This window comes from Peromyscus eremicus, chromosome 3 (assembly GCF_949786415.1).
Source record: "Peromyscus eremicus chromosome 3, PerEre_H2_v1, whole genome shotgun sequence".
In the NCBI taxonomy this organism is placed as follows: domain Eukaryota; kingdom Metazoa; phylum Chordata; class Mammalia; order Rodentia; family Cricetidae; genus Peromyscus; species Peromyscus eremicus.
The window spans coordinates 137,675,280-137,797,175 of NC_081418.1; the positions used below are offsets into that span (position 1 = coordinate 137,675,280).

Consider the following 121,896-nt stretch of genomic DNA (forward strand, 5'->3'; position numbering starts at 1 on the left):
AACTCCCTGGCTCCATTTGAGTGACAGGATGCTCTGGCTGCTGGCTGGAAGGTGGGAAGCCACTGATCAGGTCTTACTTGTCTGGCTTCTGGAGGATTCCAGATTTGAGACTCCGGTAAAGAGAGGCCATGCCGGAGAAAGATCCTCAAGGAGGGCCTCCATTCTCATCTCGTTTCTTCAGAACAGCTATAAGCAAGTAGCCTGACTTCCTCTTGTAATTTCATACGAAGTGATTCCTTCCTTCCCAACCAGTCCCACCGTGCCCCTGATGGAGGAAAACAGAAGACGTGAACCCAGGGTTGTCTCCTGGAGTCTGTTCATTCTGGTGGAGCTGGTAAGTGCATTGCTTTCAGCAGCTGTTGAACATGACCTTTACGGTGAGGCTCTGGGAAGTGGGGCTGCGCTTCTGCACTGAGCCAGGAGAGTCAATATTGAAAGATCTGTTCGTTTTCTTTGGCCTCCACCTGGTGGGAAAAACAACTGTAGCCACTCGTGATAAGGGGAAGGAACCTCAGAGGAATTTCTGTTCTGGGACAGCTTTCTGCTCCTCCCTTGAGAGGACCAAGAAATAGGAACTGAGTGAGAAAACCCAAGCCAGGGATCCCAGAGAGAAAGTTGCTACGAAACTGAGAGGAGACCGAGATAGAGGTTAGCACATGTCCTTAGAGGAGTCCCCATGCCTTTCAAGCCCTCTTACACCATCAACCATTCTCCCCAGTGGGTAGCCCCGCTATGCTTTGGACATAGTTGGAGTGTGTCTCTGCAGGCTCACGTGCTAGAAGGTTGGTCCTGTGTGGTGATAGTGAGAGGCAGTGAAACCTTTATGAGACAGCCTAGTGAAAGGTTGCTAGGTCATTCACTGGGAGTACCTCTGCTGGAGAAATTAGAGTAATTCTCACACCAGACCACTGTTTGTTTCCTAGACAGTTGGTTGTTTAAAAGAGGATAGCCTCTTACCTTTTCCTCACATGCATACTTTGACCGTCATGCCTTCCACCATATTGTTTTGTGTCGGAAAACCCTTACAGAGCTAAGCAGACTCTTGGACCTCTAACACTGTGAACCAATAAACCTCTTTTCTGGACAATGTACCCAGCCTTAGGTATTTTGTTATAGCAACAGCAAAACCCAGCCAGACTTAAGACATACTTTCGCAAGCTCCAGAGGAGGAAACAGCTTATGCTACAAGACATTTATGCCTAAGTGTCACTTATTCTGATAATCCATGCAGAATCCCCTCCTATCACCTAGTTCCCTGTATCCCAGAGAAGACAGGAATCACTATTCAGGACTTCCATCTACCCACTTCCACTACCTGGTTTTCCGTGTTCATCCATCATCATTTTCCACCCAGTTTCTGAGACTCTCAGGCTCCCCGACCTCACTTGCACTCTCTAGTCCTTCTTGCCTCTTCTTGAACTTGGGTCATTGACTTTTGCTCCCTCTTCATCCCTCCTTGCTGCTCCAGATTCCTAGCCTCAGCCTCTGAACACCTGAAAGCCTCTCCAGGATTCTCATCTTGCCCACTAAACAAGAGTGGAGACCAGCTGCAAACAACAAAGCCTCTATTCTTAGCTGACCTTCAGACTCCCGGGACTTGCCGTATGCATTTACCCGTTCCACACTCACTTAACCGTCATGACTCAAATGCCTGCTAGATGTCATGCATGTAGGCCAGCAGGATGCAAATCCGTTCCCCAAACACCCACGTGTCCTTTGGATGAATAGCCCACTGATTTTGTCTCTCACTTGCTTTCAGCATGGATGCCTTTCTCTGTCCTTTTCCTGAAGTTGGCTGGGTCTGGGAAGGCAGAGACAAACAAAAGGCCTAGAGGAGTTCGGATGAGTAAGGAAGTCTGGGTAAGAGACACATGGAAAGAGCAGGGCTTCAAGAGTACATATTTTCTGGGTATTCTTATTATTGCCAAGACCTGGCAGTGGGCTGTAAGGCTTTTGGGGTTGTAGCTGCTGTTTAGGGCTACAGTGTCCCCTTGTAGCAGAACCAAGGCTGTTCTCCTAACACAGAGGGAGTACATGTGGCTGGCTAGCAGCTGGGGAGGTTATGTAGCTGGAGAGCATTGCTTGGGGAAGTCTTACATGGCCAAGTCCCTCTCCTTACTCCACGCCCCTACCTTTCCTTGGTCTCTGCCATACCACACTGCATGGGTCAGCCCTGTGGCAGACTTTCTGCAATATTGAGTGGTCCCAAGGAGAAGGTCACACCTAGAGACAGCTTTCTAATTCACATGGTCCAGTGTAGAATAAGAATCAGGGCCCATTGTTCAAAAACAATTAAGACTGTCCAAGAATGTGATAGCAGAAAATCAGATCAAGCATCAAGTCCTTCTAATTACAGGCCCTACATATGAGTTCACAGGTCATGCTCCAATAAAGCTGGCCTTGCTTAGGCCTTATTTACCATCTAGTAGATGCCCAGTAAAGAATGAAAAAGGTTAAACTTGGGCAACCTTGGATCATGAAGGCCATATCATTATGGAGAATGAGGGATCAGGGATCCTTATTTTTCTTGCATTCAAGGCTGGATACATAGCCTAGGGCCAACCCTGCTGTGCCTCAGTTTCCTGTCTATACACCGAAGAGCCATCTTCCCTCCATCTCTTATCTGCTGTAGGATGAGCAAGAATGTCCAGTGCACCAGTGACCTTCAGCTCATCCTCATGCTGGTTCTGTGCAGTTTTAGAAAGGAGCAGTCTCTGCAAATTGTAGACATCACCATAAAGGCACAGTTAGTGTTTTTCCCTGAGGTGTCCATGTGTTGGGATGGACTGACATCCCAAAATGACAGCCATTTTTCTGTCATTAGACAGTGTGCCATTAGACAGAATGTCATTAGACACAGGACCATGGGGACAGGAAGCAGAATGATGTCAGAGACAGGAGTCCATGGGATTGGTTAAGAAAATCAGTCCCCATGAGAGCAGTTCCGTATTGTAAGTAAAGAATGTCATCTACTTCTAGGTGGAGACACACTTCTGTCTCCTCTCTTAAAGGCTAATGCCAGAGACCTGGTTAGGAGACCATCCTTAGGGAGGTGGGTTCGCCATAAGATAATATATTTTTCCTTCCCAGAATTCCCATCCCGTGGTGAAGTTCCTATTAGCTAAGCCAGCTTGAAGTTCACTTCACTGGGTCTGCCTGCCTTTCAAGGAGTAATTATTTCTTTTTTCTTCTCTTCTGTGTTTTTCATTCAGATGCTGGCAGAACCTAAGGACACTTTTAGCTCCCCAGCTAATCCTTCGGGCCTCCTTGCTCTTTTCCTAAAGCCACCCCCCTGCTGCCACGGGCTGCCTGCTGCCATGGAGCTGACCACTGTGGCAGCTCCCTTCTCCATTCTGTCCCTCTGGGCAGCTGCACCGTTTACAGCTTGCCTGCGCTGGGGTTTTTCTATTACATTGTAATAAACTGAAGTTTCTGTTTACGTCACTTTTAAATTCTCTTAGGAGACAAAGAACCCCGAGAAGGGACTCCAGTTTCCTGGGTGTAGCATGACAGCTCTGCTGGGACTCCCCAAGAGTCTTGTTTGCCTGTTAATTTTTTTAATTAGTAGAGAAAAATGAATATGTTCCTGTAGCCCTAGATGGCACCAACTAGTCACAGCCAGTCCAAACCTGTCATTCCACCTGACTGACTGTGACAAAAGTCATCAGTGAGAAAGGAGAACTTGGCATTTTCTGAAACACCAGCTACCATTCTAAACCCTCTTAAAAGACACATTTGCTAGGATTCTTAAAACACCCCCCTTTAACATTTATTTTATTTTTATTTTTAGGATGTTATATATGAGGACTATATTTATATCATTTCCACCCCACACTCTTCCTCTGCCAACTCTTCTCATGTCCCCAAAACTCCCTCTCAACTTTATGACCTCCTCTTCTTTGATTAGATTGTATACACGCACATACCCATACACAAATGTATATATAAGTACAACCTGCTGAGTTCATTTAGTGTTAGTTACATGTTCATGTGTTTAGAGCTGACCAGTTGGTGTTGCATAACCTGTCAGGGAACTTATCCTTGACAAAGACTCATTTTCCCTATGTCTATAGCCATCAATTGCCTGTGGCTCTTTATCTATTTGTAAGGCCTTGTGAGATTTCCTACATCCATGTTGGGATGTCAGCTGATGTCATTGTGCAGTCTTATTTGGGTGACTATACTGTTAAGATTGCATGGGTGCAGATCCCTGTCATACATAGAAGACACTCTGTAGCTAGAGTTTTCCTGCCTGGCCCACAGTCAGGGCAAATCTCTTTCACCTGCCAGTCCCACAGCCTCTCAGACCCGACCAAGTAAACACAAAGACTTATGTTGCTTTCAAACTGTATGGCCGTGGCAGGCTTCTTGCTAACTGTTCTTATAGCTTAAATTAATCCATTTCTATAAATCTATACCTTGCCACGTGGCTCGTGGCTTACCAGCATCTTCACATGCTGTTTCTCATCGTGGCGGCTGGCAGTGTCTCTCTGACTCAGCCTTTCACTTCCCAGCTTTATTCTCCTCCTTGTCCCGCCTATACTTCCTGCCTAGCCAATGGCTAACCAGTGTTTTATTTATTGACTAATTAGCAACACATTTGCCATACAGAACATCCCACAGCAACACTACCTTACAGCAGACACCCTGGTCCTCTGGCTCTTCCAATCCCCCCTTCCCTTCTGTGATGTCCCCTGAGCCTTAAGTGTAGAGTTAGAAAGTCCATGATGCAGTAACTGTTAGCCATCCACTGACAAGAGGTTCAATACCTTGTCAAGGCTGTAACTGCTGCGAAGATGGAGCTCACATCTGTGGGCTTCAGTCTATGCTCTTGACTGCTAGTGTCTTAACCAATTAACCAATTAATATCTCATGAAACTATGAGAGGCAAGTGACAGCCATCCTGTGGGATGGCTGTGGACATGGAAGGCAACCCAAGCCTGTAAAGTAAGGGGTGTTGATAACAAGGACGACCACGGCCATGACCTTAGGTGCCTCTGACTTGATGTCTCTGGCCTCAGTTTTCTCCTCTATAGAGTGGGAATGAGATGGCTTTGCATCAGATGAGTTCTGCAGTCACTTCTTGTCTTGGGTTCTGGTGAAGAAAGGGCCTCCGTTCTAGGGATAGCTGATAAAGAAGGGTGAGCTATCCATTTGGCACAACCTAGAGACCCAGATTTGCTACCTAGCTGACCAGCCCTCAAGCTTACATGTCATATTGTCCCATCCCAATACTGGGGACCAACACAAGCATGTATCCTCTAGAACATAGAAGAGAAATCCAGAGCACAGAGAAAGAGACTCCCAGAAAGGAAAAATAAGGGGTTAGAGGATGCTGATCACTTCTGAAAGTGAGATAGGGGAATGGTGAGCTAGCCTCTGGGAGGCTGCAAGAAGAAGAGATAGAGTGTGATAATTTGTGCCAATGAATGTGGGTTTCTGTCTATTTGTGATCTGCTTTAGATCAGGGGCACTAATATATAAACTTGCTAGAGGAGAACACCCAGAAAGGACTAGGCCTTCTGCTGAGGGGCAGTGTCTGGGGAAGGGTCCCCAAGCTGACATTTCAGGGAGCCTGGATGAGTAGGATTCTAACAGGAAGAGAAGGAAGAGGAGAGGGATTCTGGGCAAAGACAGAGGTCTCTGCAGCCAGAAAGGGCAAGTGGTGTTTGCAACAGGTAGCATGCCTGGTGCTGAGCTGACTGTTTGAGGGCAGCCAGGGTGGAGCCTGGAAGATGAGATGTGGCTTGGGAGAGTGCAGAGGACCTTGTGGACCAGGCTGGGGGGTTATCGGTTAGCATGGAAGCCTTTGAAGACTCACTGAGTGCTTTGTTAAAAAGCACATGTTGCATGGGCTTTAATTATATAAGTTTTCTAGCCCACCGTAGAATGCATAAGAAAGGTCAGACACAAGCATCAAGAACAAAATCCCTTTCAGTTTCTATGTGCAGAAAGAGCAGCAGCGAGAACTGGTTTTTCAGCGATGAATGCGCTCTCTCCCGTGGGTCCCCAAAGCCCAAACTGAAGCCTGGGTTTTAGTGATATGAAGGGCTCTGGAGACAGAATCGCTTGCTTCTTTGAGCAAGGACCAGAGGAGGGAGGGTACAGGAAGTCCAGGGCTCCACACTGTCAGCAGTGGCCCCGCCTTCGACACTTAGGCTTCAGGCAGTGGCAGTCACACATTGCTTTTTCTGGCCTGGGACCCCAAGGCATGGTGTAGCTCCTGGAGCTCGTGGAGTTGGGGCGCTGCTGGGGCTGGATCAGTCACGCAGCAGGGCGGGGGTTGGAGGCGGGGACAGTGGGACAGGTCGGGCTGGCCGGCGATTTCCTGACAGCTGCGAGCCGGGAAGGCAGGGGATAGCTGGGACAGCTGCTCTAGACGTCCTGCCAGGTAACGGGAGGAAGGTCTTGGGAGGCCTCACCCCAACCCCTCTGCTGAATCTGGGGCTGAGCTTCCTTCCTGCAGAGCCAGGAAGCACATGGAGATCACAGGAGAGGCTGGCCTGGGCTGCATGGTCCTGGGACAGGCTGCTCAGCCTTGACTCCCCCAGGACTGGTCCGGCTCCCTTCACCCAGTTAGGCCCTCTGCCTTGCACCCTAAGAGGGACTATAGGAGCCCAGGAGCACCAGGACTTTTAGAAAGAGGCCCCTGGACTCCCAGTCACACCCAGACCCAGTTTTCCAGCGGAAACTGAGGCTTATAGTGGTAAAGTGACTGGAAGCGCTGACTGACAGGGGAGGTGCTGGGAGTCCACGTGGGCCGGCACAGGCTTGAGCCTGCTACCACACGTGGGAAAAAACAAAAACTCAGAGACAGTTAAAAGAAAAAAAGAAAAAGAAAACTTTCCAGAGCAGAGGGAGAGGTCAGAGAATGGGTGGATCCTGGGGCTTAGCTTCCTCCTGGTTCCCACCCATGCTGTGGTCTGGCTGTGTGACTGACTCTGTGGGGCAGTGTTGCCTCTGGCCCAGGTGTGTGTAAGCACACACAGGTGTGTACCACACCCTGGTGTACCAGCATATAGTAACTTCTACCCTTGACTGTGGGAAAGTCTCTGAATCCATATACCTAGCCGTTAACCACAGAGTCCCGTGGGGGAACCTGCCCTGTTGGCCTCCACGGAGGAAATCATTAGCCTTTGACTTCAGACACTTCAATGAGAAAGTGTCAATGAATGGATGATCACAGAGGTGACAGGGAAGGAGGAAGAACCCGACTGGCGTGTAAGTTGGTGAGTCCCTTATCTCTGGAAGAAGCCAGTACATACAAAATTGTTTCTTTTCAGTGGCTCAGGCACAGGGGTGTGCAGCCAGGACAGTCTGTCCCATGTGAAGTCAGTTCAGTTTGAGGGGTCAGGTTCATGGCTCTCTTCAGGTGGAATGAACATATCTTCGTGGGTGATATCCACCCGTGAAAGCTACCCTATAAATTTTTGTTTGGGGATGCTGAAAAAGAGATGTGACGTCTGAGGTCCCTTGGCCTCTCGGAAATATCACACCGTGAATGCACAGGGGGGAGGGAGGGGGGGAGGGCCGCTCCTTTGGAAGGAGTGGGACTGTCATGACAAGCTGGGCATGGTCCTTAGTCCAGATCTTGAGGAGGAGGCTGAGTCCGGATGCTTCAGCAAGAGGGGCATCTGAGCTAAGTCTTGGAGGTTGTGCTGGGGAAGCAGGAGAGGTAATACATAAAATGCAGTACATAAAGGAGCAGTGGCTGGGGCAGAGGGCAGAGGGCAGAGGGCAGAGGGCCTTGAGTATTCAACCAGGGAGTCTGAGCTTTGTGATCAGTTCCAGGGTACTGTGATGGTGTCTGTTGGGGTTGGGCTCAGAAACACATTGACTTCTGTGACGGTTCTAGATGGAATCTGCTGCTGCTTGAGGCTGCAAGAGACCTGGGAAGTGTGGACTGGGAAGTGTGGATTGAGCGGGGCTGGTGGGAATTCGGAGTAAGGCATGCCACCTGAGATGGTGTACAAAGAGGGGGTGGGGCGGTTGTAGTTGGGATTCAATAGCTTTATTTAATTATCCCAACACCAGCCCACCTGAGATCACTGTTGCCCCCATACTGCAGGAGAAGACTCTAGAGTCAGAAAGGTCAAGTGGTTTGCCCAAGGACACATAGCAAATACGTGGGGTCAGGGATCTGACACCAGAGAAAGACCCACTCCAGTAACCAAGTAAGTCAGTGACCCCGTGTCAGGACCCAGACACTTGAGACTGGGAGGGAGGAGCTTGTGGGATAGTTCCATAGTGAAAGCGCTTGCCGCTGAGTGTGATGACCTGAATCCCATCCCTGGAACCCACAGAGTGGAAGGAGAGAGCTGACTCCTGAAATCTGTCCTCTGTCCACATGCATGCTTAACTGTTAAAGAAAAAGGAAGAAAGGGGTCGGAAGGAAGGAGACCTGTGAAGATAGAGAATTGATTCCAGTGCTTGGGTACAGAGGAAGCCAGGTCCAGGATCAGGTGTATCGGTGTTGAGCAACTTGTCATTGGTCAGCTCAGCCTGTAGGCAAGCCCAGCCTTGGGGCAAGAGCTTGGTGGGCCCTTGTGACCGCTGCTGGGCTTGCTGCTGGGAGCGGACATGAGCCTACAGGCTGTGGGGCACTGGCCTGGTGTCTGGGAGAAGCTTGGCAGGAGGTGAGAGTGCCAGGGAGTGGGTCTAGGGACTCGGCTTTAGTTGCCGAGTTCCCAGCATCCCTTGCTTTTCTCCCACACAGAAAGATTACAATGCTCAGGGGATTCCTTGAGGGAGGATGACTTCTGTTTATCATAGTTTTCCAGAGTCTAGCTCCCTTCATTGTCTCCCCATAAAAGGGCTAAATATACAGTTGCAGAATATTGTGAACTGCTGTGTGAGACGCAGAACAGCCACAGGTCTCTTACCGAGTCATAGCATCGGGGCGTTGGAAGGACAGACGGGGAACCTGGAAGTTTAGACAAGCGGTCTTTGGTCAGTTGTCAGTGATGGACAGAAATGGATCCAGACCCTGTGGCTTCCAACTCGGAGGTTTTGCCTTCTCATCCTCCACACGGAGGGAGACAGCTATGCTGGAGAGCAGCCTGCGGGCATGCCACCACACAGCCCGAGGGGCAGCGTGCAATCAGCTTCCAGCAGCAGGTGGGCCGCTTCCAGCTGGTGTTCTCCTCAGCTCATAACACCACACACACACACACACACACACACACACACACACACATACACACACATACACACCACATCCATGCACCACACAAACACACATCACACACATAACACACACACAGCATACACATACATACACCACACAAACACATATCACACACACACACACACACACACACACACACACGCACACACCACATCCATGCACCACACAAACACACATCACACACATAACACACACACACAGCATACACATACATATACCACACAAACACATATCACACACACACACACACACACACCACATCCCTGCACCACATAAACACATATCACACACATAACACACACAGCACACACATACATACACCACACAAACACACATAATGCACACACACACACCACAATACATTGTCTTTCTAGTGTTCATATCACTTCTTTGGCCTCTCAAAGTCTTGTTTCTTCTGAGAGTAATTTGGCACGCCAGTTTACCGAGAGCTAGAACCTGGCTCGTCTGAGTGTGCAGGATCAGGAAGCCCCCAGTAAAGACAAAGTATGTGCATGGACTTCCGGACTCCACAGCACAGAGGGGAAGCCCAAAATGAGCCACTGTGGGAGGAGAGGAAGGAAAGACCAAGTGAGGAGAAAAGAAGCAAAAGTTAACAGAGCTCATGGTGTGGACAGCTGCTAGCCTGTGCAGAGCCATCTTTGGGGACACATATACTAGACACCCGGGTCTCTGTCGCTCAGGAAGCAGACAGATGGCTGGGTCTGCATGAGGAGTATAAGGGCAAGGCAACTTTAGGAGGTGCTATCCACCCAGGACACTTTGTGAGTGACAGGAGAATGCTGAGAAGAATGTGAACCCTGCCCCTCGGCTGGTCCTCATGACAACCACGTCCAGGGTGTGTGTGACAGGTATGTCCCAGGGGCTTTCTGGCTATTTTCTTGGCAGACGCTTCAACACACGCCATTGAGGAAAACCTCGTTTCCACTTTGCAGGAAAGTTAGCTGAGGAGGAGGGAGGGACCACTCCGTGCACCTGGTCTTTCCTCTTCTGCTCTCTTTGATCGGCAGTGGTGGAGGCAGGATTCAAGCCCAGGCAAACTGGCTGTCTTAGAGCCCTTGTCCCCTTTTGTCACCTTCTACGCTCTGTCTCCCCTGCTCAGCTGCTCTAAATGGCTCCTTTCATGTGACTTCACCTCTGGCCACAGGAGGAAGCACATGATGGGCCTGATGCTCTGCCAGCTCCACACCTGTGCGGAACAGCTGGTCTGGCCATCAGCCTACTCGGTTCTGGCCTTGTTAGTGCTGTGTCTCATCAGACTGGAGTACTGAGGGCTGAGGCAGATATATTGAACCTCTTGGAGAGGGGGTCCTGAAGGCCCTTTCCTGCCGGGGCAAAGTCGCCTGTGAGCGCCTCTTTCTGCATGGGAAGCATAGGATTTTCACTTGTGGCGGGTTCTTCTGCAGAGAGTGTGTTCCCAATGTCAATTTATTTTGGCATCCTGCTCTGGATTCCTCAGAAGGCTGGCGGGACACTTTCTTCTCTTGTAGCTTGTTGACACATCCTGGACAGGTGACTGAGGGATCTACAGTGGCAGTAAGCTCAGGTCGGGTGGAGCCCGACTCCAGGATATTCTACCACATCCACACATTTGTAGAAGATTTTGAGATGTAGTAGCAAGCTCCAATTTCCAAGGTCTCTGTTGCCACGTATCTGGGCCAAGGATCCAAAATGTGGCTTACCTGGGAGAGATGAAGAAGGAGGCCAGGCCTGAGAGTTGTGCGTGCGTGCATGTGTGCGTATGTGTGTGTGTGTGTGTGTGTGTGTGTGTGTGTGTGTGTGTGGTTGATTCCATCTTCTTTTTATCTCTCAGTGGGGATTAAATTTCAACACTTGCAATCTTGGAAGGTAACAGTTCACTGTAAATCTAAACCACAGCCATGGTGATGGTGTTCTCTCCAGCAGTCAAACTGGGTGGGCTCAGCAGCCTCATTCATGCTTCTAGTGCCCTCCCGGGTCTGTAGTTTCTGTGACCTGCCAGAGTCAGCCAGAGAAGACACATGGATAAGGCTTGGCATGGGAGCGGCGGGTGCACCACGACCCACTTGGCACCCAGTGGGAAACCCCTCCTCCGAGAAGCTGTATTTGTGGTTCTGACCAGGCTATTGCCTTCATCCCCCTTTTAACTAACTCTCAGGAGCCCCTTGGAGAGTAGGAGACGGGCTACAATGCCTCAATTGTCAGTGCAGGCAAGAGGAAAATCTCCTATTACCTGCAAGATTGGCTTAGTTTCACTTTATTTACTTTAGAGATTGCTTGGTGTGGAGCCCTGGGTCAATCTGGATCCAGCCAGTGTTCTGGTCTATGGATGGAGCTGTGCCACACCGCCTTTCTCAAGTAGCCTGCTGGCACGGAAGCTTTGTAGGTGCAGGTGGAGGGAGGGAAACATTTTGTCCCAGAGCTGGAGGTTGGATGCAGGGAAATGCCCCACACATGATGGAAATATACTCATCCAATCCTTAAGAAAGTCTGAGTCAGGCACTACGGTTATTGCCTCCCCACCTTACCCAGGTAGGGGCTGGGACACAGAGAGGTGGAATAACTTTCCCAAAGTCACACAGCTGGTAAGTGACTGAGCTGGGATTTGAACTCAGGCATTTCAGCTCCAAGGCTATTTCCTCCATCATTCCTTTGTCTACCTCCTCTGAGTGTGTAACTTAGGACCAGTTCTGATTCTAACCAGCCATGTGTCCTCAGCACTGGCCCACTAGAACCAAGGTCCCCTTCAGTGAAATGAGGAAGGTTCCCTGCCTGTCTGTCTCAAATGCTCACCCTAGGGATTGGAGAGGCCTGGTGACCAAGGCTCCCTGTGGTGGCTTTACCTGTCTCGGGGTTTGCTGTTGAGCTCCACTGTCCTGGTGCACTCTGTCCCTTGCTGGGTCTTCTTGGTGTCAGTGTTGGTCCCAGGTTCTCCAGAAGACAGGGGCCTCTCTAACGTTTGTGCTTTCTGACTCGCCCTTGGATTCAACGGATGAATCTAAGGGACTTACAACTCAGACTGCGGCCACAGAGATGATTGTATATAGGCAAGTGAGTGGAGCATGTCCCCAAAGCTTTCGGAGGAGGTGAGATGTGCATGCTGTACCTAGAAGGACAAGCAGCCTCTGGCAGAGGGGAAGTGGAGGGTGGTCAGCCTGTGCACAGTGCAGAACTTCATGAGAAGTGCTGGGTCAGCAGGGAAGGAGTTTCGGTAGATACATAGAGTGTTTTCTCTTGGCTTGGAGTGCCCCTGGAGGGGATCTTGCCCCGGACTTGCTCTGGCTGGTTTCCAGCAGAGCTCCCCATTGAGCTGGAGGACTTTAATGGTCTAACACTAGTGAACGAGCTATGGGAGATGCTCTGGAGCCCTGGGGGTCAGGGCGGCTTCTAGGACACCAAAGGCCATGGCTGTCAGCGTTCCTACCAGGGACAGCTCTGGCCCTCCCCATGGCCGCAGCAGATTTTACCCTTCTGGAGACACAAAAGCATCAGGAAGGTTTGCAGGGATTGTTAAACATGCAAGGCTTGCTTTCTGTGATGACGTATTGAAGCTGGCCTTGGTCTGGGCAGGACGGACCCATCAGAGGCTTTCTTTCCAAGGTGAGGTTTCGCGGTGACAGAGATAGCAGCCATGGTTCCCAGATGAGCACAGGGCAGGAATGTGGTGAAGGGACCAGGTTCAGTTTAATTTCTGCGGGTGGAGTCATCTGAATGGGGAGAGCCTCCCTGGAAAGATTGACTGGTTCTTACAAGGAGCCCTGCATCTTTCTGTGGTGTTGTGGTCTAAACTGGTGTTCTAGGAGATGGATTGATAGTCATCCTCAGGATGATCCATGTCCTCAGGAGAGGATGCAGGAGGGTCTTGAGTTCAAGATCTCACGTCTGCCAGATGGCGACCATGGCACACGAGGCCTCCGGTGTGGCGGCTCTCCTAACTGGCACCACCTTCTCCACAGACCCACAGAAAAAAGCTTACTCTGACTCTGCCTTATACCTTTTATTTTCATCTCACTGGTTGGCTGGGGGCTGAGATTTGAGTTTTGTTTTGTTTTTTTGTATCTCAATGTTTAAAAATTATATATGTAACATAAAATTTACCATTTTAACTAAATATAGTCAAACATCCCAACCTCTTAGGGTTGTGTTTAACACTGGCTGCTGGATGTCCCTCTCTGTCATGATGTCACAGCTTCCCTCTCAGCAAGGTGGCCTCAGGGCCAGGACTCACTCTGGGCTCTCTGATTCCCCGTCATTGGTCTAGACAGAGATGTTATATAAAACCAACATAACTGTCGGCCTGGGTACACTAGCATCTACCCAAACTATTCTATCATATGATGGATTGGGGTATAGATATCATGTGAACCATGTTCCATTAAGATTTGTAACTGGAGCCTTGAGCCAAAAGGATTTGCTTAAAAATAGTTTAATTATACGCCATAGATAAGCTCTTAATGGAATTTACCAAACTACTAAATTAAGCTTTTCCACTAATGACAAGCATATTATACGAGCGTGAGGTTAGCGTTGACTGTAGTCCCCCTCCAGGCCTCTGGAGAATTGCTGGATATTTCCTGGTATGCAGAGGCTGGAGCACCATCCCTCTTCCTGTTTTCAAATGTGGCTGGGTGGCTTTTCTGTCATCTCTTGCTATCTTGCTGTAGTTGGAGTCTGAATTTGCTCAGGTAAGAGCTGTTTATTCCCAGCGTGTGTTCTGACCACGGCTGTTTCTCCAGCCGGCTCTCTCTCTAGCCTCTCCATCTTCTGGGATGTGTCCTCCAGCCGACTTCCTACTGCTTGTCATGGCCTCTCCATAGACCACACCACCTCTGCTGTGTCATCTAGCCCTTAGATTCTAGGGGTTCAAATTTGCTTGGGGTAAGCCCTAGGGTTCTGACTTCGTAGATGCAGCTTAGGTCTCAGGGCAAGTCAGCAGGGCAAGTAGCGGTATACCCAGCAGACCTTCACAGTTCTACAGCCAAGACAAGGTCGTGTGCCATGTGGGCTGTGTCTTAGCATCCCCACTTCACCAATGAGCATGGCAAGCCTCAGAGAATTTAAACTACAGGATCTGGATTCCTATGTCCGGTCCTAGTGGGACTACCTACAGTGTGGGCACCTCGGCTGATCCCCTGCGCCAGCTTGGCTCCCTCCAGGAGAAGGGGAGCCTACAAGGTCATCCTTGGAACAGCAGGCTCTCTGCTGACTTCCTTCCGCTCTTCTCTGGTGACACAGTCATGTTCCAGGGCCTAAGCCAGCTGTTTATGCTTTAGCCCTGGCTTGGGTCTACAAATGCAGCCAGTTAACTCTTTCTGCCCCAGCCTCCCTTGTACGGACACACTCACTTTATGCAGATACCCACTGGGGCTCTGTCTGCAGCCTGTAAAACCTCTGGGGCTGGGCTGTCCCAGAGAGGCCCTAGAAAGAACTTCGTGATGTCTACAGCTGACTGGTCTGTCCTTTCTCAGGGGACACACTGTCCAGTGCATGGCTGATGATGCTTGGCCTGTAAACTTCGGAAGACTTCAGAAGCCCTCAACCGTGCTCCTGAGGGACAGCACTCATTTTCTGGTCTCCGATGTAAACTGAGCTTTTTTGTTTTGTTTTGTTTAATTTTTGCAAGACAGGGTTTCTCTGTGTAGTTTTGGAGCCTGTCCTGGAACTCACTCTGTAGACCAGGCTGGCCTTGAACTCACAGAGATCCACCCGGCTCTGCCTCCGGAGTGCTGGGATTAAAGGTGTGCACCACTGCTGCCGCCCTGAAACCGAGCTTTCAGGCATGTTTCCTGCCCACTTGTCTGGTCCCAACCTCATTGCATAAAGCAGTGTGATGGGAGTCTTGATGCTGTTGCTTCAGGACTTGGGCTCACAAGACGGAAGTGGGCAGGTGAGCAGGTAAGCCCTAGAGTTCAGCAGAGGAGCCGGGCCCACCAGGAGCATAAGGTGCTGGCAAGAAGAACCTGTTCTAGCTTGCCTTCACCACTCACTCTCTGTGGGTAGCAGGCACCTACCTCAGTTATAAAATAGTGGTCCTTCGTGTCTCTGAGGGAGGCTGTGAAGATGTAGTCAGTCAGTGACAATGTGAAAGCCTTTAACCAAGACAGAGCCTTTTAATTAGTCAGTTAGCTAAGGTTTCATTTTGGATTGGGTAGTATAGCCCAGGCTGGTCTAGACTTTGAAATCCTTTTGCCTCAGGACTCCCAGTCTCCAGGCACTGGGAGTGCAGGAATGTGCTACTATGCATCTTGCCAGACTTTAAAACATGAGTTATTTATCTTATTCTGCAGCCTTGTAGTTCCCAGTCACTGTGTTGGGCCACAGTAATGATCTGTGTGTTAAGACAGGCTAGTCAGTGCTGGCTCAGTCCCCACAGTGACCTGCAGAGTCCACCAAGGACAGTGAGGCTCAGTTACTGCCTCACAGCCAAGAAATCCCAGCCTGTTAAATTAGGCCTCACAGAAGGAAGAGGTCCAGGCTCTCTGGAACCCTTGGCCATTTCCATCCACTGGTGAAACAGAGAGCGAATTCTGCAGAGTTCGGAAACGAGGCTGTAACGAGGAGCTTGGTGTGTCCCGACAGCCAGAGACTCTGCCCTCCTTTTGCAAATATTTGCTGAGGGGTGTGGAGGGTGAAGGCCACGATGCAGGCTATAAAAGAGGGGTTCCTGGGAATACATATGGATGGTTGGACACCGGTGCACCTGACCGGATGTAGATTCCAGTCAGCCCTGTTCACTTGGTGTCACTGTGTGCAAAGGTCTGTACTATGAGGGGGAAACTGAGGCTAGAGAGCAGCATAGCCACTCACTGAAGGTCACACAGTGACTTAGTTATTACTGTGTGGCTGCCACACAATGCTTGACAAAAACAGCTTGAGGAAGGAAGAGTACAGTGTGGCCGTGTGGATTTTACTTACACCGTTCAAGGTACAATCCATCAAGGCAAGGAGGTCACGGCAGCAGGGTCTTGAGGCAGCTGCTCACACTGCATCTGCAGGCAGGGAGCAGAGAGCCACGGCACATGCTACCACTCAGAGTGCTTTCTCCACTTCATGCTGGACTCGGCATACCTGCCAGGGAATGTTGCCACCCACGGTGGGCAGGTCTTCCTACCTTAAAAATGCATTCGAGATAACTAGCTCCTCCCTACAGGCATGCCTAGAGGCCCATAAACTAGGTGATTTTAGAATCTGCCACATCGACAGCACTAATCACACATGGCTAGTAAGTGGGGATAAGAATTCCAGTGTAGGCACAACAGCTGCAGAGCCCACTCCCACCACAGGGCACGTGACAGAAGTGATGCTTTCTGCGATGCGATTTGCTGCTCACTCTGCCATTGCCAGGCTCTGCTTTTCAATTTTTATAGCAAAACACGGGTTTTTAACACTAGGTCTGATATAGTCAAGGATGCACTTAGCATTTCAAATGTAATTATGGCAGTGGAAACATGTAGTCTCTGAGCTGTAAAATGGTCTACAAATAAAAGCAAATTATTGTGTCTAATTTGTGATGAGACAATCAGAGATGTTCAGTGGTTTGCCCAAGGACATGGGAACAGCATACGGTGCTGTCAGGGTATCGGCCCTGGTCATGGGACTGCAGGGTGACTGACAGAACCAGGAAGCCTGTGCTGCTGGCCTTTATTGTCCCCCTTGTTGCTTGGGCTTTTTTCTTTCTTTTAGCTTTTAATGAAACTCGGAGTCAAGGCATGGGTGGGGTGAGGGTGGGGGTGAGGGTGGGGGTGAGGGTGGTGGTGGGGGTGAGGGTGGTGTCTCTCAGGATGGGGTTGTGGCAGTTGAGTCTTCTAGCTGGAGGCAGAGCTCTGGGGCAGGAGGGTGGAGAGGAGAGGCTGGGCTGTGCTATGAGTGGGCCAGTATGGATGTTATAACCCTATAAAACCCAGGCAATGAGTCATTTTAAAACAGGGAGTTAAATTGGAATGCAGGGTCCATTCCTCCAGTGTACACATAATACAGATGCAAACTTTCTTAAGTTAAGAAAACAGAAGTACGTTTGTTTAAAAGATCTAAGGATTGAACCTGGACCCGTGGACGGTGTCAGCGCTGAGCTCCGCAGGCAGCAGGCGCGTGTAATAGGAAGGGCGGCCAGGCAGACGTTTTCAGTCTTTGCTGAGAGCCACATGTCACTTGTTTGCTTCTTCATTCATTTTCCAAGGGATTCGCTTTCCAGATCAGAAGCTGTGCAGGGGCTGTTTCATGTGTGCTGGCTTTATTTATTCTTCACGAAGTCCTTGTGTGCCTGGCACCACTGTATGAGTTTTTAAGATGAAGAAATGTACTCTCTGAGACATTAAGTAACTTGGCTGCAGTTCCCTGGACAGTAAGAGATGCAGCGAGATAGGGATATATCTTACAACCAATCTGCTATTTCCTCAAGACATGCGCAAGAAAGCCTTTTCATTTTCTGTGTTCCTAATCTCAGATCTTCCATTTAGGTCTTCTCCCTTCCTCTCTGAGATACATTTCAGAAACTTTCCTCCAATGAGGGCAGCACGTGGCAGTTTTTGTTATCCTTCCTGGCTAATGCCATTGTTTCTCTTGTTCTGAGAGGATGCGGTCCTCACATGTTGGAAGTGTTTCACCCCCCTGTTTTGGAGTGTTTGTTGCTGATGAGAAGCGAGCTACTCCAACGTGAGCCACTGTGAAGTAACAAAATCTCATTGCTGTTTTTAAAACATTCTCTTGGGAATGGGGAGGTGGCTCAGTGGGTAGAGTGAGGACCTGGGCTCAGCTCTCTGGGATTCTGTAGCAGTGCAGGCCGGTAATCTCAGCACTAGGGGGTGGGGTCGGGAGAGCCAAAAGGATCCTGAGGCCCCAGTGGTCAGCCAGTCCAGCCAATCAGGGAGCGCCAAGGTCATTGGGAGACCTTATCTCAAAAATGCTCCCTGCATTCCACTACTTAACTAGCTTTCTTTACTCTGATACAGCGTGGTACCCTGTAGATAGAGTTTTCCTGCCTGGCCCACAGTCAGGACAAATCTCTATCACCCGCCAGTCCCACAGCCACTCAGACCCAACCAAGCAAACACAGAGACTTATATTGCTTACAAACTGTATGGCCGTGGCAGGCTTCTTGCTAACTGTTCTTACAGCTTAAATTAATCCATTTCCATTAATCTATACCTTGCCACATGGCTCATGGCTTACCGGCATCTTTACATGCTGTTTGTCATCGTGGTGCCTGGCAGTGTCTCTCTGACTCAGCCTTCCACTTCCCAGCTTTATTCTCCTCCTTGTCCCGCCTACACTTCCTGCCTAGCCAATGGCCAATCAGTGTTTTATTTATTGACTAATTAGCAACACATTTGCCATACAGAACATCCCACAGCAGTACCCCCTCCCTAGAGAATGGTGCTTCCCATGATGCGCTGGGTCTTCCTACATCAATTAACATTCAAAACACGGAGATACTCACACAGGCCAACATGATTTAGGCAGTCCTCATTCAGGCTCTCTTCCCAGGTGATTCGAGGTTGACATTTAAAACTAACCGTTACAAGGATTGACAGGATTACTCAGCAGTTGAACATAAATACTTTTCTTTCGGAGGACCTGAGCTAGGTTTCCAACAACCACAAAGGTAGTTCAAAACACCTATAACTCCAGCTCCAAGGGGATGTGGCACCTTTGGTCTCTGTGGGCACCTGTATTCATATGCACATAGCTGTATACATACAAATAATTAACAACAACAACAACAAGTCGGGCTGTGCTACAAACCCTTAGGACCCACCCACAGTGATCTGCTTCCTCCAGCCAGACCCCACCTCCTAAAGTTCCATAACCCCTTGAAACAGTATCACCCTCTGGGGACCAAGTGTTCCAGCACATGAGTTCATGGGAGGGGGACATTTCCCATTCAAACCACAACAGATCTATGTGATAGGGGGGTGTGGTCATTTAAAATCCGATTAGTTGTTTTGAAATGCTGAGGTAATTATTATCAGCTATAATTGTCCTGCTGTGCTATAGAGCATTAGAAGTAATAATGTGGAAAACTATGCAAGATGGCTGGAGGTAGGAAGAAGAGAATCACGTGTCACTCAGCTTTCTGCTACTGTAACGAATACTTCTGGACAGTCAGCCTGCAGAGACACAGTTTATTTTGACTCGTGGCTTTGGAAGTTTCGGTCCCTGGTTGCTTGGCCCTTCTGCTTTGGGGTCTGTGACAAGGTTGGACACATTATCAGGGAGGGCGTGGCAGAACAAGGCTCTCGGCTCGTGTTTCAAAGGATGAAGAAAGATAGGGAATGGTTTGAAGAAAAAGGGTGTTGGCAGTGGTTTTATGTGTTGCATAGCTCTTAAGACATAGGAAAACCACTGGGCTATCAGTGAGAAGGCCCTGATGAACTCAGTAGGCACAGTTCCATGGAGGGGTGCAAGCAAGAAGCCAGAATTAGGTGTAGGTGTGTCCTCTAAATGAGGACATCGTCCATCTTGGGCCTTTTGCTGGATGCTGGGAGTATAACTAACCAGCAGAATGCTTGTGAGTCCTTACCAGGTAGCAGAGAAGACAGAAGACAAGCACCAATGGCAAAATAATGACAGGACAGTGTCGCTCAGCAGGCCGAGTGTGCCCCCAGCGTGGCTGCTCTAGTCACCACACTGTGCATCAAGGCCGCATTTCCTAAGTGCATAAGCTTACTCACTTCCAAAGTGCTGCCCCCTTTGACAAACAGTTCCCTGTCAATGCATCCACCCCAGGCACGGGCAACCTCTCTTCCAGTTTACTCAATGAGTTCAGCATTTTGTATTTTACACGAAAGTCAGACCGCACAACATTCTCTTTATCTGTCTGACTGTGTGTAAGAGTGTGCATGGGTGTGCATGTGTGTACAAATGCATGTGTGCAAATGTGGAGGCCAGCGGCCAGCATCAGATGTCTTCCTCACAAGTTCCCATTTTACTTTTTGAGATAAGGTCTCACTGACCCTGGAGCTCACCAACCCAGCTAGACTGAATGGCCAGCAGGCCCTAGAGGTGTGTGTGTGTGTGTGTGTGTGTGTGTGTGTGTGTGTGTGTGTGTGTGACAATTACACTATTCCGCTGTCAGTGGACGTGGAAGTTGTTTCCTGTCTTGGTTGTTGATTAAAGTGCTGCAAATTGATAAGAAAATGCAAAAATGTATTTAAATCATTTTTTTTTATGTTGCTAAATAGTTCTATTCTTTATTTTTGAATAATCTTCCTGCTGTCTTCAAATCTTCAGTTTTGAGTTCCTGGAGCCCAGAAAAAAAAAAATGTAATATATCAGAGGAGGTACAAAACACCTCATAAACAATGGAATTTGAACACGTTGTAGCGTATACCATTGTATGGTTAAAAAAAAAAAAAATGGGTCCAGTGAATGGGAAAGGACTGAGGACCCTGAAAAGGAAGGAGAGCATGTGATACTGAAGTCTGGGGCTGTTATAATCAGGATCCCATGTTTGTGAGTACGCGCTTAGGAGCCTCTTCTTATACATCACTTAGGATAATCTCAGCTGCAGGTTACCTCCCCCAAAACCTCAACTCAGTGAATTGAAATGATTATAGTTACTACATAGACAGCAAGAAGTCTGAGAAGGGTGAACGGGACTGTATGATAGGTGACTCAGTGATACCACCGGGGTTGTGGTTCCTTCTGCTCTGCCCTCATGCTTCTGCCTCTTGGTCACAACGTGGCTGCAGAAGCTCTGCTTAATGTATGAGATCACACAACACCCCTCAAAGGAAGGTGGCAGGTGAGTGATGCCCAGAACTCCCCTGGTAGCCTTCTTATGTCTCATGCTGAGAGAAGAATAGGTCAGGAGCTCACCCCACCTTGTTGACAGCCAGAGCCTTGTTTGTTTTCACGGGCTGGGACTCTGGGGCAGGTGAGGAGGTTGCCACCCTGAGTGGTGAGTTTGGAGTGTGTGAGAAAAGAGGAAGGGATGGCTGGAATTTCTTAGGAAGCAGGTCTGTCTAACTCAAAGCCTGCTCCAGCGTGAAGGTTCAGCTACTCCAAGGTCTGTTCTGCCCTGACAGTCAACAGTGAATCTCTCAAAGTCAAAGCAAGGATTTCTTTCCCCCATTCTACCCACAGGCCATTCACTGACCTCAGCTGCCCTTCAGGAGGCTGGCACTAAGCCACCAGCTGCTTATCAAGGGCGGGACAGTGGTGACGTGCGGCTCTTCCTCCATGAGCCCAGCCTGGACCTCTGGTGGACACTTGACTCTGCCACATCTTCCCCAGGACAGCGTCTCTGGAGGACCCTGGGATTCAGAAGGAGCTCTGAAAGCGTCTAAGCAAGTGTGGTATGAGGCTGGGTATGAGGCTGCTCCTGGGAAATGTGGGGTTTCCTGGATGTCAGGTATGCTAGAAGCTGGGCCAAATAAGTGTTCTGAATGAGGATAAGGAGATCTCTGCTCTCTCTCTCTCTCTCTCTCTCTCTCTCTCTCTCTGTATGTGTGTGTGCGCGCGCGCGCGCGTGCGTGCGTGCATGCGTGATTGTTTGTAGTACTTTGCCATTAAAAAATCCGTCAACTCTAAAGCATACTTCTGAACCACCTGTATCTTCTCCAGTCTTCTTGAGAGAGTCCCCTAGAGCTACAGATGGGTCATCGTCCCCTCCAAGCCCTGCCTCCTCCACCAGGAAGAGTGGGTAGGAAGCTAAATGGGGAGACTTGGATCAAGGACAGCAGATAATGGCCATAGGCAGGGTGTTCCCAGGATGCAGAAATTGGCAGACAGCCCGACATCTTAAAGTATGTCCACAAGACCTGGCAAACGTTCCTCTGCAGACACAGGTTTCGGGAGCAGCCAAAACAGGAGGGGACAGGAGGGGGAACCCAGGAGGGGACAGCATAGTGGCAGGCAGTTGGGAGTGGCTGCTGGGGCATTCACTGGCAGGGCAAGAATATATGATATAGGACTCATTTGCCCCCTCGTGATGTTGCTGTATTTTATGTCTTTCTAGAATCTTCCATCAGAATGTCAATTCCTTCAGAGCAGTCATGAACTATTTTATTTCTCTTCTAGTCTCCACAGTCGCAATATTCAATTATGGTTTCTTGAGGCACTTCTATAAAACATGGTGTGACCAGTCAGGATTCTAGGATTTCCCTTCACGGTACAGTCATCGGTCTCTGTTGAGAACACACTAAGATGTGACAGTATCAGACCTGCGGTCACTCTGAGGCTGACTTTCCTAGGGCTGTTATAACAAAACACAAGCTGAGTGATTTATAACACAAACATCCTGTCCCCCAGAGCTGGTGGCTGAAAGTGGGAGATCAAGGTGCCTTCCAGGCTCTGGTTAGCTTTTTGATGTATGGAGACTCCTCCCTGCCTCTCCCACCAAGTTAAGGGATCCCTTAGCTTGCAGCCATATTGCTCTGATTTGTCTCTGTCCCCCAACATTCTAGAGTCCTTGTGAGTCTTTTCTGGGACAGCTCATAAGAATATAGTCACATTTGCTTTGGGGCCCCTTCTACTCCAGCGTGGCGTCATCTTAACTAATTGCACCCCACAACCTACTTTCTGAATGACATTATATTCCGAGATGCTGGGGTAACCACTAGAACCTTCCTTTGTTGAGGTCAAAATGCATCCCAGTAACAATTTGTTCAGTGCGACAAGGAGAAGGACGTAAAGAGGGGCAAGGGGTAAATGTCAACCGTGTCCCCTTGTTCTGCCTGGAAGTGTCAGGGAGAAGTAAGGACCAGAGGGAACGCATGGCCTCTGCTCCTGGCAAGGTCTAGAGAGGTGTGCTCCAGCTGGGGTTCAGAGGAGCACCCCACAGTACTCTGCTCGAGAAGAGGAAGGATAAGCAGGGCAGGGACCATGGCAGAAAAGAACAAGGCAGCCTTAAATGTTGAGGGATGCTCGGAAACGCCATCTACCCCGCGCTGGAGACCTCAGAAGTCCCCACTGTCTTGAGGAGCTGAGTCATGGCAGAACTGAAGGCGATATCTCCCCTAGGAGGCTATGGAGGGGTGCCTTACCCCTGGTGGAGGAGAGCTACTGGGCTCAATCAATGCCTTGCTAGGTTGAGCAACCTGCTGCTCCCCAAACCTGAAGCTCAGCCCCTCTGCTGCCAACTTTGCTCCTCGCCATTTGGAAAGTCTTCAAGGCAAAGGGCATGGGCCTGAGGCCACCAGGCCATCTGAAGCCTGGCTGTGTGCTCTTTTCATGTGGACTGTTTATTTACAGGTACAGTGGTTGAAAATCGAGTTACTACAGAAGGTGTTTAGTGAGATATCGTCCCTCTGCTTCATTTACACATCCTGACCTATCTCTAGTAGACTTTTAGTAGTTTCTTATGCATCCTTCCAGATTTGTCTTTAAAACTCTATTTTAGTGTGTGTGTGTGTGTGTGTGTGTGTGTGTGTGTGTCACAGTGGATAAATGGAGCCCAATTTTCTCCTTCAGCCATAGAGGTCTTGGGGATCAAACTCAACTCATCAGGCTTGGTAGCAGGTGCCTTTGCCCGCAGGCTGGTGTCAAACTCATCATCCTCCTGCCTCAGCCTGCCCAGTGCTGGCTTGCAGGCAGGTATCACTGCTCTATCCGTTGCCTCATTGTGTAGTCAGAGCAGACAGTCCACACTTCTAAACCTCACCGTTTACCACTTAACTCATTCTGCTCTCTTCCGTGGGGCTTCCTCAGTGTCTTTGATTTGTTGAGACAATGGCTCACACAGCCCAGGCTGACTTTGAGCCCGCTCACTCTGTAGCCAAGAATGACATTGAACCCTGGGATTACAGATGCGTCCCTCCACAGCCCAGTTTGCCGGTCATCAAACCCAGGGCTTTGTGCAACCCTCAGCAAGTGCTCTCCCAGTTGAGTCGCACCCCCAGCTGGGAGCTTCCCCATTGTGCAGTACCCCATTGGATAGGTGACAGGGTAGTTTAAGTCATTTAGTGTTTCAGGTAAAGCTGTCCTGAGTTCACTGCCTTTTTGTATGGTGTCTGAACGTGTATAACATTTGAAATTTCTGAGTTACCTTTGAAGTAGCCAGAGGACCCAGAATTTGGCTTCTCATACCACTCAAACACCAGCTGTCTCTAATACTAGCCTACTTCCAACCGACATCTTCCCTACCACCTTTTCCGGTATCTCATGGTTGGACCTGAGGGATGATGGCCTGTTGGCATCGCAGTGAGATTAAGAAGGAAAATTAATCTTAATGCTTACATCATCCATAGTGGAAGGTGAGAGCCAAGGAGCCTGAAATGTTCAGCTCAAAAAGAGGGAGGCTAGCTTCTCTGTAAATGGACTCCACCTGATTTGACTGTCTGGGCCGTTTCTTTCTATGTCTTAAACCTTGAGCTTGGTTTGTGTTGTGAGATCCTTGCCCTCGTCTCAAAGGCAGAAGAGAAGGAACTGGGTTGTCTGGTTGTCCTAGCATTGTCTGGGTAGTGGCTTAGTAACCAGCAGTAAAAATGGGTAGAACTACCTGTGAGTTACTTTTCTCTTGGCTGCAATCAAATACCTGATGAGGAGTAGCAGGAGGGTTTGTTTGGCTCCCTGGGTGGGAAAGATGGTGGGAGGGATGGCTTTTACGTTGGTGGTGGGAGCCTGTGGCATGGCTTGTTCCCATCTGTCCCAGTGCACCAGAAAGCATAGAGCTTTGGCCCAAAACCCCTTTATAAATCATAATCCCTAGCTCTACCACCCTACGTCGGTCAGCAAAGCCCCACATCTAAAAGATTCCAGAACCTTCCAAAGCAGCATCACCAGCTGGGGACAAAGCATTCCAACTCACTAGCCCATGGTGGGCAACCAGAACCTCATGGGGGTGATATTACATAAGGACACAGCCCCAGGGAAGAAGTTTCACCGCTATCCATAGCTCCTTTGGACCCCAAACATGGATATTGAGCAACTTCTGCATGCCGGGCCCCAGCTGGGTCTGAGAGATAAGATGAAAGAGTTACACCCTGATGCCCACAGCTCTTTTAGGACAGGGCAGCAGAAGGCACCAGTGTTGCCAGGTCAATGTGGCATTGGCATGACACAGGTGTGTCAGCTGGCTCATGAAAGAAACAAAGCAAAGGATTCACCCTGGAGTCAGGAGGTGGCCAGTTCCTGACTGTCTTGAATCTTCATCTTTTTTTTTTTTTTTTTTTTAAACAATGCCTGATGCAGGAAGGAAGTGGGGGCCCCGAAGTGGAGGCGGTGAGCTAAGGTGTTGAGCCATCCTGCCCACAGTTCCGATGACTGGCCATGACAATGGCCAGATGGGCTGAGCCTGGTTTCAGTTTTTCTCACTTGCGATCGATTCTTTCCTCCAGCCTGTTAGCCAGGTGGCCTCCTCGTTGGACACTCACCTCTTCCCAATGAAGGTAATGAAGCCCAGACTGGGCAGAGGAGAGGAGAGTCAGGACCAGGAAAGGGTGGCTGATGGGTCACAGTATTCTGCAACATCCCCAGAGAGGACATCTGCAGACTCACAGGCCTGGGCTGCTTGTTGCTTTCAGGGCTTTGTACTGGTGCTACCGCCCCCCACAACCTCCCAACCCCCCAACCCCCCAACCCCACCTCATACCCCCCATGGGCCCCAGTTTGCATGCAGCAGCATCTAGCATCTGTGGTTATCTTTGAATAACTGGGTTTTGCTTTACGTGTATTCTTTCTCCGAGTATGGCGGTAGCAAACCACAGCAGCCTGCAGGCAGAGTGGGTGGGAGGGAGTCTGCCATTTCTCAGACAATGCTCTGGTCTGCAGCCGCAGCTGGTGCCGGCGGGGGCATTGTAGAAAATGAAGGTGCTGGAACAGCCTCTGAGTGGTTGCTGAGGTCTCTTCCTTGTGCTTTAGATGAAGGAGAAATTAGAAAGTACTTGTTACAGGTTGGAAAGGACAACAGATGTCTGGTGGGGTTCAGACAATGGGCATTTCTAGTGTGTATCACTGTGCTGGTCGTCGTGTGGTGACTCAGAGATGTGTCCTGTGCCCTTCCTGTTCTTAGGAACTAGTGATGGGAAGAGGATCAAAATGTATGGCTCACCCAACCTTTCTAGCTTTGCTCCTCAGAAGTTAGCTGTAGTCCTAATGAGGTCAGTGCTGCTCCCTAGAGGACAGTCGTAAGTTGTCAGAGAAATTATGCCAGAAACCCAGGAAAGCTTTTGCTGGGGAAGAAAAGTATAAATAGCATAAGGACAAAGTCTTGACGTGCTAGGATCCTTTCCCTTCTCCTGCAATCTGTCTAGATTAGAGCATTTCCAAACACCCGTTAAACTGAAAGGTCCCAGGGTGGCGTGCAGTCCTTGTGAAAGCAGGAAGCCACCCACTGGTTTACAGCATCAGAATGGAGGTGCTTCCGAAGTTGTTAGGGTCAGAATCTGGGCTCCGGCAGTGTCACAGCTTGTCCACATGTCCCTGCAAATGACAACAAAAGAGACAAATGGGGAGAAAGCTCAGTGGGCTAAGTGCTTGTGGGCTTGAGTTCAGCCGCCAGTATTCACATCAAAAGCTGGGTGTGATGGCAACGTCTCATAATCCTAATGCTGGGGAGACAAAAACTGGCAGGTCCTGGGGGAGGGGAGCTCTCTGGCCAGCCAGCCTAGGCTAATCAGTGAGCCCCAGGTCCCACTGAGAGGTCCTTGTTCTTTGATATTCACCTCAAGGAGCTGGGGGAGTAGCTTGGTTGGGAGAATTGCCTGGCCTGCATAAGGCCTTGGGTTCCATCCCCAGCAATGCATGAAACCCCACGTGGTGCTGCATGCTTGTGACCTCAGCACTTGGAAGGCAGAGGAAGGAGGCTCAGGAGTTGAAGGTTATCCTTGGCTACATGGCAACTTTGAGGACAGCCTGAGATTCATAAGGTACTGTCTTAAAAAAAAAAAAAACAACCCAAAAAAACTCTAGGACCCTGCCAAACACCTCTAACTCCACCTCTCTCTACACTGGTTGTTTTTACTGTTAAAGACTGAATTATGTCTCAGTTATGTGGATAAAACTTCCAGATTGGGGATGTGTTTGCCGTGACCTGTGCCACATCACAGCATGGACATCATCACGGCACTGCACTTGTACATGAGGCTTAGCCCATGTGCAGGAATAACACATGCCTTTGCTTTCTCTGCGTTTACATTTGTGCTTGGTTTTGGTCGCCTGTGCTTCCATTAAAGCCATTTCCTTCTTCATATCCTCACACACAGGCTGAAAAGGGACTTGTCATCCCTTAGACTGAAAAAACAAATTCTGTTGCCTCCTACACGGACCTGTTACTTACCTGTATTTTTATGGGAGGTGGATTCCATTGGTCTCGCACTCAGTCTAAATATGTTCATTGTCAGGCTGTGTATGCATTGACTGCAATGTCACAGGTCTCAAGGCAGTCATTACGACCACCTTCCCATTGACCTACATGCCATTAAAAATTGTGAGTTTGGTGGCTGGAGAGATGGCTCAGCAGTTAAGTGCACTGACTGTTCTTTCAGAGGACCTGGGTTCAATTCTCTAGTACCCACATGGTGATTTACAACCATCTCTAACTCCAGTCTCAGAGGATTTGACACCCTCTTCGGCCTCTATGGTACACAGACATACATGCAGGTAAAACACCTATACACATAAAAATAAACAATACAACTTTTAAAAGACTTTAAAAAGTTGTGGGGGTCCCCCCCTTAAGACTTCAGTTAAGGCTAAATGATGCAGATAGCGACTAGTTTATCTAGAAATTTTATTCCACGAGGTAAAATATGGGTGTTTCTAAATATTTGCCATGGAGATGGAGCACTTGGGATACCATAGCATTAAAGAATCTCTAAGGTTGGGAACATTCTGTGCTATGTTTACGGAACAGTAGCTGATTGCCTGAGATTGCATGTCTGAGCCCTTGACTTTCTGTTGCTCAGTCAGATCATTAAGCAGCATATGTAGTCAGCTCACACTGGCATGTCCCACTGTCCCACACTGGTGGTTTCATGAATGTGGGCAGATCATTATGTCCCACCCTGTGAAGGTCTGTTGATACTTGCAGCATCATTGGGAGGGTCTGCTTTTGAAGTAAATCCTGTATCCCTTCCTGCAAACGTCTCCAAAGGGATTATGACATCCCATCTTGAGACTACCAGCTTGGACTGAAAACAGTTAACGTGGAATGTACCTAGTTAATGATCAGCCAGTTATCTCATGTGTGGAGGCATCTCCAGGATGCAGGAGTGCAGCTCCATGCCCTGCTTCCTGCTGACTTACACGATGAAACTTTCATTAATGATGCCGGAGAAGCAGAGTCCTCCCTAACTCCAAGGCTGGCTCAGCAGGAGAGGAGCTGAGAAGTTTCCAGACTGCTATATAGGCACTCACAAACTACATTAGCGGATATGTGTTTATGTGTACTCCCAGGCCTGATTTGGAACAGTGAGCTCAGAAAGGGCCAGTAGTGTGGGAGCAAAGATGCCACTTGAGGATGACACTGTCTTCAAAATGTACCTGGCAAGAAACATCCAGGGACAGCAATGTCTTGACTAGGGGCAAGGCAGGGCCTGGTTAAGGGATGGGGGTGGGGGAGGAGAGCAACAGAGGCATTATTCTTAGTTCCTAGTCGTGAGCTCTGTTGACATTTGATGGCCCGTTGTCGTGGAAATGAGCAAAGGGTATAGGAATACCTTGGTTTCATTTTGTAAGAATAATATTTTCACAGAAGGAGAGCTCTTCCTTCCACAGATGGGCGAGGTCATCTGACACGGCCAGGTAGATCGCCATTGCTTCCCCACTTTGCTTTCCCTAATGACTCTCTCCTTCTGTTTTCATGCTGAGTACGTGCGCGCGCGTGTGCGCGTGTGTGTAAATCTTGGTTCTTGTCTAAGAGAAATAACATGCACTATTTGTCTTTCTTTCCTGTACCCATTTCCCCCTCATGCTCTCATTCCCCTTGGACTCTTTCCTCCCCCGGTACGATCCCTGCTTACTTGCCTGTTTTATTCGGATTCTGCATATGAGGGAACACAGGCAGTCCTTGTCCTATCTAACTCAGCACGATGATCTCTACGTCCACTCATTTTCCTGCAAATGACAATTCTGTTCTTTATGGCAGAATAAACTCCACCATGCGGACATATCACATTGTGTTTGTCACTTTATCTGTTGTTGACCGGCATTTAGACTGGTTCCACATCTTCGCTATTGTGACTAATTCTGCAGTAAGCATAGATGTGCACGTGTCTCTGTGGTGCCCCGGCACAAAGTCCTTCAGGTATATTCCCAGGAGTAGTATAGCTGGGTCACATGATAGTTTGTTTTTAGTTGGGTATCTCCTGTCTTAATGTGGAATGCAGCTGTGGGTCTTGAGGACCAGTTTTGGGATCCTCTGGATGGGAAAGGGGCGAGGTAGTGATCATTCTGGACAATATCTTGCTTCTGGAAGCCCTATCACCATTCTAGCCCATTATGCTAGGTAAGGAGAAGGGCCTGTCCCATGAGACTGTGACGTGGGGCGCTGAGATTAGGAATGGGGATAGAGCCAAAACCAACACAAGGATCATTGTTGCTGTTGCTAGCCCTCCCTGGGGTACTTTCCCTGTGCTTCTAGGGCAGAGGTACAACTGAGCAATAACTATGCCTCCTTCTGCTTGGTAAAACCAGGATGCTTCCCCAGAGTGGCGGGAAGGGTGGATAAAAGCATACTAAGGGATGCCCCGAGCTATGGAGAAAAAATGACCCCTCAGGAAAGGGCATGGAAAACACCAGACACCGATTGCTCTTTTAGGCTCAGGAAACCCTACTGGGAGCAGGACAGACAGATCCTGGCCTCAGAGGGCTCAGAGTCTAGCAGCAAGACAGATGCTCTTTGGCTGCACCAGGGATCACTTAATTAGCACGAACAGAAATCCTGAGGAGGGTGTGTGGTCCTCCTTGCACAAGAACATACAACCAAAGGCCTAGCCTGGAAAATTGCAAAGATCCTCTTGTCCAGCCCAAGCCATTCACAGGTGAAATCCGAGGCTCAGAGCAGGGTAGAAAATTAGCAAAGGTGGCCTGGTCTGGTCTGTGAGTGGTACGGAACGGAAGCCACTTCTGCGCCACCCCACCCTATCCCAATCCTGCTTTCATCAGAGCTGGGGATGGATTGACATGTGTAGTGAGGGCCAGCTGTATCAGCATCTTCATGGACGTCTTTGGACCAAGGGGCTTTTAATGAGGAATATAGTGGATAGGAGAAGAGGTGGATGCTGGTCATAGCCTGCCTACAGGACCCATAGTCCTATTTCATATAGGCAGGAGCTATTCTAAGTAAAGGGTTAATCCCTGTGGGTACCATGTGTCCCTGTGTTGTCACCAGAGACAGTAAGCATGCATGATGCAGTTGCTAAGAAACGAGTCAGCTCTCAGCCACAGAAGGACACTAGGCTTCCCAGCCCCTTTCCTTATTTCCAGTCCCTGAGTGTCTGTGCTAGTCTACATTAGGGCTTCTTAAATGTTTATCCTCATGGGCCTTTTCACCTGAGAAATTTTTATGTGATCTGGGTTTATAGATATGTAAAATAAGAATGCAAATCAAGTATTCGCTAATAGTAAACCATAACACAATTCATTTTAAAGCAATTATTTGATATACATAATCTTCCTATTTATTAAAGAGGAGAGAGATCTTGCATACTAGTAAGGCAGCTGTGTGTTTATTTTTACATAAAAAATAAATATTGACTGAATATTTTATACTGCACCTTTAATCAATATTTTGATTTTACAGTCATCAATACTAAGAATGCTGCCTCTATAAATACAAAGTACAAAATGGCAGAAGTATGTTTAGGGTGATTTCAGAAATCATTGGAAAGTCTGTCCTAATTCCAGGCCAAAATTCATTGGATAATTTTTAAATGAAACTCAAGTCAGTAATTCAAACACCAATTAAAAATTTATTACTTCCTAGTTATTTGTGTGTGTGTGTGTGTGTGTGTGTGTGTGTGTGTGTGTGTGTGTGCACATATCACAGCGCGTGTATGGAGATCAGAGGAAAAGTTTCAGGAGTCCTTTCTTTTACTGTGTGAGTCCAGAGTACCGACCTCGGGTAGTCAGGCGTGGTGGAAGGCGCCTTGACCTTCTGAGCCATCTCACTAACCCTAAACACCAATTTTTAAAACCAAGCATCTAATATGATACACTTTAAAGCTATAAAATTTTAACATACTAAGGAATGCGATAGGAAAAGTCTTGGTTTCCCACAATTAAACCATTATGTTTCTGTAAGAAGCGACCATGTTGCATGTGCAGTAAAAGCATGTCATTTGTGACATGTGCCGTGGTCTCACGTCTGAGCTGAGGTGTTTCGGACTGCATTCTTCAGGACTGCCTGGTAGGATGTCATGTGCAGCACAAAGTCCGCACGTCTATGTTCAGAACCAAGGCTGCTCTGAAGTCATGCCACGTACCATGGACAGCACTGCCACACACACTTTGATTCATTGCGTGTTTCATTTTGAATTAATTGCTGGTCATTGTGTGTTCAGAAACCTTTCTACTGTTACCAAATTTCTCAAGATCCCTACACCGCAGTTACCTAACCCTGTGCGGGCCTGCAGCCCACATTTAAGAAGTAAGAGTTTAGTTCCTAGATCTGGATTGTGGTCCTGCTCTGGTCTGGTCAATGCTTCCCACTCTTTAACTCCAGCTTCTCTACTGGCTCCAGAATGCTCTGGACTCTCTAACGACTGTCCGTGTGACCCTGGGTGTGGTACCTCATGGAATGAGAATGAGTGTGCACAGTATCCCACAGGGTTTGGTTAGGATCTGTCAAGGCACCTAAGGTGTCTAACTCAATGCCTGCCACATGTTCCTGTGTGAACTCCCATTCTGAAATCTACAAGTAAAGAAATAGCCCTGTTAGAATTTAAAGACTCCAGGAGCTTGTTGAGGTCTGTATATGGCACTCACCATGCTGGGAACTGTGGTTCTAAAACTGAATGAGCCTCGAATGTAAACAGCCAAGTTTAACAGTGGAAGCCATAACATGTTAACAAGAAACACAGAGACCATGAGAATAAACTGCTGGCCCACTGGGCCCAGGCCTGAGCCTGTCTCTCTGGACCCACCCCTACCCTTCACTCTGTCCTGGACTGATGCTAATACTCACTTCTGTTTTCCTGATTACATCCCATGCTTCTCCCCTCCTTCTGCCTCCCCTTCTCACTGCTCCTCTGACCTGGACTTGCCTTCTTCATCTTCTAGATACCCAGCAGAACCACCCCTACTCCCAGTTGAACCCATTACCCTCATCATTTGTTGTTGATTATCTGTCCTAATTTCTTTCAAAAAACATTTTATGTTTTATTTATTAAAAGTAAATGTATATATAAAACAGTAAAAAAGGAAGTACCCCCCCATAAGCCCAATAAACAGATAACCACCATTCACATTGATTTTCTTCTGTCCTTTTTTTCAATCTCTCTGTCTCTCTGTTTCTGTCTCTGTCTCTCCTCTCCCTCCTTCCCTTCTTCCTCCCTCCGTCTATTTCAGTTTATCATGTACATTTATTTTAATTGGACTGTAAATTATTGAGAATAGAAAAGGGCCACGTGTCAGTGACTTCATACCGTTCATTACTTAACACAACATCTTGAACCTGGAGTCCCTTTGTAACGGCCAGTGGGAAGCCTCCAGGTGACCTTGCTTGGCTTTGGAACCTACTTAGTTCCTGCTGGGAGGACACTCTGAATCTGAGCACCAGAAGTCCTGGCCAGCCAACCCTTCTGCAGAATGGCCCAGGAGAGGGACCAAATCCTGACCCAGATCAAGCAGCTGACTGGGTCCTGGTCCAGGGTGAAGTGGCTTCTACATCTTGCTTCAGATTCTCCTCAGTGCAGCCCCAAACCCTGCCGTGCTTCTGGTCTTGTTAGGGTGACACAGCTGATTTTTGGCCACTTTAATCCCCTGTAATATAAAGTGCTTCTGAGTTCCGCCCGGAGGAAAACAGTGAGATTTTGATGCTCACAAACTCCTAAATTTAGAATATCATTCAAGAGGCTCCAGGGCCAGGCTTGGAAAGAGAAATAATGGCTGTTGTCCTAAAAGCTCAGTGTGAGGAGGCTAGAGCAGGGACACAGGAACTCACACTTCGGGCCTCAGGGGACAGGGAAGCGAGTGCACAGGGACAAACAGCAGGGGATGCTCCAGCACCAGGATCCTTCAAGTTACAGGTGGAGATGGAGAGGCCGGTGGGGATGTGCTGGGGCCTCTGCTTTTGAAACAGAATGTAGGAAATTCCTGGGTAAGGCTGGCAAGATATGGGAAACAGATGCAGGGTGATGAGCCCGTTTGCTGAGTTTTTTATTTCAGCATGGCAGGATGTCTGTAATTTGTATGGGTTTTTTTGTCGTTCTTTTTTTTTTTTTTTTTTTTCCTCAAAAAGGAGTGTGACCTTGTGGAGGCCATTTCTAGAATTCAGTATTTCTTAGGAAAGTTTATTGTGGGATTAGGAAAAATTTGTGAGGTTTTGACCTCTGATAAAGAGCGTGGAAAATCAATTCAGAGTAAAGAGTACCTGTAAACAAGCGCATCACTGATGTGGGTTGATGCTAAGAAACCTCTTGTTCTTCGAGCCTGGAGAGAAAAGAGGGGGAGGAGGGAGAGGGGGGAGGAAGGAGGGGAAGGACACTCTTTCCAGCCCACATCTACCATTGAGAAGTGAATGGTAGAGTCTGGTGACTCCCTGGTCACAGGGAGGACAGGAGGAGCTGGAGGCCAAGTGACTTAGGGTCAGGACAGGATTCGCACCCACATGGCAGCTAGCAACTGCCAGTCACCACAGTTCAGGGGATCTGGTGGCCTTTTCTCTCCTCCCTAGGCACTGCATGCACGTGGTACATGGATCTGCATGCAGGCAAAATATCTGCACATATAAAATAAAAATAAATCTCAAAAATTGAAAACAATAAAAATGCAGTTAGCACCTGGTGGACACCAAGTGTGTACCAGGCCACTTGCTAAGGACTCCACATGGGACATATTTCCTTACCTTCACCATGACTTTCCCACAGAGGTGGTGTTTTTATACATGTGCAGAGACTAGAGGAATCTAAAGATAACTGCTGTAAGCCACACACATGCTGAGTGCCTCCCTAGTACTTAAACCTAAGGCTGTTTAAATCCAAAGCCCCGTGTTCTTTAAACAAAGAAAATGTAACGGTGTCCACCGAGGGTCACAGGGGAGCTGAGCACAGGCTCTCAAGCCTCCTAAGGCTCTTGTCACCCATTTGAAGGACACTCTGCCAAGCTGGAAGGGTTTGAAGATAAAGGTGTCACATGAAAGGGTCCAGGTGAGACATCTGTATCCCCAGGCCTAGCCCTCTACCAGCTGCCAGCCAGGAGCTGTAACTGCAGGCATGTTTTTTATTGCAAATGAGATAGTGCAATCTTTGAATGTCACATGAGAGTGTTTGTGTATGGCAGATAAGACAGTAATTCATAAATGATGGGTGTAGATGGCCAACATCTTCCTGGACCCTAAAATGCCATATGGAAGTTTCCTGGTTATCAGTGTTGACATAATTCAGCCAATGATGTATACAGGGAATTCAGCATAGTCTGGGTTACAGAGACACGCCCTGGAAAATCCAATGGCAATGGAGGACATGTTGTGAGCCAAATTATGTGTCCCCACTAGACCAGAGCACCAGGAAAGTTCTAGGGGGTGCTTTGGGGGGGGTATACTGCATACTGCAGGAAAAGCTCAATGCACAGTGACCCAGGTAGCCAGGTGTCTTCAGCATTGCCCGGTGCTGACACCAGACCTCATGTTCAGCCTTGAGCATTGCTGGCATTTCAGAGCACAGTAGGGAGATACCTAGCAACCTGAAGGCAAGCCCGGGGCAGGTAAGAGGTCAGAAGTCTACCCACCAACATCTGGAAAAGAAAGGGCTCACTCCTGAGGCAACTCCCCAGCCACTGTTCATATCCTTTCTAAACAGGATCACTTCAAGGAACATCCAAATCTGGGACTGGTGAGACCGCTCAGTGGGTAACGTGCTTGCCATGCGAGCGTGGGGTTCTGAGTTCCCATGCCCAGCACTTAAAGAAAAAGCCACACACAGTAATGCACACTTGTAATCCCAGTGCTGGGGGTGCAGAGACAGGGGGATGCCTGGGGTTTGCTGGCCAGTCAGCAAAATCTGTGAGCTCCAGGTTCAGTGAGAAAACTTGTCTTGAGAAAACAAAAAGTTTGAGAAGCAATTAAGGAAGATACCTGATGTCAACCTCTGACCTTCTTGCACATCCACATGCAGCCGCAGCCGCAGCCGCAGCCACAGCCACATAAGACAAAATGCAAACAGCACAGAACACCTAAATCCATCCCTTTCTGAGGTGGGCTTTGAGCCTAACTTCCTCCTCCAAAGATGGTCCTGACATTTCAGTCACCAGCTGTCACCCCGCCCCCCAGCCTTGGCACCCTGCCCTGTAGAACTGCGGTGTCATCCATTCAGCCACTGAAGCTCCTTCCTTGTGTTTCTGCCGCTGGCTCTGTCATCACTGGTTGTACCCACCCCTCGCCCAGTTCCTAGCCTTCTATGACCTCTCCAGGAGATAATCATGTACAGACTTGGGACATCTCTCATCGGCTGGGTGGTAACCCACCTTGTTCCAAAGAGGGGGAAGGGGGCCATTTCATCCTTGGAGATGCACGCCCTGTTTTTCATTAGCTTTTCATTTTGCTGGGCCCGCCATCTCTTCATCTAGAACACGCATCTTTTGAGAAGCAGGCTGGTCTCTGGCAATCTCAGTCTCCACTTTCGAGTATCTGTCTGACTTCTCTCGGTTGTAATCGGGGACAAGGTCTGTCTGGATCCTGAGTGAAGGGCTACTGTCCCAATTCGGCCTCCTCTGATGCTGGCTGCTTGCACACTGCCTTGTAGGGACTCCAAGTCACTACAGTGACTGGGAGTTGGCAGGTTTGGGGGTTTGAAAGATGCATTCAATAAGTGTAAGTGTGACTGAATCCGAGGACAGGAGTGCAGAGGAGGGCCAGGATCTGCAGAATCCTATTGGCTGCTTCTACATCGCTGTGGCCAGCATCCCTGACATAGACAGTTTAGGGGAGGAAGGACTGACTTCGGCTCACTCTTTCAGAGGATTCAGTCCATGGTTGCTTGGCCTCATACTCTCCAGAGCACATCATGGTGACAGGAGCATGTGGTGGTAGGGATCTCATGGTGGCCAGCAAGCCAAGTGAGAGGAGGGCGGGAGGAAGGAGGAGGCAGGCAAAGTCAAGCTTTTACCAAGGACATGACTTCCTCCCTGTAGACCCCACCTCCTAAAGTTTTCAGAATTTCAGAATATTGCCACCAACTGGGGGTCTGGGTTTGAACACCTGAGTCTGTGAGGGGCATTTCATATATAAATCATAGCAGGTGCTCAGTAGCTTCCAGAAGCCTTCCGCTACAAATAGAAGCAAGGCCAGCTACAGACAGCCTGTGGAATAATGGAGTGCACACTGGCCTAGAAGAGAGGGCCTCGAGAATCCTTTTCATACACAAGACGTGTTTCTCATGTAACCTTGAGAGAGTCTTGTAAGTCTCGAAGGACATATTTTTGAGAAATTGCTTTGTAAACCTAGAAACAACATCACTCTACAGTCTGGCCTCTGCCTACTCGGTTGAATTGTGTTTCTTATTCACTTAAGTTAGAGAGGCCAATCTTTTTATTTACAAAGTTGTTTTTCTCCCCGTATTGTAAATATAGTAATAGATTGTATTAAAAAGGGAGAAAATATAGAACAGTGGTTCTCAATCTTCCTAATTCTGTGACCCTTTAATACGGTTCCTCATGTTGTGTTGACCTGCCCCAAACATAAAATTATTTTCATTGTTACTTCATAACTTTAATTTAGCTACTGTTATGAATTGTAATGTAAATACCTGATATGCAGGATAGCTGATATTGACTCCTGTGAAAGGGTTGTTCAACTCCCAAAGGGGTCGCCACAACCCACAGGTTGAGAACTGCTGATATAGAAGAAAATCAGAACACTCCCTTTAAGATTTCCAGCTAGACAGAGTCCCCACAGGCTCATAGTTGAAGGCCTGGTCCCCGGCTGGTGGCGCTATTTTAGAAAGATGTGAAAACTAGGAGTGGATGCCTAGCCAGTGGAAATAGGTCCTAGGGGTCTGCATTGGGGGCTGTATTTTATCTGCAGGCCCCTCTGTCTCTCTCCCTCTGCCCACCGTGTCCTCCCTGTCATCAATCAATACAGCCTCTGCAGAGCCCAGAAACAACAGATCTGGCTAAGCACAAACTGAGAGCTCTGAGCCACCAGCCAAAACAAATCTTTCCTCCTTTGGGGACAAACTAGCCAAACAGTACAGCTGCTAACATCTCCTGTGTGGCCCTTGTCACGCTTTTCCCAAGAGGCCCTTGAGGGGTCGGCAGCTGGGAACAGTGCAGGGCAGCACCTTCCTTCTGTCCTCCAAGTCCCCGGCTTTGCTCCCCACGGTGGGTGCTGCCAGAATCCTGATAGCAAGGCCGTGAGTTGTGGACTCGGTGAGCACCGGTAGATGTCTTAGAGGGGGAATGTTTCCCCCATCACTTTTCACTGTTGGGATGTGCTCATTGAGTGTGGGTATTTATTGCTGTCACTTGCCATGGTGTGCGTTCGCTAGAGTCACCTGCTGCTGACTCCTGGCCATGGGAGAGTGCTTGCTCATAGTAAATGATCCCTGAGTGAAGGGATGAGGACAGTGGCCTCATACAGAACTGGAAGCACCTGATGAGTATTTGCCTTACTTGGACTGAGTGTATGAGCTCTAGAAAGGCCAGAATCTTCAGTACTATCCATTCACTCTCCTGGATCTGCCTGCTGCTTGAGCTTTGACTTCAGCAGAAAGGATGAAAGCTAATTCCATCTTTTATTGCTCCTTCAGCATCTGAGGTATGTTCTCCGTCCATGCTGCTTACCACAATGGCCAACATACTCTGCAACATTCTTTCCTGGTTCAGTCTGAATACTCAAACTAACGGTAGACAGAGGGCCCATGTCTTCCCTGTTCCCAAACCTATTCCCCTTTCTGGCACCATTTTAGTCTATTTTCTGTTACTATAACAAAATACCCATGGCTGGGTATGCCTTGAAAAAAAGATGAGTATGCAGCCTATTACACACAGCTGGATTATATTCTAGTGATGGCATCATGGAGGGATTGCCAGTGAGAGTAAGAGATGACACAGCAGCTGGGTGGTGGTGGCACACGCCTTTAATCCCAATACTCGGGAGGCAGAGACAAGTGGATCTCTGTGAGTTCAAGGCCAGCCTGGTCTACAGAGCGAGATCCAGGACAGGCACCAAAACTACACAGAAAACCCTGTCTCAAAAAAAAAAAAACAAACAAAAAACCAAAAACAAAAACAAAAAACAAACAAACAAAAAAACCCAACAACAACAAAAATATCACACAGCAAGACAGGAAGCAGAAAGTAGTCCAGGGGTCAGGCTCTGGCTTTTGCAACAATTAGTTTTGTGAGAGCTAACACTAGTCCAAGGTTCTTGTTCCCAGTCAACTCCCACTAGGCACCACTTCAAGGCCCCCTACCTCAATATTGGCACACTGTGGACCAAGTTTCCAAAGTATGAACCCTTGGTGGTCAACCATAGCCAAGTCACAGTGAATCTTTGTAAGACAAAGCAATAAATGGTCTTACTAATAAACAAACAAACAAACAAACAAAAACCCAGAGCCAGATATTGGGGTTAAAATCGAGAGATCAGAAAAGCAGAAAGAAGTCAGCCACGTTCTCACCACTTGGAGATCCTCAGCCAAAGAGACCTGCTTCCTGTATACCTACGCCTATATGCCTTTTTGTTCTGCTATCTCACTTCCTCTCGCCGCCCAGCTACATCACTTCCTCTTCCTGCCCAGCTCTGTCACTTCCTGTCTGTCTGTACAGACCTCCAGACCTTTATGGTTAGTGCTGGGATTAAAGGTATGTACCACCACGCCTGGCTCTGTTTCCAGTGTGGCTTTGAACTCACAGAGATCCAGAGGGATCTGTGCCTCCTGAGTGATAGGATTAAAGACGTGTGCTATCATTGCCTGACCTCTATGTTTACTATAGTGATTGGCTTTTCCCTCTGATCCTCAGATAAACTTTATTGGGGTACACAGATAAAATATCACCACAAATTCTTTTTAGTGGGCTGCCATTATGGGCTTTCTTGTAAACACCACTGCATCCCTGGATCAGTCAGGGCCGTGAATCCAGCCACATTCTGCATCTCTGCCTTTGAGGTGAGCTTTGGTGCTGTGGGTAGCATCAGCAGATTGGAGGCAGTAATTTTAGGAGGGCCTGCTGAGAGCTGGGGCTTCTGGCATGCAATGGACCCCACCAAGCCAGGCTTCCCAGTCCAGTGCCCTCACCTTCCCACTTCTTCTCTACAACCTGGAAGAGGGGCACTAGGCCATTTCCCTGTGGGATTTTGCATCCTGCTAGGAGGGGCATTTTCTATCCCCTATTCTCTAACTGCTGTACAGCTCCTTCCACTGTATCTCTAATGGCAAACAGGGTGTGCTTCGATCCTTCTTCAGGGGGTTAGGTGGGTTTCAAGTCACCAGCAGCAAAAGCTTCCTCCCTATGTAAGGAGCTGCCAATTGTCAGTCACCAGTCACCAGAGCTGAGAGCTCCAGGTGAACGAGGGACAAACAGCCCCCGGGCTTCATCTGCCCTCAAGGCTCTCAGCTCCAGGCCCTGTGCACGCCAGCGCCGTTGTTGCTGTTTTAGTAAAGTCTTATGGAGAAGGGGTTCTAAGCACCCCACAGATGCTGCACTCCGTGGATGTCGTGGATGTTCAAGCCCATGACAGAAAATGAGTGACACTTCTGTGTAACCTCCACACTGTCTCCCAAATGCTGCAAAGGACACTTAGAAGGCTGATAATGAGGATGAATGCTATGCCAATGGTCGTTAGACTGTATTGTTTAAGGAATAACAAAAAACCCTCTACATGCTCAGTATAGACATCATTATTTAACACTCTCACTCACCAGTCGGTTGAATCTGCTGAGGTGCAGCCTGGTGATTTGGAGGGCTGATTCCACTCCTAACAGATCACTAGTGAGGTCTCAGGCTTGGAAAACTGAGTGTACCAGGCTGTGTTGATGCTGGAATGAACTAAAACTCTGGAAGCTACTGGGATGGAGAGAGCTATTTTGTATATGGGAGGATGAACTATTTTCATGTGGGTTGATGTGAAGGACCAGGGGCAGAATGCTGTGGACTGAATTACAACTGTGTCTCACAAAATTCCTGAGATGTACCTGACTCCCAGTGTAGATGGCATCGAGCTCAGAAGGGCTACCCTCACAGATGAGATTGATGGCCCAAGAAAACTCCCTAGGCCCCTCTGCTGTGTGAGTGCATTGTAAGAAGTCAGTATCTGCTGCTGGAAGGGGGATACCACCAGAACTCAGCCATGATGGTACCTAACCTTGGATTCTGTGATTCAAGGAACAAATGAGGAATGAATTTCTAATGTCCATTGGCCACTCATCCCATGACGTTCTTGTTATAGTCAGGGGCCAAGTCATTAAGCCCTAGTAGGACTTAGCATAGACAAAGGGGAAGGAAATATCAGGAGATGGAGGAGAGAGAGAGACAGAGAGAGAGAGAGAGAGAGAGAGAGAGAGAGAGAGAGAGAGAGAGAGAGAGAGAGAGAGAGACCAGAGCACAAGCAAGCTGAGAGAACAGGAGTAAAGTGGAGGGAAGACGTGTGGGGCAGAGAATGGAAGTTGACATGAAGAGATATTAATGATCTAGTGTGTTTAAAATTCAGCCTGAAAGCAGTGGTGGGTCTTTGTGTTAGCTACATCTCCTAGGCAATGTTGTCATGATTCATATGAGGCAGAGTTGTGGTCTATTAAAGATATTTTAATATGGGCTTGGGCATGTGGGTTAAGAACAAAAGAGGTGCTCAGAAGAAATTAAGACACACTCAAGAGCACAAGTGTGGGCTTCTCAATAAAGAATTACCTTGTTATGATAATCCAAAGCTGGATTTGTTATAAAGGAAAGAGGTTTCTTCACCCCACAATTCTGGATTTCTAAGGAGGCTTTACCAGCATCAGCTTCTGGTGAGGGCCTCATGGCAGATAGCATCACATGGCAGGGACACGTGGGAGAGAGAGAGAGAGGTCACAAAACTGAAGAGGAAGGTGGAGACCACACAGGGGGCAGCTCCCTCTTTCACAGTGGCTGTTCTGAGGAAGTGGACCCACTGCATTACAGCAACCCACCCCAAGGGATGAGCATTAACCACTCCACCAGGCCTGCCTCTAAAAGCCTGCTACCTTTCCGTAGTATTTCAGCATGTGAACCTTTAGGGAAGAAACCACATCCAAACTGTAGGGATGCTCTTTGGTTTGATTTTACATCTGGGCATAAAAAGGCTGGAGAGATGCTCACCGGTTAAAAGCACTTCCTGCTCTTGCAGAAGACCAAGGCTCAGTTCCCAGTACTCACATCTGGCAGTTCATGACTCTTTGTAACTTTACCTCCAGGATTTCAGGTGTCCTTTTCTGGCCTCTGTAGGCACCTGCACTCAGACAGATAGACAGACACACACACACACACACACACACACACACACACACACACACACACTAAAAAATTTTTAAAGTAGCAATTATCTACTCTGCTATGCTGACTATATACCAAATATTATAATGGTGGATATACATAATTCTTCACAACAATTCTGCAAAGTCTCATGGCCCCATATTACAGAGAGAGAAAAATGGAGATTTTTAAAGAGGACATAAGTTTGAATCCACAGTCTGCCACTAAAATGATTACTTAAGCTTCCAGAAGCAGGATTTTGAGGCACTTCTCTGAACCTGGTGCTGACTGGGCAAACCAAATTAGATGAAAGCTCCTCTGACAGTATTATGTGCCCATTTGGATGATCTCCATGACAACCAGCTTTCCTTAAACATTTGGTAATACCTTCTGATTCAAAAGTTGGGTAAATGAGCACTGCCTGACCACAGGAGTTAATCATTATGTCCTACATGGTGGATAGAGAACTGGCCCCATGCAAGTTGCCCTGTGACTTCCAGACGGGCACCATGACACACACCTGCCATCTCCTATACCACCAATAAACAAATACCTGTAACAAAAATAGGCAAATGACCCAAGCTAGAGTTAAGTTTCATGGAGAACTATTGTGGAACAGCTTCATTTGGGGGTAGCACCTTGAGAGGTGTCATCGTACACACATGTGGCTCTCCTCACATCCTCTGTCCCTCATTTGTGTCTCATTACATTGCTACAATGTAAACTCACCAAGGAAACAGCATTCTTGTGGTGATATTATGTCCCCCAATATATTGTGCACCCTAATAAACTTATCTGGAGTCAGAGAACAGAACAGCCACTAGATAGACATAGAGGCCAGAAAATAGTGGCACACACGCCTTTAATCCTATCACTTGGGAGGCAGAGATCCATCCAGATCTCTGTGAGTTCAAGGACACACTAGAAACAGCCAGGCATGGTGACACATGCTTTTAATCCCAGAAAGCGATGGCAGGAAGCAGAAAGATATTTAAGGTGTGAGGACCAGGAACTAGAGGCTGTTAAGCGTTTAGGCTTTTAGCAGCAGTTCAGCTGAGATCAATTCGAATGAGGACACAGAGGCTTCTGGTTTGAGGAAAATAGGATCAACCAAGAAGTTGGTGAGATGAGGTTATCTGTAGCTTGTTCTGTCTCTCTGATCTTTCAGAATTTACCCCAATAGCTGGCACTGAGTTTTTAATTAATAAGACCATTTAAGATTCGTCTACACACTCTTAAATTTCTCCATCTTCCATGGCACCTGCCTGGTTTGATGATGTCCGAGTGGCTCGGGAGAGAGGCATGAAGACTCCCTCAAGAAGCAGTTAGGGCATCATGATACAAGAGAAAACAGGCTTTGAGAATTCAGACCCAGGATCGAGGGTGTAGGGCTGACAGAAGATCACGGAAGGATGGAGGCTTGGAAGGGAAGATTTGGAGCTAAGAGACTCTAGGAGCATGGGTTCTGTAGAAAATATGCAAAATGCTCCTGAGTGCTGAGGCAGGAGAGCTATCCTGGCATGGGGTTGCAGAAGCCTAGCCTGAGAGGGCTATTTACAGGTGGGTGCTTTCAAGAGGGGATATGCCCAGGAGAGTCCAGTAAGAGGGAGGGGAGCAGGCTGCAGAGGGGGAGAAACCAAAGCAAGAACTGAGGCAAGGTTCCAGCCTCTGGTCCTGCCGAGTGTTTGGGAGTACAACTCACAACTCAGCCGTTGCCCTCACCACACGACAAGGGTACTGGCCTTTCACCCCCCCGCCCCCCCCCCAGGTCAGTCACCGGTTGAAAGCTATTTAGAAGCATTAAGGAAACTTTCAGACGTTTTTGGCTCTGCCTCTGTGAACTAAATAACTCCAGTAGCCTGCTTTATAAGAAGTGCAGGTGCAGGCAATGAGAAGCCAGAGCACCCAGGAGCCCGGCAACGGTGCACAAACGTTTCAGAGTGTCTGGGTGGAGCACCAATCATGGCACATCCATTACTGTTGGTCTGGGACCTTAACCTTGATTAGCTCCACCACACTGATGTAAATCCCTGCAAAGCCATGGTTGTATGCATGGTCCTCATCTATGCAGCAGAGAGAGTGTGACTTTTCTTGTTTACATCACAGCATGTTTGCAAAATCAAAAGACAGGGTATGTAGAATCCTGTTGACAAGATGTTATGCAAAGCCAGGCGCTGAGAGCGCCTTTCCCTCCTGGACCCGGAATACGTATTAGCACTCAGGCCTCCCTGAGCTCCTGTCTCACAGGCATCAGAGCTGACAGCCTTTGAAAAGAGCTCGTTCACATTAGGAAGAAAGCGGCCACTCTCCTAATGTTGATAAATTTTGCAGCAGTTTCTTTAATATATACCAGCTGCCTTGAAACACATCTAATTAAGCAGCTGATAGCTTACCGGGACTGCACTTGGCTTTGATGTGCTCATCAGTGTTGGGGAGGAAGTATTGGGAAGCTAATCATAATAGGACTTAGCTCTTATAAAATGCCTTTTATCTTCAAAGTGGTTTACAACCACTAATTATTAGAGGAATTAGGGTGACTAGCAACCATCTTGGTGAGACCTGAAGCCATTAGCAAGGGCCTTTAATGTATCTTATAATAGATCAGGGGAGTGTAGAGGGGGGTGTTTAATAACAGCTGTCCGAACCTGGAAGAATTATTTCATAGAGGTAAGACAGCTGTTCTCTGTCTCCCTAGAGGCTAGAAAATGGAAATTGGACCTAATTTGAGGAGAAAGGATGCTGACTGGAGGATTGCATAAGCTACAGCAGACTGCCAGAGGGAAGCTGCGCTTATCAAAGGTGCTTGCATACACCTGACCCTTTTGGGGGGCTTGTCCTCTTCCTGGTGGTCTGGTGTGGGTGAGGCCGCTTCCCCATGTTCCGCCCAGCTGGAAAGTCTGTGCTAGATTCATGAACCTTGACTTTTTTCTTCATGTGCTTGTTCTCTTCTCCTCTTCCTCTCTCATATGAGAGAGAGAGAGAGAGAGAGAGAGAGAGAGAGAGAGAGAGAGAGAAAGAAAGAAATGAAAGCACATGAAGATATACATGATGAATGAGAAACTGAGAAATGAGAAACGTTCCCCCCATAGTCTGGGCATGTCTTAAACACTTGGTCCCCAGTTGGTGGCACTGTTTGGGAGGTTTAGGAAGAGCAGCCTTGCTGGAGGAAGTATGTCACTTTGAGATTAACAAGCCTTAGTCACTTCTGGTTCTCTCTCTCTCTCTCTCTCTCTCTCTCTCTCTCTCTCTCTCTCTCTCTCTCCTTTGTGCTTGTAGTTCGGGATCTGAGCTCTTAGCACCTCACTCCAGCTGCCGCCCCCTCCTCTTGCTTTCTGGCCTCCCTACCATGGTGGATTCCCATCCCTCTGAAATCGTAAGTGAAAACAAACTCTCCCTTCTGTAAGTTGCCTTGGTCATGGCATTCTATCCCAGCAACAGGAAAAAAGTCACTAATTGATAGGCTATTATATGTGTGTATACATATTTATACATGTATATGTTTCATTAGTTTGGCTTGCTGAAATACAACTGAGGTGGAGGAAGCCAGTTTGATTTCAACAACAACAACAGTGGTAATGATAACAGGTAGTTGCCCAGGGACAGCTGCAGCGGAGGAAGATGCTGTTTTCTTATGGGAAAGAGATCAGCTTGTCAAGTCCCCCAAACAAATGCAGATATGTAGCAAATATCTTCTCTCCCTTGATAATTTTTTATTCCCAGCTCTGCTTGCCCTGTCTCTTGCATTTTACAGGTGGGAAAAGGAAATTGTGAAGATGTCACCTGACTCATTTTGTGTCCCACAGCTAGGCAGTGATGGAGGCAGAATTTGAACCTGGGGCAACTTGGCTCTCCCCATTCCACCTCACAGAAGCTCAAGTGTGATGGTCACTTCATCCTTCCTTCTCTCCCGAGTGAGAGCAGGGTGGGTGTATGCTGAGTTGATTGTTTGGCAAGAACTGCCCCATTTCAGCCCTGCCAGATCTGAGCTAATCTCTGAGAGCTTGGGGTCCCACTGCACATGGGGTTCTCCTCCTACTGAGACCTGGATAGTTCAAGAGATTTGAATGGCTCCCAGGGATGCTTTGGGGCTTTCATCTTCTAGCTGCCGGCTGCAGAAGGGATTCAAGGGGAATCCATGTGACTTAGTGGCCACCTTCAAGTTGGCAGCAGGTAAAGTGAGGAGAGAAGTAGCAGCTGAAATCAGATTAAGGCAGAAATTCACTTTAAACCCTCAGGGGGGATTTAGGTTTGATCTACAAACTTTCTGATTGCACACTTAAGCTGCTAGAATTACTCTGGATGACTGGGAAATCTTCCTAGAAATGTTTAAGGACTGGATAATTTCCATCTGCATGTAAAGTGTTTTTGTGGAATTATTCTGGAGGAAAAGAGTGGTTTAGCCACAGATAGGTATGACGTATGTTCATCTGAGGGATGTAGCTCAGTGATGGGGTGGGCTTAGCATGGCATGGTCCTGGGGTTGGTCTTCAATCAGGAGGAAAGAAGGAAGGAGAGAGGGAGGCAGGCAGACAGGCTACAAGGAGGATGGAACTTAGCCTGTCTTTTTTGTGACTGTACTTGTCTTTTGGTCTAAATGGAAAATATTTTAATTAAAAATATTACTATTGTATATGCATGTGTGTGTGTGTGTACAAATACCACTGTATGAGTGCAAAGGTCAGAGGACAAATTTATGGAGCCAGTTCTCCCCTTTTACCTTTACCTGGGTCCTGGGAATTGAACTTGGGTCACCAGACTTGCCTGGCAAGTGCATTTACCCGCTGAGCCATCTCACCAACCCCTCTAACAGCAAATCTTGGAGACAAGAACCCTGTCTATCCCCAAAGTTAAGGCTTCCTTGGGCTCTCTCCAGGTACTGAGCTCAGGACAGGGATTCCACTTTGCTTTGAGATGTTTTGCCCCCAACTACCCTGGGAAAACTCACACAAGCTGTGCAAAGATTTCAAATCAATCCAGGGGCCTCAGGGGAAAGGAAAGAAGGCTGGATGCCATAGATAAGTGGCCTTTCCCAAGAGCTCTGCCCTACTTCTGTGTGTTTAGGGTAGCAATTCTCAACCTTGGGGTCAAATATCAAATATCCTGCACATCAGATATTCATTACAATTCATAACAGTAGCAGAATTACAGTTATGAAGTAGCCATGAAATAATTTTATAGTTGGGGGTCACCACAACATGAGGAACTGTAGTGTTGCAGCATTAGGAAGGTTGAGAACCACTGGTTTAGGGTTTGCTTAGCTCCCTGCATTGGGAAATTGCTTAATTGAATTTCAAAGGAAGAATCACAGTTCTGGGTAAACACAATAGCCTGGGGGCTAGTGGTCCAGAGCACCAGCTGCTCTGCCAGAGGACCCAGGTTCTGTTCCTAGTGTCAGCTCACAACCATCTGTAACTTCAGTTCTAGGGGATCCAATGCCCTCTTCTGGCCTCTATAGGTACTGCACACATGGGATGTACAGACATACATGCAGACAAAACAACCATACACATAAAATTATGCATATACATAAGTAATAGACTAAGCTATATTGCTTAGGCCTGGGGAGACAGAAGAAGGTAGTGGCCCCAACACAACAATAATTCCTCATCTTCCTCCTCCTTCTCAATACACTCATTGAGTTATTGACATACGATAAGCTGCATGACTTTGAAGTCTGTAGCTTGATAAATTTTGACATAGATTTGTGTGCATATACATACATATATGTGTATGGTGTGTGTGTGTGTGTGTGTGTGTGTGTGTGTGTGTGTGCGTGTGCGCGCGTGCACATACATGCACATGAATGCTGTCAGTCTTCCATATGTTGGGTTCTACATAACTAAACATAGGAAGTATTAAAGAATATGGGTGTCCTGAGCAGGCATAAGCTTTTTCCTCTAGACTCTATAGTTTAAGAACTGTTTATATAACACTTAAACTATAGCAGATATATTTTTTTTTTTTTTGGTTTTTTCGAGACAGGGTTTCTCTGTGTAGCTTTGCACCTTTCCTGGAACTCGCTTTGGAGACCAGGCTGGCCTCGAACTCACAAAGATCCGCCTGCCTCTGCCTCCCGAGTGCTGGGATTAAAGGCGTGCGCCACAACCGCCCGGCTCTATAGCAGATATTATAAGCCTTCTCTAGATGGCATATGGTAGGAGATACGTGTGGTGATGCACATCTGTGACCCCAGCACATGGGAGACCGAGGCAGGAGAATCACAAATATGAGGTTGGCTTGGGTTACACCATGAGGCTCTGTCTATAAATAAATAAATAAAATATATGGTAGAATATGCATAGGTTATATATAAATACAACCCATTTTGTATAAGGAACTTAAACACTCAGATTTTTTTAGCAGGGTGAGGAGTCTGGAGCAATCCCTCAGGGATACTGAGAGACTACTAGGAATCAATGAATAAGTTAATAGATCTGTGAGTCTACCATGGACTCACATGTCACACTCAGGAAATGAAGGTAATGATCCTATCTGTCCATATCCCAGATCTCCTCTTTCTCATCCCTCCTCGTCCCATATTATCTTTCTGTCATGGTTGTTTCCATTTTCCAGAAATGTGATCAAATGCAATAATAAACTTGGACAAAAACTATAAACAAATTTATTTAAGTGGAATCATGTGATCGAATGCGATAATAAACTTGGAAAAAACTGTAAACAAATTTATGTAAGTGGAATCATATGATCAAATGTAATAGTAAACTTGGACAAAAACTGTAAACAAATTTATGTAAGTGGAATCACGTGACATGTATTCTTCCTTGCTTCTTGTGTTTGTGTGATTATTTTGAAATTTATCCATTTTTGTTACTCAAGATCCAGTTCATTCCCTATTTGTGCAGAGTAGCGTCTGTTGTGTTTACACACTACAATTTGCGTATCCATTTGCCTCCTTTGGTGTTGTGTGGCTATTTAAGTTGGGAGAGTGTAGGGCACCCTCTAGCTCATCTCCTTTCAATCTCCATGTGTTCCTTCCCTTCCCTTGATTCTCTCTCATTTGACAGACTAGCTGATCTAACAGCTTTCCCTGTAAATCCCACTGGTCCTGAGCCCTGATAATTAAGAGTCCGTTGCTAAGAGATGTCAGGACATGCTAGTGACCAGCTCTGGAACCCGTTTTTCTTCTTTCCTGCTCTTTTTCTGTCTTTCTCCACCCTGGTCACACACTTCTTTTTCCCATCTCCCCTGCTCAGGTTCTGAAAATCCACAAAGAAATCCACAGGTCTGATGGCCACGCCCAAGGAAAGGGGAGACTCCAGCTCCCAGATACCAGGCCCTGGGTGGCAGAAAAGTGGAACCTGTGTGGAGCAGCCAGACCACCCGGAGAGGCTGGAGGTGGAGGATCAAGTGCCAGACCGGGGTGTTGTGTGGAGGAAAGCACAGGAATTCTTCCAGACATGTGACTCCGAAGGCAAGGGCTTCATTGCCAGGACGGACATGCAGGTGAGAGGAGTCCCCACCCTGAGCTTCACATGGGCCACCTGCCAGAAGCAACCTCTTTCCAGAAAAGGCCTTTGCTCTGGAGCTGCTGCCAGCATATGCTGTGTGGGGAACCTGGTATCTGTTTATTCAATGGCCCTTACCACAAGACTATAGGACCTGGTGGTAGTCACATGATGGACTTAGTGTACCACAGGGGTCTGAGGATGTGACCCCCGAGAGAGTGCTTGTCTAGCTAGTATTGGTGAACCCCCAAGTTTAATCTCTAGCACCACATAAATCTACATAAATGGGGTGTGGTGGCACATACCTGTAAACCCAGCTACTGAGGAGGCTGAGGCAGAACTGTTGGTTCAAAGCCAGGGAGTAACTCAGTGAGATCTTGTCTCAAAAAAAAAAATTAAAAGGAGGTGGGGATGTATTTCAATATTAGAACTTATCTAGCATCCCAAAGGCTGTGGGTTCAAGTCTTAGTACTGAAAAAATTTAAATTTTATGTAATTTTTTTGTGTGTCACTATGATTCTTCATTTTCTTTCTAGCACTTAAAAATGTAAAAGCCATTCTGTTGCTGGTTGGTCTTTGGTCTTTTGGGGGGCCCACCACCCAGCTCCCAAATAAATCACACAGGGAGGCTTATTCTTAGTTATAAACACCCAGCCTTGGCTTGGCTTGTTTCTTGCCAGATTTTCTTAATTTTAAATTATCCCATCTACCTTTTGCCTCTGGGCTTCTCCTGTTCTCTCTAAATCTTACTGTTACTCCATGGCTTGCTGGCTCCTCCTTCTCTGGCTCCTCCTTTTTTCTTCCCAGATTTCTCCCTATATATATTCTCTCTGCCTGCCAACCCTGCCTATCCTTTCTCCTGCCTTGCTATTGGCCATTCAGTCCTTTATTAGACCATCAGGTGTTTTAGACAGGCACAGTAACACAACTTCACAGAGTTAAACAAATGCAACATAAACAAAAGTAACATCTTGAAATAATATTCTGCGTTTTCTTCTTTTTGTCTAAATAAAAATAAAGGTTTTAATTTTAATGTAGTAAAACTATATAAAACAAAAACAGTTATCAAGTAAAAATTACATTTACAATATTCTGTCCATTTGTAGTTAGCACATTCAGAAAAAATAATGCATTATCTATCCTATCTTAGTGAATCAAAAATTTTACACCTAATTTCTTTCTATCATAACTAAGGAAAATTGCAACTATAACTATTTAGCCCTTAACTCCATCAAGGACCCAGAAGGATATAATATAACCTAACAACAGAGACATTTGGCTACCTGGACAATCACCCAGAGTTCCTCTGCAACATTGGGGCATCCATTTTCAGCCTACAGGCCCAGAATATCTGGCAAACTTTTTAGTGAAGTGGAATTTTGAAGGACTGTCCTGCCTTGTATTGGCTAAGTTTATTAGTCACTTTTCTCTGTGTCCTGCAGAATATCTAACAGACTCTTCTGTGAAGCAGGAATTTTGAAGGACTATCCTGCCTTATTTGGACAAAGTTCAACAGTTCTTTTTCCTGTGTGTCCTGTCTAGTCTGCATAGCACATTTGTCAGCAGTCAAAGGCAAGAGCAGTTTCTTTGCCCAGTGGCTAACCTTGCCACAATGAAAGCAAACTCCAAAAGGAGTTTCTTCAATGCTCATCATCTCTGAAGTAAATTGGTGCTGCCAGGAGCAGATGTGTCTCATTGTCATGAAAACTTTGTTAGCAAACATTTTAAATGCCATATTCTATAGGTCTTGGAAAGGTTCAAAGACCAGCTGTCTATCTAAAATATATCTCTGTATGATCTGGAAAGCATTCCTAACATATCTACAAATTTGTTATAAATGACTAACCTATGTTTCCTGATTATCCTATATAGTTTATAATAACAGCTTTCAAAAACTAAACTTTTGCCTTATAATTGTAAATAAACTGCATAGGTGCAATAACCTTAAACAAGAATAGAAACATATATATAATATGTTATAACAAAAATAACCTTAAATTTTTATCAATATACAAAAATCCTTTAAACAAGAGTAGAAACATGTATACAGTGTAACAAAAATAACTTTAAATTTGTATCAATATACTATATTCCCCTAAATGATAACAAACATCCATAACCCACCAAATAACCAAAAGCCTTCCACACCCCTCTTGGGAATGTGGAGGTCATGTTCTCCAAACTGCTTCCTGCTGTCTGTGGACAAAGTACCTTTAGGGTCCCAGAGAGAAAATTTTGAGATAATGACCAGGTCCTGAGAAGACCAGCAGTAACCTTTGCTGATAGATGTCACCTGTCAAGGTTCAGGAGGTCTCCCCTGATCAAACCTGATCCATATTAACCCTGAAGGAATCCACAGCCTCTCATCTCCTGTGGGAACCAATCTCCAAAGCATTTTTGATTTTCATTTGACAAATATATTTTTTGACTTTTTAAAAGTTAAGGCATTCCTAAAGTATACAGGCTGATTTATTTCAATAGTCCTTCTTTCAATTCCAGGTCTCTTTGAAGCTGTCTTTTGCTTTTTAACAATCAACACAATGAACATACAGGATCCAGACTTCCTGTGTATTTCCCATCTTACGTGGCTTTTTTCTTTTATATTACTTTTACTCTCTCTTTAAAGACTTTATTATTATTATTTTTAAACTATTCATTTCTTTCTAAGAATATATCATTTTCCTTTTCTTAAGCCTATGTACATTGTTAAACACTGTAACCTATTTAGAGTTTTGTTTCATTTTTTTTTCCATCTGGACCTCTTTTACTGCCTATCTTTTAGCCTTCTTTGACTGCGTGAGCAAATCTTTAAACTGCTAACCTACACCTGAATCTTCTACAAGCTCTTAGCTGGTTCCACCCACTTCTCCAGTCCTGAAAGCCAGGCCTAAAGCTCACAGCCTGGTCAGAGGTTCTGAACTGCGTTAAACCTTCTTACCTATGGAATGCCAGTACCTGAGCTGCCACAGGCATTTTTTTTTCTTTACTTAGCTTGCCGTTTTTATTTAGCTGCTGCCCTGCTAGCAGTGCCTCTTAAAGGAGCCATGTCCTTTTTCTTTTTCTTTTACTTTTGTTTTTGTTTTTTGTTTTCAGCTCTCTCAGGCACTATGGAAATTCGAGCCCCATGTTGGTATGCCAAAATGTTGTTGGTTGGTCTTTGACGTTTTTGGGGGCCCACCACGCAGCTCCCAAATCACACACAGAGGCTTATTCTTAGCTCTAAACACCTGGCCTTACCATTCTTACTTCACTGACCATACAAAACCAGGCAGTGACAGGTTTAGCATTAGGAGTATTGTACATAGGACAGTCCTACATTGTTCCCCTACCCCCTTGACCCCCTCAACTGCTCCTGAGAATGAAATGGTCCATTCTCAGACATTGAGAAGGCCCAGTCTATACCAAGCAACCTACTAAAGTCAAGCACATGGCAGTCTGTCGTGGGATGGAGACAGATAGAGCTTCAGCCATCCTAATGATGCTCAGAATAGCTGAGCTATACCATAGGCGAGAAACAGGTCTGATCAGGCTGCTGTGGACACCCAAAGGAAGAGGGTGTGTGCACTTCTGGCCTGAAACATGGCTCTCCTCCAGCTTCTTCTCCTATGTGAGTGTCATTTGAGCATGGGTGAAACTGTAACCCCGCGCTTGGGGAAGGTGGTTGAGTTTGAGTCTGGAGACTCCTCCCTGATTCACACTACCTACAAACTTGGTATGGCACCTGTGTGTTCATGTGCACACATGTGTAGAGGACGATAGGCCGGTTGAGGGTCCCGCTGACTTTTAGAGTTTCTTTCCAGCTAAAGTATAATGGAAGCTATCAATGCTCTGCCAGATCCAGCAACCTGAAGCTGACTAGGGAGGGAGGAAATCTAAGCCTTGGGATCCGACTGTGGTAGGAGCCAAGGAGGTTTCATCCTACCTCCAGGGGGAACATCTCTCATTTCCAGTGGAGCCAATAAGCTTCCTACTTGCAAACTCAACACTCTCCCACCCTGAATTCTCTCCCTGCATTCTTGCCACAGCTGGTTTATGGGCGGTTGATGTCTGCTATGCTGTTGAGCTTCTAGAGTCCTTGCATATGCTTTCCCTCTCTTTTCCTTTCTTGAAAAACCCATTCATATTTAATTCAGTTCTTCCAAATGGCTTTTCCATTAGCCTGCCTTCCCTTCCCACTTGGTAATGTGTCCTAAATGCCACCGTTAATGCACAGACCAGCCAAATGATGCTTTATAGCTCATCAGCTAAAAGACTGTGAACAAGCGCTCCCTCCAGGTTGTCATGGGCTGTCCCACCTGCCGACTCTAACTGTCCACATGTGTGTCCACTTTCCTTCTTACAAAGCCCTGTGCGTGCTAGCTAATGCTGCCAGCCACTTGCACAGGAGTAGTTCGTGCAGCTGGTCCTTGGGTTCCTGAGGAGAAGGAGGGCCAGCCGAGAGCTAACGAAGTCTCTTGGGGATCCTCACTTGGAGATGGATTGTTAGGTACAGGAGGACTCTTGCTCTGGCCTGGGGCCATTTCACACCAGACAGACAGATGCCAGAGGGAAGTGTCGACAGCTCAGCTACCTCATTCCTCATGCTGACAGTGGGTGCAGGCTCTGAATCTCCAGGGCCCTCCCCAGTGACCTACCTTCCCCAGCTAGACCCCACAACCTCCTATAACAACACCATCAGTTGAGGGACTAAGTGTTCGATCCCTTGAACTTGTGGGGGGACATTTCACATTCAAATCAGAGTGGGACACTGTATGTGGGGGTCACTTTGCAGTTAGGAGGGGGTTTATCCAGCATCCTCAGAGCTAAGGAACCAAATATGTCCACAACTACTTACAAGAATAGCATTGAGGCCCTGGGACAGAAGGCCACCACTAAGAAAGACCCACATAATAGGGAAGGTAGCATGGCTCAGGAAAGGGGGTACTCGGAGGAAAAGACCAGGGTGCGCACGGTGGCTCCATGAGCCTTTGTCTTTCCTTCTCTCTGTCCTTCCCACTACTATTTATTTATTTATTTATTTATTTATTTATTTATTTATTTATTTATTTATGTGCTAAGGGTCAAACCTGGGGCCTTATGCAGGCTACATAAGTTCTCTACAATTCAGCTACATCCTCAGCCTGTTTTTACTTTTGATTTTGAAATACAAGTCTCGCCAAGTTACCAAGGCTCGTCTTGAACTTGGCATCCTTCTGCCTCAACCTTCCAAGTAGCTAGGATTACAGACCTGTGCCACCAGGCCCTGCTCCCTCTCCTGCTTTGATTGAGTGGTTTCCAGATGCCAGATGTTGTGTCCTAGGCATCTGTGGTGCCACTTAGCTTCAGAACACCGCATCCTGAATCTACCTAGAGCTATTCAGTCCCTTACAGCTTTGGTCTTTGACAGTGCTAGGAGTACCAGCTTGGAAGTCAGAGCTGAATTTGACTCCTTGACTATATGACCCTGGGGCTGGCAGTTTACCTTTATACTTCATCTGTAAAATGGGAATAATAATATCTACCCCAAAGGGGTATCATGAGAATTAAATGAAAATAGAAACGCTTATACATATGTTTCTTTATAAATCATATAGAAAATTGTCTGACCCATTAGTTGGCACCCAACAAAGGGTCTCTGCACTAATATGGTAGGGAGGACAATGTTCAAGGCTTTTGCAGGCCTGAGCCAAGCTCTAGGTCCCCATGACCATGAGCATGCCTACCAGTGTGATCTGGATTGCTTTCAGAGGCTACATCAGGAGCTACCCCTAAGTCTGGAAGAACTGGAGCATGTGTTTGATGCCCTGGATGCTGACGGCAATGGCTTTCTGACCCCAGAGGAGTTCACTGCTGGATTTAGTAAGTTCTGGTGGGTGCCGGAGACCCAGGGCTGGGAGTCTCCCTGCAGCTGTGTAACATATATTCCTGTTCCCTCCGCCTCTTTTGGACTCTCTCTGGGGCTTTTCCGCTCTTCTTTTGGGGGTGCAGAGCTGGAGGTTGAGGGGAGTAGACTATTGGCTCTTCTCACATGCCTGCCTTGACTGTTCACACCTCTGTGGCCCTGCACTGTCCCTGCCAGGGCCCCCACATGGGAGCTTGGGCAGGTTTGGCATCAGCAGGAAGCTGTACCAGGATTTTCAGCCCATATTTCCTGCCTTGACAGACAAAATAAAAGTGTGTGATAACAGGATAGCTCAGCCTAAGTCCAGCTGAGGGGCAGCAGCTACCAGAGAAATTTCTAGGTTTGGATAGCACAGTCAGGCTTAAGGTCACTAGCAGGAAAGAGAGCTAAGATCTGGGAGTATGATAAAGAATCCAGATTCTACCTCTAGATGAGATGAACCAGTAGGTCAGTTTCTCCATCTCTCTACCTCCTACAAAGAGCTGTGTAATTTCCTCAAACATATCAGATGCCTTTCCTGATCTCCTGGAACTTTCCATTGACTTGAGAGGGTGGGACACATTGCTGTCACGCCAGCCAGCGTGAATATAGAGAAAGTTGCCTATACATGTGCAGTGGTGCTGATGATGGGCATGGCAAGACAGGCTTCTGGAGAGTGATGGAGGGAACATCCTTACCGCTTAATACCCAAACAGAAGAAGATATGCTTTTTTTTCTTATTGTTTTTCTTTGGTGATAGTACTTGGGATTGAATCCAGGGCCTTGGTTATGCTAGGCAAATGCTCTACCACTGAGCTGCATCTTCCAAAGACACAAGTTCTACATCTAATATTTAGAGATCCACTGAGGAGCCAGCCTGCTTCCCAGGCACTGTCTCCAGGCTCTGGCATCTCTGTCAGAACGCAAATGGAAGATCAAAGAACACAATCTCCAGATTCTGTGACCATGGATCTTTGCTATAGAGGGACCCCCCTTTTGCTTCTCTAGGGCAAACTTGACATGATTTCCAGGAAAAGAGGAAGCCAAGTCCTCCCTGGGCTGAGGATGTCTGGTTCAAGTCCTTCCAACTACTCTCCTAGGTCACTTCTTCTTCAGTCAAAATAGCCAAAGTGAGGAGGAAACTGGCAAGCAGGTGGCCCAGCTCCTAGAGGAGAAGGTGTATCAGTCCAGAGGGGGCGAGGAGATGGAAGACATGGACCACGATGAGGAAGCACAGTTCCAGATGCTGATGGATAAACTTGGAGCCCAGAAGGTTTTGGAAGAGTAAGTCTATGCGGGACCCCATGCATTCCTTCTCACCTCTCCCATGCTCCACACCACTTGTATCTTGTCATCATTGCAGACCTTGGGTCTGCTCACCCCGAAAAGTGCGCTGCATCAGAGATGGCCTGAGTGTGTGTTCATGTGGGGTGGGAATGGTTTAATGACTGGAAAGTCATGCCTTCAGGAAGAGAAGGGCCCAGGGTGGAAAGTGATCCAGCAAGGTCAGTCAGCAGTGAAATGTACTGCTCATAGCAGATCAGTTTAGTCTCAGAGGTAGAAAGGCTGACAAAAGAGAGTGTCGGGCAGCAAGGAGCCAGGCTGAGGCCCAGGAGAGAGTCTAGCTGGTGGAGGAGGATGGGTGGGAAATGAAACTTGCCACCAGCTGCAGGGCAGGAATGTGGGCTGTGAATAAGGCCAGGGTGATGCTCAGGACACAGAGGGTAGGGACATAGGCAGGCATTGGGGAAGCTCATTAGTCAGACTCATGACTCAGCTTCACGAGGCCAGAGCCCAGGTACCACTGCCAGGGACTCCATAAAGCCTTCTGCTGTAAGAAGAGGAGGGAGAGGGCAGTGCCAAGAGCAGGCCACTGTCACAAATGGCAGGGACTGTCAGGCACCTTCCTGAAGGGCTCTCAAGTCAGTGCTCACTAGATGTCACACTGAGGTGTTGTTTTCTTACTCTTCTGACTCTTTTACGCTTTTGGTCTTTGGGGCCCCACCACCCAGCTCTCAAATCACATGGAGTCTTATTCTTTCTTACCAATGCCTGGCCTTAGCTTGGCTTTCTAGCCAGCTGTTCTTAACATATTATTCCATCTACCTTTTGTCTCTGGGCTTTTATCTTTCTCTATTTCTGTATATCTTTTCTTCTTACTCTGTGGCTGGCTGTGTAGCTGAGTGGCTGGCCCCTTGCATCCTCCTTTCCTCCTTTTCTTGTTCCTTCATCTTCTCTTCCCAGATTTCTCTTCCTATTTGTTCTCTCTGCCACCCATCCCTGCCTATCCTTTCTCCTGCCTCGCTATTGGCCAGTCAGTTCTTTATTAGACCAATCAGGTGTTTTAGGCAGGCAAAGTAACACAGCTTCACAGAGTTAAACAAATGCAGCATAAAAGAATGCAACACATCTTTGCATCATTGAACAAGTATTCCACAGCATAAACAAATGTAACCCATCTATAACTAATATTCCACAACACCAAGGACCACATTAAATGCCTGTGTAGAACTGAGATAAAATGATATGCCTGAAAGATGGTTTCTAGAATGGCTTATAAAGGCCAACAGAGAAGACAGTGACAGTCCCCATCCTCACTGACATGGGCTCACCCTGTAGCTTGCAGGGGCCTGTTCATGATAACATAACGACAGACAAGAAGCATGGCAGGTTGGAATGGCTTCAGAGCTGTCTATTGCTCAACAGAGGGCTTGTGGGTTGTTCTAGAAGCAGAGAGGTGGACTGGTTGACCTCCTTGGACCTCTCTAACCTACACTGCTTGGTAGTCCCACAAGAGGTAGCTTCCAGAAGTGGACACCCAGACACCCAGCTTTCTTGGAGGCCTAGTGGAATGATTTTGCCAATTAATGATCTGTGACTTGTCATCACAAATTGGAAGATTTGGCCTGTGTGCATTTCTTTCTGTTGCTGTGGCCTAATGACAATAACATAAGGGAAGGAAGATCCACTTTGGTGGCTTCCGAGGGCTTCAGTCCATCATGTCAGGGAAGGCAGGGATGGAGGACTGATGGATAGATGGGTGGGCCGGTGATTGGATGGTCTCAATGAACAGGTAGATGTTCGAATAGGCTAGAAGCCAGGAAGGATGGAAATGAAGGACAGAGGGAAGGCAGGAGAGAAGGAAGAGGGGCCAGTGATGATGATACCCTAACCAGATGTGGATTCAGTCAGCAGTAGTTGTTTCTGTTGGATACAGAGCGTCCTATCTGTGCCACGAGAACACTACTGACATGACCCGACCCAACATCCCTTCTGAGCAAAGCTTCTCAAATAAAGTGTCTGAAGGATTTTCTCCTTTATCCTGGGAGTGCCTGGCCCTGCCCTCTGGTCATATTGGCTTTAGGATTTAATGGGGATGAGTCAGATTGGTGCTTCTCATACTTCAATCACAGCTGTAGATATTTCAGTGCAGAAAGGGGGAGAGTGAGGCCCATACATGCAGCTCTCCCCAGTCTCTTCTCGACAGGGTCATCATGGCCCATCTCTCCCTCCGCTGCTCCTTTGGGTGTGTATTCACCCCCACATGCCTGTTTCTCACGATTCTCATGACCTGTCACTGTACCTCTTCCCTGCAGAGTCTGACTCCCCACTTGTCTGTCTGTGTCTCCACATCCTTCAGACTCGCTCTTTCTCCTGCCAGTCACTCCCAGTGCCACCCAGCCCCAGTGGGGTGCTGCGCATCTGCCTCCTTTCCCAGCGGTGACAATTACATTCTACCATCTATAAGACAGCATGTCCACCTCTCAGGCATGAGGACATCCTTCCCAGGGGTGACAGTCTCTCTCCAGCCCTCGGTGTTGGCCTTACAGACTGCCTGCAGTCTCTTCTCACTATTGAGATACTGGCAAGCACATTGCCATGCAAGCTCAATGTGTCCAGTCAATCATGACCATCACAGAGGAGGGAAGCAGCACAGTGAGAGACCAGCACAGGAGTCATGCGGCTGGGCATGAGCCTGCACTCTGTCCTCGTCCCAGGGAATGGTCTTAGCATGCCACACCTGCCTCCCAGGTCATAGTGAGGATGGAGGGAGGCAGGGTGTAGAAAACACGGTGTGCCGTAAACTCTTGCTATTGCTATTTTTAAGGTGATTGGAATGATGTTTCCAGCTGTTCACTCCCCTGGCTAGAACCGCTGTATTTCCCCCAGAACCTCATTTACTCACTCCCCATTAATGTCTCTCCTTCCCTCCCAGTGAAAGTGATGTCAGGCAGCTGTGGCTGCAGCTGAAGAAGGATGAACCCCACTTACTGTCCAACTTCGAAGACCTCCTCACCACAATCTTCGCTCAGCTCCAAGAAGCCCATGAGCAGAAGAATGAGCTGGAGTTTGCCCTCAGAAAGTAGGTGCCCATCTCTACGGGGTGTGCACTTTCTCCTGTCTTTCCTATGGGCTCACTATAGGATGCTTCCTTGTCACTGTCTCCCAAAGGGGGTCAGAGTGCTGTGGCCAGCATGGTATGTCTGTTTTTCAGTCCCAGCTCACCCTTATTAAGCATCCTCTGTTTGCTAGAAGCTGTTTTAAATACTTTATGTTCATTATCTCATTTGATAGGGACTATCCACCATTACCCACGTTTACAGATGAGAAAATAAAACCCAGAAAGTGACATGCCCAAGAATGTACAGCTTGTAAGTGGTGGAGGCAGGATTCAGAGGTAGACAGCCTAAAGCCCTGGACAGGAAGGAAGAACACCCTACCTGCCTGTAGACAGTAAAGCCCTAGCATTCTGGGCCTCCCCCAGCTCCCGGTATCCCTTGCTTTGTGGAGCCAGTATATCTGTAAGGGGATGGTGAAGAGCCTTCCCCCACTGTAGCCTCCTCTCCCAGTGGTCTCTACGCCATTGCAGTCTGTAAGAAGACAGGACGAAGACCCCCCAAGGAGCTGCTGCCAACCAAGGGTCAGCAGAGGCAAATGCATCAGAACAGAGTTGGATCCCCTCAGAGAACTAACCTGTGTTCAGGATGCTCTGCTGGCTCCTGGTCATGTAACATGTGTCCACACAGTGAGCTGCATTTGGAAACACGGCATTGACTGTGGTGTAATGAAGGGTGGTCAATCACCCTAAGGGGAGGCTGAGAGATCCAAGGCAGAGCAGGCAGAGCTGGCATGCACCCTAATAGAACACCTCATGCCCCTGTGCACTCTTGTTTGAGCCTAGATTGACTGACATTCTCTGTGACTCCCCAATGAGCCCTCCCTCTTGCTGGGCACTTCTGCAGAGCACCTGCCCAGTGACATGCTTCTTCAGCAGAGTTACAGAGGAGCCAGGCTGAAATACCCCAGAGGAAGCCCACAGGATCCTCATTGAGTGTGTGCTGCTGGGTAGATTGCAGTCTACGTACTACGCCACACCTTTTTCTCTGGTGCTTTCCCAAGCTAACTCTCAAAATAACTTACCGAGAGAAGAGCTAGGTCTAGGGGGAAAGCCTTAGAATGCTGCTTTGTTAAGACTGAGACTAAGTCATGCAGAAGGATACTCAGGTAGACACCTGGAAGATTGTTACTAGCATTTCAGGGCAGCCCACAAGGCTTGAGAGGGAAGGGATGGGAGGCAACTTAGAATCAGTCAGAAGCAGCTTGAATCTTGGTTCTGCCTCTTGTTAACTAGCTGTGCAACATACACCACGTTACTTAACCTCTCTTGCATCTCGGCTTCCTTACCTGTAAGACAGACATGGTAGCAGTATCTACCTCACAGAGCTGGATGTGCCAATGGGACCACACTTGTATTTGAACATGGTGAATGTCAAGAGAAGAATAGCTGTTGTCCACTGTATCTTGGTCCGTTTGGGAATTTGGCTGAAAGAGAAAGTCTGAGCTTTGCCATAATCCTAAGTGAAGTGTATTCCAGATGTGCCATTGCAAGGCTGCATCTTGACGTGATGCCCATGAGCATTGTATGTATACCTGAGATGCAGGGGCTGGTAGCCAGGATATCTGGGGTGAGCCCTGCAGGGCTTGGCAATCAGCTGGCTGGTACCTTGCTCATGTCTCTTGGCCTCTTTGAACCTCTGTTTTCACATCTGGAAAGTGAGGGGCAAGGATTAGTTTTCTTCCTGACCCCAACACTGATGTCTTGGTTGAGTGGAGCCATAGCAAGAACAGGTGGCCCCTCGCACACAGGGAGGCGGTCTTTTTGTTCCCTAAGGAGGAGATTGCTTCCTGATGGAGGGGCAGTTGGCCTGCCTGGCTTGTGCTCTCACAGACAGGGCCTCTGCTGGCCCCAATCCTGCAAGAAACGGCAATCCCTGCCATGCAAAGCCTCTTAGCCTCACATCCACTGAGAGTGGCCGCAGGAAATGCTCGGGGCCCTAATTTAGTAATTGCTTTTAACATTCTTGAGATGAAAGTCGAGGACACTCTTGGCCATATGTTCAAATCCATCTCATTCCCTTCTTGGCCTTCCTCTGTTTATAGTCTTGCTGGCTGAGGCTGATCGTGGCCAGCTCCTGGGGGAGGGTGGTGGCGGCAGGGAGGGGCTCTATACTGTCTGCCAATCTCACCCAGGGGGACCCTCTGGCTGCAGAACTAGGGAGCTTCAGGTAGTAGGGAGTAGAAGACCCACACAGCCCAGCAGAAGAACTGGAGTTCTGGCCCAGGCCTGGCCACTTACAGGCTGTGTGACTAGAAGCTACTTGCTTTCTCTCTCGGTGCATGGGCTTTTTTGTTGACAACACGTGTGGATGGGTTGAGTGTTTTTCAGACCTTTTGTGATTGTGACCTACGAGAAAGAAGAAATGCATTTTCTCTGCAGCCTTCACCCACTTATTTGTGTGTTCGACTGAAAGCCAAGTTTCGTAAGCTAGCGCATGCTCTTGTTTCATGGGACAATGAGATTTTCTATTAGAGACTTATAAAAGTCTCATTATTCTATTAAAAAAATTGGTCACGCCTTGTCAGTGAGCCAAATGGTCTGCAAAGCGCCACGTGATCCATAACCTTGGCAGCTCAGAAATCAAACAAGAAACTAGAAACAGGGTGTTGAACTCTTAAATGGTCTCTCTGCAAATGACACAAGGTGAGGAGGCGTCAAGCCTGGAACCTGTTAGGGGAGGACAAGTCCACGCTCTGGAGAAGGAAGTAGGCTTAGGGAAGAGAAGGGCTTCAGAATGCAGGCTGGAACCAGAGCATCCCGGGAACCGCGCATCCTGCTGAGCTGCCAGAATATGTTTCCAGCTCTGCCACACTCCAGCTCAGGACAGGTGTGACATTTCAATTCCATCGGAAATCATCGCTGTCACAGAGGCTGGAAGTGACAGAAACAAGTCATGGCTGCTGTGTCCCCGCCCCCCAGCCCCAGACTGACTGACACATGTTACCAGTGGGTAGCATTTAATTAGTGCTTCCTCTATGCCAGGCTCTGAGTTAGTCACCATCCCTGAGGAGTGAATGGTCACTGACTAGGCAGATTTGAAAAAAATCTGCCCAACATTGGCCAGGAAACCCCCACTGGAGCTTGGGGCAGTATGGCCGCAAGTGTAGATGGCTTCTGTTTCTTTTCTTTGCAGGCTTCACAGCTTGCTTCTTCCTCCTGTGGGGCCCAGGGAAAATGGGGCTGACTCCTGGGGCAGTCAGGTCTCCCTCTGGTTAGTTGAGGCACACGTTCCCTGTTCTCAGCTCCATTCTCTGTTCTCAGCTCTGTTCCCTGTTCTCAGCTCCATAGGCTGGACTGGAAACTCTGGGATTCAGCTTTGCTACAGTGAGTGGAAAGTGTCCATTCCACCTCCCATCCATTCCCAGGTTATGGGAGGGAGAGGATGCCTCTGGAAGAAGGGATGCTAAGGAAAGCATTGACATCAGAGACCAACCCCAGAGTGTGCTAGGGGGTTGTCAGAAAGAACCGGGGCCTGCCTACCATTGTTGCCATGGATATGATCGAAATAGGAGGAGATGTGTCTGGAAGCATTGATCTCCTTCTGTATTTGCATGTCCATTGGGAAGTAACATCAGCCCCCACGAGGCTGGGTGAAATGCAAGAGCCTGGGCACACTGGCCTCTGGCCAGTGTTCAATAAGAACTGCTCCCTCTGAGCCTTGCTTGCTCTGAGGATGTGGATGTACCATGATGCCTCAGCTGATACCTACATGATACCTCTATTCTCTGAAATTGAGGGAACTGTGCATTCTAACATAAGGGGTGCACTAGTTACCTGGCAAGAAGCAGGTGACGTAAGGGAGGAAAGACTGATTTTGGCTCACGGTTGGAATGTATGCTTGATCATTGGAAAGGAATGGCTGAGGATGGCTTTGAGTAAGTGTGCAATGGCTTACTCTCATCTCAGTAGACCAGAACACACACACACACACACACACACACACACACACACACACACACACACACATGGCAGGGGGGATCACATGCATGGGGGGCAGAGAGGGAAGGAGTGGGGGAGAGAAAGAGCCAAATCTAAAACAAGTAAGGCTATAACCCCTAAGACTCATCTCCTAGACATCCACTTCCACTAAGGCCTCATCTCCTAAAGCCAGGGAACAAGGTTTCAAACCCATGAATCTGTGGGGAAGTTTCATACCCACGCCATAGCAAGAGCTATGGGTTGTTAGATGCATGGAAAAATTTCTGGATGCCAGAATTAGGAAGTTCTTGGCCATGGAAAGGATTCTTAGTACTTACCCTTTTCTGGAAACAAAAGGAAGCTAGCAGCCTCTAAAGGACATGGAACAATGAGAACTATGCGGAGTTTCATGGATTCAGATGGGTCTTGTGAATCATGGTGATGCCAGGATCCTACCTCAGGGTGTCTAGTTCACTTGACTGTGGGAAAGAAGTCTATGTTTTTTTTGTTTTAAATCAGCCTGAGAATATGTCATATTTTGCCTGGTGGGGGAGGGCCTAAAGCTTCCTGAAGATCAGAGGCCAGCAAGGCTGACCTGCCAGTCTGGGTCCGGCTTGTTCCTGTAGTTACATGGCCTTGAAATGCTGGCCTAGCTACCTAGTTTGTGTCCATGGAAGACCACACTTGTATTTTTATTTGATGGACTCCATATCTGCCCTAAGCCCACTGTCCTTGGTCTCAGTTCCTCATCTACCCAGGCTCACTTTGTCCATCTAAAGCCAAGAGTGGCCTCTTCAAACTTCAAGAAGGGGCCATGACAGGGATACCTGTATTACACAGTAGGACAGGCACCCCAGGACTCATCCTCCAATCACCATTTTCCCTGATGCGGAGCTCTAGAAGCAGGAAAACTTCAGCAGGGGAGGAAGCCATCATGCCCTTGGCCTTGACTCCAAATAGAATAACAACGTGTTTTGCACATGGCAGGTGGCCCTTGCATGCCACAGGTGCTCACTGCCTTCTGGAAAGCCTCAGTTGGTGGCTTTCAAATGTTCGCTTGTGTTGGAATCAGCAGAGGACATAGAGTGAATCACACAGCCCTAAGCCCTTCTCCCAGGTGGGCTAAACCTGTGGGTCTCAGCGATGGCCTGGGAATGGGTGCAGCAGTGCATCCAGGTGGCTGTGGAACAGGTGGGATGCAGATCACACATTGAGACATGTTACTCCAGTTTGTTCTTCCAGAAGGCATCCACAAAAGCCAAAGCCCACCCTCTCCTCCTGCACACACACAAAATCACCAACGTCAAAAAAGTATCGGTCTGAATTCACGCAGCTCCAGATAGCTTTGCCGTTCCATGGCCCTTGGAGACTGCTAGTTTCTTTTTATTTCCAGCCCACAAAAGCTATAATCTAAACTGCCAGTCTGGTCATGTGCATTGGCTGTGGTAGGGGATTCTTGGTGATGCCCGGCTTAATCAAATGCAGGAGCTTTATGAGCATAATGTGATCTGAGGCAGAGACACATTGTTGACATTGCCCGGTGAGCAAATTGAAAGGTGATGACGGTTTGTGCTCTGTGCATACTGCAGCCGTAACTGGCCGCCCCGCCCCATGAAAAGTGGTTTGCTTGTGTGGTTTATACAGGAGGCAGCATCAGTTAGTAAGAAGCCATCTCTGTTGAAATCCACTGTCAATCCTACCCCTTTGCAGAACTCTATACTCTTATACTTTCCTTCCATTCGTCTGTACTCTAATACACAGAGACCAGCCTCAAGGACAGTGAAAAACCCTAAGCAGGTTTTTTTGTTTGCTGTTCAGAGACTGCAGTTACCTAACAAAGACGGTAGGGGGCGGTGATGAGTCTCCAAACATAAAGCTGGCTGCTGCAGGACCTGCTTCCTTTTATTTTTTTCCTCAGGAGTTCTCCAGCGGAAGGTCCTCACCCTGTGGTGGGCGGTGCATTGCGGGGTCTATGAGGAGGGGTATGGGAGGGGCATCAAGGTCCTCCCACCTTCTGTCCACCAGTGTCCCGCAATACAGTGGGTCTCCACACCAGACTCCAGGTGATTTGGGAATGCTGAGGATCCTAGTTGCAAATGTGCATTATCAGTTCACACCGGAGGCTGCTTGCGGGAGGCATCACAGGGTGGTGGGCAGCGGGGAACCATGCCGCCTCCCTCGTCCCCGCCCGGAGTCAAAGCCTGGCTTCTTTTTACTCTGGCCCTTGCTCACCTGCTCACCTGCGCATTCTCCTGTTCTGAGTAATTTTCTTCACATACAAACATGTGAAAACAGTTTGGGTTGGAAATAATGTGCTCCCTTAAAAAATGTTTTAAATTATTTTTGTTTAGGGAGAGCAGCTATGTGCCACAGCGTACGCTTGTGTGTGTGTGTGTGTGTGTGTGTGTGTGTGTGTGTGTGTGTGTGTGTGAAGACAATTTCCAGGAAGCACTTTTCTGTTTCCTCTGTGGGTTCACAGGATTGAACTCAGGTCATCAGGCTTGTGAGTCAAGTGTTTTTACCCGCTGAGACATCATGCTGGCCACATACACTCCCCGGGAGCTCCTGCCCACTTTGCCAGTCTGCAAACCAGGAGCCCAAACCATGCCCACTCCCAGAGAGACATGAGGTCAGAATGACAGGCATCCCAGGTCAGGAGCTGATTCTGAGACTGCCTGGAGTTCAAGCTCCTGATGCTGCATGTCCAAAATACAGAGCGTAGCTACATCTTCTCTCCAAGGTCAAGGCCATGCCTTCACTTAGAAAAGGGAGAAGTTGTTTAGTCTTTGGATGGTTTTAGTACACCCTTGCCTAGAAGAAACTCAGCTGGTGGACTAAATGGCTTTAGGGACCCTTCAAAATCCCCAACACCTTTAAGTAAAGGCCGAGGAGAAAGGGAGCAGGAACACGGTAGGTACTTTGGAGTGCTTCTGCAGTGTCTGTGGCAGGGAACCTGGGCCTGCAGGCTGCTACCTGGAGCCCCCACGGTACTGAGTGCTAATGCTTTTCTTCATGTAGCACCTTCATCTTCGAGGTGCAAAGCACTTTGTGAAGGTTAATTAAGTTTCACAGTCCTCATGGGAGGCTGGCAGGATGAGTTATTGCTAACCATACCTCACCTTTGAGTTCTTACAAATGATCCTAGAAAGGCCTGTCAGCCCTAAGCCTGGAACTTACCCTAAAGTCTGGGTTTCTTCACTTCCTTCTCACATAACCCGTCTTTAGCACTCATTTGCCTAATATCACACACACAGACACAGATATGCACACAAATATACACGCATACACACAGAAATACATACACAGAAGCAGAAACACACATGTACATACCCATACTCTCTCTCTCACACACAAACACACACACACAGATACATACAGAATACACACATACACACAGCTATACACATACACAGCTATTCACATACACAGCTATACACATAAATACACACTCATACACACAGACACACATACAGAGAAACACACATGCACATACCCCCACAGATACAGACAGACAGACACACATACACATAGATACACCAGACATACACACTTATATTTGTAGCATGAATTTTAAAGGGTCTTATTAATAAAAACAAACCTGGAGCCAGGTATTGGGGTGGATGCTGGAAGATCAGAGAAGCCGAACAAGCCACAGCCAACTAACCTTGCCAATTCCTCAGCTGATCCTGTTTCCTCAGACTGGATGCCTCAGCTGAACTGTGCTGCTTAAAAGCCTAAAAGCTTAACCAGCCAATTGCTGGTTTTCACGCCTTATATACCTTTCTGCTTTTTGCCATCACTTCCTGGGATTAAAGGCTCTTGTTACCACGCCTGGCTGTTTCCAGTGTGGCCTTGAACTCACAGAGATCTAGATGGAATCTAGATGGAATGCTAGGATTAAAGGTGTGTGTGCCACCATTTTCTGGCCTCTGTATCTAGTGGCTATTCTGTTCTCTGACCCCATATGAGTTTATTAGGGTACACAATATTTTGGGGAACATGATATCACCACATATATTCACACACACACACACACACACACACACACACACACACACACACACCAGTGGTGATCCTACAGGAAGGAATATCTGCCACAAACATCTCGGGGGATACGTTATCCTCTGACTTAAAACTGGGATTTCCATCCTGGCTTCCATAGGACTCACTCTTTCGGACCCTTCACTGATCTTGCAGCATCATCAGTATGTAACAACGACTCCCTCTACCTGTCTATCTTTCCTAGGCTCAGCCAGGAAATTCTGCCACCCTCCTGCCAGCAGAACAGGCAGCTCCCTCCACTTCTGGCCAGGACTCTAAGGTCACAGAGTGACTGCGGGCCAGAGCCCCTGAAGAGACTATGGGATTTCTTTGGTGACACATGGTCTCTTCTTCCCGGTCCATCCTCTCAGTACCCTAGTGGCTTTGGACTTGGTGTTCTGAGAGTCTAATCCCTGGGTGCAGAGCAGAGCTAAAGTCTGAGTTGTTCCTACCCATAGCAGTACTTTAAGAAAGGCTTAGTCGGCGCTGTGATGTTGGAGGTGATGTGAACTCCAAATATTTACTCTGTCAGCCTTTATCCACCTCTCAGGGGCTTACCACTCCCCCACGCATCCTCTTCATCCCATTTCTACTTGCCCCTGGTTGATGTTTAAAGAGTCTGTGGAGTAGCGACTCTCAAATGGGGGTCCCAGGGACTTTACTGAATTAGAATTTATTAACTGCGTTCTGTCTGCTGCTTGTTCTAGGTACTTTCACAGGCAGCATCTTTAACCACAACATTAACATCATTAACTGTCACAATTTCATTCTCAGATGTATAAACTTGGGGATTACTGGTGTGATGTGATTTGGCCAAGGCCAGAAAACTTTTAAATGTCAGAACCAGGCCGCCCAGGTGTTGGTCTAGTGAACCATAATGTGAGCACAGCTGTCTCAACAGCTGGGTTCTCACCTGGGCTGTCACAGTGCCTTCCATGGCACTATCTAGCCATCACAGGGAGTTTTAAAAGGGAGGATATGTGTTAGTGCTCATGGCTGCTGCTGACTCTGTGTGGCTACCTCACCACACTACTTCCTTCTGTCTCGCTGAGAATTCCTGTCCCCCTTTCCTGTCCTCTCCATCTACCTCTTCTCTGTCTCCCCCTCCTCCTCCTGTAGCTTAAATGACTAGCAGCAGATATCAGAGAACAGGACAATTAGACATCATTGGGGATTGAGTGGAGCAGGGAGTGCCTTAGGAATGGTTAGCAGAAGAGCTGTTGGCTAGTTATGACCACTTATTACTACTATCTCAGAAGCATAAATAGAAGAAGGTAAGAAGGTCTACTTTATGGCAATATAAAATTCCACCCAGAAAGAGGATTCAGCACTTGGGAGGCTAAAGTAGGAGGATAGCCCTGAATGTGAGGCCAGCCTGGGCTACACAGCAAGACACTGTCTCAAAACAAACAAACAATACACACACAGAGGGGGGGCAAGTGTGTACGCCCACAAAATTCTAAATATATAAACCTTTATGCACCAAGTAACACAGCAGTAATGTATACAGAAAGGAACTTTTGGGGAAAAAAAAACAAAGAAAATTAGATTTAAAAAATATACTTTTCAAAGCTGAGAAACACCTCAGATTTGACACGTTAGTCAGGCAAAAATGCATTAAGGGCAAGCGGTGAAAGGAGGGGAGCATTTCCAACTATCTAGCAGCAAGCTGAAGAAGTAAATGTAGAATCACGTACCTTAAAAAGAGAATGTGTATTCTTCTCACGGAAGTTATAAAAAATTAATAATGTTTTTGGCTACAGACAAAAGGTTAATAGATTCCAAACCATAAACACTTTCCCAATATATTCTAGATTCTTTTACTATAACACCACAAGACAAGAAATAAAAAGTTGGCATAGCTTAAAAAACATTCTTCTGAGGTTAGGGTACAGCTTTGTAGTAGGGTACTTAGGCAGGATATGCAAAAACCCGGGTTCAATCCCCAATGCCACCACACACACACATACACACACACACACACACACACACACACACACACACACACACACACACAGAGTAAATAAACAACCCACAAAAGCTTGACAGGGGTGGGAAGGAGCTAACTAACAGGGAGGAGGTGAAAGTAATCAATGCATTACATACATAAAATCATCAAAGAAACAAATTTAGTTATTAAAACAACTCTCAGATAAACTAAATCATTAAAACAAGTATCATGGATAGTTTAGCTTATATTCTGAGCAGGAGCTAAATGTGTAATGTCAATAAAACATAGAAGGTCACTGAGTACACCGGATGGCCAAATGGCATCCATTAACATAATGCCAGCAAACACGGCATCTAACAGAATGACACTTAGGGTATTCTCCTGTGTCCAGAGCACAGAGACAAAGGCAGGAGAGGCAGGATTTAACAGCCCTGTCTTTGCAGTGAAAACATCACATAGAGTTTGGAAGTTTTAAGTGACAAAATCCGTCAATTGTCATGTGGCTGCCAATCAAAGCTAATGTAGATTTTTCTGCTGCATGAATAGATATGTGCACCTTCTAGAACAAGAGAGGCACTAGTCAGCTCCGCTCTGCACACATCACACTCATGCACTAGGCATTTGGTCTGGGGCTCCAGTGGCCTGATAAGGGTATTCAGTCTCTTCAAAGAAGCCTGGGGGTGAGAGGCTTACAAAAGAAATTATATGTAAAACAATGTGGGAGGAAGAGAAAGGCGTGTCCTGATCCAAGGCATCCCCCTGAACTTGAAGCCATTCTCAACTTTATGGAGGGCTTTTATGCAGAAGGGCACGGTCATGGGAACACAGATTTCCATGACTCAGAATATTCCAAAGATGACATAACTGCTCATAAAGATGGCCAGTCCCCGGTCACAGAAAGTGTTCTAACCCACTGCTGCAAATATCAGCACAGGTTATCTTTTAAAGATTCATTATTTTTATTCAGGTATGTGTGCACACACATGTACATCACATTCACACAGGTGCCCTAGAAGCTGAGAATTGGATCCTCCGGAACTGGAGTTGCAGGCCATTGTGAACCAGGGTGGTCTTGGTGCAGTGCTCTTAACTGCTAGGCCATCTTTATAATCCCATGGAAAGGAACCTAACACCAGTAAAAAGAAGTGGTTGGATGAGACAAAGCTCCCAACCCCGGAATTCTTCAATTCATTGGAATCTAGTATTCTTTCACTATAGTCTGTTAGCATCTGAGTTTGATATCCAAATGTAAAGTGGGTTGTTACAGGTTTTCAGCATTAACCTCTTGAGTCCAAGAGGTTAATATATTATTGTATTATGGCTAATGTAAAGGTCCGGGCATCCACAACTTAACAGAGACTGTCTGAGCCCCCAGGGAAGCCCATGTAGATCAGGACTACTTACAATCCCTTGTAAAATGGTCAAATGAAGGCACAGGTATCCTAGGAGTTCCAACAAGGCGTCAGTCAGAGAGGGTTGGAAAGATGGGGGGATCCTCTCAGAGAACACTTCAAAGTTCTGTGTTTGTGTGTGTTGTACAGTAAGAGTGGGTTTGAAATCACCGCGGCAAAGACACACAGAGTCAGCAGACACAACAGGTCACCCCTTACTTTGACTGCAGAGTATGGCATGCCTGGCTGGGCTGCTGATCGACACACACAGATCTTTTGGGGGGAGTTTCTGGCCGCCACAGCACTCACAGCTACTGTGGGGCTCCCACAGCTATGCCCAGCCAGAGCCTCTGATAGACTCTTCTGGTGGGAGCTTTTAGCCGCTAAGCCTTTTCTTCATCTCGAGATGCCTCTGGGCTCTTCCAAACCCAGCCCTTTCATCCGTGAAGTAAGCACTTCCTCCTCTCCTCTTCCCACAACTCCTGATCCTAATTACAAGAATAAATAATTCTGTATGTTTATTAGGGCATTGTGGTCCTGGATGCTTTTTGCATTCACTTTCTCCCTGGTCCATCCTGACAGTGCGGGGAAGAATGTCAGGGCAGGAGCTACTTGAAAGGGAGGACCTCAGAGTACTTGCTGGAGGTCTCACTGAGGAGACAAGCCTGTTCTGGAATAAGGGTCCTCTGACCCTTGAGCAGGCTTAGTGACACCTTATTGAAAATAGCACCTCATGTTCCCACCGCCTGAGACTTGGTATGTTCTCCCAGGAACCTTAAGTCCACAGAGTAGTCCAGACGGGTCCCGCATCACTAGTGCCCATTAGGGTCCCGGGGCTTCTTCGCAGTAGAGCCAGCTTTTGCAAAGGAGGGCTAGCATTGGGTACTAGTCAGAGACTGCGTCTGCTCTCATTTCATTTGTCTTAGAATGGTTGTGAAATAAGTTAATTCACCACAAGCAAATTGTCATGTGAGCATGGGAAAACATCAAGAGTATTGGTTTAATCAAGTAAAACTTAGAGCAAAATTAATATAACACATTTAATGGTATCATAGAATTAATGCCCGGCATGGCTATTAGGCGTAGATGGTAAACAGCTTATACGAATGACTCTAATTAGAATTGCTTTAGCAGAGCCAAATCCATTTTTAAGTTGCTCTCGTCCCACTTTATTGGTTCTTTGGTATTTAATACAGTTGCATTTTGCTGTCTGAAGTTTTTCTTGATGCTGTTTGCCATCCCGAGTCTGGGCTGTTTCAAGCGCATAAAGATGGTTCAGGGCTGAAGAGAAAACACCTTGCTTCCTTTGAACTGTGTCTACTCGTGACCTTGAGGTGTTCCTATTTCACAACACAGTCCTTTTCTCCTTACTTTCCCTCCATGATTTTCTTTCTGTTGTGATGGGTTAGCGGAGAGAAAAAGCAACAACCCTCGTATCTTTCATTTCCAAGGAGAGATGTCTTACCCTGCCCGGAGGAAACCTCACATTGCTAGGATGCTGGGCAGATTCACAGACAGCCCTGGACTGTGAATCTGGAGGGACTGGCATCTTCTGCCATAGTGCTCTGAACGCACTGTGCAATTGCTTCTCTGGCTCTCAGGGGAGAGCTGTGAACTGGAATTCAGAGTCTGAGATGATGACCCTGACCATGACTCTTGTTCCAGTTCTTTGCTCCGAGTCCAATGTGTAGTTTCTGAAGAGCCAGAAGGACCCCAGCCAAAATGGCTCATCCTCGTTGCTTAACGTGCACATGTGGTGAAGCACCCCTCCCCAGAAGAGGGAAAGGCAGTGACTGGGCCGTGGCAGAGCCTGGGGCAGTAGAGGAAGCCTGGCCCTAGATCAGAGTCCCAAGTGAATGTGGGATGTGAGGGTAGAGTGATGGAGAGGTCAGGGGAATAGTTATATTCCCATCCTTTAAATTTTGTTCAGATGTCCCCTCAGTAACTTCTTAGAGCTGACAAGGAGGGCTGTTTCCTCCATTAATAATGTACCCACCCATGAAGGTCAGGGTGAGCTTGCCATCTTGGAGTTTAGAGTGGCAAGTGACAATGTGTGTGTGTGTGTGTGTGTGTGTGTGTGTGCATTACACATTCAAAATGGTTCTTGACAGCCACAACGCCAAGCTGGAGTTCTTTCTACAAGATGGGGAAAGTATGGGAAGTGGGGGCCAGAGAGAGAGAGAGAGAGAGAGAGAGAGGTTATGAAAATGCGGTTACCATAGGCTGAAGGGTAGCTTTGTTGGTGAAGTGCTTGCCTTGAAAACACCAGGACCTTAGTTCCATCCTCGAAACTCACATTAAAAAAAAAAAAAAGCCAGGCAGAGTGGCATGTGTTTATTACACTTCTTAGTTCATGTCCTGTGGGGTCTTGGAGTGGGGAGAGGATGCTGAGACACAGAACAGGAACAGGTCACCTCAGTGTCATCACTGGCCGTTAACCAGAGCCACCTGTGTCCTACTGTGCAGCTGTGGCCCTGTGCCTGGGATGACACAGAGGCCCTGTCCTTTGCAGCAGGCCATTGTCCTCATGAAATCTTTGTGAATGGCAGGGACTTGAGCTCACACTCGTACAAGGGTCCTCTGTTGTACAGTGTCAGAGCTGATGTAGAGAAGCAGAGAAGGCATCCAAACTGGAAATGGGATACATCAAGACACTGAGCAGCAAGGAACCCCTACAGGGTGTGATTTCAGACTGTCCACCTACAGAGGCATCAGAGGGTGTAGGGATGGAGAGTGCAGGAGGCCAGGGCTCAGTGCAGAAGTGAAGCAGAGTCCAGGAAGAGAGCTGGGACAGCTTCACTGGGGAGCACATGGGTGGTCCTGCAGTGGTTGGAAGACAGGAGAGGACCCATGATGCCTTTCAGCGGCTGGCCTCTGTGAGCTGCAGCCTTGTCTGGTTAGTCAGCCCTGAAGAACTGATCCTGAAGCCTGGGCTGGCCTGATGTAGACAGTCCCTCAGCTATCCACAGCCCCAGGGACTCATCTCCAGGAACTATGGCTGTGTGATAAGTGGATCTTGGGGAGGACCCTGTCAGCTTCTCTTTTTGCCACTTCTAGGAAAATCGCGGCTTATGATGAAGAAATCCAGCATCTCTATGAGGAGATGGAACAGCAGATCAAAAGCGAAAGGGAGCAGTTCCTCCTAAAAGTGAGTGTTGTACTCCCAGTCCCGGCACTGGGGCATGGCTACTTGGCCTGAGGACTCTGAACACCTTTCCCCATTAATATCCCAGCATGTTCCTTCTTCTTCTGCTTTAATGTTCAAGCCGTTTATCACCTTCAAGCAGAATATATAGTGTACCTATTTGTTTTTATTCTCCATTGTCTGTTTCCTCCTACTAACGTGTTAAGTTTATTTGCTTACTAATCCGGCTTCAACTTCTAGAGCATGCCTGGGATGGTAGGAGATGCCCCCATAGGTGTTTGCTCAGCCAATGTGTGAGTGAGCTAAGGAATGCATGGAAGTGGGGGTGGATGAACTGACAGAAAAGAGGGAAGAAAAGGAGGGAGGGAGCCAGGGATGAGAAGGGATGGATGGATGGATGGAGAAAGATAAAGGGATGGATTGTTGGTGTGTGGATAGAAGAGAAGGAGAAGAAAGGGAAAGCAAGAAGGAAATAGGAAAGGAGGAAGGAAGGAAGGAAGGAAGAGACATGTGATGGATGGATTACAGAGCATACTTTTGCAGCTAAGGCAACCTGGATATTGGGTGTCCCTCAGTTGAGCTCTGTACCTATCTAGCAGACCATCAAAAACATACCAGCTCATTTTATTCCCTGAGCGGCAGCCCCGAGGGAGACCGTTGTTAGAGACCAGGCTGCCCACCCTTTCTTCTTAGACAACTGGAAAATACAATCACCAAGAAAAAACAAGACCACCATCCTCAGCACCGGGAGAGAAAATGTGAAGCTTGTACCCCGTTCCTTGTGCACCCCTGTTCCTAGTGTACCCTGTTCCCAATGTACCCCTGTTCTGGTGCACCCCATTCCTGATGCACCCCTGGTACTAGACTTTTCTAGCCCTTGCCGTTATATTTGGAGGTGAGGACTGGTAAGGTGAGGACCCTCTTCTCTACCAAGCCCAAGCTAAGCAAGATCTGTTTTGGTGCATTCTATTTGAAAAACAAAACCAAAGAACCCAGGGAACGCTGTCTTGCCTCCTGGGACTGTCTCCCTTACTGGGCGAGTTCTCTGCAAAGGGCTGCCGATCTTGGACAGCAGCCTCCCGCTGCCTCTCAGCGCTAAGCCCAGGCTATTGTCTCAGGCTCTTCACTTGATCCAGATTTCAATTTTCCACTGCTTTGGATTATCCACACCACTGCTCCACTTATAATCACAGATGCCATTCACACTGCAGGAAAATCAGAATGCCTTCCAGAAATATCTGGCCAGAGCCCATGGAGGCTTGCCAGTATTTCCAGACCACCCCTATTGTCCTTCAGTGCTTTGAACCCTTCTGACTGTTCCAGTGTTCAGGGAAACTGGATGCGCGTGTGGCAAACAGAATTCACACACGTCCATCAGCAGACCGAAAATAGCTTCCCACAGCAGCAGTCCCCCCACCTCCGCAGTAGGAAAGCCACCCCCTCCATCCCTGTGACAGACTGCAACAGGGAGACATGCTCTGAGGATATTTTATCCCCTCTGCCCAAGTCATGGCTGTAGCTAAGGTAATGCTCCAGCAACAAAGGGTGGGCTCAGGTGTGGGGGGCCTGGGGGTGAGTAGAGGTTGCAGGAAAGAAATGAAGGACAAGTTAGCATCATTTCAGATGATCTGGCTTTGGTGCTATGTCCCCTTCCAGCCTCTCCTTTTGTCCAGAGAGCTTAGTGCTTGCACTTGAGCATTGGCTGTGAACATGAAAACGCCAAGGATGGCCTTGGCAGTGCCAATGAGCCTTTAGACACAGACTTTCACTGGGTCTGGAGTTAGGATAAGGATGCTGCTGTCTGTGACATCATATGAAAGGAGCCTCTGACCAGAGTTTGGATGCTGGTCATACCCATATCAGACATTTGACTATGAGAAAAATACCTACTCATTTGCATCCTCCAACTCCAGACTGGGAGATACCTCTCAATGGTGTCCCAACAGGGTCAATAGCATGCTCCATGGGCCCTGTGGGAATGAGTGCATCAGCACGGGATTCAGAAACCGTTTGCTGTTCCAGCATATTTCATGAGGTGCTTGCTCTGTGAAAAGTAGTTGAGTGAACTAAGTTGGTCCCTTGCAACTGATTTTCTTCAAACAAAGGTGAGGGCAGAGACTGAGTGGACTCCATGCAGGTCATCACAGGTGGTTCAGATGCGGGTGGGCGTGGGTCTTCTTGTATCTCCTCTGCTCATTGATCTGTTTGGACATGACCAGGGGAGCTAGCAGCATCACCAGAGGAAGCATGAGCCTTTGAACAAAGGTTGCCGAAGGCTTGCGAGCTGGGAACAACTGTTTTCTGCCAGATGTGGTAGCCAGGCCCCCATAGTCCTCCAGTGTAGCACCTCATAGCTGGCCCCTCTTGAAGGCGTCTCTCTGCCGTGGCCTATCCTGGGGCGTTCAGTAGCTCCTGATGCAGGTTTTTTCTTTTGTTTTGTTTTTTAGTTTATTCAATAGCTTGTCCCTACCTTTCCATAGATGGGGTGGTGCAGGAAACACAGGGCTGTTGGCATCCACTCTGTTGAAATCCAGAGCGATGAAGCCAGTAAGATGAACAGTGCAGGGACTCAACCCAAGTTCCCTGATTCAAAGCCTCAAAGCCTTCCACCAACCTGGCTCTGCTGGGAATGGTCTGCCTCTGAAACCCCATACTATCCGTGACACTACAGCCAGACATCACATCCGTACCCTCAGAACTTAGTAGCTCTGTGTGGAGACGTCTAGTCTAGGGAGTGAGGGGAAGATGTCGAGTGCAAGACAGAGACATCATGAGGAACATGGCCCAGGAACCCTGAATCATCGTGGATGAGTAGTGAGCACTCAGATCCTCCAAGGAGGCAGGAGTAATGCACTGTGCCCGGAGCTAGTGTGGTTTAAGGGACCAGTGACAGTGTCCAAAGTGACCAGTGACAGTGTGAACTAGAGTCTCCAAGTTGGAGGCCGTCTTAGATATGTATAGATGGGAGGCTGGCCAATGAGTCACACTCAGGCTCCTCCTCTCCCTGTCCCATTCCACCAGTGGCTGTCCTTAGGTCGTTGTTTGGGTGGGAAAGCGTGGTAAGGCACCATCACAAGATGTGGCCACATTCACATTTTCTAATGTATGTCTGAGCACTAGCTTAGTCTCATAGATCCTCAGTGCTGGGGTAAGTGGGTCACTGGAGCCTGGGGTTTCAAGGGATGGGCCTCAAAGTGAAAAGCGATTAAGTGGGCCCAGCTGATGAAGGAGTTCAAGTGCATACTTCCAAGGCTGTAAGTCGGGTGTGCGGGGTGTAGGACCCACTGTCTTCTCTTCTGGCTTGACAGGACACAGAGAGGTTCCAAGCCCGCAGTCGAGAGCTGGAAAAGAAGCTGAGCGCCAAGGAGCAGGAGCTGGAACGTCTCATCCAGAAGCAGAGCAGGGTGGGTTACTGCGCAGACTCCTTGGTCCCTCAGCTCATCCAACTCATCTTTGCCTCTGCCTCACCCCCTCTGCCGTTCCCTCATGGATTTTAAACTTGCCCCAGAAGACCTGTGATTCTGCATGTGTCTTCATTCAAAGTCCCCACAAGGTGGATATATTGACATATGCATGTAATCACACCACTGGGTAGACTGAGGCAGGAGGATTCTGAATTCCAGGACTGCCTCATGGACCTAGTTCAAAGTGCAGCCTGGGCTTTATAGTGAGACCCTGTCTCAAATGCTAAAACTACTTTAAGCATTTTAAAATTTAATTTTAAAACCAAGTCACAGAAGACCCTAGATAAAGCCACAATTGTGTGTTTAACCTAGAAAAGTCCCCATGAGTCACCCAACCCCCAGGGATCTGAGGGCAGTTTCACATAATTATACCCAAAGGTCATTATGGATGCTAAACCTTGAAGTTGGATCAGGCATCCTGCAGAAGAAAGGAGGGACCCAGGGGAGTGCAGAGACACTTGTGGGACACTGATACTTAAGGGGAAGGGCAGACATAGTTATCCTCTTTGGCATAGCTGTGGATAACCCCAGCTGGAAAAGGCTCTTCAAAGAATTGCCCGCATGCCTGGACAGGGTCCATGACCTCCTCTGGGACACAGCTAGATGCGAACACCAGTCACTCCCCTCTCCATGCCTGAGCAGAGAAACAGACTGGGTGGCATGCTCTACAAGGTGGCAGCTGTACCTAGAGCTCAGGACACTTGGCTCACAGTACCAGGTAGCCAGGTCCAGTGTCTTGCTCAGCAGCCTCCTCAGGAAAGCAAGACCTCTTGGGAGTGTGGGGAGGGGTGGGGGAAGGGATGTAGCACTGGCCTCCAGTCTCAGTTTGCTTGGTCCTGGAAGAAATCCAGCCCTGGACAGACCGACACATGGCTTTCCTAGGAACAGAGAAGACTATTTTTAGCAACATGCAAACACGAGCTTGAAGAACCCCCCTGCTGAGGCCAGGGCTGCTGCCCCTGCTGATCGCTAAGCTTTAGGTCTAAAGCCTCTTTCTCCTTTGTAGCAAGAGGCTGCAAACCCTGGAAACTGCCTGCCGCCTTTCCGTTCTCCATCCACAGTCATACCTTGGCTCACTCCTCCTTCGCTTCCTCTCTGCTATGTATTAAGTTCATAGCAATTAAATTCATCCCTCCAATGAATGATTGCCACTCCATTTAATTACTGCACGCTTGCCTGATAACACAGGAGCCTCGTGAGAGGCTTACGACATTCCTTGTTGCAGCTCTTCTCCCCTCACTGGCCACATTCATGAAACTAAATTTATTATGATCTATTTGCCTTGGTGTGCCGCTTAGTCTGGAGAGGTTTGGAAGCCCCACAAAGCCTACTCACCAGCCAAGAAGAGCTGAAGTTATCAAAATGTACACTTTTTTTTTCAGTAGCTTTAGGGATGCAAGAAAAGTCATGGGGTCCGTTTGACCTGGTTTGAGTCTTTCTTCGCAATCTCCAAGGTCCGTGGGACTCAGGCAAAGCTGTCTCTTAGATGAAGGGGGAACTGGGCTGCTGTAGCTGAGGGGAGAAAGGAAATTGATAAATTTCCTACCTGTGGTCACTACAGGGAAGGTGGCTTTATGATGAACAGCCACTGAACTGTTCTCTGTTCCCATAGGGACCAAGGCAAAGACATTGGCTTGGAGGACAAAAGGGATATTTAGATGAAGTCTCCTGCCCATGGTGCCTTTGGGAAGGAAGACACAGGTCACCTGTGAGATTTTCATTGCTAGCAATCCTATAGAACCAGGCCACCCCAGGCCCATCTAGCAGTCCCATGTGGAGACTGGAAGGACAGAATGAATGTGCTATGAAAGTCACTCCTGCCTGCAGAAGTGTCTACATGGGAGTGATGGAACAGAGCAGTGCTAGCTTGGGCTTGAGGGCAGTGTGGCGCTGAGCCAGCCCTGGCCCTGGCCCTGTTCATCCTTCCTCTCTGTCCCCTTTGTAGCTGGAAGGCCAGTGCACAGCTCTACACAGTGACAAACAAGAAACCAAGGCTGAGAACACTAAGCTGAGACTCACTAACCAGGAGCTGGCCCGAGAGTTGGAGCGCACCTCCCAAGAACTCCAGGAGGCACAGCAGCAGCTGGAGAGCCTCCAGAGAGAGGCCTGTGAGCTGCAGCAGGAGAAGGAGATGTGAGTTCAGCCCCAGATACTGCAGGCTGCTCTGCTCTGTGCTGGGGACCAGGATCTTTCTTCCCCAAACCCTATTTCCTGCCCGGTGTGTGAGGTGGAGTTAGCATCCTTATTCCCTGAGATTCCTTTCTCTCCCTCTCCTTCTCTCCTTCCTTTCTTAACCAGAGTCTTACTATAGAGCCCAGATTGCCCTTGACCTTATAATTCTCCTGCCTCAGCCTCTTGAGTTCTGGGGTGACAGGCCTGACCCCCCCCCTCTCCTGATGCTCCTTGAGACTTCTAACCCTCCTCAAGGATCTGAGACTACGAAGCAAAGCAGTGCTGTGCTAGGTGTGGCCAGAAGTTCACAAGAAATAGCTCTTGACTTGACCTAATTGCTTTCTGTTGCTGTGCTAAAACACTGACCAAAACCAGCCTGGGAGTAGAAAGGGTTTATTTGGCTTACAGGTTACAGAACCCTGGAGGTGGGAACTGAACCATAGAACATGGGAGAATGCTGCTTCCTGGCTCGTTTTCCAGCTCAGGGTCAACATGTTTCTTAAAGAGCCCAGGCCCATCTGCTAGGAGTGATACCGCCCGCAGTGGGCTGCACCCTCATACATCTATTAGTAATCAAGAAAATGGCCCACAAACATGCCCATGGGCCAATCTATGGAAGCAATTCTTCAACTAAAGTCCCTTCCTCCTAGGTATGTCAAAGTGACAACCAGGATTAGTCATCACAGTCCTGGTCTTGGGAAATGTATTCTGCAGATAGAAAGACCAGCTATTCTACCCACACATAACAAGGTAGCCTGAGCAAAGGCAGAAAGAACAGAGGGCCCTTGGTACCCATTGAAGGCTAAAGACCAGGAGCCTCAGGTATATGAGAGTGGAAAGGCTTTCGAGGTCAGCTGATAATGTGACTGGTGTATGACAGGGCTCTAGAATCATGTCTCAATCCTTAGCCATTTTTTTTTCCTAGCAGTATTTCTCTGAGAAGACTGTCTGAGCCCACAAGGGAACCCCACCTCTCTCAAAGTTTGGCTTCCCGTTCACTGCTCTTAGTACCCAGCCATTGTGCTTAGGCAGCTAGACAGAGACAGAGCCATGCCTGAAAACAAATCCAGTGGGTCCCCTACAGCTGGAGGGGATGATGCCAAAGTAGCCCTTCACCTTCAGGGACATTAGATTTTTTTTAGAGCAAAGGACTCTGAGACCAGGCAAAGGGACCCGTTTATTTGGTCATTCATTTATCTACATACTCATTGATATCCTCACCTGACAAATGGTCATTGCAAATCATTCCACACTAGGTACCTTGGGCCTTCAACACATCTCACCAAGGTCAAGAACTTGCCCTCCTCTTGTTTGATCACACCGTGTCCTTATGCGGCTGGTGTATTGTCAGTCTGATTGATGGGCAAGCAAAGCAAATCCCCAGATGTTAAATGCTACACATACCCTCCTAACACCCCAGAGGATAATAAACCTTCCAGATACACTGTTCACAGCTAGGACCAAGACTCATCTCATTTACTTGCTCTTCACTAATTCACTTATGAACACATCCATTCTGCCAGGGGCCATTGTGTGTTTGAAAGACACCATGGGTACCAGTGGTCTGATTTCAGGGCATGGGATGATGGGCTGACCAGCACTAAAGGCTCTGCGCATCCTAAGTGCCTTTGTTCAGGATGAAAGCCCTCACTTTATCTGAGTGCCATCAAGATTCTGGTTCATGGAGTACATCCAAGATGCCCCCACAGTTCTGCTCCCGTGTGGAGTCAGAACCATTTGGGATGAATTGTCTGGATGAGAGAGACAAAATGTGTTTGGCCTGGGAATGTCACCCTAGTAAGGTATCTCAGATTGTAAGATAAATAAATGACTCCCAATGCCAGTGCTTCGGAATGCGAGTCAGGGGGACCATGCCTTTCGTCACAAACAGGTTGAGTCAGTTCTTCCTGTCTGAGAGTAGGGTGCCAAGGCACAGGCACCTGACTTTATGACGGAATTAGGGATTCAGGCACTTCAGATCCAACCAAGCTCTCAAAACTGCCAACCACTGCAGGCAGAAACATTCAGACAGTGAAGGGAAGCAAACACTTTGGGGGAGCCTCGCGGCTCAGCACAGGGAGTCGGAGCCTTCACGTGCCTTATCTTCATTAACAAAGCCAGAGATGCATCTCTGAAAAGAGGGAGGCAAGGGCGTGAGGAGGAAATGAGAATCCGGAAGCTCATGTGTAGGAGCTTGGAGTGTCTTATGGATGTGATGGGCCCAAGAGAGCCCCACCCCCACCCCAGAGAACCAGGGGAGAGAGCAAAAGCCCTGACTCATTTTCTGGAGAATGGAGACTCAGACCAACACCAGTGACTGCACCGTGGAGCTCCCATTCACTACCTCCATTTTTACACAGGACAACCAGAGGCTCAGAGAAGCCACACAGCCAGCTGAGATTAGGCCAGGGTCCAAACCTCCTTCTCCCAGTGTTCCTGGGTGTCTTGTGGCATGGTGTTGCTTCAGAGTTGCTGGGAGGGGAGAAGGAGGAGACAGGGAGTAAACAGACTTGATTGTTTATCAGCAAGCATTCCAAATGGACAAAATTAATTTTCCCTCTCTCTGAAAACATTGAAGGCAGGAAGACTAGATTTGAGGATGAGATTAAAAAAAAAAACCCTCAAGCAGCAAGATAACACAAAAATGAAGGCCAGCCCAAAGCTGCACCTCTGAGCTGATTTTTAATTAACTTTTATCTTGAAGATATAGTTTAAGACAAGATACAAAAGAATGACTCCCCATGAGAAGTCTGTCTCCTCCCATGACCCCTGTCTCCTGTGGATCCTGGAGTCTGTTATGCATGTGCAAATACATCCTCATGTGTACACACACACACACACATACACATACACACACGCACATGCACACACATATACACATGCATACACAAAAATGCACATGCATATATACATGCACACACTCATAAGCACGCATGTATACACATGCACACACAAATGCATGCACATAAACACATACATAAGCACACACTGACACACATACAAATACACACATACACACACACACATATGCACACAAACACTCTCCTTTAGAGACTGGCAGCCAGCCAGACATACGGGTTTGTTTTGCCTTTTTCATTGAACAACATACTTTGCAGAATGTTTCATAGCTCATCTCTTTCCTAAAAACAAAGCCACAGCAACTCCCTGAGGGAAACTATGAACTTCTTGTCAAGGACTATAACAAAAGGCAGCTGGTCCTCTCCTTCCCAGTCTGTTGCCACCCAGGGCGAGGTGACCTCTAGTTCAGAGGGACTCAAAAGGTTAGCCAGTCAAATCTCTAAGAGCTGCTGTTTAGTGATGTCCTTTGGCTATCACACAAAAACTGTATAGCTGGATATATCCATATGTGTGTGTATATGTATATACTGACCACCACAGATGTGTGTTCACTTGACAGACAGATGAGCGTGTATTTGCATAAGTATGCCGTGTGTGTGTGTGTGTGTGTGTGTGTGTGTGTGTGTGTGTGTGTGTCCTGTTGTCATACACAGAGGCAGAGAAGACCCACATAGCATGAGACTTATGAACTGCTTTCTCAGTCAAACATTGAAGACACAGACCTCGGCTCTGCAGTGAGTTCCTGCCCTTAGCAGGGGACAACTTCTCGGCTGCCCCTGCCAGGCAGGAGTAGGAGCCAGGTAGGAGAGCCCCTGAGCTGGGCACAGGCCTCTTCAGCAGCCAGGACCCAGACAGGAGCAGGCAAGGCTGTATGTGTTGTGCTAATCAGAACAGAGTCCCAGACAGGGGCTCAGGGACCCAGTTTGTATAATGGGAAATACACTGTTTTCCCTGAAGTTGAAATTAAATATAATTGGTAATAAAATGTGAGGAATTCACATCTCTGCAGGAGCCGGCAGAGTTGTGTTGCTTAATTAGGATTGTCTGAGGTGAACTTAGAATTTGATTCAGTCTGTTATGGTCGTCAAGCGACTTTGTGATGATTCTGTAAGGAAGAAGAAGGGAAAAACACCGATGACGCCTAAGGACTGAAGCTATTAGGCACTTAGTGGGAGGGTCCCCAGGCTGAAGCTGATGTCAACCGCTCAGTCATGACATTGAAGGGTGGCAGAGGGGTGGCGGTCCTCACAGCCCAGTGAGCACAGTCAGACGGAAAGTGACCAGTCCATCAGCTGTTGGGTGCTTTCTGCCAGAGAACCACACTGCTGTGGAAATGGGAACGCCGGGGCCTTGGTGGTGAGACTGGAGAGTTGCTTGAATTCTGTGCTGAGGTTCAGAGCACAGAGGCAAGACGAGGCACAGCTGTGAACTTCAGTCCAGTGCTGCCCACTTGTGTTGTTTCCTCTGCTCCCTCTCCCATCTCCCTTCCTCCTATCTCCCTCCCTTCCCTCCTGTCTCCCTTCCTCCTTGCCTTCCCTCCTTCCTCCCTTCTTTCCTCTCCGAAATGCTGCTGTTTACTCGTATGGTGGTAGCAGAGACCCCTCCTCCCTTCTCCATGCCCACCACTCACCTGGCTGTGTCTGCCTCCTCCTCAGGGAAGTGTACCGAGTGACAGAGAGTCTGCAGCGGGAGAAGTCGGGCCTCCTGAAGCAGCTGGATTTCCTGAGGTGGGTCTCTCCAGGACTTCTTCCTTGCCTGTGCTCTGGAACAACACTGATACCAAGTGTAGCAGTACTTTCTCATCGGAACTGCCAGCCCACAAATAACGACACAGAGACTTATAATTAATTATAAAAGCTCACCCTTAGTTTAGGCTTGTTCCTAACTGGTTCTTATAACTTAAATTAACCCATATATTTTATCTGTGTTCTTCCATGAGGCTCGTGACCTCATCTCTTTACTGCTTATCCTGCTTCCTCTGCATCTGGCTGGTGACCCCCCTTCCTTCTTCCCAGAGTTCTCTCTGCTTGGAAGTCCTGCCTATACTCTCCTGCCTAGCTATTAGTCGTTCAGCTTTTTATTACACCAGTCACAGAAATACATCTTCACACACTGTACAAATACCCCACAACAACCAAGAGGGCTCACTTTTCCCCCATCACTAGCATATGGTTTGGACTGCTGAGTGCTACCCACTGGGAGACATGTGGTCATCTACTCACATGCCCACCTTCCTCTTTGTGACAGGCTTTGCCTCATCCTTGGTGTCCTTGTAGGACAGTTCATGACCCTTGGTTGAGAAGGAGTAGGTCTGGATGGACAGCTACTCTATGGCCAGCGTACAATCTCACCTCCAACGAAAACGTCAAGTCTCTCAGGTAGTGGTGAATTCTGGAATCAACCAAGAGCATCTTGGTGTTAGAGAAATAAAATCCGTGTCTGGCTGACTCTTACCTCAGCCGTGGGATGAGTAAATGCATCACACACAGGGCTATGAAAGGAGTTTCCCAGTTCTAAAACCCACTGAAATGAGCTCAGAGTTCACTGGTCTAGAAAAAGTTTCCTACCAAGCGAAGCAAACATGGAAGTGGGAAGGGGGAAGTTTTAGGTTTGTCTAGGTTTCCTATAGGCTGTTCCTGCCATCTGCTGATGACGTCATGGGGAAAAGTGATGATAGAGGGCTTGGGGTCCTATTGTTAAAGTGCAAGTGGTTTTGAGTCACTTCTGGGTATGTATGAAATGTCGTGTCCAAAGAGACCAAAGAGAATGAATAGGAAGGAATGGGCATAGCTCTCTACACACATTCATGAGTCTTTCTCTTGGAGATCAGCTTTTGTGAGGTTCAGATGCACATGCCTGAAGGAAGCCATTCTGTGCTATCACATGGTTACTATAATTAAGCAAAGATGAAGAAGAGGACATGACAGATTTCCTCATCCAGGAAATCACCAAGAATTCGGGGAGGGTGGTAAGAGGTGAAATAGGGGGACAGTGGAATGTGGAGTGGTAGTGAGATAAGGACCATGGCTGGAGTGTGAGACATGACTTCCTAAACTCCTGCTCCTGTTCCCGCACAGAATGTATAAACAAAACAGAAAACAACACTTCATACTTTGCCAGGAAGGGGTGAGATTGAAGGCTTTCTAAACCCTCATTCAAGCGGCCAGCTTACTGCTTAGCCAGCGCGAGGGTCCTTCAGACATGAGCAGCTCACTTTGCCATGGTCAGGGTTTACCTTCCATTCTTCTTCCCCAGACTTGTCCCAAAGGCCTGGCTGTCATTGAAAACAATAAGACACACCGCCAGTGTTCTCTTCAAGAAAGATGGCTTTGCAGGTACCACATCTTGATTGTCATTCCCTGGGACAGCCTGAAATCTGATCCCAGAGGGCACAGGGCACTTAACAAAGTGCTCGGTCCACAGTCACACCAGGCAGATCACTGTATTATGATAACTAGTGCTTGGCCACTGCTGAGCCCGCTCTCCCCCTTCAGAAGTATGGACCAGTCCATGGCCATCTGCACAAATTGATGCAGGATCACAGACCTGAGCTGAGCTGAGGGAGGGGACCCTCCTCCCTCTTACATCAAAGGAAGAACCTGTAGCTGGAGTTTTCTCTAGTCCTGCCCAGCACCACGGACCCCACAACCACTTATAAAATAATCACTCAGAAACTTACATTAATTAAACTGCTGGGCCATTAGCTCAGGCCTACCACTGACTAGCTCTTACACTTAACTCAGCCCATTTCTGTTAATTTATATGTTGCCATGTGTTCTGTGGCTTTACCTGTTGCCTTTGCATGTTGCTCCCTGGACGGCAGGCTGGCGTTTCCTCCATTCCGCCTTCCTGTTCCCCCAATTCTCCTCTCTGCTAGTCCTGCCTATACTTCCTGCCTGACTACTGGCCAATCAGCGTTTATTTATCAATCAATTATAGCAACATATTTTTACAACATACAGGACATCCCACAGCAAGAACCTTCCAGTTATTTGTGTCTAGTGCACCTCACAAACCCCCCACATCCTGTTCTGTTCTCTTACCCACTCTGAGCTTTCACTAAACCTTTAGGAACCTTCCACTTTCCACCTTCCCACTTGGTCTCCTGCTTCAGAAATAGCCAGAAGGAGTTGACTGAGCTTGCTCCATGTTGCCAGCACCCATGTCTCTAACTCTGTGGAGGTGGTGTGAGCTCCCAGTGCTCCTAGCAAAGGCTGCCGCCGTGTCATTACTGTACCCAGCTGGAGTTCTCAAATGGGTCCATCCTGCCTTGATCTGTTGGCTTTCACACTGTCTGCCGTTCTTAATGCTCCAGTCTGGCTTTCTCACCCGCAGTTCCACCCAAGCTGTCTTTGCCCATGCCACCAATGACTTCAACTTCTTCAAAAATATCAGTCCATTCTCAGGGCCGCACCTTTGTCACTGACAGTCTCAGCAGAACTTCCAAGGGGATCCCCTCAGTGCTGGAATCAGACCATGACACCCTCTGCCAGACATCCCCCCCCCTACCGCACACAACCAATCCATGGCTTCATGTCTTGTTTGGAGTGACTATCAAAGCTTTTACTGTGGTCCAGGAGGCTGTGGTTAGTCAGGTCTTGATCCACCCACTGTTCTTCGACTGCATCTCTTCAGGTGCCCTGTGTCCCTCTCTCCTGTTTCTCCCACACATGAGTTTATCACAATCAAGCCTTTGCCCTGCTCAACCCTCTGCCCAAATATTCCTTCCCCAGACACCTGCCCAGCTCTCCTACCCTTGCTAGGGGTTGTCAGATGCTGCCTCACCGGCCAGGGCTTCCCCGACCATCCCGATTGAAATCCTTGACACTCTCTGCTTCCCCTTTCCCCATGTTCCCACTTTGGTTTCCCAGTAGTGCTCACCCCCATCCTAACACAAGCTTCCTGAGGCCAGAACTTTGTGGCTGTTCACCTCTGCATCCTTGATGCTGAACAAAGTTTGGTAAGCAACTCATATTCCACCTGTGTTCGAGAACAGATGAACTGGGCAGAGAAGGAGCCCACTGGAAGGGGGACATGCCATCCTGCCCTCAAGTGATGGTGGCTGAGTGTTCACGGGCAGTGTGTGTCACAAGACCACTCAGTCTTATCCCCCTGCCTCTGAGCTGATTTACACGTGAACTCTCTTCTGTCCATAGCCACATCCCTGGGCTTTCCATATCAGGCTTTCTCCTGCACCCATCTGGCTGGCTAATGGATGCCCCTAGATCTGTCAACCGCAGAGTCCATGTTTGAATAGCTTTCCTTTACTATCCACAGGGAAAGGAACAAACATCTCCGGGATGAACGGGACATAAGTTTTCAGGTAATTGGTTGACCAGTGCTCTCTTAGGACTGGGGCAGAGTTAGACGAGACCCAGGACTAATCTGATCCATGCCAGGACTGATCAAGACTGTCCTGACACTATGGTGTGTTAGGTCCTTTCTATGTGGGCAGGATGAAAGTGTAAGATATTATTCAAGCAATATAGAGGTAATCACACACGGATTTTCCATAGAGGAAATGGAACAATCAGACTCATATGTTTAGAAGAACCACACATTTCTTGGATGCAAAAGTAACAGTTGCATCCGTGAGATGGCGCAGTTGAAATGTCATTATCACCTGAAGTGAAAGACTTAGTTTGTTCTTTCGTTTAAATTTTTATCTCCTGATGAAAATCTCAAGCTTTATGCTCTCAGAGAGCAAATTTACAATGCACACATAGCTGTTTACATAGTTGATCTCATATACAGCGTCTTCTGTACTCTATCCAGACCCTCTCCTCTCCCATACTTGAGCATGGTGCTCCATACTTTCCAGATAGTGTGACGTTGTTCACAGGTCTTCACAGTGGGGCACATTGAAGAGACTCCAGAACACTGCGCCTCCTTCTTCACTTCCCCTTTTCAGACAGGAGACACTGGATTCTCTGAAGGGGCAGGGCAGCTCGATAGGACTCCCTAATTGTAAGATTATCACACCATGAACTTGTGTGTCCCTGGAGAAGGCATTGGTTACCTTTGCCTATGATCCCGACTGTCACAGAAGGAAAGGGAGTTCCTGTCCTCCTCCTCCTCCTCCTCCTCCCAGGTTGTAAGGATTTTTGAGAAAAAAAAAAGTCTCGTGAGAGGGTGGTTGGTGTATGCCTTGGCTGAGCAATAACCTCGATACGGCCAGCCTCTGAGGCCGGTGTGCCCTGAATTAGGCCCTGCCCTGCTTATGCCGCTGTCCCAAGGGTCCTTCTCGTGCCACCGCTTCTTTGACGTCACCAGAGAGCAGCAATCATCTCAGCCGCTCACCTGTGTGAACTATCAGAGCGAGACTTAAGCCTACACATGTTTGTCTGATCATGATAATGATTATAATTGTTTTAGAAGAAATACTGATTTTTTTTAAACTTCAACCAAATGCTAACCTAATCCCTTCTCCTCATTTCCATTCACCTGCCAAACTCACTTTGTTTTGAAGGAGAGGGGGTGGAGGGAAGAGCACCAGGAGGAAATCAAAGAAAAGGGGATAGAGCCCAATTGATGCAGAATAATGATTAAAGATCTGCCTGGAATCATTAGAGTCATGCCCTCAGGGGTGCTGGGGGCTCAGCTGTTCCTCCTCTCATTAGGAGTCCACCGGAAGCACAGGGTGGCTGATGAAGGCAGAACTCTCCCTGTGATCTGACTCCCCATGTCTCCTGGAGGAAATCTGTTCCAGAGTCTTGGCAAAGGGGTTCTGAGCCCTGCTGCTCTCAGGTTCTGTGGTACAGATATCTGGGCAGTTCATCCACATCCAGTCTGCTTCTGCAAAGGACTGCAGAGGTCTTGGGCTAGTGAGGGTGTGGTGGACGGAGCCCTGAGCTAACTGGCCCTCTGGGCAGTTCCCTATCTCAATACCTCATGGGCTTTGGCAGGAAAGGGAGATTAGAGACACAAAGAAGAATGGGACCTAAAATACCAGGAGCTTTTGGACCCTGTAAATATTTTCCTATGTAGTAAATAGCTTTGTCTTCTTTTTTGATCTCTTGCAAATTACCAGTGTTCCTGTGAAGAGTCACACAGGAGGCCCCAGGCTCTCCACTCTGCATTCCCTCCTCTGAGTGGATTTCTGGAAAGGAGATGGAGGAATCCTAGTTGGGAGTAGGGGTGGGGAGGAAAAACAGGGCAGTGGGTGACTGAAGGCGGGTGGGGGGTGGGGGGTGGAGGGGTGGGGAGTGGGGGGTGGGGGGTAGTAGGGGGAGTGGGGGGAGAGCCTGCCCTGCTTCTCTCATTTAGAGTCCTGTCTAGAACCTGCCCTCGTTTCTGCTCAAGCATCGAGACAGATCCACAGACATGGATCTCAGGGCATTTTGTGTTTCTGCAGAAAGATAAGGCGGCCAAGGCAAACACAGCTGCTTCCAAGGCAAGCAGGAAGCAGAGATCTGGCTCTGTGATCGGCAAATATGTGGATGGCAGGGGAATTCTCAGGAGGTAAGCCATCACCCGCCATTCCTCCTCCCTCCATTCATTCCTCTCATACTTTTGGGGAGCTGCCTCTGGGGCCACATTTACCAATCTTTGAGGTGTGGCTCTACTAGGGAGGCCTGAGGTCAGTCTCACTTACTTGCCTTGAATCATGGAGGACATGGCCCTCTCTTCTGTGACATCCGAGCTGGAGGGAGACTATGCAGAGCAAACCTATAGGACAGACACCACCATCTCTGAGGCCCTCCTGCCCTGCTGTGGGCCTGCAGAGAGGGGCTGATGGGAACTGCAGACCAACTCAGAAGGTGAGGAGGAAGAAGAGGAAAAGGAAGAGGAGGAAGAGGAGATGATCGGGGTGGGAGTGATGGAGGGAGTAGCTGGGCAGTGCTCCACTTCCTGGACACACTTGGTTTTTCTGGCATATAATTATACTGACTGTGAGCTGAATTAAAATGTTGTATAGAATCACCATTAGCTGAAACCCTTTAGAGACAAAATTAGGGCTTGTGATTGACAGATCATTCCAATGATTCATATTTAACTAACTCAAAGACAACATGTTTTGTTGCTGTTGGAGGGCACATGAATTGAGCTTGAAATGGGAAGGGTTGGCTTGCTGCTCATTCACATAGACAAGCCAGTCCCCTCCTCGTCCTCTTTTGAGCAGGTCCTTACTCCATCCACATGGATGGATGAGGAGAGCCTAGGGCAGCTAATCCCTCCAGTATCAGATTGAGGGAGAAGATGTGTAAACCCACTCACAGAGAGATGTGCAAACAGGGACTGAAAATATGTGTAAAGTAAAAGTGGCTTTGGGATGGAAATGGGCCGATCAGGGAAACCCCTGAGTTAAGTCATCATGAACTATCTCTCAATAACTCAATAATAAGCTGCAGTCTGGAAGCTAAATTTCTACATTAGTATTTGTTAGCCTGTTGGTTTCTCAGAACTGAGTATATTTCTAGATTGATTTGATGGTCATTTGTGGATTACCTACACTGCATCTGACATTCTTTCAGGTTTTGTGATATTCCCACTATGTCTATCCACTAGCAAATGCTCACTTAATAGCTAGGTATTGAGCGGCCACTATTTGTGGCATCCAGTGCCAGTCTCTGGAGCAAAGGCTTGCAAAATAGACCCTCCCCTCCTTCATGAGCTCACAGCCAAGCGGCAGAAATAGAAAATAATCCGCTCAACATCAAAGTGTGCACTCTGAATTCCAATATCGATTTTGGCAAAAAGCAGCTACTCTCTCCCCTGCTGGCAGGAAGTGTTTGGTGGCAAAACAAAGATGAGCTTAGACATGCTAAGCTGACGCCATTACGGAATGTCAACAGCACTTGAGATGTTCCCAAATAAAACACTTTTTCCAAGAAGAGCTTCATTTTAGGGCACACTCAAATGCTTGTCTCTTTTTCTGGTTGAAAACCTTTGGGGAAATGTGTGTGTGTGTGTGTGTGTGTGTGTGTGTGTGTGTGTGTGTGTGTGTGTGTGCTTACTTGTGTATGTACATGTTCACATTGCATACAAAAGCAGCTAAGAATGGACAGGGATACTGTGTTCTGAACCAGACAGTTGGGTAATGGGCTCAATACCGTACAGAGGAAGGGTGTTGGAAAGAAGCCAGCTGGCTTCTGTTTAACCTGTTTCCTAAGTAGAAAGGTGCTCAAATTGCTGTAAATCTTTTACTCTCTATCCAAACCAATTCACCGCTGTTAAAAGTAAACACTATCTTAATTTGCCCTTCAGAATCACAGCTAGCTTCAGAAAGTGATGGATTCACTTTGATTTTCTTTTTCCTTTCTATTGTTGGCCTTAAGAAGACCAAATACGTTTACAGAGCAAGTTCCAGGACAGGCTCCAAAGCTACACAGAGAAACCTTGTCCTGAAAAAAAAAAAAAAAAACAAAACAAAACAAACAAACAAAAAACCAGAAGCCAGGGGCAAGGCCAATGGTGTTTCTCTTGAACTGCACTGTTCCTGTGTCCCTTGATCCAGTACCTTCTCCCTTTTTCCTTTGACTTTGTCACCTTGCCAGTTTATCTGCAATTCTTTCCACACATTCATGTGTATGTGTGTGTGCATGTGTGTGCATGCATACATGTTCATCGATCATGCCTGTTTCCTTTGAAGTGCTCTCACTTTGAACTGTTTGCTAAGACAGAGAAGAAACTCCAGTGTTCTGGAGACGTGTGCAGACTTTGCTCTCCCAACCCTTGGAAAATACAGCCTGTGCTTCTCCCTATGCCCCGACTGCCCAGGTGCTTCTTCCTTCCACCTCCGACTGTCCTCTTTGCTTGGAGCACCCAAATGCTTCCACAAGCAAGTATGTACTGAAGTCTTCCAGGCCCCCTGCTCCTCCCTCTACTCCAGGAACTCAGAAAGGGAGAGGAAGGAGATGGGAAGGGATGTGTTTTCTGACCCAAGCCCATTCATAAAGATCTGTCTCTGAGTCAGGGGACATCTGTCACGGGTGCGAGGAGGTTCCCCACGGCAACAGTACTCCTACACTGCTAAGGGATGTTGTGTGGACAGGTGCTGTATGAGAGTGCCCTGTGTGAGAGTGCCCTGTGTGGGTGGTGTGCCCTGTGTGGGTGTGCCCTGTGTGGGTGTGCCCTGTGTGGGTGTGCCCTGTGTGAGAGTGCCCTGTGTGAGAGTACCCTGTGTGGGTGTGTACTGTGTGTATGTCCTGTGTGGGTGTGCCCTATGTGGGTGTGCCCTGTGTGGGTGTGCCCTGTGTGGGTGTGCCCTGTGTGGGTGTGTACTGTGTGAGTGTGCCCTGTGTGTGTGTGCCCTGTGTGGGTGTGTACTGTGTGTGCCCTGTGTGAGTGTGCCCTGTGTGGGTGTGCCCTGTGTGGGTGTGCCCTGTGTGAGAGTGCCCTGTGTGGGTGTGCCCTGTGTGGGTGTGCCCTGTGTGGGTGTGTGCTACATGGTCATCCCTCTCCTATGCATTCTCTTATATATGAATAGACTGGGTAGACAGACCCTGGTTTGTGGTGAGGGAACTGAGGTGTGAGGATATGATGTCTTTCCATAAGGACACGCAGTTAATGAGGGCGTGTGGTGAGAGCCTAACCACCTTATTGTTCTCCCAGAGTCCTGGAGCTCCAACCCCGCTCATTCCTTTTCTCACTGCCTTGGTTGAACAACCCACCTCATAAAAATATATTTGCGTTGTTTGTGGCTTCGGTCCTCCTCTGGTCCAGTACCACATGAGGACAGGGCCTTTTTGAGTTGATGCCTGGTGATAATCTTCATGAGCATCTTCATCTCTGGCCATGGCCGTGGCTGTGGCCGTGGCAGTGGCAGCAGGTGGCCGTGGCAGCAGGTGGCAGCCCTTATGAGGCTGTCAAAAACATGAGCTGAGGGACGGGTCCCTTCCCCAGAACTCTCTCCAGTGCTACCTGTAGGCAAGTGCCGCTCCACTTCGGTACTGATGTTTTATCGTTTCCTCCGATTTATCTTCCTCCCGCCCCCATCCTGATAGCCAGTCAGTGGAGGAGGATGAGGCATTCGGCATCCTGAGGAGGAGGAGCTCTGTGGGCCTGAGTGCATATCTCCTGGCAGAGGAGGAGCCAGGAACTGGGGAGCCAGGGGCTGGAGTTCCACGCCGCCAGACATTACGCAGAATCATCTCCATTGAGGAAGACCCCCTGCCTCAGCTCCTGGAAGGTGGCTTTGAGAAGCCGCTGAGCAAATGTCCAGAAGAAGAGGAGGTCTTTGACCAGGAGGCAAAAGGACCAAACATGGCAGCCCCAGCCTCGGAACTCATCCCTACATCTCCCCGAGGGCAGCCTGTCGGGAAAGAAGCCCTCTACAAGGTAAGGTCCAGGCAATGCTACTGAGATCTACCCCCTTATCTATGAGCCCAGGAGCCCCAAAGGACACTCAGGAGGCCAGCTGCAGTGGGCATGAGGATTCACCATATTCTGTGTCCCAAAGGTCACCTTCCCTTCCTTACACCTTCTCAGCTGAGCATCATAGAGAGAGACTCATCCGTTTCAATAAATTCTCCTTGTCAACTGTTCTGTTCCACCGTATTTCACACTCTCTCTTCTAACTCAAACTTGAGGCATTATTGAACACCTGCTGGAGTCAGTGTCTGCTAAGATCCATTACAAGTGGTCATTTGGTACAGCTCTGTCCAGCGCGCACGCTGCCATCTTTCTATTGATCTCAGCCGGCTCAGCCTCTTCTGTTCCCCAGTGTCCTGTGTACTCCGCCCTCCCTCTCCTCACTCAGATTTCCCTCGGAATTCTGTAAGGAGAGCAGTTCAAGTGACTCCTGTTACCAAATGCTCTCCAGAAGGGTGATGCCTCTTGGCCTTGTGGGAACTATGTCCCTCTGCTGGTTTGTAACTTGATCCTTGATACAGGCCATCCAACTCTTAGCCAGGATCACAACAGGTGACCGAGAGGTCTGTAAGAGACAGGCCTGGAGGAGAAGGCTATGCTCCCGTGTGCCGAGCCCTGTCTTCACTGTGGTCTGATGGATGAGCCTGACAAATGTTGTCCCCACTGCCAGAAGGAGAAGTTGGAGCCCAGAGGGGAGGAGCTGGGGCAGCCCGCTTCTCTGCTGGGCTCTTAGCGTAAGGGTGCCCAGCACACACGCCTCTGAAGCTGTGCGTTCTGTAACTGCTCTTCCCTCACAGAGCACCCCAGTACCCCCAAGTCTCCTCACAAGGCTGTGCTGCCATTTTGATGCATCAGCAGAGAGAATAAAGAGGGTCAGTTGTGTGAAAGGCAGACCTCTGTGAGGCATGCCACCCTTCTGGAGAGAACCTGGTCATGGGAACCAAGTACCATGACCTTTTAACTGGTACTTCTCCTCCTAGTGAAAAGTCAAGACTGTAAGTACTGTTCAGAACAGAAGAACACTGACAAAATAAGGCAACGATGGGACATAAATTACATTATAATAATTAGTAGAATATTACATCCCTGCTAAAAGATTCCAAAAAATCTTCAGTGACTCAGAGGGATTTGTATTGTTGTTGAATAATTATGATAATTAGGATAAAATTATATATGTATATATACTTATTTCTCAAATCCACTTAAATAAAACATTTTCTCATATCTATAAAGGCTGAAAATACATAAAATGTGAATAGTGACTATCTCAGATTATAAAGAATTTTTACTTTTATTCCTATAACCATATATTTCCCAAGCTTAAAGATTAAAATCTATCGCTTTAAATTTTTAATGTTTATTTTATTAGTTAATGTGTGCAGAGGTCAAAGGACAACTTTCGAGAGTGAGTTCTCTTCTTCCACTGTGGGAGTCCCCAGGATAGAGCTCAGGTTGTCAGCCTTGGTGGCAGGTGCCTTTATCACTGAGCCATCTTGCCAGCCCAGAACGTATCATTTCTGTTTGGACGTTTTCGTTTTCTGATTTGGGTTCTGGGTGTTATTGTTGCTTCTTTGTCTATCTGTTTTGTGGTGTTGGGGACAGAAACTCAGGGCCCTATGATGGGGGGCAAACCCTTTATGTCTTAGATACACCCTAACCCTCGCTGCTTAAGCATGTCGGAGGGAAAGAAAAATGACAGCATATGTCCTGATGTGACAACCAGGCTTCCTTTACCTTACCTGTCCCTAAACCCATCTGTCACCTGACAGATGGACTGTCCCCAAGAAGGAGAGCAGGCTGAAGGACTGCCCCACTCTTGTGAGTTAAGCTGCCTGTATCTGGGCCATTTATGGCATTATAGGCTGGTGCCTGAAAAGCAGAGTTCTTCCCAGGAAAGGGACAAGGTCGCCATGGGCTGAAGGCCGGACAACAGTCACAGCCACAGCCACATCTCTACCACCTCCAGCTCGGATTTCCCATTCCCACCTCTTAGCTGCACCTGCTCTGCCACACTTTGCTTAAACAAATGACAGTTGGAGGTACCTGGACAAGAGACAGGCAGGAGCCGGTGCCCTGTGTATTCAATGGATAAAGAAAATAGGGCAGAGGACATTGTTTTAATTTTATCTTAAATTCTTGTTGTCATTGAGCTTAAATTTTTTCCTAACTACTGCATTCCCTCCCCCCCAAGTCTATTGGTGGCTTTGCTCCGAAATCAAGTGCTGCTAATGTCAGCTGTACTTTGCTATAGTATTTGCTCAACCAGATAAGCTAATTCCCTCAAATCCACTTTTAAATCCACCCAAAGAGCCCCCCCCCCAGCCGAGCTGAAGGTGAGTCATGTGATCAGACAGTCTGGAGGGAATGGCTGCTCACACCCTCACACCACCTCCTGCTCAATTTCTGTCCCAGAGAAAGCTCAGCCACCCTGGGCTCACAGTCCCAGGCTGATGGCAGCCCAGTCCTTCTTTGTTCTCTGGAGCTCAATGAACAGAGCAGTGTGTGGTTGCCTGTGAAGACTTCCCTCCCACCTTCCTGAGTGGAAGGGTGTCCTAGTTTGGACACCTGTTGCCATGAGAAAACAAACAAACAAACAAACAAAAACACTGACCAAAACCAACTGAAAGAGATAAAAGAGTTAATTTTATCTTACAACTTCCAGGTCACAGTCCATCACTGAATCACTGAAGGAAGTCAGGACAAGAACTCAAGGCAGGAACTGAAGCAAAGACCTCGAAGGAATGCTGCTTACTGGCTTTCTCTCCATGGCTTGCTCTGTTCACTCTTTTATACAACCTAGGACCACCTGTCCAGGGTGGTACTATCCACAGTGGACTGGGCCCTCCCATATCAATCACCAATCAAGAACATGCCTCTCAGCCTTGCCTACAGGCCAGTCTGATGGAGGCAATTCCTCAGTGGCTCCTTTTCCCAGATAATTCTAGCTTGTGTCAAGTTGACAAAAACTAACCACACAAGAGCTATCCATGGCAGATAACTATGTCACAACTGAAGTTGAAGAGAGGAGGCAAAGGCCATGTGCAGAGACTCAAGAGGGTCTCCATTCCACCAGAGACTATATACTGATGGTGACTTCTGTGGACACATGAACATTAATATCTATTTATTATAGACAGATCACCTATGGCAGAGAAATGATTCCATCCAGTGAGAGAGCTAGTGGACTAATTGGGGTTCCTTACCAGAACATGGGTGAATGTAACACAAATCTTAAAAGGTCTTATTGGTAAAACAAAACAAAACAAAACAAAACAAAAAACCCACAAAACCCAGAGCCAGATATTGGGGTGAAAACTGAAAGATCACAGAGAAAGAACAAGCCAGCCACATTCTTACCTCTATGAAATCCTCAGCCGAGAGAGAGAGAGAGAGAGAGAGAGAGAGAGAGAGAGAGAGAGAGAGAGAGAGAGAGACTGTTTCCTCATGCCTTATATACCTTTCTGTGCCCTGCCATCTTACTTCCTGGGATTAAAGGCATGTGTGCTTCCCAAGTAAAGACATGAGATCTCAAATGCTGGGATTAAAGGTGTGTGCTACCACACCTGGCTCTGTTTCCAGTGTGGCCTTGAACTCACAGAGATCTGGATAGGATTAAGGGTGTGTGCCACCACTGTCTGGCCTCTATGTCTAATCTAGTGGCTGGCTCTATCCTCTGATCCCCACATAAGTTTTATTGGGGTACACAATATATCACCACAGATGAATAACTCACAGCAGCTATATCACCAACTAGCCCACCCCAGCAAGGGTAATGACTCCAGAAAGCTGTATCACTGGCACCCCCCACACAACTTGCAAGCACCTCCTCCAGAGAATCTCGTCCCCCAGACCAGTCGTCTCTGTTTATGTAACCTTAAGGAGTCTTGTGAATCTTGGAGTGTTCAGAGCTTCTGAAGTCTCCTAAGTTTCTTGAGTCTTAGGAAACATCTCCTGGAGAGATGCTTTAAGTTAAAGGAGTGGTACCCAGTCCTGCGGAGGTCTTCTATCTCTCTCCTCTCCCTTCCAAAGACTACCTTATGGTCCTAGTTTGCTTTCTGTCACTGTGATAAACACCATGACCAAAAGCAACTTGGGGAGGGAAGGGTTTATTTCAACTTACAGCTCATAGTCATGAAGGGAAGCCAGGGAAGGAACATAAGGCAGGAACCAGAAAGCAGGAACTGAAGCAGAGGCCATTGAAGAATGTTGCTTACTGGCTTGCTTCCCATGGCTTGCTCACCCTGCTTTCTTGTAGCACCCAAGACCACCTGTGCAAGGGGGCACCATTCATAGTGAATTGAGCCCTTCCACACAATCATTAATCAAGAAAATGCCCTACAGACTTCCCCATAGGCCAATCTGATGGAGGCATTTTCTCAATTGAAGTTCCTTCTTCCCAGATGACCCTATCTTCTGTTAAGTTGACAAAAACAAAACAAAACAAAACAAAACCAACCAAACAAACCCAGCACACTTGTCTTCCCCTGTCCCTATAGAGAATTCTGCCTTCTCCCTAAGGCCCTGCTTTCTGGACCTTTGGCCCCTTCTCATGCTCATCCCCAGTGCTCTGGGAACCCATGCTCTCAGTAACTGTTTACATTCCTGGCTCATCCACTCCATCAGCCAGGGCCTGCCTGCTTGTCCCAAAGTCCTATCAGGCATGAACATATGTGTGTAGCTTGAGTTTTCCTGCCTGGCCCACAGTCAGGACAAATCTCTCTCACCCGCCAGTCCCACAGCCACTCAGACCCGACCAAGTAAACACAGAGACTTATATTGCTTACAAACTGTATGGCCATGGCAGGCTTCTTGCTAACTGTTCTTACAGTTTAAATTAATCCATTTCTATAAATCTGTACCTTGCCACATGGCTCGTGGCTTACCGGCATCTTCACATGCTGTTTGTCATCGTGGCGGCTGGCAGTGTCTCTCTGACTCAGCCTTCCACTTCCCAGCTTTATTCTCCTCCTTGTCTCGCCTACACTTCCTGCCTAGCCAATGGCCAATCAGTGTTTTATTTATTGACTAATTAGCAACACATTTGCCATACAGAACATCCCACAGTACTTCCCCCCCCCTTTTTTTTTTTCAAAAAGGAAGGTTTTAACCTTAACAAAGTAAAATTACATATAATTTGGGAATTTGGGCATAGCTTCTCTTACTACTTCCTGCTGGAGGGGGGCACTGTATCTTATGGGGACACAAAGAAAATTTTAGGATTATGGAATAGTCTGTGAGGCTGTATCGTCTGAGCCAGTTGCCTTGAAACCATTCTGGATGTTGGATCATCTGGGCCATGGTGTCATCGGAGACCTTTTGGGGGTCTTGGCTGGTCAAACCTGATGTATCTTAATCTGGAACAAATCCATAGCCTTTGGCTTTCTGTGGGAACAAAAGCAGAGTCTCCTTTCCAAACCAACATATCCTTATATCCAAATTTTGAAGTCAAGATATCTTTAAAATATGCATATTGGTTTAACTCAGCTTCCTTTATAATCAAATATCTCTCTGCAGTTAAGAATCCCAAAGACAACACAATCCAGATTCTCTGTGTAATATTCATCTTCACGTGGCTTATTTTTTATATTAATTTTACTATCTCTTTAAAGACTTTATTTTTTAAAACTATGTATTTGTGTCTATAACTGTATATACCACCTTTTTTTCTCTTTCAAGCCTATGTATATTTACACACATTGTAAACTATTACATCTGAATCTGTCTTATTGTGAATCTATTGCTATAAACTGCAGCAGCTGTGGCTGCTGGATCTGCCCACCTCAGCTTCCCAACGGGTACATTTACCGCCAGCTCTGGGAGCTATTGTGGGTCTATGCTTTTGTCCAAGCAGTGTGTAGCCCAGAAACCTCTTTTTTTTTTTTTTTGTACTAGTAAAGGCTAAATCCACCATGCAGCTTAATGTGCCACTTGCAGAGGCCTCATTCCTGCCATACGGCAGGTCGAGCACGCACGCACGCCAGGAACCCACCAGTAGCTCAAACCGGCAGCTGCCACTCATTTGAGAGAGACAATTAAGAACTGTTTTTAGCTTCGTTTTAGAATCTTTTCTCAGTTTTTAGGTGGAAACTCTTGCCACCACATTGGGCGCCATTTGTAGCTTGAGTTTTCCTGCCTGGCCCACAATCAGGGCAAATCTCTCTCACCTGCTAGTCCCACAGCCGCTCAGACCCGACCAAGTAAACACAGAGACTTATATTGCTTACAAACTGTATGGCCATGGCAGGCTTCTTATGTAAAAGGCTGTTATTTCTCCTAACAATCTCTTGTTCACGCTAGAAGGATCCCCATGCTCCAAGACCAGTGCTAGCTGCATTCTGGGGCAGAAGTGGCCTCCCTGGTTCTGGAGTCTCAGTGGAGACCTCACTGCAGCAGGGGCTAGTGGCCACGCCCAACAGGTGGTCAGGCTGTCTTTCATCCACAGGAGGAACGCATTCCCTCTGCCCCAGACCGGCTCTTCAAGATCGTGTTTGTGGGTGATTCTGCTGTGGGGAAGACATCCTTCCTGAGGAGGCTCTGTGAGGCCCGCTTCTCCCCAGGCATGGCGGCTACTGTGGGTGAGTTCTCTGCTCAAGGAGGGAATGAAGGGCTAATGGAAGGAATGCTGGCACTGGTTGTTGAGTGGTGGGCTAGCAGGAACATGGAGAAGCCCATCTCCTCTGGCACTGCTAGGCTGTTAAGCTCATGGTGTGTGGGTGGGGTTGAGAGGGGTGGGGTGAGGTGGGGTGAGTGCTTCGTAGTTCCAGTTTTGTATTTAGGGAGTTGAGGTTGACAAAAGGTGGGGTTGAGGCAGACAGGCTGGCTCTCCTGGAGGGTGCTCCAGTGTGGGCTCCGCAAGTCAGGGTTCTGTCATGGTGTTATGGTCCCCACTTAGCTTGTGCTATTTCTGCCCCACTTTAAGGAAATAAATAAATAATGCATCGTATGTATGTATGTATGTATGTATATATGTATGCAGGTAATGCATTACTCTGTGTGTGTGTGTGTGTGTGTGTGTGTGTGTGTGTGTGTGTGTATACACACATGCGTATGACAATACAAGGATGTAAGTCAGAAGACAATCTGTGGGAGCTGGTTCTTTTCTTTCACCATGTGGGTCCTGGGGATCGAACTCAGGTCATCAGGACTGACAACAGTGTCTTTATCCACTGAGCCATCTCACCAGCCCTCTTCCCCCCCCCCCCGTTTCAATCAGTGGGGCCCTGAACCTTCATGCTTCCCCAGATCTGATGAGAACTCCCTCAGAGCCAAGCCCTGCTACCCCCAACCTTTCCTATGGGCCTACTCCTACAGCCAGCACCCTGCAAGGCTTCTTTTATACATTGACTTGACTTGTCCCGTATCCTGGATCTGCTAGAAGTCATCAGGAATTAACTGTAGGAGTGTATTAGGCTCAGCTGCCATTAGATAATCATGGTTGAATGTGTTCCCACTTATGGATAATACTTTATTCAAAGAGAAGCTTTTGATTGTTTCACCCAAAGCTGCACATGGCGTTGGAGTGCGTGGCGGGATCAAGGGCATGTTAACCTTTCAGCTTCTACCGAGTTGAGTCACTCAACAAAAGATGACAGAGTGAATGCTTGCTGATCCTCTTTAGCTGAACTGAAGAGCCAGCTGAACTTGACAATGTCGTCTTACGATCTGAGCATTGGCTGTGACCGTATATCCACCATTTCAACCTGTCTTCAGATTGTGATCAGCCTGATAGATTGAGAAACTGAGGTCCAGAGAGATTAGGCACCCTATCCACATTCCCATGATTAGTGCTGACACCCCCCACAGGACATCATCTTCCCCTCTCCATAGTACCCCAGCAATGTTGTGTTGTATGGACATAGCACCCGGTGAGTGGCAGGGTCCCTTTTCTGCCTTTAGAGGTGGGCACAAGTTGGGAGCAGGAAAGGCTGGGGAGGCTCAGTGGGACATTGGAAATCCTAGGTCCTCATCCTGACTCTGCTACTGACTGGCTCTGTGACCTTACGAGGACACAGTTCCCCCTTTGGGCTTTGATTTTTCTTATGTGACGAAGAAAGGATTTGATATGGGTTCCCCACCTGCTTTCAAGGCAAGGTCTCTGACCAGACTACCTTTGACCATTGGCTTCTGACAAACTGGTTCTGCAGGCGAACTTCCCAAGCCCCAGGGCCTTTCCTGGGGGAGATTCAGCCTTTTCCTCTCATCCTAACTGGCTCCTCCATCACCTTTCCTACCCTCCGTGTCTTCCACATGCTTCAATGCCCTGTACTTCCTGGCAGGTCTTTTCTCAGGCTGTTGCATCTCATCCCTGCCTCCTGTGTTACTCCACACAGAGACTGAGGACATCCCAATACAAAACATCAGACGTGAAAGGAAGCCGGGCAGGCACTGGATGCAAACCCAGGACAGTCTGACCTAGCTATCCTTCCAGAGGAAACCAGTGTGCTAACCGTGGTACTGTAATGGCTGTAGGCAGACAGGCTGGCTTTCTTGGAGGGTGCGCCAGTGTGGGCTCCACAAGTCAGGGTTCTGTCATGGGCTCATGGTGACAGGGAAGATGCCTCTTGAGTCCCCAGGCTCATCTCTAAGCCGCATGGCTCCTGACAGTGGAGTCAAATACACGTCCACTTCCAACCTCAGGCCTGAGATAGAAGGCTCTGGTGCAGAAGAAAACTCACCCATTCGTACTTCCCAGGAGGCCACCACGCATTTCAGGAAACTTCTACAATTTAGGAAGAGGGAAAACTAAAGGTCCTTTATCGTGGGGCACAAACCCACCAGAGCAGCAGCGGGTTCTCTAGGGCAAGTTCTCTGGCCCAGGGTGCCTTGCCTTGTCCTGTGTGGGAGTTGATGAGCAACCGTTACACCAGCCGCCAAAGTAAGTTCCTTTTTTAGGAAGAGTCAGTTTCCCAAGGTCACGGCACCCACCCAGAGTTCTGACCAACCCCTTGTCCAGAGCAGCAGATATGGCTCCACTCAGCAACAAACACTGGACTTTTCTTCAGGCTCGCCTCTGTCACTTGGAGTGACTTCCTGGTCTCCCGCACTCCATGAGAACACGGGGTATAGAACCCTTGCTTCTGTGTACCTTGTGGGGTCCTGCTTACTCCACTCAGGACCTTGCCTGCTCCTTCATGAGAAGCTGTTTGGACCTGTGGGGATGATAGACACCAACTATTGAGTTTTGTGGAGCCCTGGAGCTGGAAAGACCCTTGGAAATGGTCTATTCGCAACCAGCCAGATTGTGAGGGGACAGAGGCCCACAGTCAGAGTGAGCGTCAGAGACCAAATCTCCCCAGCAGCCAGGACTTCAGTGTTCAGCCCACTACTCCACATGGCTTCATACCTCCCAGTTTCAATCACAGGCCAGAACCCAAAAGCATGCCCTGATAGAATGCTCTCTGTTCTCTCTTGACCACCAGTGTGGTCCCCACCCCATGTCCTTCAGAGAATTCCTGAAGTACCCTAGGGTCTTCCTGCAAGGCAACTTGTGGACATATCTCCTCTTCCCCGCCTCCCTGCATGGTAATGGCCTGGCCTGTCTTCACCAGAAAGGCTGATGTCACCTTCTGTGGACCCTTTAGCTCAGCTCTAACCCACACCACCTCTGCAGAACATTCTAGTGACCTGTGATTTCTTTACTTCAGCTATCATACCCAATCAGGTTTCAAGTTGAAGGATATCTCAATGCCATCATGGAATGTTCCAGCAGAACTTAGAGATTATGAAACCCCAGTTTAGTTCCTCAGCACGCAAAGAGCTGAATCTCTAAAACTGAGTTGAAATGACATCATCAAGGTCATACTGCTGGGCATTGGCAGGGCCCAGGTCTCCTGGTGCTTGGACCTTTAGACTGCTGGATGGTCTTGAACTCATTTATTCTAGGCCCTTTGGCCCCACATTATTCCACTGCCTCTGGAGCTCTTGTTTAGCTGCCATGGTGTCCGGGTGCCAGACACCATCACTCTGTCCTTACCTTGTGTTGTCCTTGTCTTCTCTGGCTGCACACCCAGCCTCTGTGGACTTGCTTCTACGCGTCTCTAGCTGCCTGGCTGATGCTGGACAAAGAAATGCTCTTTGAATCCAGTGGGGCCTCACACCAAGCTCACCACTGCACAGAACACATTTGTCCAGCCCTCTGTCTACCTCACTCCCTGCAAAATAAAAACCCTGTCCATCCTCTAGCAACCAACCACAAAGGCAGAGGTGGCCTGCTGGAGGCAGCCAAGACAGCTGCCCCAGCACCACCCACTTGCCCTTTCCCAGTTTTCTGTTCCAGCAACAGAAAGCTCTGTTCATGGGGCTTCAGGCCCTGTGGGTGGTTTCAGATCTGGCCCTGCTGGTGCAGTATCCATGGTTCATTGCTCAAAAGTAGAGAGAAGGCAGGAAAGAGGGCATCTCCGAAGCATAGAGTTGGGGTACCCCTCGCTCTCATGCTTTTAACCAAGTAGACAACTCACCCCCAGTTCAGCAGCTAGCAGGTGTCCTCTGCTTTGATGGGTACCCACGGCCATGGGCTGCCTGGGGAAAGGAGGTTCCAGGCAGCCTGTGCTCCAAGTACAGATGCTGAAATAGAGTGGGGAGCCTCATCCTAGCTGCCAGCCAGGGGAAAGGGGAGCCTTGATTGCAGTTTCTCATCTTTCTATGGTGTTTGTGTGTGTGCGCGTGCGTGCGTGTGTATGTGTGTGCATGTGCGTGTGTGTGAGTGTGTGTGTGTGTGTCTGCACAGATGTGCAAATTATAACCCTCATGGGTGTCTTGAGGATACTGAAGGATGGAGGCCTATGTGAAAACAGTGGAAATATAGTAAAAAACATTCTGCTCTTCTCCCCCAGATGAATCCATTCCTGTCTCTGGCCCTGTCTGTGAAGCAAAGGGCCTGGGGTGACTTTTACCACTTCCTGCTTCTTCCATAACTGCCGAGTATCTCCTGCTAGTCTCTGGCAACTCTTCTGTTTCTTGTTCTGCTCCTGTTCCCTGCAGGGCAAGGACTCTTGGGTCTGTGAAAGTAGAAAGGGATGCCTTTGAGTTCTATAACCAGGAGCCATATATAATAAGGCTTAAAAACATCTTTAAGCATTTTGAACATTCTTACAATCACAGGAGAGAGAAAAGCCTATGAAAGGGGTGTTCACCCCATGACCAGAGGCCGTGTGTACCCTATGATAGCTGTGAATGTGACCCAACACCAAGCTAACCTGATATGTGTGTGTGTGTGTGTGTGTGTGTGTGTGTGTGTGTGTGTGTATAAAACTCAATTGTGTGGTTCTCAAACATGACCATTGTATAGAATAAGTTATGTCACACAAAATAAAACATAGGTATGTTTGCAAACCACAGTATATACTCCATTGTATTTAATGTGCGACCCGAGACAATTATTCATCTTTTAATGTGGCTCAGAGAAGCGAAAGGTGGGCGAACCCTAAAAGACCCTGCATTGAGATTTTTGCCTCTGAGAGCTGCACATGTCACTGACTTGCCCCTGCCCCGCTGGGTAGTCCAGCCCAGGGAGGGTCACATAACTGAAGAGATGATTAGGAATGGTCTCATGATGGTTGAGAGTTGCAGACCTTTCTCAAGGGTGATCACTGCCTTTGTCCCATTCTCCTACCCCTTCTTTATTCCTTTTGCTACCTGCCAACCCCTCCCCTCCTCCATCTGCTCCTCCTCCATTCCTCTGCCTCTTTTTCAAACTCCTCTACACACCTTTGGATTGTCTGATAGGAATATTAAAGTATGCTTCATCCCCTCAGGATGTTTGAATTTACTAGGGACATTTTGAAAGTAGTTTCACCAAAAGAAGAGAATGAGAGGGGTAGGCTACAGAGGAAGGAAGGCATGGAATACATGTGCTGACAGTCAGGAAGTCATCTGCTCGTTGCATGTTGCTTTTGTGCATAGACCCTGACATGACCCCATCCAGTGTCCTAGAGCAGGTGCATGATGGTACAGCAAGGAGCCCGCAGCTAAAATGGGTCAGTGATATTGTCAAGCCCCAGAGTCTGAAACAGGACCAGAACTCAAGGCTCACGCCTCCCTGTGTGTGCTCAGTCCATTTTCCCACACTGTCCCACAAGCACAACTCAGGGAAGGTTGCCATGGTTCTAGACAGGGAGGCATTGTCTCCTGACTTGGAACTGAGGGCGCTCATGACCAAGACGGCTCTCATGGGCCTGTTTCTTCTTCCAGGCATCGACTACCGCGTGAAGACGCTCACTGTGGACAATGCACAGGTGGCTCTGCAGCTGTGGGACACTGCTGGGCAGGAGAGGTGAGGTGCTGCATACCCAGGGCCCAGGCCAGGGCTCCCAAGGAAGGTATGCACCTGACGCTGGCTCTCCCATGGCAGATATCGCTGTGTCACTCAGCAGTTCTTCAGAAAGGCTGATGGCGTGGTTGTTATGTATGACCTCACAGCCAAGCAATCCTTCCTGTCCATCCGGCAGTGGCTGAGCAGTGTGGAGGTGAGCAGCCACTTCCTGGAAGCTCTTGGGCTTGCCAGACTTCCCTTTGCTCCCCAGCTTTTTTTTGTGGCCCTCTGTACATTCACAACTTCATCCCAGGCTCACCTGCCCATCCTGGGCTCTTCCTCCCATTGGCTCTGATGTCTGACCTCTCCTGCCCAAATCTGCCCGTCCTTCAGCATCACTCACCTGGACCATGCCCTTTGTCAGCTGCCAATCTGCATGTGTCCCATCACCAAGAACATTAAAGGACAGAATGTAAGATTTAAAGGTTTCTAAGAGAGTGGCTTAATACAAATCATTTCTCAAAAATTCCTGTCCCTGAAACACTTACGAATGTGAAGAGCTAAAATTTGAAATGACATGAGTTGTCTTTTCACTGAACTAATGAAAGTGGCAAATGGCATGGGTAGATCCTATCTGAACTTTGAAATTCATGACATAATTCTTGTCCTTATCCTATCATTATCATCATCATCATCCTTCTCTTCTCCTCTCCTCTCCCTCTCCTTTTCTTCCCTCCTCCCATCAGCATCATCACCATCATCTTTCTTTTCTCCTTCTCCTGTCCTTCCCACCTCCTCCCCTTCCCCCTGATCTACTTTCTTTGTTGTTGGCAGCACCAGGAGAAACACTACTGATGATCTAATCCAGTCGTTTTTTTAGACTTTCTGTTCTTGGAACCCTAGACATTTCCAAAGGCTAACATTTCCTAGAATGTGGGGCAGGGCAGGGAAAGGTTTAGTGGCCACAGTTCAGGGCCCTACACTGTTCTCCTTTCTCCGGACTATCTGCTCAACTTTTGTCCAGCTTTGTACTTTGGAGGTCTACATACAGTGCTGTTAGACAGCAGGACCTCCATTTGAAAATAGTCAGTCTAGTACAATCTAGTATAACCCATCACATCTCAAAGTGAAGAAGCTGAGCCTCTAACTTCTCCAAATCCATTCATTCTTTCCCCAGCCTCGGACATCCACACACACATCCACGTTGGGATCTGAGCTGGGAAGTCCTGATGTCTGGTATTGATGGCAGTGATGGAGGCAAGCACGGGGCTGTGTTCCCTGCTCTCCCGGGGGTCTCACTAGTCTCTAGGGCTCCCAGAGAATTTGGGATCTCACTAGAGAGGCAGAGATCGGGCTGAATCTGGTGAGCAGGCAGAGAGCTCAGAAGATACCACTGCAGACGAGTATGAGCTTGTCCTCCACACAGCCATGTGCTGAGCACTGTGTGCCTCTCCCTGGGGGAATGGGGTCATCAGCATTGTGAGCAGGTGCTTAGGCAGGCACCTCACCTCACTGGAGCCTTGACACCATGGGCTTAGACACCAGGCTGAGCGGGTAAATTGTACATTGCTAACTTGGGATCCTCTAAGTGTGGGTAATTTGTAGTTTGAATCTTGTCTTTTAAAACAAGTTTGACAGAAGGCGCTGATGAACTCGAAAGGAACTCTAATGTGACACACGCCTGAGCATCGGGCTCACCTGAACAACACTGAAGGCAAGGCCTTCCTATAGACAGACCAGCCCAGGGCCTGGAAATTACAAAACAAAAATAAACAAAAAACAAAACAATCAACGAAACAAAACCCAGCTATCTAGATAGTTTGGTTTTTCAGCCTCCATAGTTCCTACCATGAATAAGTACTTCTCAAACTCCTCTATACCTGGGAGCCTCTGGGGGTCTTGTTAAAAGGCAGACCCAGTCATAGTTACAAGCCTATGAGATTTCAAATTTCTAACAGCTTTACAGGGAGGCCAGTGCTCTATCCCACTCTCAGAACAGCAAGGCTCTGAGCCATTTTCAAAGCATCTCTGACCCCTGACCAAGACTTTTCTAAACACGGGTCATATGACCAGCACTCACCGGACCTGAGAGGCTAGACCAGGAAAGGCATCCAGTTCCATGGCTCGGGGTTCAGGAGCAAGTGTAGGAGGCTGTGCCAAATGCTTGACTGTGTGTTGAAGGTGTGGAAAAGGAGCATCATAGATGCAATTATTCCCCCCATTCTTGAAAAGCTAAGTCATTCTGCCTTGGCAACCAGCAATCAGAGGTGTCAGGTGATAGATTAAAACTTGACACCTAATTTGATCTGAGGGGAACTGAAAATAATAAGTACTTTATATTTGTGGAGAACCTTATTTTTTTCAAAGAGCTCAGAGCACTTTGCCAACTCCCTCGCCTGGAGAAGGAGAGGGGGGAGCTTTAATAACAGTCTTCAGGACTTGGAGCCTTGTTATTAACTGAATGGTGGCCAGCTGTTCCCAGTGCCCCCACCCCCACCTGAAGTCTGGGAAATAAGGCCTTAAACTGCTGTGTTTGCCATGAATGGGAAAGATGTGGTCTTGGAAGAGGTGGTGTGGGGAGCGGACAGGTGCTCAGGGCAGGAAGTGCAGCTCCTTGGAAAGGCACTTCTCACCCTCTCAGCTCAGCCACTTCCTGGCCCTGACTCTTGGGCCAACCGTTCACTGAGGGCCAGGACCCTGTACTCCTGTCCCCACCCAAGTTCTACAGTGCGTAGCATTGAACTCCTGGGGGTAGGGGTGGGAGACGACAGAGCAAGAGTGTTAATGAGAGGACTTGACGGTCCTGCTTGAAGGATATTCGAGACCTGTCATCTGAGAGAACATCTGGAGAGTTACTCTGGCTCTTACATTACAGGAAAAATATCTAGAGGAATTGTATGTGAAGAGAAGCTCACTCGGCCCACAGTTTGGCAGGACCAAGGGCATGGTGCCTGCACTGGCTTAGCTCTGGCAGGATCCTCTTCCTTATATTGCATCATGGTGGATCTCACCATAGTGGAAGGCTGTGGGGAGACAAAGAAGAGAAGTGGAGGGGCCAGACTTGCTCTCTTTATGGCAACTCCCTTATAAGAACTAACCAGGGTCGGGCAGTGGTGGCGCACGCCTTTAATCCCAGCACTCAGACGGCAGAGGCAGACGGATCTCTATGAGTTCGAGGCCATCCTGGTCTACAGAGAGAATCCCAGGACAGTCAAGGCTATACAGAGAAACCCTGTCTTGGAAAACAAAACATAAAGAACTAACCAGAGATTCCCGAGAATTACCTCACTGTCTTCCAAGGGTGCGTGCCTCATGACCTAATCCGATCTGCTAGGCCCCATTTCCCCTTCATCACACCGAGAGCAGAGACAGTCCTTGGGGATCAGTCTCACTGAACAGAAATGTCCTGTGTGAGGAGGCAGGTCTGCCTTCACAGTGCCTCTCCTGCACCCCCCACCCCCAGCTCTCCCCCTTCCAGGCAGCTCCACATTGCCTGCAAGCCATGTTCAGAAGAGGCTTGGGCTTGGCCCAGTCACAGTCTGTGATGACTCAACTGTGAGCCATAAGTCCTTCCTGCCAGCTCTGCATCCCCAGCCCACTCACCTTCTCATCGCCACTAGGAGAATGGAGCTGACCATTCCAGGTTGGAGAAGAAAGCATCTGGGCCTGAGCACACCCTGCTAAGACCATGCAGACTGGATAGCTGAAGATGCCTGGGACCTGCATCAGGCAGAGATCACAGCCCTGGGTCCAGCAGTGCAGGCTGGCATGTTCCCCAAGCCCAGGCTGTACAATCTCCAATGTCTGTTCTGCTTACTGAACTTCATGTTCATATTTGTTTTCTTAATCATCCAGGTAGCACCATATTGTAAGGCCTGTATATTAAGGAATTAGAAAATGGATGGAAAAGTGAATCCATGTAGAGCAGCATCTCCAAGCTAAGCAAGCAGCAACAACACACACACACACACACACACACACGCACGCACGCACGCACGCACGCACGCACGCACGCACATGTTTGTGCACACATATACACCTCATTTTGGAGAACAAAGAGAGGAAGCAGCTTGTCCAAAGGCCCCCACGGCTTGTGAGGTGCAGCTAGGACCAGGGCCACGGCTCTGCCACCGTATTGTGCTCCCTTCTTCATGTGGCCTGTCCTAAAATCCGCTGAAACATAGGTGCATTTGTCTCTTTTCCAGGCTTCTTGCTCCAGTCTCAAAGCCAAATGATCCTTCATCTTCAGAGGTTCTGGCTCACTTCCCTCTCCCTTTCTGGCTGCAAGTGAAATCTCAGCCTGTGATCTTTGTCCTTGGTGACAATGTACAGCAAGGAGCAAAAACGGCAGTTTGATTTCCCCCCACATTCCAAGTTGAACTTGAAGTGCTGGCAGCTTAAAACGAACTATACAAATAAATCTTGTTTTGACTCATAGTCCAGGGGGTGGATAAATATGGAAACCCTCAAGATATAATTTTGCAGTCATTTTTTTCTTAGTATAACGGCATGCTTTAATGTGCTGAGAAAAAAAAATTCTGGCTCTAGAGAAATAGCAACATTCTCCCAGCTAAGTGCTTTTTCATGCCTCCAGCAAACAGATATTCACACATACACGTTCGAGCATGCGCATACATGCGCGCATGCGGGTACACACACACACACACACACACACACACACACACACACACACACTCAACCCAGCAGCTGCACACCCAGGGCTGAGTGACAGTCCTCTGCTCCTAGCTGACAGCTCTTGTTCTGTAAAGTTAGAGATGGATGATCTTAAATTTCAACAGATCTATCTTCCATCACACTCAAATACGGAGAAAGGCAGCTTTGGCAATCAACGATGTAGAGAGATTTCTCTGTTAGAACATTCTAGAACAGAGACTTTTTCTAGAAGGATCAGAGACTAGTGACTCGGAGAACAGGAACTACTAGAGGACTCATCCAAAGGGATAGTGTCAGTGCTCAGTCTCCTAAGGACAGATTGTGTGCCTGGCCAATGGGCTAAGAGCTATGGGACTGGCCTGTGGTGCATGTTCTGGGATTCTAGAGCATTATTAGCAACAGAGGGTAAGGTAGAGCTGTTCTCCAAAGTCTCCCAGGCTTAATAGAAGTGGACTTTGCACTTTAAAAAGGAGATGTCGGGCTGGAGGCATAGCTCAGTGGTAGAGTGCCAGCCTTGCATGGGAAAGGCCCTGCATTCAATATCCAGCACCAAAATAATGATAATGAGAAATGGTGATAAAATAACAATAAATTTAAAAGGAAAGTGTGGCGACATCTAATAGGTTGAAAATCTAGTTAGAAATAAGGAAGGCATAAACTTTAGGCAGATGGTTCAGGATTCAGGGAGGACCCCAAGGCAGACATCCAAGCCAAGCCTCCCTGTCACTCTACGGGTGATGGGCTGGGGTCATGAGGACTGCTACTTGTCACAGTTAGCATACCTTCTGGCCTTGTGTGATCTCATTTATTTTGGAGCTGGGCCTTGTTCTCTGTTTTCAAAGAAGCCCACAAGGGGAAGCGAGTTGTCCAGAGTATTTGCAAAATGGACGAGCAAGCAAAAGACTGGAAGTGAATGCAGCTGGGAGCTTGGCTTATTTTTTCTGCTCTTTCTAAACTCTCCCCTTTCTCTGTCTAGGAATAGCTCTCAAAGAAGTTTGTCCTTCTCCCTGAGAGCATGGTGTTGTTTGCTCTGCAGAAGTTACATATCGGGCATGAGACTCAAGCCCCACCCCATCCTAGTCAGACATTCAGTGTCCATCCTTCCCTTTGCAGGAAGTTGCAGCCATGACCCGCTCCACCTACTAATAAAATCTGGGTTGCAGTTCTACGCCAAGATTTTAGGGCTGATGCTCATATTTTCAGAGTTTCCATGTCAAGAAATCCCACAGACCTTAGTCATTCCTCACACATAAGTCTACAAATATATCTTTCTCATGTGCTCTAAACAGCAAGTCTTTTGGCCCAGTTCCCCAAATCCTCCTCTTTCCTTTTCTGTGAAAAAACTCTTTGCATAAGTATTCTGTTGTCTGTGCAGTCACAGGATGGATTGGGACATTCCCATTAACTAACACTTGGCTAATAGGGAGCCACAGAAGTCTGTATATGCTATTAGCTGGTTTTTTCACTTTAGAATAATTGAAGGGTGGTACAATTTGCTTTTCAACTACCCATGTGATTTAATTTCCTTTAGTGGGTCAGAAGACAGGAGACATCATTGTGAACATAAATTACTCTCTTCCCAGTGGGTGCCATTTTTAGAGCATTCTATTTAGTAACATACTGAGCCAGCAGCATGTTCCCTAGAAATATGAATCTAGACAAAAAGTCCAGAGAATGATGGACCCATATACTAAGTGGCCTTCATGTCTCTCGTTTTGTGGCTGAAGGTGCCTCTGTGGTCCTCTGAGTCTGATGTTGCTATTTAGCAAGTGAGAATGACTTTCTCCCACGGAACTGCCGTAAGAAATGAATGTGCAGGTTAAGGAGACATGGAGGATTTCATTTCCGAGGTAACTGTATTTAAACTCTAGAACAGGCACCTTGGTCAGACACACTTTAGCCATCTGCATGAGACGCCGAGGTAAAGCGGTGAGACTTGGCAAAACCATAACTTAGGCTTATAAGCGTCTGTCTGTTATCCCACAGCCCCTCTACTTAGCAAAATATCTAGCTACAGTGAGTAACTATTTGTTACCAAATTATGACTAAAAGCCCCTAATTAAGTATTTCACAAAGTGAAAACAACAACCTTCTTAGATGTGCCCATTGCTCTGTTTACTTACTGTATGACTGTGTGCCCATTGCTCTGTTTACTTACTGTATGACTGTGTGCCCATTGCTCTGTTTACTTACTATATGACTGTGTGCCCATTGCTCTGTTTACTTACTGTATGACTGTGTGCCCATTGCTCTGTTTACTTACTGTATGACTGTGTGCCCATTGCTCTGTTTACTTACTGTATGACTGTGTGCCCATTGCTCTGTTTACTTACTGTATGACTGTGTGCCCATTGCTCTGTTTACTTACTGTATGACTGTGTGCCCATTGCTCTGTTTACTTACTGTATGACTGTGTGCCCATTGCTCTGTTTACTTACTGTATGACTGTGTGCCCATTGCTCTGTTTACTTACTGTATGACGGTGTGCCCATTGCTCTGTTTACTTACTGTATGACTGTGTGCCCATTGCTCTGTTTACTTACTGTATGACTGTGTGCCCATTGCTCTGTTTACTTACTGTATGACTGTGTGCCCATTGCTCTGTTTACTTACTGTATGACGGTGTGCCCATTGCTCTGTTTACTTACTGTATGACTGTGTGCCCATTGCTCTGTTTACTTACTATATGACTGTGTGCCCATTGCTCTGTTTACTTACTGTATGACTGTGTGCCCATTGCTCTGTTTACTTACTGTATGACTGTGTGCCCATTGCTCTGTTTACTTACTGTATGACGGTGTGCCCATTGCTCTGTTTACTTACTATATGACTGTGTGCCCATTGCTCTGTTTACTTACTGTATGACTGTGTGCCCATTGCTCTGTTTACTTACTGTATGACTGTGTGCCCATTGCTCTGTTTACTTACTGTATGACTGTGTGCCCATTGCTCTGTTTACTTACTGTATGACGGTGTGCCCATTGCTCTGTTTACTTACTGTATGACTGTGTGCCCATTGCTCTGTTTACTTACTATATGACTGTGTGCCCATTGCTCTGTTTACTTACTGTATGACTGTGTGCCCATTGCTCTGTTTACTTACTGTATGACTGTGTGCCCTTTGCTCTGTTTACTTACTATATGACTGTGTGCCCATTGCTCTGTTTACTTACTGTATGACGGTGTGTCCATTGCTCTGTTTACTTACTGTATGACTGTGTGCCCATTGCTCTGTTTACTTACTGTATGACTGTGTGCCCATTGCTCTGTTTACTTACTATATGACTGTGTGCCCATTGCTCTGTTTACTTACTGTATGACTGTGTGCCCATTGCTCTGTTTACTTACTGTATGACTGTGTGCCCATTGCTCTGTTTACTTACTGTATGACGGTGTGCCCATTGCTCTGTTTACTTACTGTATGACGGTGTGCCCATTGCTCTGTTTACTTACTGTATGACGGTGTGCCCATTGCTCTGTTTACTTACTGTATGACGGTGTGCCCATTGCTCTGTTTACTTACTATATGACTGTGTGCCCATTGCTCTGCTTCTGGGGACATACAGTGTAGCACCCCTCTTTTCAGATAAGGCAGAGCTCCCAGGATGTGGCTGATCTGCCACAGCCGCTGCAAGAACAAACACAGTTGTCACCTTGCATGAAGTCATCACTTCTGGACAGAGAAGTGCAGCTGCCATGGCACGTGGCTCTTCCTTAAGCCGGGCCTTCTTAGGAATCCAAGCCCCGGTAGTGTGAGTCCCTAGTGTCTTCCCCCAGTGAGGCTGACAGCAGCCGTTTATGGAGCTCTTTGGCCCTGACGATGTCTCAGATTTGGATGTCCCCTCAGGAAGTTCATGTGTCACAGAGGCTCAAGATGCCACCTCTCCTCCAAGCAACCACAGACCAGCTCCATGCTACACTGACTAATTCCTAGGTTTGTTCTGCTCTGTTAGGCTGGGTCTGGTCACTTAGCAAAGCTCCCAGTGGTACTGAAAGTCATAGAAAGAACGCACCTTCCCTTAGTGTCCATGCTCCAACCCCCATCCTGCCACCTCCTCCTCAGCACAAGTGGGAAGTCAATGTGTTTTATACAAGAGCCAAAGAGGGGGGTGAAAAGAGAGATCACTGCATGGATGGGGAATGGGGGAGGGGGAAACAAGTCCCAGCACGGTGCAGAAGCATGGTGAACAGAGACCTTCAGGTGATGTGAGTCTCACTCTCTATTGCTGGGCTCTCACGGGAACCTGGAGCTTTCCAGACAGCCCTGTGAGCCTGCTGTCTGGCATCATCCAGGGAGGCTTCTCTCAGTGGAGGGATGATCTGTTCTACAGGAAGCTGTGGGAGACCGAATTCCTGTTCTGCTGCTGGGCAATAAACTTGACAATGAGAAGGAGCGGGAAGTCCCCCGAGGCCTGGGAGAGCACCTCGCCAAGGTAAAAAGCCCATATTTTTCTCTTTCTGGACAGACAACTCCCCCCCCCCACACACACACCCAGTATTCAGGAATAAGCCCACGAGCCTTGGTGGGAACTTCTGGAAGCCCTGTTGAAGGGAAGAAATTGAGCAACTGGGTATCTTGTCATCTTGGGGAATGACTCAAGTCCTAAACATGTACAACTGCAAAGAGGTGAGGTCATAAGACAGAGCTGTTTAGGGAACACCAGGTAGGAGAATTGTCCTAAACCCTTTTATGTGGAACATGGAATTACAAGTTCTAAGAAAGTGGGAGACTATTCCTTCTAATCTTGCTCGGATACTGGAATGATACTGATGGTGAGGATGAAAACCTCACCATCCCCCAGGCAGCAGTGTGGACCACTTTGCTGCAGAATGTTTTGACATAAGAAAAAGCTGAAATCTGAAGAAAAACTCAGGGGAGGTGCTGGAAAGTATCTAAATAAGCACCAGCCTTTGGGATCAGTAGGGCCAGTGGAAAGTGGGGGTGCAGAAGGGCTCCCTCAGTGCTCCTTTCTTGCCTCTGGTTTCATGGAACTGTGTACCTGGGAGGAAGGATGCCCAGCGCCCCGTGATTCATGATTCTTGAACTGTTTACTCAAAACAGGACTTACTCTCAGAGCCTGAGATGAGAACAGATAGTAAGAATCAAAGAGGATGAGGCAGGCTCTGATGGGTGTCTGAGCAGGGTCACTGAGCAAGTCCACAATTCTGAAATCCAGATGCTTTGATGATAGGATGGGTTTTTATTTGTTTGTTTTGATTTTGTATTCCATCTAGAAGGAATTCTGACTAGAACTGCCATGAGGCTATTTATGGACTTTATCTCACTTTTAGTGAATATCCAAATGTCTCATTGAAGAAATAGTCATATATTTGATTACAGAGTGCTGTCCTAGACCCACTGAGGGTATTATGTAATATGTAGTATATACTTATTACTTTTCTGAAATTAGAAACTTTGGATTTCCAAATACATCTAGATAAAAATACTTCAGCTGAAGAGTACAGACCTGAATTATTATTATGATTATTATCCCATTTTCTTTTATGTTCTCTCTCTTTCATTTTTGAGTCTATTTTTGTATTGAGACAAGGCTTCATGTATCTCAGGCTGACCTTGAACTCTGATCTTTCTGCTTCTACCTTCAAGTGCTGGGGTTACAGGTGTGTGCCAGCACGCTCTATTTATGCAGTGCTGGGGCTCATACTCAGGGCTTCATACAGATGAGGCCAGGACTCTACCAAGTGAGCTAGACCCCCTGATCCACATATTTTTTTAAATTTTCAATTAGTAAAAAGTAAATAAACATGGAGACAGGAGCTGAATGACTCATTCCAAGTGTGGCAGTGATAGATGGGGCGAGCAGCTGCAGCTGGAAGGTACATCATGTGTTCCAGGTCCAAGTTCTGGGCCTGTTTACACCTCCATCCTTGAAGCGGCTTCTCTTAAAGCCTTCTCCAGAGTCAGTGTTGGACAGAAAGTGGACAGGAAGATATAAAGCATGCGGGGTACAAGGCATAGACTGGAGCTGGGTCTCTGGATGTAGATGAAGAGAGCTGAGTTCAAAGCCTCCTGAGCTAGTCTTCAGAATGTCTCAGTCACCTGGTCCCACTCACCACAGACACCAACCTCCAAAGGCAGAGCATCCAAACCAGAGCTCCGTTCCATTAGCGCTGTTGTTATGAAGTAAGCAACCTCTTAATGGAAGTGACCAATGGACATGGGGTCCTTGGTCATGAGTCCCCATGTACACAGCACCTCCTTTGCCTGATGAGTGATGGAGAGTTGCCCCATACACTTACGTTCACAGCCTGGGCAGCCAGAGTGTAATCTTATTGGAACCACATGACATCTGTCCAAGGGCCACAGAACAGCAATGTTCTGTAACAGCAGCTTTAGGGGAGTCCTTCTGTTTATCAGATGCCTGATTTGAACAGACCTGTCACATTACCTCTCTAGACTCAGTTTCCCTGCCTTGAAAATGGTAACAGCGTTGTCTACCCTGGTCTTTCTACCTGCTTCAAAGACTGATGTGAACCTGAAATAAGCAATCACACCATTGACCGAGATCCAAGAAAGTGTAAAGCACAGGCCCACACTAGGTGGTTGTCATAGCGTTGTTAAAGTTTGCTGATAGCTCCATATAGAACCAGCATCCATTGAAACCAACCGGGTCAGGAGAGGAGCCAAGGTAGACAGAGGGCTCTCTCTTCAGCTTCCTCTGGTTCCCACAGTTCCAGTTCCATCCACATGCCCTCTCTGCTCTGTGATTTCAGGAGAACAATTTGATCTTCTATGAATGCAGCGCCTATTCGGGTCATAACACCAAAGAGTCCCTGCTCCACCTGGCCAGGTAGGAAAGGCACCCAGAGAGTGAAACATACCGCTAAGCCCAGCTGCAGTCAACCCGGCTGATGCCTGCCTGCCCTCCCCGTTCAGGCCATATCTGAGCCTCTTTTCCTGTCTTCCTGAGCCCCTAAGTGCAGACACAGCTAGTACTCTATGGGGGAACTTTGGGAGGCAAAGCCAGCCTTCTGAAACAGTAGTGAAGGGAAGGAGAGTGCCCCTGCCTGTCACCTCTACTGCAGTCCCCTTCAGTCTCCGAGGCTGCCATCTGCCCAGAAAATGCACCTGCAAAGTGTCCCGTCAGAAGTCCCCCTCAGCACTGGCTGACATTGCAATGGGATTTGGGTGGGGGGTCAGCTTGGGAACAAGTGGAGCCTACAATATGGGCTCTTGGGTTGGAGAGTGAGGAACCAGAGAGAGCTGGGGCTGTGTAAAAGGGAAGCCAGCAGGGCACCCTCGGAAAGGCAGGAACAGTGCTGAAAGGACTGGCCACGTAGAAAGACTCGTTCTCCAAGAGCTTGTCTACATGAAAAATTAGGAAAACCAAACCACACCAGAGACCTTTTCAACACCTGAGCCTCTGTGCATCCCTCCAGCCAACAAGTACTGAACGCCGCCCGAGTTACACTCAGCACTCATACTGGGGCCTCTGAATATCTGACTTTGAGTAATTAAGACTCAGGAACAAGTCTTCTATGTATTAGAGAGGCTATGGGTTAGGGCATATACCAAGGGGGAAAGTTCTAGACCTTTCTCTGCCATTGACTCACTGACTACATTGGGAATATAAGAAAATCAGTCACACCTTCCCTGCCTGCTAACAGGTTGTGAAAATCAAAGGAGACACAGGAGGTGAGAGGGCCTGGAAAGCACAGAGGAAGCTCTTGCCTGTTATTTTCACCTTTCACCTCCTGTGTTTAACCTGGAGTCCTGGCCACAGGCGCCGTCCTGCAGAGCTGACAGCCAGTAATGAACAGATACGGGTTTATTACTGTGGCAGCTGTGGAGTCACCAAGATAAAGACACAGTTTGGTCCTTAAGCAAATGCATGTGACCCTGAGCAATGGAGTCACATGGAGAGGGATTAGCATGCTGTCAGGGACAGAGGTTCACCAAGATGGTCAAGGGTGGCTTCCCTGCGGAGGTGTCACGAAGCTCTCTGTCCTCACAACTATAGTTATACATCTGTGTTGTCAGGGAAGACTTTAAACACTGGTGCTCAGGGGAGGGCTGCTGGTCCCCGGGGCCAGCCACCAGCCTAGCCATTTCACTGCTGGTGACACCATCTCTTTTTCTCCTCCGACCCCCCACTGCCCAGGTTACTCAAAGAGCAAGAGGACACAGTGAGGAAGGACACCATTCAGGTTGGCCCCCCTGTCAAGAAGAAATCCTGCTGTGGCTGACAGTAGGCCCTTCTAACCCAGCCATCCTCGCCATGCCCATGGTCACCCACAGCCAGCAGTCCTCCGAAGGCCAAGGTCATGTGGCTACCTGAACCAGCACTTGGGCCCCATGTGCAACACCTGGCAAGGCCCACCCTGCCTTGTCCTTGCTGGTGACTGGCCTCCTCTAATGAAGGAAGCACCCGCAGCCAGAAGGCTGCTTTTTCTCTACTTCAGATCTGCGCCCCCTTCTCTTCTACACCCCAATACCTACTCCTTCCCCCTCTAAAGTGTTTTCTGGTAGAAAGGAGCAGATGGGCTTTTCCAGAAAAGTCACCATGTGCCTTCTCCACCTCCCTTTTCCTCTCTCCATGCCCTTAGGAGTCTCTGCACTGTGGTTGCCATGGCAACTGTGCAGGGACAACTTGATGCTTCTTGAAGGCCAAAGATGTGCCATTTGGGTGATGCTGGGCTAGTCTGTCTTGCTTTGGGCCCTGTTCTCCAAAAACCAGAGAGCTGCTCTTGGCTCACACGTCATGGACCTTGAGACACTCAAGTGTCTACTCCAGTTCCCGAGGCTCTCTCTGCTTCTCCCTGAGTTCCTGAACCACAGGCTTCGCCACCTCTCCCAGCAGCCACTGCACCCACTGGATCTGTGCTTGTGGGTCTCTGCAGTGTGCTTCCTGACGAACCTCAACCCTGACTCCAGGGTGAGCGGCGGGGGACAGCTCCACTCCTGGAGTCACAAAGCAGGGGTACTCCCTACATAACTTTGACAAAGAAACCAAAAGAAAACCAAAAGAGGAAGCCATCTATGGCTAAAGACAGTGGCCATTTCTGGAGGGTCTAAATAAGATATGTGTCACTGTATGAAAGTGTTTTCTGAGGGTTTCTCCAAATACCTCTTTGGAAAATCACATTTGATTATTGACAGGGTAGACTGACAGGCAGCTGTGGTGGTGGGGAGGACCCAACACTAGGTCAATACTTGTTGGCTTCATTTTGTTTCATTTTCCTTTATTCCAGGAGATTATACTCTTTTTAAAATGTAGCTGTGATGTTGACATTTTGCTGGTGCTTGCGAAGTGAGCTGCCTGTAGCGGCTAGCTTCAGCAGAGGGCGCTTGGCTTCAAGGAACCACCTGAACCCTGCTTCTGGTCAGCGTTGACTGTCTGGGTGCTAGAAAGTACATCCTTACCCTGGACAGAAGGTAGGATAGAAAGATTGCAAAGGTCTTTTTTTTTTTTTTTTTTAACCAGTGGTTGACATTCCAAGTCTACAGCCAAAGAGCCAGGCACCAGCTCCAGGGAAAATGAGTAATGGGTGGCCCAACAAATGAGACTCACTAAGAGGACAGAATATTAGGGACAAACCCACACAGCCAAATAAACAGGGAGAAACAGTGAACTAGAGTTCCTAGGCATGTTTTACAACCTCTTCCCCAGACCACCCAAAGAATGAGAGCCTCCATAGTTATCAGGCGTGTGCCCACCTGCTTTGAACAAGCTTTCTTTTTCTTTCTTTTCTTTTTTCTTTCTTTTTTTTTTTAAGATTTATTTATTTATTATGTACTCAGTGCTCTGTCTGCATGTGTCCCTGCAGGCCAGAAGAGGGCACCAGATCTCATTACAGGTGGTTGTGAGCCACCATGTGGTTGCTGGGAATTGAACTCAGGACCTCTGGAAGAGCAGTCGGTGTTCTTAACCACTGAGCCATCTCTCCAGCCCCGACAAGCTTTCTTCTTTTGCTGATCTAGCATTTGCAGGAACCAAAAAGCCTGTGAAGGATACTTAACAGAATGCACCCCCGAGTGCCGTGAAGAGGTCCATGATCTCTGCAGGCCAGCTCCCACTCCAGACCCCTAGCCCATCAGTTAAAGATAAGATGGGTTAATTGATACTTGGCAGCTTTCTGCTCGGATACATAGGATGCCTTGTGATAACTCTGATGACAGTCATTTTCCTTCATAGGCTGGCCCCAGATCCCAGTCTCCGATTGGAGACAGTTCCCAAGAAACTCCTTTCCCTAACAGAAGGGCGGTGGTGGTGGTTACATGTGTGGGTTGGAGCATGCAGAAGGGCATGGGAGCCAGTCAGAGGCGGTGCTTGCTCTGTGTGGAGGGCAGGTACAAGGTAGGATTGCCATAGGGAGGGTGGCCAGCTCCTCTCTTTCTTACTGGAGATAGAACTGAAATTCATAGAGCAATTCATGGGCTATACCTGGGATCCTCTGGGTCTCCAGATGACTTAATGCCCAGCACTGTGTTCCACTGGGGCTATCTTGCCCTTTTCATAAACAAAGAGTCTTGAAGGGTTTGGCGGACAGAAGGAGAACACTGGTGCCAAGCCTTGGACATGTGGCAAGTTCCATCATTCTTTAGAGGTCCGGGAGCAGATAGCAACAGGGTCAGGGAGGCCTAGGTTGCCTCCTTTAGCCCCACTGCAAAGGAAAGAGAAGAACGTGGGCTTCAGTAGGCCTCTGAGAAGTCCCTTGTCCCCAGCTCTCCGCACTCCTCCTCCCATTCTTTTTAAGATACTGTGTGGATCTGAGCCACCCTCAGGAGCTGTCACCCTGGCCTAGAGGCTGGCAGAGTGTTCACAAGAGCCTTCTGGCTCCATTCCACTTGCACCCCTGCTGATTAATCAGTTTTCTTGCTCATCTATCACAGACTGAAAGTTTCGATGTCTTCCTCACATGGAGCTCAAGAGTTAGAGAGGCCATGGCCATGGAGGACTCAGCACTGTCCCCAGTACTTCACAGGTGTTGGTTACCAGGGCTTGTTTTCATTGGGAACATAGAGTCATTGCCCAGCCCACTTTCTAGACATCTGTCCTGAATGGACACACTGAGCAGCACCATTTCCTTTGAGCATCTCTCTTCCCAGCCCGCTGGCTGGGTTTCAGCATTTGTTCCCATGGACTACCAGGATTCCTAAATTTCCTGCCCGGGCCTGTATCCCAGCAGTGGCCCTTGCTGATTCCAGGTCCCAGGCTGTGTCTCGCCCTCCCTGTCACTCATCAGGAAGCAGCTGAGACCTGGGGCCAGTGCATGGCTATTTACCTATGAGTAACCTTGGTTCATGACAGTCCCACA

At 47.9% G+C, this 121,896-nt stretch overlaps 1 protein-coding gene across 1 annotated transcript; it reads left to right on the forward strand.

Annotated features, from left to right (window-relative positions):
• Positions 1-48,957: 48,957 nt before the first annotated feature.
• On the forward strand, positions 48,958-120,007 carry Cracr2a (calcium release activated channel regulator 2A). The gene is made up of 17 exons (XM_059256914.1): positions 48,958-49,177; positions 54,906-55,017; positions 56,140-56,323; positions 59,256-59,402; positions 73,797-73,887; positions 77,193-77,288; positions 79,294-79,481; positions 84,035-84,106; positions 87,657-87,702; positions 89,734-89,840; positions 93,326-93,659; positions 100,135-100,267; positions 105,882-105,963; positions 106,042-106,156; positions 114,948-115,049; positions 117,352-117,428; positions 118,740-120,007. The coding sequence occupies exons 1-17, from the start codon at positions 48,962-48,964 to the stop codon at positions 118,822-118,824; spliced, it is 2,187 nt and encodes a 728-aa protein (XP_059112897.1). The 5' UTR covers positions 48,958-48,961; the 3' UTR covers positions 118,825-120,007.
• The last annotated feature ends 1,889 nt before the right edge of the window (positions 120,008-121,896 follow it).

Bases quoted from the DNA above. Each gene is read 5' to 3' on its own strand.
- Cracr2a (XM_059256914.1), top strand. From the start codon at position 48,962: ATGGCCACGCCCAAGGAAAGGGGAGACTCCAGCTCCCAGATACCAGGC. The intron at 55,018-56,139 runs GTAAGTTCTGGT...CTACTCTCCTAG, and splicing joins GGAGTTCACTGCTGGATTTA to GTCACTTCTTCTTCAGTCAA. The intron at 84,107-87,656 runs GTGGGTCTCTCC...TACTATCCACAG, and splicing joins AAGCAGCTGGATTTCCTGAG to GGAAAGGAACAAACATCTCC.